This window comes from Mesocricetus auratus, unplaced genomic scaffold (genome assembly GCF_017639785.1).
Source record: "Mesocricetus auratus isolate SY011 unplaced genomic scaffold, BCM_Maur_2.0 Super-Scaffold_100024, whole genome shotgun sequence".
In the NCBI taxonomy this organism is placed as follows: Eukaryota; Metazoa; Chordata; class Mammalia; order Rodentia; family Cricetidae; genus Mesocricetus; species Mesocricetus auratus.
Genome location: NW_024429205.1, coordinates 27,285,098 through 27,429,276, shown reverse-complemented (window position 1 = coordinate 27,429,276; position 144,179 = coordinate 27,285,098). Strand labels below are relative to the sequence as shown.

The 144,179-nt window shown below is 38.2% G+C and overlaps 1 long non-coding RNA gene across 3 annotated transcripts; it reads left to right on the top strand.

The window, feature by feature from the left end:
- Nucleotides 1–45,350: 45,350 nt before the first annotated feature.
- LOC121133866 lies at nt 45,351–114,269 on the top strand. 3 transcript variants are annotated; one of them, XR_005870883.1, is made up of 8 exons: nt 45,351–45,534; nt 62,792–62,862; nt 63,093–63,166; nt 91,938–92,084; nt 106,356–106,498; nt 108,308–108,354; nt 111,621–111,698; nt 114,012–114,269. It is a non-coding gene; the product is annotated as an uncharacterized LOC121133866 (long non-coding RNA). The 3 variants fall into 3 exon arrangements; XR_005870884.1 differs by lacking the exon at nt 114,012–114,269 and adding an exon at nt 113,071–113,366; XR_005870885.1 differs by lacking the exon at nt 91,938–92,084.
- Nucleotides 114,270–144,179: the final 29,910 nt, after the last annotated feature.

Below are 144,179 nucleotides of genomic sequence, written 5' to 3'. Positions count from 1 at the left end.
GGGCTCGCTCACTGAGATACCATGACTTTCACACCCCCCTACAGCTAGATGCCTCTTCCTGTCCCCCCTGCGGTGTCTCCCTGATTCTGGGGCTGGAGATTAAACCACCAGCCAGGAGGGTGAGAAGTCTGGAAAGAATTGTATGTAGATGGATGACAGAAGTCCTTAAAAAGGGAAGCTCTTTTTCTTGGAGAGACTTCTCCTGAGCGCTCTCTCCTAAGCGGACTGGGGTCTCCTCCAAAGCTGACTTGGGAAGCATAAAGTTTTCTTAAAGCAAGCGACCAGTCTCTGTGTCATCTATCCCGACCACCTCGCTACATTCTCGGATGCAGGCCGCACAGCAGGTGTGACACCAAACAAACAAACAAAATCAGCCCTGACAAAATATTATGAGAAAAAGGACCTCCAAAGATGCCACTGAGTTCATTTGGTGTTGGTCATCTACTGCTGGGCATGGGTCCTATCCCTACGAAAGGTTTGCATCCTCAGTGATACTCCATCGGATAAAACTAATTTTTTTTTATTTCCAAATCGTAACCAATTGGAGACAGCTTCTGTGTTAGGGATGGGGCTTTGTGTCCACTTCTCCTATAAGTGCTGGGACCCTATCGGGCTCAAACCTGTGTAGGCCTCGTGCCTGCTGCCACGGGGTTTGTGTGTTCATATGTGCACCGATCCTCCCATGTTCAGAAGATCATGTTTCTTTGGGTCCTTCCTTCCCTTTGGCTCCTGCAATCTTTTTACCACCTCTTCTAGTGTTTTCAGAACCTGAGGGAAGGGATTTGATGGAGAAATCCCATTTAGGATTTACTGTTCTGAGGTCCCCCACTCTCTGAACATTGGCTGTGGGTCTCTGTATTCATTTTAATATACTGTAGGAGGAAGCTTCTCCGATGATGGCTGAGCAAGGCAGTGTTACATGAGTATAGCAGAATGTTGTTAACAGTCATCTTATGGCTTTGTTTCTTTACTATAATAGTAGTCTTCCTTTAGGTCCCTAACTTGTCTGGTCTCAGGTTCTTGGTCACCCAAACAACATCAGAGATGAGCTCCATCTCATAGAGTGAGCCTTAAATCAAATCAGATGTTGGTCGGCTATTTCAATGAGCTTTGTGTCACTATTGCATGAGCATATCTTATAAGGTGGTCATCATTGCAGATCGAAGGGAATGCAACTGAGTTGGTGTTTACCTTTCTCCTTTGGCAGCAGGCAGAGTACATTCTGGGACCATGATCACAGTAGGGATGAAGGCTCTAGTTAGGCATCAGTTCAATTTCTTTATGTCCACTGAGCTGTAGGTTTTGTCTTTGGTGATTGTTTGAGTGTTCCTATGGAGCCTCTTTGGGCAACAACTTGATTAAATGTGACCCAGTCCTGGCACTGGAAGCTTCATTTGGTGATGAGAGATGCCCAGTTGGGTTTCTATCCCTCCTGTTTAGAAATTTTGTTTAGATTGCCTTCATAGATGAATATATACAATATATGTTTGCCAGGAAACATATACTATATTAGATTGCCATATGAACTTTCAAATGGCTCTGAGTTTTAGCTGTCCCTCTCCATAGCCCCTTCCTCACTCGCATGTCTTCCCTTCCCTGTTTGATCCTCCAATTCCTGCCCTCTTCCATCCATAGCTATCAATTCTATTTTCTCTTCCCAGGGAGAACCATTGATCTCCCCTATTTCCTTACTCTATACATAACCTCTGTAGTTACGTATAGTAGTTATTGAAGACTTACCAACTAACAATAACTTATTTATCTTGATTTTTGTTGCCTCACTCAGGATAATTTTTTTTAGCTATGTCAACTTACTTGTGAATTTCTTTATTCATCCATTGAAAGACATACAGGTTATTTCCATTTTTGGCTACTTATGAATAGAGAAGCAATAAATATGGTTGGGCAAATTTCTCTGTTTTAGGATGAAATGTTTTTCTGAGCATATATCCAAGAGTGGTATAGCTAGATTTTGAGGATGATTGACTCTTATCTTCGTGAGGCACTGACACACATATTTCCAGAGTGGCTGTACCAGTTTGCACTCCCACTAGCAATGGAGTAATGTGCCCTAGACTCTGCATCTTCTGCAGCATGAGCCATCAGTGACTTTATTGATCTTAGCCATTCTGATGGTTGTCAAATGAACTCTCAAAGTCGCTTTGATTTGCATTTCCCTGGTGGCTATGGATGATGCACATTTATGCATGTGCTTCTCAGCCATTTGTATTTCCTATTTTGAAAGATCTCTGTTTATATCTTTACCTTATTTTTAATTAGGTTATTTGTTTCCTTGGCATCCACTAGTTTTTGTGTTCTTTATATATTTTAGATACAGCCCTCTTCCAGAAATACATGCTGGAAAAAAAGACAATATTTTCCACAAATGGTGCCACTCAAGCTGGATGGCTGCATGTAGAAGACTGCAAATGGGTGCATGCTTATCACTGCACAACTCAGCTCCAGCTCAAAGACTTCAACGTAAAGTGGGACTCCCTAATCCTGGTAGAAGAAAAGTGAGGAATAGCCTTGTACTCATTAGCATAAGAAGTGACTTTCTGAACAGGGCACCAAGAGCAGTTACTAAGAACTATTAATAATTAATAACAATTACTAAAATAAGTACTAACAATAATTGGTGAAGAATTAATAACAATTAATTACCTTATAATAAATATAAAAATTCAGAAAACAAAGATTAATGTTAATAATATTTATTATTAACATTAATAATTATTCAAGATAACTACAATAGTAATTGATAACTATTAATAAATGGGGCCTCATGAAACTGAAAAGCTTCTAGGTGGCAAAGGACACCATCCTTTGTACTAAGGGGAAGAGGTTTAAATTTCCGTAAGGAGTGGAAGATAAACGATTATCAGGTTTCTGCTTACCGTCTGCACTTTCCTCCACACACCAGCTTCATCAGCGCATCACGATGATGAACTTAGCAAGAGACTCACTGCTTGCTTCCCTACTTCCATCTTAAAAGGCTCCAAACCTCAATCTGAATCACAGGCCTGTCTTCTAAAGAAAGAGAATGAAATAAAGGAATAAAGGAAAGGGAGACCCATGAACAGCGCCGGGAATAGACCTGACAGACCCCAGCAGCTACTGAGATTCCTGGGGGAGCCACCAAGGCAGAACCCAGGGAGAACTTGGAGAAAGGGAGAAAATGCTGAGCCAAGAGAGGAATGATGGTCTACTCAGATTTATGTGTGGGAAGTAAGGAGGAAGGGGCCCTATCCAGTCATGCGTTTAGTATGCAATACATTTCTAGAACTTTAACTTCATAGGTACACACACACACAAAACAATGCCATCAGATAGTACAGCCAAATAATTAATAGCAAATGAATACAGGGAATGAAATACAACAAGCAGAAATTAGAGTAATAAAATCAGCTACTTCTAAGATGCTTTTGTTTGAGGATAGATGTGTCATGTTTTAAATAAGCCTGTGACAATTACTGTAAAATAAGCTTCTAATGACCATAGGATGTCAAGAAGAAACTAAATAAATGTATGTAGATCGTTGACACTCTGGTGGATTGCATTGGCCTCAACTTTCTAAGATTTCGAATATGGACACTCCCTCATAATTTATAACTATAAAACTCAAGTTTTAGTTTTGAGAGTACTAGAAAATTTAACTACACGTCACTTAAACAGAATGGGAGGACTGATGAGCATAGGGGTCAAGACTGGGCTTATTTAACCCACAGAAACAGCTGACCTGAACAAGAGGGAGCTCTTGAACCCCAGACTGATGACTAGGAATCCAGCATGTTACTGATCCAGACCCCCTGAATGTGGGTTTCAGTGAGGAGGCCTAGGCAATCTATGGGGCCTTGGGTACTAGATCAGTATTTATCCCTAACAAACAAATTGACTTTGGGTACCCATCCCACAATGAGGGATGCTATCTCAGCCTGGACTCTTGGGGAAGAGCCTAGACCCTGCCCTGGATGAAATGACAGACTATGGACATCCCTCCATGGAGGGCTTAACCCTCCCTGGGGAAAGGAGTGGGAATTGGGGGAGGAGGGATGGAGGGGTTGGTGGGAGGGTGTGGCAGGAGGGAAGGGAGAGGGAGCTGGTATTGACATGTGAAGCAACTTTGTTTCTAATTTAAATGTAAAGATAAAAAAGACAAAAAATCTTTTTTTTTTTAATTTTCATTTCAATTAGAAACAAACTTCTTTACGTGTCAATCCCAGGTCTTTCAAGTGTTTTGCTACCCCAAGGTATTTTATGTTGTTTGTGGCAATTGTAAAGGGTGATGTTTCTCTGCTTTCTATCTCAGCCCAGTTATCGTCTTTGTATAATAGGGCTACTGATTTTTTTTTGAGTTAATCTTATATCCTGCCACTTTGCTGAAGCTGTTTATCATCTGTAGGAGTTCCATGGTAGACTTTATGGGTCACTTATGTAAACTACATATCATCTGCAAATAGTGAAAGTTTGACTTCTTCCTTCCTGATTTGTATCCCCTTGATCTCCTTTTGTTGTCTTATTGCTATAGCTAGAACTTCAAGTGCAATATTGAAGAGATATGGAGAGCCTTGTCTTACTCCTGACTTTAGAGAAATTGTGTTGTGTTTCTCTACATTTAGTTTGATGTTGGCTGTTGGTTCACTGTATATTGCTCTTATTATGTTCAGGTATGTTCCTGTTGTCTTTGGTCTCTCCAGAACTTTTATCATGAAGGGGTGTTAGATTTTGTCAAAGACTTTTTCAGCATCTAGTGAGATGATCATGTGATTTTTGTTTCTCAGCTTGTTTATATGGTGGATTACATTGATAGATTTTGGTATGTTGAACCATCCCTGCACCTCTGGGATGAAGCCTACATCATCATGGTGGATGATTTCTCTGATGTGTTCTTGGATTTGATTTGCCACTATTTTATTGAGTATTTTTGCATTAATGTCTGTAGTTCTCTTTCTTAATTGTGTCTTTGTGAGGCTTGAGTACCAAGGTAAATGTAGTTTCATAAAAGGAGTTTGGCAATGAATCTTCTGTTTCTACTGTGTAGAACAATTTAGCTCTTCTTTGAATTTCTGGTAGAATTGTGCACTGAAGTCATCTAATCATGGGCTTTTTTTGGTTGGGAGACTTTTGATTACTGCTTCTGTTTCACTAGGAGTTATATGTTTGTTTAAATTGCTTATCTGTTCTTTACTTAATTTTGATAAGAAGTATCTATCCAGAAAACTGTCCATTTCCTTTAAATTTTTGAATTTTGTGACGTGTAGGTTTTCAAAGTGTGATCTGAAGATTCTCTGGAATTCCTTAGTGTCCAATGTTATATCCTCCTTTTCATTTTGCTAATTTCTGTGTTCTCTATCTGCCTCTTGGTTAGTTTGGATAAAGGTTTGTCTATCTTGTTGATGTTCTCAAAGAACTAACTCTTTGTTACATTGATTCTTTGTATTATTTTACTTGCTTCTATTTTATTGATTTCAGCCCTCAGTTTGATTTTTTCCTGACATCTACTCCTCTGGGGTGAGTTTGCTTATTGTTCTAGAGCTTTCAATTGTGGTGTTAATTTTCTAGTGTGAGTATTCTCCAGTTTCTTCAGGTGGGCACTTAGTGCTATGAACTTTCTTCTTAGTGCTGCTTTCAAAGTGTCCCATAGGTTTGGGTTTGTAATGCCTTCATTTTCATTGAATTCTAGGAAGTCTTTGATTTCTTTCTTTATTTCTTCCTTTACTCAGGCATGATGCAATTGAGTATTGTTCAATTTCCATGAGTTTGTGGGATTTCTGCAATTTGTGTTGTTGTTGAATTCTAAGCCTTGGTAGTCTGATAAGATACAGGGTTTATTCAAAGTTTTTTGTATGTGTTGAGGTTTGCTCTCTTGCCCAGTATCTGGTCAATTTTAGAGAAGGTTTCACATGGCGCTGAGAAGAAGGAATATTCTTTTGTGTTTGGATGGAATGTTCTATAGATGTCTGTTAAACCCAATTGGGTCATAACTTCTGTTAGTTCCTTTGTTTCTTTGTTAAGTTTCTGTCTGGTGGTCCTGTCTAGTGGTGAGAGTGGGGTGTTGAAATCTCCCACTATAGCTGTATGAGGTCTTATGTGTGATTTGAGTTTTAGTAATGTTTCTTTTACGAAAGTGGGTGCCTTTGTATTTGGACATAGATGTTCAAAATTGAGATTTCTTCCTGTTGGATTTTTCCTGTGGTGAATGTGAAATTACCTTCTTCATCTCTTTTGATTGATTTTAGTTTCAAGTCTAATTTGTTAGATATTAGGACAGATATACCAGTTTGTTTCTTGGGTCCATTTGATTGGAAACCCTTCACTCTAAGGTAACATCTGTCTTTGAAGTTGAGGAGTGTTTCTTGCATGTAGCAGAAGGATGGATTCTGTTTTCGTATCCATTCTGTTAGCCTGTATCTTTTTATAGGCAAGTTAAGACCATTAATATTGAGGGAAATTAAGGACCATTGAGTGATAATTCTTGTTTGTTTTGGATTAGTTGTTGTTGTTGTTATTGTATGTGGATATACCCTGCTTTCTCTTTTGGCTTTTGGTACAGTGGAGTTATCTACTGCCTATGGTTTTGTGAGTGTAGTTACCTTTCTTAGGTCTGAGTTTCCCTTCTAGTACTTTCTGTAGGGATGGATTAGTGCCTATATATTGTTTAAATCTGGTTTTGTTGTGGAATATCTTGTTTTTTCCATCTACAGTGATTGAAAGCTTGGCTGGTGATAGTAGTCTGGGCTGGCATGGTGATCTCTCAGTGTTTGTAGAATATCTATCCAGGACCTTCTGACTCTCAGTGTTTCCATGGAGAGGTCAGGTATAATTCTGATAGGCTTACCTTTATATGTTACTTGGCCCTTTTCCTTAGGTACTCTTAATATTCTTTCTTTATTCTGTTGGTTTAGTGTTTTGATTATTGTGTGACAAGGGGACCATTTTTGTGGTCCACCTGTTTTGGTGTTCTGTAGGCTTCCTTGGATTTTCATTGTCATGTCTTTCTTTAGGTTAGGAAAGTTTTCTTCTATGAGTTTGTTGAATATGTTTTCTGTTCCTTTGAGTTGGGTAGGTTTGTCCTTTTCATGGTGTCCCATATTTCCTGGATATTTTTTGTTAGGGATTTGTTGGACTTAAGATTTTCTTTGGTCGATGACTCTATTTCTCCTAGTTTATCTTCAGTGCCTGATATTTTGTCTTCCATCTCTTATATTCTGTTGGTTATGCTTGCATCTGTAGTTCCTGATCATTTACTCATTGTTTCTAATTCCAGCCTTCCCTCAAAATGTGTTTTTTTAATATCTCTATTTCATCTTTCAAACCTTCTACTGTTTGAATTGTTTCTTGCAATTTTTGGTTTGTCTTTTCTTCTATTTCTTTAAAGAATTTTTCTCATTTCCTCTTTTAGGGTCTCATCTTCATTAAGTTTTTAAGGTCATTCTCTTCTGCTTAATCTGTGTTTGGATGTTCAGGTCTTGCTGGTGTAGAGTCCTTAGACTCTGGTGGCATCACGTTTATTTTCAGTTGTTGAATGTGTTCTTATATTGTCATCTTCCCATCACTTCTTTCTCTCTTGGTGGTTACAGGTTCAAGGTTCTCTTCCAGTTGGTTCAAGCAGGTCCAATTCTCTGATGGGTCTGAAGGTGCCTGCAGGCAGATCTGAGGCACTCCCTCTCCCATTGGGTGGGAGCCGGACTAGCACAGCAATGTCAGCAGACTTGAGATTGCTTGGTCTGCTAGGGATGTGTTGACCTGCCCCCTGCAGTCCACAGGCATGGAAATCTCAGAGTGTCCAAGAGGAAGTTGGGCCTTGCATTTTGTTATTTTATGGTTTGTTTTTTTAACTAGTTCGAATTAGATCTTTTTTGTTTGTTTTTTGTTTTTCGAGACAGGGATTCTCTGTGGCTTTGGAGGCTGTCCTGGAACTAGCTCTTGTAGACCAGGCAAGGTTTCTCCTTATATTCTCTATGTTTCCTGTTTCTTTTTTGTTCATTAATGTACCTGACATTCATGCTGGACCTATTATCAATTTTTCTTTATTTATGCTATGTATAATGGCAGATTTCACAGCTTTACCAAATATGTAATTTTAGTTTGTTTAAAAATTTGAATATCTAAGAGCAATGATGTTTTTGATGAATGGATAGTATAATTTTTCACAGAAAGTGCACTCTACTCCCATCTTGTTTAATTCATCTTTTCTCAGGCCTTACAAATAATTATGGATACCACCCATCCCATGCTCTGCTATTTGTATTTTCATCAAGAAAAATTTATGCATTTGGAAGTATATGTTATCTTTGAAGATACACTTTTTTTTGCTTTGTTTTCATAAGATTCTCTTTTGTTGTCAAAACACTTAGCAATAAGCATCCTTTTGACAAGACAGTGAGAACAAGTTTTATGGCCAGAGAAAGCTACTTAAGATAGATATTGTTTGATGAGCTCCAACAGGAGTCAGCAGTAGGAAGAATTTTGTGAGTTGTGTTGAATAAGTAAACTATAAAGTAATCTGAAAAATAATGTCAAACCCTATTATTTCTCACATGTCATTTTGTAAGGGTTGAGTTAATTAATTACTAAGAATAGCTTTTTTTACTTTCAGATATGCATATTGTAACTTAATTATTTCTTGACACTTGGTGCTGATATAGTGATTTTGAAAAACAAAACATTTGTACCCAGTAAATGTCCATTATTGCTAAATCAAACCATATGTCATATGCTATAAAAGACTGAAGGTCACAGGAGCTGGACTTTATTTCATTTATCCACATATATTGTTGATTACCTATTATGTGACAGTATTCTTCCAAGGTGCTATAAAAATTGCATAATTAAACATGGAAAACCTCTGTTTCTAGGAGGGAGAAAATAGATGGTGAAACATCTTTTAAATATTGACTTATATTAAGTACAAAGTTTTGGAAACATCATTTTGAGTTTCTGAGACTTTATATTTGTATGATGTAAAATGATAATAGTCTCCCACATTTACACATTTATATCATGTTTAGATGGATTCTTTTGCTTTTAATCATCCAGTAAAGATGAGTTGGTTGTTGCATAGATGGAATATGAAAGTGAAAAAAATTCCTGTTAAAGTCTTATATTGATTTTTAAATTGTTGGGCATATATGATATAAATATATTTGCATTTCTCTAGAAATATTCCATGTTAAAAATTGAAGAATGAACCACAGATGAGTGCATTTTTACATAGTTATGTGATGGCCATCCAGCCATCACATTGCATGCATTTTGAAGTCTATTATATAATGAGCATTTAGACTTTTGTAAGAGACATATTTTCTATTTTCAAAAAACCTACAGCTTTGAGACAGAAGCACTGTTATAAAAGTTAATTACATTTCAAGTAGTGGAAAATACTATGCAAAAGAGCTTTAAAAAAGAAGCTGGTTAGAATTAGGCAATGGCATAAAATGGAAAGTGTCTATTTCATCAGGAGTACACAAGGAAGGTCTCAAGGCAGGAGCTCATTGTAAGACTGTCTGATAATATAAAGGATGACCCATTGAATTTGAATTTCAAAAACCGATGAATCAATTTTCAGTGTAAAGATGTCCCATGCATATTTGAGAAATAGATAATGACACTATTTATTGTTTATGAGAAACTCATTTTAACTGGGCTCTTTGGCTTTTTTATTTGATAGACAACATTTGAACCAAATGATGACAATAGTGTGAATATGGCTTATATAACAGAATGAGAGATATAGACTCTGAGAGAAAGAATTTGTGCAAAGTCTTGGAGGAATGAGAATCATTGTTGAAGAATTGGTTAAGAAAGGAGGTGACTATATATGCTGGAGATAAAAGAAAACCTCTACAATGTCATCAAAATAGATATAATCTGTAAGAAACCCACTTGGTGATCAATGATGAGACCTCATTTATTTGGAAGTCTACAAAGCCTATGCTGACTGCAATATGGACAAACCTGATAATGGAAGGCTATAAAGGAAGAGGAAGTGTTTAGAAAGCATGGGATAGATTATTCCAGAACACAGCTTTGGAAAATAGTGTTTTCAACAGAGAATGGGCACTGGCATCTGAGATGGCATTGAGGGATTCATCCCTGAGAGTAGTGAATTCTGCCTTCCCCAGCTATTGCTAAGTTGCCTGTGTGGTTCTAGGGGTGGGACGCCATGAAATTTTCTCCCTACCATGTTGGCATGTTTACCAATGTTGCTATCATTCCAGTCTTGTTACGGCAGCAATTTCTAGGAGTGACTGTTACATAGAACATTTCCTGGTATTCTTCTACTTAGAACCTTTTTGTCCCATCATCTGTGATGCTTACTGAAGCATAGATGAAAGAGCTGTGATGTAGATGCCTTACTTGGATCCGGGATTCCCAGCATCTGTTTCCATCTGCACTGTGTCCACTTGTGGTTTTCTGTGGTGGTCTTCATCTATTGTTTCTTTGATGAGGGGTTGTAGTCATATATATCTGTGGGTATAAGGAAGTGATTTATAATGTAGTGAGGAATTTTACTTGTCTAATGAAGTGATGACAGTAGATTCTTCTCTAAGGCCCATGGCCTCATTAGCTCTGGGTAGCTGTGTAGGTTTCCAGTAAACAAGCATGTTTTCCCTCCTCTTCAGTAGGACTTAAGGCTAATTAGATATTTGTTGACTGCTGTAGACATGTGAGTGTTGCAGAACTTGCCGTGTTGGTAATTGTTGCAGGTGTGGTAGCTAGGTAGGTCTGTTTAATTGCTTCCCTTCCTTGGCATCTTGCATAGTATTTTCTTGAACCATGGAAGGCAGCCTGTGGGATAAAAGTTTTCAGAAGATGAAGTAGTTTTCTGTATGCTATTCAATAATTAATTATATTATATATGTATTATTTCTAATATAGAATTAATTATGTATATGATATATATTATATGTAATACAACATATATATCTACTATCCATTATATATCATTATTATACTATCATATGTCTAAGACATTTTATATATGATACATATTTAATATGTATAATATATAATGGTATGTGAATATGTAATTATCATATACCACATATATGTATATATAATGTGAAATTTTGCTTTTCTAGCAAGTGATGATAGTGGATTCTCTTGTAAGGTCTTTTTGGGGGGTTGCAATATGTAATAGACATTCAATAGACACCTACAATAAGACGCCTGCACTCAAGGCTCAGGGATGATTGTGGAAGTAAGACCAGAAAGACTCTAAGAGCTGCAGGAACAGGAAGTTTGCTGTGAGATTGTGTCTCCCAGAAATGTGACAGAAGCTGCAACCATCAAGTCTCATCAGTCTAGCTGCCTAATCAAGACCTGAAAAAAGGCTATACTAATGTGGATTGGAGATGCTCATGAGACCTCAAAACTAGGAAAAGAACTACTGCTTATATTTTAAAGGAAGACCCACAGACTTTGCCTGAGACCTCTGTGAGCCTTTCTAACAGCCAATGAGCAACAGGACATTGGCTGTTAGAAAGACTTATGAAAATGAAATGGAAACATTAAATTTGTTTGAAGAGGTATGTTTGAAAACACACACACACACACACACACATACATACATACACTGTACAGTTCTTGTCAGGCTATTCAAATCAAGTTACTATTGTGTCTCATCATTTATTGTCATCAACATTATTTTATGTGCTTACTGTGTCACAGCTATGACAGGTTCACCACATCTATTAGCCAGTTATCCAAACAAGCCTGCATGACAGAGTTTCTACTGTTACGACAGAGTTTCTACTCATATAACCATCCTCATATTATAAGAGAGGAAAAATGGATCTCATAGAGAACAATCCACTCATCCAAGTCACAGAGTAGGGAAATGACAAGGAGCAGACCTGGTAGACTGAAACACTTCTCAGTCATTGTGTTTTACAAAAAGAAAAAAGAATAGTGTCCCAAATTATTTTGAACATTAAATAAAACATTCATTTGATTCAGAGTCCTATTCAATGAGTCAGAAAAGTTCAAAACTTTTAATAAGAGAAATAGGGGCACATGTAAAATTATAAAATTTATATGTGACAAAAGATGGCATAAATGTATGGTTAGTACTTTGTTCTTGTATGTGGAGGACAAGTGAATGATATAATCAGTTTTACAAGTTAATTAGCTGCCTAATTTCCATCAAAATCAATCTGTACATGCTTGTACATGTACTTGTTTGAATTTCAATAAACTGTGAAACATAATCAGCAGTCCATCTGAAGAATGAAGACAGAAAACTCAACACTCAAACAGGAAACAATGAAAGTACTGCAAGAAACACTTGGCATTAAAAGAGGGAATTATGTTTTCCTTTATTCTGAATCTATTCAGAAATATCTGAAAATGCTGTTTATTCAGAGATAGCTCTAGTGTGCATGTGTGTTGACAAGAATAAAGTGAGGAACAATGAATGCCACATTGCTATGTACTCTCATTTTAATCTTCACACAGAAACCATAAAAATACAAGAAGAAAGTCATCAAACATATAACTCAGGGTCAGGAATGGCCGGGTGAAAATTATACCAATTCAGAATTTGGGAGGTGATGCAAGCACACTGTATTTAGGAAAAAGAGAGTAATCACTGTTGCGTTGTTATAGAACATGTGTCAAGTTTCAGCCATACAAAATTTGACTGGTGACCTATAAAGGCTGCTTTGGTTGTGAAGCCAAATGATTCTGGTTATATAAACTGCTGGATGATTTTCCATGTCTCTCAACACCTACTGATTCTGAAAAAAAGTAATCATGTTGACATCATTGTCTATGTTTGATCCAGTTCTGCAGTGTTAGCTTGATTTGCTTTCTTGCAGTCTCTGGAACAGTTTATGAGGAGGGCTTTAGTTCCAGAGATAAAAGAGAAGAATTACTAACTAAATCTGATGCATTAATTTATCCCGTTCTGCTTATGATTCTCTGATACCATGCTTCTTTGTTCAATTTATTTTTTAAGAGAACATAAATATTTCTACGTTTAATGTTTTGAAACTGGGATTTTGACAGTCTCACAATTATCTCTTCTATTTCATAACAAGCAGCAAAATAGTTTTGAACAAGTTTTAACAAATTTGATCATATTGTTCTCTGGAGTGATTGTACTTTGCATAATTCTCCCCAGTTCTGACATCTGAGGAGGATATGTGATTTATTCAGGATGATTTTTCTTTCTTGCATTTCCATAAAATTACCCAATAATCCTTCATTTCAGTCTCTGAATACTTTTCTTAGTTGAACTTGGAGATTATACAATGCCAATTTTTATTTTCACTTTTGTATTGCATTTACTGAGGGATGAAAGTTTGAGAAATTATATTTTTTGAAATTCTTAGAGATTATGTTGTTATTATTAGAACTGTTTTATTCCCCAGAGGACAGAGAGGCTACAGGACATTGAAACAGATAAAGAGTTTTAGACAGGACCACAAAGCACAGGAAATGAAAACAACATTGTACCTTCAGAATTATATCTTACTAAGCAGTTTATGCCCAACTAAGGAAACAATCAGAATAAGGAATTAGTCTACAGAATGGTGCAAAAGGTTTGTTGAAAGGAATTAGTTAATGCACAGAAAATATTGTAACAAAAACCTTGGGAATCTCAATAACAAAATAAATGTCCACATAAAAAATGGACAATAGACTTAGAGATGTCTCAGAAGACATATACACACAGCATAGGTGTATCTCTAAAATAGTGTCTAATGCTACTGATCTGAAGGAAATGTGAATAAATCCATCTCGCTCTTGTAAGATGTCAACTTTCAAAATGACAAAAGGTGACAGGAGCTAGCAAGAGAAAGGAGCAAAGAGAACCCTTTTCCTTTGTTAGTAGGACTATAAATGGCTATGACCAGGATGTAAATCAGTGGAGGTTCCTCAAGTAGTAGAGCTTAAGTACAGTTCGGTTGTACAACACATGCTTAATGTGCATGAGGCTCTCAATTCAAACCTTTCTACACACACACACACACACACACACACACACACACACACACACACACACACACCATGTCAGCCAGCTTTCCCATTGCAAAGTCTTCATCTAAAGGGAGTTAGATGGATATTGAAAAAACACATGTATTCCCATGCTTACAGCAGTATGACTTACAATAGCTAGGATATGGAAGATACAAAAATGCTCACCAATTGATGAACAGGTAAAGAAAATGTAGCACACATACACAGTGTGTTACTATTGAGACCTAAAAAGATGCCTTATCTTTTGTGGCAGTGTGAATGAAAGTATTGATCATTATGGGGAGTGAAGTAAACCATGTGCTTAATGAGAAATGCTACATGATCTCACTTATGTGTGGAGTCTAAAAACCTGAGGTTCCAGAAGGTCACAAAATGGGGATGACTCCAGGCAAGGAGAATAAGAATGAAGAATAGAACGTGAGAAGATTGATCAATGGGTACTAAGCTACAGTCTGATGGGGGGAAAAATGTCTGGTCTATTAGTGCACAACAGAGTGAACAGAGGTGACAGTAATCTACTGTACATTTCAAAAAGCCTAACAGAAGATTCTTGGAGGTCTTATCTATAAACAAAGTGATAAATATTTGGGGATATATGTATATATTTACATGACTATATATATAAATATTATGAAATAGCAGATAAATATTAATTTATGTTGTTAGGATCAAAAATTAATTTGTGATAATGTGTGGCACACACACATATATATACATACATATATATATATATATGCATACATGTCTATGTACAGGTACCTTTGCCTGTGTGGGATATGCGGAGTCCAGATACTGACTTTAGGTGTCTTCCTTGATTGCAATCTCCCTTAGTTTTTGGGACAGTATCTCTTCAGTGAACCTGGAACACACTGCTTCAGATAGATAGGCTTGCTAGTGCCTATGCCACATTTCGGTAATTTTGGGGTTACAGAGGTGTGCTAACATGCCCGGCTTCTGTGTGGCTGCTGGGTATCTGAATTCATGTCCAAATACTTTGACAGCAAGCATCCTTCTCCCTGGGCTGTCACTTTAGCCAGAGAATAGCTTATGGGTAAACAGTGTTTGCTTTTCCTGAGGACCTCAATTCTTTTCCCAGAACCCACACCCAAAGGCTCACAACTGCCTGCAACTCCAGCTCCACATAATCCAAAGCCCTCTTTTGGTCTCTATGAGCAACAGCACACAAGCTGAATACATGAACAGACAGTCATATGCACACATAATAAGATATTAAAGCAGATATTAAGCGATGGTTATTTCCCTTGGGTGTCTTTCCCTTGGCTCCATTTACAACATGGTACTCAATAGTGCTCCTAGAATTTATTCAGGAGGAAGATATCCACTGTTTCATGGAAGCTGCCAACAGCTATGGGGCATGGGATAAAGCTCAAAAATGGTTAAATCTATGTAAAGACCTGGTTGTGTTATAGAAAAAAAAGTCACAACTCACATCAAGTATTGGAAACCATTATGAATGCTGTCTGCTCAATATGAGGAATAATTTAGGTATTACAAGATGACGCAACAAAAACAACTTTCGGAGGACTCCCCTTGCTGTGGAAATAGATAGTTGCAGCCTTTATCCCAGATACAGACTGTAGGAACGGTGGTGAAATAAGTCTTTGCTGAGTGTAATTTTCTGAGAAGTTCACTGCCATCGAAAGATAACGTGGTGAAGTCACTTAAGGAAATACTTGGCGCATTTAGACTCTGATTGTACAGTGGCCGTAAAAAGATGGATCTAAAGTTCTGTGTAAGTGCTGGAGGCATCCCTGATACACTGGAGTAAGAAGTTGCCAGGGAAGGCTTTGGAAAGAAGGTCATGAAAGGACATGGGGATGTTGCTAAGTGGGGGATGGTGTGGGAAACAGAACAGTGCTTGAGAGGATGAAGGTGGGCAGAGAGACCCTTGATTTTCCTCCCTCATTTCAATTTACTTAGAGAACTGTTTCACTCAACATATTAATTTTGGTACTTCCTGGACTTCTAGTTAATTCTGTAATTTCGTCATTTCTTCCTTTTAGATAGTGAGTCAGTCCACTTCTACAATTTTAATTATAGCTAATACGAATGTGAACGTGATTCATCTCCATCAGAAATTTTCCATTTGGTGTTTCAGGTTTACATCTTTTTTTCTGGACATGGAAGTATGGGTATTCACTCTTTTAGATGTGACATGATAAAATGTGCGGTTTCATGAAAGAAAAATCCCTATTAAAATATTGTCATTGTCCATTTCCATGCTTGATTTTCCTACTGGTTCAAATTCATACTTATAAAATGGGGACAAAATAAACTATTGTTGATAACTGCTAAATTGATTGAGCTTGGAACAAAATAGCAAGACACATCGGCTGGTTTTTATGTTTATGTAGACTCCCGTCGATGTATCTACCACGTTTCCCTCCCTCATAATTAGGTCCTTTCTCAGGGAATGGGTGCTTTCTGCATGGTTCTGGAGAGGGTTCTTTACAGTTCTGATGTAGTAGATAACTAAAGCATCAGTCTCTGATCATCATTAAAAGATTGGAAAACACAAACGCATAAGAGTTTGGCAGGAAAATTATTTAAAAACTCAGATAAGAGACTGCCATTTGCAGGCCAAGAAGAGAGAAGTAAACCCACATTATTGATGTTTTGGTCAGACGTCTAGCTTCCAGGAGTGTGAGAAATACTTTTCTTCCTGTCTCCTGATCTACAGTCCCAAAAAACAAACGTGATGAAGATGAAGCATTTATTATTCAGGTCAAATTTCCACCCTTTATCAGGACAATACTTTTACTTTGCATCTTTAGGGGGAAAACCTTTAAATGACTTTAAAATAAATAAGATTTTGATTTGCTATGGACCATAAAACAACAATGCAACTTTAATACCAATTTACAATTTCCCGTGGGTTTTCAGATATTGCTTCATTCTGAGGACTCTTGCTTTGGCAGAAAACTCCCTATAAGACAAACAGTTAGTATCCAGGCATCTGTACTGGCTTGTCCTGGGGGTTCTGACAGGATATGCCCTCAGCTGCAGCCACTAAGAGCAACACCTGTGCACTTTAACTATGTTCTCCTTTAAAAGAGAACTGTCCACCTCCTATCCTCTCTTTCTCTCCCTCTCCCTGCTTCTCTCTGTCTCTTTTTCTTCTCTCTCACTGCTCTTATTCCCAGAGGCCAGTCCCTCCACTCCCCTTTCCCTTTCTATAATTCCATTCCCTAAACAACAACAACAAAAAACCTTCCACTTGAACTCTGTCACATGACATCTTTCCCTCATGCCACTTTTAAAAAAATTATTACAACAGCCATACATGTGTGTTATTACATATTCTGGTACAACCTAGAACTTATTTAAAAACAGATCATAAAATGCTCAGCTTAAACCATGGAAGATAATGTTCTTTTACGTTATCCAAAGATGTTAAGTGGATTGTACAGTGAGGTCAAAATGCCAGTCCTATATTTACAGTTAAAGTCATTTCCTTTTAGAATTTTTATTTTCTCTTCTTTATATATATTTAAATTATTTGCTGAAATTTCTCATGCTTAATTTCAATTTAAAAATCATGTGTTGTGAGGTTATACAAAAACTCATCTGGTCAATTCTGATCCATCCACATGGGAAAGGATTTTGTTGTTATTGGCTTTTAATGCTGTTTTGAAAACCATTCATATAAAGGCTTAATCATTGAAAATGATTTGATCAGCTGGGTAGTGGTAGCAAACACCTTTAATCCCAGGACTAGGGAGACAGAGGCAGGCGGATCTCTGTGAGTTTGAGGTCAGCCTGGTCTATAGAGTGAGTTCCAGGACAGGCTCCAACGCTACAAAGAAACCCAGTCTCAAAAAACAAAAAACAAACAATAAGAAAATTATTTGGCCTTTGCTTAAGTAATACACCTGCTTGACTCTAGTAGATTATTGCATGGAAATAATACTCAAGCATTATTTCAAAATAATTTGAATGCTAAGGAACCAAAAGGTTGGCTGTGTGGAGGACTTTCTCCATCTATTGGTTAAATCTGTCTCATTAATGAGGCCATCTTGGTGGACTTCCCATTCTCCTCCTGTGACGGTGTTCATAGGTGACAGTAAAGAAGCTCCTAGGAGAGTTTGGCACACAAGCTCCTCCCCCTTCCTTTATTAACAATGGCCCAAAGGAGCTCAGATCTCCCTTGTGTACTACACTAAGGCTTTTCTCAATCTTTTCCTCTTTAAGTCATAGTCTGTAATCTACCACAGGGGAGATTATATATATCATATATGATAATAGTATATTGAAGTCAAAGAATACACAGTCACTTGCATATGCATATACTCCCACACATATGCACATAGTATCCCCAATCCCAGACACAGTAGTCATGGCATTTAGGATTGTCAGGATATTTTAGGTAAAAGTTTTGGTAAAAAATACTGTTGTAGCGGGGTGGTTGTGGCTCACGCCTTTAATCCCAGCACCTGGGAGCCAGAGGCAGGCGAATTTTCATGAGTTCCAGGACAGTCTGGTCTAGAAATCAAATTCCAGTAAAGCCAGAGTTGTTACCCAGAAAGACTTTGTCTCAAAGAACCACACCTGCAAAAATAATGTTCTATAAAAGTGGAGAAACTGGGAGTATGGTGAGGAAATATTTTAGTTTCCAATTAACAGTAGCCAATGAGAGATGTGACATTGGGATTGATTCAATTTGCTTATTTATATTTGTATGTGTTAATGCCAGCATTTCCCCTCCCCACTTGAGTCTACTCCAACTTATTTTCTTTCTATGAAAATTGATTATGTATGTATTGCAGAATAGTAATATGAAACTACAGACTGTGGAGTAAAGAATGTGCTTATTTATCACTATATATCTGTTTTCATTCCTTCTTAAATATGATTTGGGTAAGTAGATATTCATAGTTTTATATCCTGTAATATAATCCAGTCTTATTTTCTATATTAAATATTCTTTAAGGACTTGAATTTCAGTCATTATGAATACATTTACTGCTATTCAAATCTTAAGTTTGGTATTGTGACAAACTCTGCGAATATTACCCCTGTTATAAAAGCGTCATTAATGTGTTGGAAACCCAGAGCTGGGACAGTGACGGGAAGGTGTCCAGAAGCTTTGCCTCTGGTGGTGCAGCACAGAGGGTGACTCCAACTCCTAAGGTCCTCGCCTGAGGCTTTGCTTTGTAATTATGTCCTTCCTTGGTCTTATTGCTTTGACTGCTGGTGACTCTTCTGCCTTCATGCACCTTTCCCTCAGAGCCCTTCCTTAGGTAATCACTTTCGATAAATTCTTGTATTTGGGTCTGCTTCAAGGGCATTTGACCTAAGGCATCTTTTTATAAGTTGATGAATATTCTCATAGGATAATGTCTTATGGTTATCCACTCCCAGGATACACCTCAAAGTGTTTAACAGATATTACAGATATTTTAGTTTCTATCACCAGTGTATGCAGACTCAATCCACTGTATTCTCTTGAAGGTTACCAGTTATCATTTGAATGAAACTTTATCTGATAAATAAGAAAAGTGGTTTTTATTGTCAAAAGTATTTAGGGGCTTCTTAAAACATATAGCCCAACTCTGTCAATTGTGAATGGACACAGTGTCATGCGTCTGCCCAGAAACCTCCCTTCTCATAGTAGCTTCAGCCTTTTAGGATGCAATCGCAAACTCCCAGTCGCTCCATCTGTGATGTATATAGAGAGATTCTGGTCCCCTGTTACAGCTGCTGTGACGTGAAATAGAACCTGGATTGACTGCAACCAAATTGTTAGATTCTGAGTCTTGTGATAATGGTAGTGGGGTTTAAATGGAGAAAGTTTAAAAGCCACAGAATCCAGTAAATCTTTGTAGTAAGACTGCACTCGGAGAAGCACCATGCAATAATCATGAGCTAAAATACGAGAAAGAATCAGAGGTTCTAAAACTTCATTCATACTGATAAAAAGAAAGCTGGGTTTTGTACAAGTCAGATGGTAGAGTGGGCATTAAAGATACCCAACCAAAGCATTTGCCATGCAGTCCTGATAACCTGTGATCAATCTCTACAACACAAGTAAAAGATGGCTGGAATCTGTGATGCCAACCCTGGCACCTTGTGACAGAGATGGAAAACAAAGATAGGATAATTGCCCAAATGCTTCTGCCCCGCAACCAAAATCATGAGAGACTTTGCCTCAAAGACAAGACAGAAGAAGGGGGCCAACCCCTGAAAACTTGTCTTCTACCTTCACACTCATGCAGTGGTATCCACATGCTACACTATAACACACACACGCACACACACAGATGCAGGCACGCACATACATGTGCACGCACACATGCACGCACGCACACACACACACACACACACACACACACACACACCCCTTTCCTCGATCTATGGGACTGTTGAGAGGCCCAATCTTATGTGGACTCTTTGCTAGAAGCCACAGCTGCCATGAGATCATGGTTTTATTGGCTGTTTCATGCCCAGAAGAATTCATTGTAGAACTCTTCTTCTTATGCTATGGCTCTAATATTCTTCCTATATCCTCTTCTGTACTTTCTGATCCTTAGAAGGAATAAATATCTGTTGAGGGCTGGACACTTATTCTTGGTATCTTGAGCAGCCATGTGTCTTTGTATTCCACATTTTTTTGTGAAGAGGAATTTCTCTGAGTAAGACTGATAGTAACCTTTGTATAAACCCTTTGCATATGGGTAAAAACATAAGTATTTAGAAGGAAGTTTACTTCTGTGTCAATTTTGGACACCACTAAGCTGCTCCACCATCAAAACTCATGACAGTCTCAGCCATGGATGTTTAACTGGACTCACAATACCAGGCAAGGATTCCCTCTTGTGAAAAAGGACTCACAACCAACCAGGGGACGTTTGGTCGCTCCCATAACAGTTGTGCCTCCATTGCACCAGCTGATACATCTTTATACATCTTCCTTGAAAGATGACTGTTGTCTCCAGAGCATCTGGGAAAACCAAGCAGGGCTATTTCTCCACCAGCGGTCAGTCTACCTGTGTCGCTATGAAAGCTCATCAGCCGAGAGGAATCCGCTAGCTTAGCTTCATGTTTATTTCTTACAAAAGTGGTCACTAAGAAAATCAAAAGGTCTGGACTAGAAAAAGCAGTGTGTCAAACATTAAAATGACAGAAATTAGTATTCATATAGTATAAAGAGTGTATCTATAAATAGAACAAATAATATCATAGAAAAAAGGGACAGCACATATGACAACATGGATGAGATTGTGCATGATTCACAAAAGTAAAAGTATGCTTAGTGTCACTAGTAAATCAGGAAACAAAAAAAATTAGAACACTATAATGATTCCTTTATTCTGCAAATGGACATAGAAATGAACTTCCCCCTAAGATCTTATATTTGAATCCATAGATTGTGTGTATGTGTGTATAAAATGAATTAACACAGCAACCCCAAACCTGAACAATACATAGCGAGTGAGAGGCTGTGATGTGACTGGCTCTAAATCAGACGTCTGCACCAGCTTGCACTCAAAGTTCATAGATAATTATGGAAGAAGGGGTAGAAAGATTGTGAGACTCAGAGACAGTGAGCATCTGCAATTCAGCAGTATTTGCTGTATATGACAGTGCCACTACACACGTGATCTCACTGTGGTTCTACTTGCACAACATCAAGCTAGACAAAGTTCCTAAATGGATGGAACAGGGGCTTACAAAGTCCCATCTCTAGACAAGATACTATTGGTGACTGTTTGGTGAAGGAGCAAGTCATTTTTCCCCAGGGATGTGATCCTGGAGAGGCTACTCATGCTTCAGAAGATGACCTGATATTCATGTACACACAGGACACATGGGGCTCCATTAGCTTAACTGGAAAAAGAGGGGGAGGGAGTGAGAGTGTGAACCAGGAGGGGAAGGTGGTGTGGAAGATGAAGCAGGAGAAGTGGGATGGTACTTACCTTAAAAATGCATTGCACGCATGTATGGGATTGTCAAATACTAAAAAATAGATTTCAAAGACTGGATCTTTATTCTTCAAAAGAACCCATATAATGCATGTCCCATTACCCCCTCAAAAACAGTAACCAGAGCACATATGCTATGCTGTTTGTCAACAAATATGCACTGTTTTGAAAATCATAGCAAACAGATAGCTAGGGGTCTCAACAAGAAAAATTTGAAGGGTAAATGAAAATACTATGATAGTGAAATATTTTAAAAGAAAAAAGTCACTCTAGAGGAAAGCATAAGGGAAAGTTGTACCCCCTTCACTAGAAAATAACTGATCTGAAGAGGATATTAAAATAATGATGGATAACTATGTCCTGGGATACTATGGGTGGATCAGGCATATGTGAAACTGACTATGGATGGATAAGGGGCACAGGTGATTGACTATGGATGGATAAGGGGTACAGGTGATTGACTATGGATGGATAAGGGGTACAGGTGATTGACTATGGATGGATAAGGGGTACAGGTGATTGACTATGGATGGATAAGGGGTACAGGTGATTGACTATGGATGGATCAGGAGTATGGGTAATTGGAGGGGGAATGTAGAGAAAAGGTAAAGGAGAAAAGTTAAAGCCAAAAACACTCAAAGGATGAGCGGCATATGTTAAAAAAATGGAAAGCTTCGTAGAAACCAAGAAAACACTGAGAAGAATCAATGAAACAAAGAGTTGGCTCTTTGAGAAAATCAACAAAATAGACAAACCTCTGTTCAAACTAACCAAAAGACAGAGAGAGAGCATGCTAATTAACAAAATCAGAAATGAAAAAAGGGACATAACAACAGACTCTGAGGAAATCCAGAGAATCATCAGAGCATACTTTGAAAATCTGTACTCCACAAAATTCGAAACTTTAAAGGAAATGGACAATTTCCTGGATAGATACCACTTGCTAAAACTAAATCAAGAGCAGATAAACAATCTAAACAGACCTATAACCCCTAATGAAATAGAAGCAGTCATCAAAAGTCTCCCAAACAAAAAAAAAAAAGCTCAGGCCCAGATGGCTTCAGTGCAGAATTCTACCAGAAATTCAAAGAAGAGCTAATTCCAATACTCCTCAAAGTATTCTACACAATAGAAACAGGAGGCTCACTGCCAAAATCTTTTTATGAGGCTACAATTACCTTGATACACAAGCCACACAAGGACACAACTAAGAAAGAGAACTATACACCAATTTCCCTCATGAACATCGATGCAAAAATACTCAATAAAATACTCACAAACCGGATTCAAGAACATATTAGAAAAATCATCCAACATGATCAAGTAGGCTTCATCCCAGGAATGCAGAGATGGTTCAACATTAGAAAATCTATCAATGTAATCTACCATATAAACAAACTGCGAAAGAAAAACCACATGATCATCTCACTAGATGCTGAAAAAGCCTTTGACAAACTCCAGCACCCGTTCATGATAAAGGTCCTAGAAAAATCAGGGATAACAGGAACATACCTGAATATAATAAAAGCAATATACAGTAAAGCAATTCCTCTAAAATCAGGAACAAGACAAGGCTGTCCACTCTCTCCATATCTCTTCAATAGAAAAACAATGGAATCTTGAAATTCGCAGGGAAATGGATAGCACTGGAAGAAACCATCCTGAGTGAGGTAACCCAGTCGCAAAAAGACAAACATGGTATGTACTCACTCATATATGGATTCTAGATATGGATCAGGATAGTGCCAGTCTGCACTTCCACAGATAGAGAGTCTGGGAAACAGGAAAGAACCTAAAAGATATGCATATATGCATAGTACCCAAGAGAAGAGGATGGAGACAAGATCCTCTGAATGGATGGGGAATACGGCGAGGGGTGGGGGGAGTGGGACCTGGGAAGAATAGAGGGGGTAAAGAGGAAGGGAGTTGGTCATGGGGGAACAGGAAGTTGAGGGGGTGGGGGTAGAATAGGGGGAAGAGGGAATCATAGGTTAGAAGACAGATCAGGCACCAGAGTGACCTCTAGTGATCTAAAGGTATAACATCAATTGGCAAGCTAAGCAATAGTGGAGGGACCACCTCGAATGCCCATTCCTGATAATGAACTTGATGTCTATAACCATCCGGGAGCCTTCATCCTGTGACTGATGGAAGCAGAGGCAAACACACAACTAAGCACTGAACTGAACCCAAGGAACCCAGTGACAGAGAGAGAGGAGTGATGAGCAAATTGGCAAAGAATGGGCTGGCAAAACCAGCAGAGACAGCTGATCTGAACAGGGGAGTGCTCTTGGACCCCAGACCGACAGTGGGGAGGCCAGCATGGGACTGATCTGGACCCCCCAAATGTGAGTGTCAGTGAGAAGGCCTGGGCAACCTATGGGGCCCTGAGCTGTGGATCAGTGTCTATCCCTGGTATACAAACTGTCTTCATGTGCCTATAGCACAAAGAGAGATGCTCTCTCAGCCTGGACTCTTAGGGGAGTGCCTTGACCCTACCAAGAGTAAAATGACAGACTCAGATATCCCCTATGTGGAAGGATTTGGCAATAGGGTGGGAGGGAGGGGGGAAGGGGAGTGCGGGAAGAGGGGAGGGAGAGGGAACTGGGATTGACATGTAAAACAAGCTATTTAAAATTAAAATAAAAAATGATAAAAAAAAAGAAAACCAGTTAAAAAAAAAAGAATCCCTATATAAACCCTGTGTCTATTTAGCTTGTGGCTATTCCTGCTTCCCGGCTGTTCTCTGCCGCTGTGGAGGAGGGCAACCACTTTCCTGGATTCTTCCCTCCAAATAAATCTGTTGAATGAAAAAAAATATTGTACTTGAAGTTCTAGCTACAGCAATAAGACAACAAAAGGAGATAAAGGGGATACAAATAGGAAAAGAAGAAGTCAAACTTTCACTATTTGCAGATGATAAGATAGTTTACATAAGTGACCCGAAAAACTCCACAAGGGAACTTCTAGAGCTGATAAACACCTTCAGCAATGTGGCAGGATACAAGGTAAACTAAAAAAAAATCAGTGGTTCTATTATATACAGATGATGAAGTGACTGAGAAAGAAATCAGAGAAATATCACCCTTTACAATAGCCATAAACAGCATCAAATATCTGGGGATAATGTTAACCAAGGAAGTGAAAGACTTGTATATCAAGAACTTTGAGTCTTTAAAGAAAGAAATCAAAGAAGATACCAGAAAACGGAAAGATCTTCCATGCTCTTGGATTGGTAGGATCAACATAATAAAAATGTCAATCTTGCCAAAAGCAGTCTACAGATTCAATGCAATCCCTATCAAAATTCCATCACAATTCTTGAAGGACCTGGAAAGAACATTAATCAACTTTATATAGAAAAACAAAAGGCCCAGGATAGCCAAAACAACCCTATACAATACAGGAACTTCAGGAGGCATCACCATATCTGACTTCAAGCTCTATTATAGAGCTATAGTCCTGAAAACAGCTTGGTATTGGCACAAAAATAGGCAGGTAGAACAATGAAACTGAATTGAAAACCCTGATTTTAACCAACACACCTATGAACACTTGATTTTTGACAAAGAAGCTAAAATTATACAATGGAAAAAAGAAACATCTTCAACAAATGGTGCTGGCATAACTGGGTACTGTTACGCAGAAGACTGCAGATAGATCCATATTTATTGCCTTGTACAAAACTTAAGTCCAAATGGATCAAAGATCTCAACATAAATCCAGCCACACTGAAACTTTTAGAAGAGAAAGTAGGAGATACTCTTCAACGAGTTGGTACAGGAGACCACTTCCTAAACATAACACCAGTGGCACAAACACTGAGATCGACAATTAACAAATGGGACCTCCTGAAACTAAAAAGCTTCTGTAAGGCAAAGGACACAGTCAACAAGACAAAAAGGCACGCCACAGAATGGGAAAAGATATTCACTAACCCCACATCTGACAGAAGGCTAATCTCCAAAATTTACAAAGAACTCAAGCAGCAAGTCTCCAAAACACCAAAGGATCCAATTAAAAGGTGGGATACAGAACTAAATAGAGAATTCTCAATAGAGGAGGCTAAAATGGCCAAGAGACACTTAAGGAAGTGCTCAACATCCTTAGCCATCAGGGAAATGCAAATCAAAACAACTCTGAGATACCATCTTTCTCCTGTCAGAATGGCTAAAATCAAAAACACCAAAGACAATTTATGCTGGAGAGGTTGTGGAGAGAGGGGAACACTCCTCCACTGCTGGTGGGAGTGCCAACTCGTACAGCCACTTTGGAAATCAGTATGGAGATTCCTTAGGAAAATGGGAATTAATCTACCACAAGACCCAGCAATTCCACACTTAGGCATATATCCCAATGAGGCAAATTCATACAACAAGGGCATCTGCTCCACTAAGTTCATAGCAGCATTATTTGTAATATCCAGAACCTGGAAGCAACCTAGATGCCCCTCAACTGAACAGTGGATAGAGAAAATGTGGTACATTTACATAATGGAGTATTACTCAGCAGAAAAAAAAACAATGGGATCTTGAAATTCGCAGGTAAATGGATAGCGCAGGAAGAAACCATTCTGAGTGAGGTAACCCAGTGGCAAAAAGACAAACATGGTATGTACTCACTCATATATAGATTTTAGACATGGATCAGGATAGTGCCAGTCTGCACTTCCACTGATAGAGAGTCTGGGAAACAGGAAAAAACCTAAAAGATATGCATATATGCATAGTACCCAAGAGAAGAGGACTGAGACAAGATCCTCTGAATGGATGGGGAGCACGGTGAGGGGTGGGTTGTAGTGGGAGCTGGTAAGAAGAGAGGCTGAGAAGAGGAAGAGAGAGTAGGTCATGGGGGAACAGGAAGTTTGAGTGGTGGGGGTAGAATAGGGGGAAGAGGGAATCATAGGTTAGAAGACAGATCAGGCACCAGAGTGACCTCTAGTGATCTAAAGGGATGACACCAATTGGCAAGCTAAGCAATAGTGGAGAGACCACCTCGAATGCCCATTCTTATAATGAACTTGATGTCTATAACCATCCGGGAGCCTTCATCCAGTGACTGATGGAAGCAGAGGCAAACACACACAATTAAGCACTGAACTGAACCCAAGGAACCCCGTGACTGAGAGAGAGAAGTGATGAGCAAATTGGCAAAGAATGGGCTGGCAAAACCAGCAGAGACAGCTGATCTGAACAGGGAGAGCTCTTGGACCCCAGACCGACAGCGGGGAGGCCAGCATGGGACTGATCTGGACCCCCGAATGTGAGTGTCAGTGAGAAGGCCTGGGCAACCTATGGGGCCCTGAACAATGGATCAGTGTCTATTCCTGGAATACAAACAGTCATTGTGTGCCCATAGCACAAAGAGGGATGATCTCTCAGCCTGGACTCTTATGGGAGTGCCTGGACCCTACCCAGAGTGAAATGACAGACTCTAGATATCCCCTATGTGGAAGGAATTGGCAATAGGGTGGGAGGCTGGGCGGGTTTGGGGAGTGTGGGAGAACGGGAGGGAGAGGGAACTGGGATTGACATGTAAAACAAGCTATTTAAAATTAAAATAAAAAAATTTTAAAAAATGGAACGCACCAATTAAAGAGGAAACCTTGCCAGAGATATATTGAATTGATAGAAATCAAGGACAAGAACACCTTAATTCAAACAAAGAAAATGACACATCCACAAAATGGTAATCAGAAATAGTAAAGGACAGTATCAGTGGAGTGTTAGGTTTCCTGCTAAGGGAGTAGCTAACTGGAATTCTGTATCTACAGAAACATTTTTTTTTTGTTTTTACGAGACAGGGTTTCTCTGTATTGTTTTGGAGGCTATCGGTGCAGCCCGGCCTCGAACTCACAGAGATCCGCCTGCTTCTGCCTCCCGAGTGCTGGGATTAAAGGCGTGCGCCCCCACCGTCTGGCTAGAAACATTCTTAAAGATTGTAGCTAGCTAAAAATGCTTGAGATGAATAAAATATAGGGAGCTCATTGCTAGTACCTGCACAATGAGTAATGCTAAGGCCACTTATATATACTGACGGAAAATGACGTGGAACAGAAAATCCCCTCTGCACTAATGGAAAAATGACAACCTGAAACTTCACTAACACGAATGTATAATATGTTTTGTTTTTCTAAAGTCCATAAAAGATATATGACGGTTTAAAGCAAAACTCATAAGACTTGCAGATGCTTTGGTGTTTCTGTAATTTGTATAACCCTGTAAAGCTTCAGTAAACAGAATGACACTATTGGAATCACACTGTTTGAAAACTTTAAGAGGTGGAAATTCATTGAGGGAAGTGGGACACAATGTATGGTTCCATAGGGACAGCGTGCTCCTGGATCCTAGCTGCTAGTTGCTGGGCTTCCTGTTTTCCACAGGGTGGGAATATCTCCATCACATGCTCCACCATGATACTCTGCGGGAGCACCAGAGACCAAGTGACCAAGTATGGAAACCCTTGAAACTGTAGCCCAAGTAAAACCTTTTACTTTTAAGTTGTTTCTGTTGTGTATTTGGTCACACAAACTCAAATGCAATGCAGCAATACATATATATGTATCAATCTACATATTTGCACACAACACATATATATGTGTGTATGAATGTATGTAAGCCTTTGTATATGTCTTAGAAGTTCCTGGAAACCAGATCAGACAAATTGAACTAAAGTGTATAGCTGAAATGCAACAGAGGAATTGAAAAATTAAAAGAGAAAATTAAAAAAAGAAGCAGAAACATAAAGCAAAAGGATGAAACCAAAACAAACCTAAATAAAACGAAAAGGAAAATTGTCTTTACCAGTTTGAGTCCCAGTAACAAAGCAGTAACGGCCATGGTCTGAAAATCACAGAAGTTTCCATCCTGTGCAGCCTCAGGTTCCGGTGCTAGCATGGCTACATGAGGTCCCATTTTAAGTTACAGGCAGCTGACTTACTGCACATTTATGCAGCAGAGAACTGAGCTGGGATGATCTGTGGGGTCTTTTTATGAGGGCATTAGTACCATTTATGGCAGCCTCACCCTGTTGGCCAGAATTCAACCTCCAAACCCCAAGTCTTGATACTAAGAATATGAGGGTTTAGAAAACAAATATGCAACCCATACATATGGTCATGTCAATGGTGTTAAATAAAAATGGAGTAAAACTTAAGAGGCATGGATCTCCAAATGAAAACCCAAAACTCTCTGTATACTATCAATTGGAACAGGATTTGAAACTCTTTTTGTTTTCCCAAGGTAAACAATGTATTTATTTTGACCAATGGTTTCAGAATTATTACTGTACCATGGAGGGAGAGCTTGAAGCATAGGGAATGGTCTCCCAAAGTCCCTTTGTGCTCTAGGGATAAACACTGGCTCCACTGTTGGAGGTCCCATAGACTGCCCTGGCCTCTTAGCTGGCACCCACATTCAGAGGGCTTGGTTCAGTTAATTGTTGGTTCCCCAGCTTTATGACTAGGGTCGCCATGCTCTCACTCGGTCATGTCAACTGCTTCTGCTGGTTTCTAGGCAGGGATGGAGAGGCTGCCTTTGATGCCCTTCCCCTATAATGAGATTGATGACTACCTTAGTTGTCATGCCTAGAGATATCATCCAATAGTTGATAGAAGCAGAAACAGGCACCCACAGCTAAACACTGACCACACTCCTGGAATCCAGTTGCAGAGAAGGGGGAGGGGTGAGCAAAGGGGACAAGACAGTGCAGGATTTGAAACTCTTGAAGTTTTTTTTTTTTGTTTTGCTTTATAGTCTCTGCTAAGATGTTGCCTTAAAATATAAATAATCGCTACTTATTTTGGTTATGGTAATAATCCCTTCAAAGGTGCTTTTTCATCCTGTCCTCACTCTACCTCTCTATCACGGTACTCTCAAATGAATACTTCTGTTAAAGTCTGTTGTCATCTTAGATGAAGCACGCTTAAGCAGATTTCATTATTCTTCACAAACAAGCAGATTACCCCCTCACTTTCCCTTTGTCTGTCAATGAAATTATCAAAGTGGCTATTTTCCTATATTTTAAGCCTTGAAGTCAACTAATATCTATAATTTTGGTAACCACTGACTCACATCAATTTTACTTCTCCAGAATACATTCTTACCATTGTTACCGCAAAGGTCATTATTGTTGAGTGTGTTTTGCATAGAACTAAGTGTTTAATTAGAAGAGTGAGATGGTATCTTTATGTGCTGCTCCAGCTGCTGCACACATTTTTAACTTTCCCTATGATCCCCTCACATTTCTTCTGTGTTAATAAATGGAAGTAATTAAAACATCTTCTGATAACTGTTCTTACACCTTTAATTGATCTCTGCTGCCTTTCAAACTCAAGGAGGTGTAGGCACCCATTGCCTGCTCAGTATTGAGGGGACATTGTGCTAGTTGTAGGAGAAACATACTGGTATATAAAGTTTTTGGTACTGAAAATTTGCATTATTTAATTGTGAGCATATGCATTTAGTTTTCTTCTGCTCCTAGGCACATTTTACTTTTAATGCTCTATTGAGCCATGTGCCATGATTTCCTGAAGATATCCCTCAGTGCTCAAAATCATGACCCCTTCAACATTTTGTCCTCATATATAATTCTATGATACACTTTCTGCACACTTCATTTATTAAAATTAATATTTATATAAATGCTCAAGAATTGAATTGGTGGTCAGAAATTAAGAACTTTTTTTTGTAATAAGATGAAGCAAAAACTTTAATATTGAAGTTGGACACAGCAGCTCAACAGGAGGAAAAGATCCCCAAGAGGAGGCAAAAGAGTGTGAGATCCACTCATTCTAACAGTCAGGAGTCCTGTATAAATACTAAGCTAATAGCTATACTATATATGCCGAAGACCTGGTATAGACCCCAATAGGCCTTGTGCTTGCTGCTTAAGTTTCTATGAGCTAATATAAGCCTTGCTTAGTTGATTCAGAGGGTCATGTTCTACTGGTGTCCTCCATTCACTCAGACTCTTTTTTTAATGTAAGTTAGAAACAAGCTTGTTTCACATGTCAATTGCTGCTCCCTCTCCCTCCCCTCCTCCCCCATCCTCCTCACCAGGTTCCCCAGCCCCCCACCCAGTCTCCACTTAGATCCCCAGGGAGGGTGAGGCCCTCCATGGTGGATCTCCGGTGACTGTCATTTAAAAGAACATTTATATGATTGATATATTTTACTGAAATAATTTCCAAATGTGATGCAGTTACTTGAGAAATGTCCTATCCCTTCCTAAAGCAATATATTTCTATGCAACTCTGAGTAATTCTTTTCTATGATAACTTGTTTTGAAATGATTTCAAACATATAGAAGAGCTGTGTGTTTAGAATAAAATACTTTATCCAGTCCCTTATTTAACCAAATTTCCCATCTTTTAGAGTTTCATTGCATCCTGATCTCCCATTTTTCTTCATCATTAATTAATTTTAGATTTTTTGTTTGAATGAAATTACCATGTTGCAAATGTTTTAAAAGAATAAGATACAACCCCACCTCATGCCAATTTTCCAAGCCACGAAATCAATGTTATCACACTACTGTCCAGTTCATAGATTACAATTCAAACTTAATCAAGGGATCTGAAAACATTTTTTTTCTTTATATTCTAGAGTCTTATCTAGGAACTCATATAATGTCAAATTTGATTTAGTTTAGTCTTGTACAATCTGGAACAGCTGTTCCAGTATGCCATATTCTTGATAGCCTTATGTTCTGTGAGACATCATTCACCTTGGCTTCACATATAGTGCCCGATGACCCAACCAAATCCTCGTACATTCAGGTGAAAGGAAAATGTCCTTTCAATAATAAGCACAGCTGGATTCTCAAGTAGGAAGATGAATTTCAAAACTTATTTCACACCTTACACAAAAAGAACTTTTGAAATAGACAATAAGTGTGCACATGAAAGTTCCCAGAAGCAAACACAGGAGAATATCCAGAGTGAGGCTAAATAAATGTTTCTCATCGAGGACACACAGAGCAACACCACAAAACAAATATTAAAAATTCATTTGAAAAGGTTGAAAATTCCCCCTAGTTATGCACAAAATTTAGAACCTATCTTGCTTTAAAGATATCTTTAGAAGAAAATGTAGAAGGCAGCAGCAAAATATCCACAAAACGTTCTTCGAGCAGATTATAAGGAAGATAACAACAAATGGTAAAGCACCCTAACAAGAACTCTATGTCCTAAGAGGCGACTCACTGAGGAAACTAGACGTGAATAAGAGCATTCGCTATCATTGGTCACCATAGAAACAACACTAGCACTAGCTAAAATGACAGAACATTGCTCAAACATTAGTATAGATAAAACAGAATGTATCACAGACACCATGCTTTAAAAATGACTTTTTGTTGTTGTCATTTTTGTCTTTGGAAGTATTAAATATCTATTTCAGTTTGTAAAGCTAACTTAGAAAAGCTATAACCTAAACAATAGCCGGACACACTAGCCACAGAAGAATATTTCATGAGGGAGTTGTTAGGTTTTAGAAATATGACAGTTGTGTAGTGATATAAGAAAATATTCTTACATTTCAAATATATATATATATATGAACAAATCATGATGCCTGGATATATTAAAGGTTAATTAAATCTATAAAATAATGAAATTAATATCAAATGTCTATAATGAAATATAGGTGATTGGTGCATTCAAGTTTGTTACAATAGTTCTGTATGTTTGAAAGTTCATAATAAAGACCACAGTAGAAAAGAGAAAAATTAAAATCACTGTAATGTCAAGAAGGACAGGTCCTCTTTTCCTTTGTCCTAGTCTCTCTCATGTAAGGTGATAGTATCTTTGGTATAGTAACATCTGGGCAGACACTAGAATGTCTGGAAGCAAACCACCTTCATTTCAGAAAAAAATAGCATGTCACAGTGTATTAGTCAGAGTCACAGAACTCATGGTGTGAATTTCTCCTCTCTGTGTAAGGGAATCTATTGGAATTTCTTACAGGCTACAGTCCAAAAATGGTTGGCTATCAATTGAAAGTCCAAGAACCTAATAGCTGCTCAGTCCCACGAAGCTGGGTGTCTCAGCTGGTGTTCTGTATAAGCTGGCATCTCAAAGAATTAGGCTCCAATACTAGCGAAGGAGCAGATGTGCTGACGAGGCAAGGGCAGACCGATGAAGAACAAACCCTTCCTTCTTCCCTTGTCTTTACATAAGCTTCCAGCAGACAGTGTGTCCCAGATAAAAGGTGTGCCTTACTGCTGCAAGATCCTGCTCAAAATCCTGTGTCTTCCCAACTCAATCACCAGAGTGTAAGTGTGCAACCTATTTCTGAATTATAGTTGATTACAGAGAGAGTCAAGTTGGCAACCAAGATTAGCCATCCCACATAAGCAAAGAACAAATGCACGTGAGCTGAGCTTGCCATGTTTGTGGCACACTTCTGTATGTGAGTTTGGGAGAAGATTTATAAGTCTGGATAAAGTAAGTGATGTCTGCCGTTAGACAATGCTGTGGACATTTTATACTTGAGAAGTTTACATCAGAATTCTTTAGATCATAAAAAAACAATTATTTATCCTCTTCAAAATTATTGAATACATCAAAGTTTAAGATAAATCTCTGGAGGTCTGGAGAGATGATTCAGCAGTTAAGAGAACTTGTTGCTCTTGAAGAGAACTGACTGGAGTTCCCAGCACACACACCAGCAGCTCACAACCGCCTGTGGCAGTTCAACAGGAGTCAGCGCCCTCTCCTGGCCTCTGCTGGCACTGCATGCATGTGGTGCACATACCTGCACGCAGGCAGGCACTCAAAGGCACACATGTATGTTGTATGTGCGTGCACACTCACTCACTCACTCACTCACTCACTCACTCACTCACTCACTCTCTCTGTCTCTCTGTCTCTCTCTCTCTCACACACACACACCACATTTAAATACATTGAAATTTGAACACACTGAAAAACTCATTAAACCTATCATAAATAACACTGAAGAGATTTTCAAAACAAATAAAATGAGTGAGGTTTTTTGAAGCTGATACAGCTATCCCTCCTTCAGAAGTCAGAATTTCATCTCTGCTTCTGAATTTATTTTTTGGTTGTGAGCCTAGCCTTTAACGGCCGAGCCATCGAAGCCCCCGAATCTATTATAGGGTTGAAAAGTTTGAATAAAATTTAGCCTCACCTAGACCAAAATTTGTAAAGGCGAATTATTTTATTAGCTTTTAGAGGTAGTGATAGACAGTATTTGATATTATATTCAAGCTCTACAATTGGTAGTTTTATATGTATGTCTTATAAATTAATGTAAGTTGTGCAAAGGAATGAATTTCATCATAAAGTCTCCACACGTGTCTCTAATATATTCTTGTTATGCTACTCTGTTAGCTCATTCTTGCTCTCTAATGCTATTGCTCCTCACACATTCACAACAGCTCCCATTTACTTCACACTCTTCCCCCTCCAATTAACCTTCCTCATATGACAGAAAAAGCAAGAAATGTGTCTTCATGAGATTCATGTAGTGACCCTCGGTTCCATCCATTCCCCTCAAAAGTCGTCATTGCATTCCTCTTTTGTAAATGGTTGACTCAAACTCCTTTATATATGAACATTCTGTTTCTTTTATTCAGTACACTGATGACTGACCTAACAATGAGGCTATTGTGAACATGATGAACACAGGAAATTAGTAAGCGAAGACTTGAAGTGGTTGAAAAGTCCTTGAACCTTAGTCGCAATGAGTATCATGGAAACATATCATTTCATTTCTGGGATGTGAAAATTCACTTCCTTATCATGTACTTTGGATATTACTTTTACAATATTCATTAATGTTTTGACAAGTTATGCAAAACCAATGCACATTTTATATAATATTAAAAATACTTTTTAACATATCCACTATTTTCATCAAAATGATTAGCTTTGAGAATCAGGCTGCCACATAATAGGGAATATAAGTTTTCTAAAAATCCTAATTTTCATTTTCAAATTCAAATTTTATCATGTTGTTAATTACTGTCAGTGGTTATCCTTGAAGTGACAAATAAAACCCTCTTTTGTTTATTTCTTATAAATCATTCTGCCAATTTTCTAATAATGTGTCAGATATGCTTTCAAGTAGAAATGATGTTTCATGAAGAACTATGAAGTTGGTTCAGATTGCATAAAATAATTGCAAGTGGTTTTCCACAAGGTAAGTGTGGTTCTTAGTCTTGATGAATACTGTTTTAATTCTCATGGAGTGGGAGCAGAAGCTCCACTGTTGAAGGGAGAAAAGACAAGATCACTTTGCCACGAGTTTGAGGACACCATGACTCATTAGTGCTCATTGGGTTACATCTCTGTAGGTGAAAATCACAGAGAGTAGTTGACTGTAGGAACTAACCAGCTATGTTTCTTCAAGTACTGAATATGATCTTTGGGAGAGAAATGAGTCAATAACACCATTTTATCATCTGGAATATCTAAGTGTCATTCATCTAGAACATACAGAAACATGTGAAATGGACATTGGATATGTGAGTATTCAATGGCACATATATAACCACTAATTGGAAGGATAATTTCTTGGGAGTAAATGGATACAGAAGATGGGTTCTGTATTATTGTTTTCTTGAGAGTGGGACTTATATGATACACACACACACACACAGTATATTTGAAATTGTATATTTATACACAATATACATATATATGCGAGATACATGCGCTGCATATATTCTTAATAAGTTATTTATTGGCTCTCATTTACGTAGGGTGAGAAGTTTCTCAATGTGTCTTTTGGAAACCTGGTGTTCTGATCTCAGACCAAGGGGAATGGGAAGAATTAGGTCCCAGGCAGGAAGAGATCTGAGGCTCTCCTTCTACTTCTTTGCTAATGTCTCCAGAAGATTGGATAGCACCCACAAGCTCCAGGGAGGGTTGTTTATTTTCTTCTGTCTACCAATTCAAATGCTCTTATCCACACGATAACATGATGAGCCCTACAGGAACAGTTACAAATCATATTAAGGAGATACCTGGGTATCTGCTGTCTGGCTAAGTTGACACATACATTTACTACTCACCAGGGTAAATCAGGGTTTCTCCACGGAGACATCCACAGACTGAATAGAACAACTAAGGAATCTTAGACAAAATGGTCTGAAAATTACACAGTTAAGTTTATCCTCCGAATATCTTAAAACTTTATTAGAGTAATAGTTTGTATTTGAACTGAGGATTCATGGAATTCCCTGGCATGTGTGGCCGACAGCACTATATTCCTTTTTCTTCATCATTCTCAGACCTGAACCCTCTGTGCATTCTGGCCCACAAGTGCCAGGCTCACTCTGTGCTTTGAAGGAGAATCCTCATCCATGTTTTACTTTGATTCAGTTGTGGACATTTCACTGACTTCCATCTTTGCAGGAGATACAGCAAACGGTTTACTCTTTTCCTCTCCTCTTGTCTTTTCTGAAATCTTTCCTTCTCTTATATAAAAGATTCACTGAATTGAGATGAGGCGACATGCCAGTTGTTAAGAGTGCTTGTTGCTCTTCCAGAGCACCTGAATTTGGTTCCCAGTACCAACTTTGGGCAGCGTACAACCATCCATAACTCAGTCTCTGTGCATCTGATGTGGGCTGCCTGACATGGAGGTGAAGGGAGCTGACGTCCTCTGAAAGGGTTCTGAGGGCTCTTAAACAATGAGCCATCTCTCCAAATACTCCTTTAATATATTAAGAAATTTATGTTAGTTATTTATTATTTAGGTGGAAGCATACATGTAGAGGTCAGATCATGTATGTTCTAGGGATTGAACACAGGTTTCCATGTTTGCCTGGAAAGCACTTCTACTCAGTAGTCATATAGCTACTAAATATATTTTATTTTTAGCTGGGTATGCCTCTCTTTGTTGTATATGCACATGGGGTTGGGTTCCCTCAGAGGACAAAAGAAGGCATTGGATCCCAAAAGTAGGAATTATAGGCAGTACGAAGAAGCAAGCTCACATCCCCTGCACCCCCAGCAAGAGCAACAAACACTTTTGATGGGTAAGCCATCTTTCCAGTCCCTGATATGGTTCTTTTTGAAGGACTGCAAATTCCATTAGTCCCCAAAGTGTGTGGATCATTCAGGAAACATATCTATTTCATTACAACCAGAAGCCTTCATCTTAATCCTTGTGTAAGCCAATGCTACCACACCAAGGTAGCAGAGTGGGAAAGCTAGATCAAGACAAACTCCCTCACATCATCGGGACTAAAGGCCATTATATTTATGGTCAGAGACCTTTGCAACTTGCCTGTCTATACAGAATCTCTATCCTCCTGCTGTCTTCTCCTAATGTATCGTAACCCCAAGTGGCGGCAAGGGTGGGAGATGAAGGCTGGGGCGCTGCCACATTGCGGTAATGGAAAAGGAAAGAAACCAGAATTTGGTTCCCACTCCTGTTCTGTTCTTAACTGCCTGTTTCTAGAGAGGTCTATTACTCCAGGTAGGGGGGTCTCTGAAAAGGAGCAGCTCTCAGTGCGGGCTGAGGTCTAAGTTTCTATCTGCTCTCAACTGCAGACAAGACAGGGCACATATAATAGGAGTCCTTTTAGGGGCATCCAAATACGTGTCTGAGATGTCTTTGCCCCTTTCCATATTCACTCCAGACTTCATAAATTATTTTGAACTTCCCAGAATTCCCACAGATATGTGATAATTGTTTCTTTTTGTTCATTTATACCTACTTTCAAATCCCAGGGAACAACTCTCCTGATGCAAAATGGTGAGGGCTTAAGCTAGGGATAGAGAAGAAAGTCCAAGGACCTGGTCTCCAGAGAAAATGAGAGAAGGTATGATTCACAGTCAACCCTTTTTGCAAAAGACAGAGGTTTTAGAGTAAAAGGTCCCAAGTGCTTTCTGCATCTCTATCCCACCCTAAGTCATATTCTGCACCCTAGAACTCAAACTCCTTTGCTCTGAACTCTTTCCATTTTGAATTACATATTGTAGGCATTTTTTGAATTACATGATTCACCACTTGGTAGGACATTGTTAATACTTGATATGGTTTGGGGCTTTTATTTATGGCCCTCTTCCTGTTAAGTGTGAGCTAGACTGAAAGTAGCATTGCACTTAAGGAATTGATTTGGAATCTGCAGGCTCAATTTATGGTCTCCATTGGAATCTGGAGTATTTAGGAACATGCGTTTTCCTCTGTGGCATGTGGCCCCATGGCTGTTTTCTGGTATTTCTCCTCTTTCCTTCCTTTTATCCCAGAGTTTAACAGCTCCCTCCGGGCACTGCCAATTATTTATGACATACTTCTCCTTGTAAGACCTAGCTGGATAGCCTGTTCCTATGGAAACTGTGCTTTTTCCAAACAGGGAAGGCTCTAACTTCAAAACAATACCATCAAATATGCAATAGCGCATATATATTTTAAGGAAAAGCATATCCTAATGATCATATAACCAAACCTGAGAACCCTAACATCAAGAATAAAAGAAGAAAAAACATGTGGGAAGCCACCTGATGAGTAAGAGATGAGGTATTAGAGCCACTTCTGGGTATTACTCTGGCTTGCTCTACCGAAGAAAGTATGGTAAGACAACAGCTTTGGATGGGAGACTAAGCCAAGACTCAAGACTCTTGTGGACTAGCTTTAAAAGAGGTTGATGAAGCCCAGGTATTATCAGGTCTGTTCTGTAGATACTTCTCAATATTAGGCTCCTACTGAGATGGATTATTTTCAGCACAATCACTGGCACCCTGGCACTAAAGAGTGCATTTTACAAACAGGGAACTTGTTAACTTACGTCTGAGTCACAGTTTTCCTTTGTTTTACTGTTGGCTTGTCTCAAAACCAACGAGATGGAGAAAAGGTTGCCACTGAGTGATGCTCTTCATTAAAGGCTTTGTTAAACAGGATCCTGCTACAAAATCACTCTTTGCTCTTGGCTGGTGTATTTTCTTTTTGTTTGTTGAGAGACTGGCATTACTTTTTTGCCATTGTAGTCAAGACAAAATTTTGCTAGTTACCATGGTGATATTTTTGAAGTCAGTACTACACTAATGTTCCATCATGACCTATTATGATATAGTTTGGATACGTTATACAGATCATTTGTCTATCAATCAGTCATACTAGAAATTTTTGGGAAAGATAAATGGACAGGGTATTAGAGAATTCTGACTGATGGAGAGCAATAGAGAGGATGTGGCCCAGGGTAGAAATTAGAATAATAGCTGGGACTTATACTCCTGCGTGAGACAGAAGAATGAGCCTGGAAAATCTCAGAGTAGCACTTTATATTCAGAAGGAGACAAATCATTGTTTTAACCCTTGTTGAATTGCAGTGCAATGTAAATTCAGGCACGCACTGATTAAACCCACTGTCAAAGATATGCTTGTTCCTTGATTTTTGGAAGAAGGAAGTCAGAGAGGTGTAGAAACAAACAACAAGGGGAAGAAATCGGAGTGTTCAGATCAAAGCTCTGTGGGTGGAGTTTGTGCCGAGTTCGCACATCCAGTGCACCCAGTGGAGGACTTGATTTGTCAGTGGCAGCTTCTCCTTCTAGGGGTTTAGAAGCATGGAGGTTCTTGCCGGGAGAGCACAGCAAAACAAAGAGGAATGCCACGAGGAGATAACTTGCTGTGCTCCTACCCTTGCCTAAAATAGTGTATCCTGGTTAACGGTATGGACCCAATTATAAGTAATTGGAACAAGTTACAGCGTTACTTTGATTCTATAATTTCACTGTCAGTCAGCATTTGTAGACATCACACTTTCTCCACCTTACTGAAGACTAAAGTGTTCTTTATTATAATGTATAATATTCTGGAAATAAATTGTACATTTTGTATCTGGGATAAATATCAGCCACATTGTGCATGCATTTCCAATGAGAGTGATAAGGTTCTTGAGGGGATACAAATTTTACTCTTGGGCTGGTGAGATGGCTGAGTGGGTAAAGGTGTTTACCAGGAAGCTTAACAATCTGAGTTCAATCCCTGGGTCCCACATGTTGGAAGGAAAGAACTGACCCCCACAAGTTTCCCACTGACCTCCACATACATGCTATGGCGTGCACATGTCTACACACATATACATACACAAAGTGTAAATGAATAAATGCTATAACAAAAGTTTAAAGCCTTAACCGTGTGATAAAACAAAGGTCTAATTATCTATCATATTTCCATTCAGATACTTATCCATTAAGGGAGATTTTCCAAAACACAGAAACCATATTGTGGTAGGATTTCATGGGGGAGTGATTCTGAGATAGAAGTATTCAAATGTTACTTAAAAGAAATATAAGAAGCACTGACTTAAGGCAAATCTCTCCAACGTTAACTGAAAAAAATTTCTACAGCGTGTTATTGCATACCCAATTGCCTACCTCAGATCTCCTAATTTCCACAAAAATTTTTCTCATTCATTCTGCAAACATTTATTGTGTTTAATATTCTATAAAGTATATTAATATATAGGATACAGGGATAATAATGTAAAGGTCCTTAATATCAAGAAAACATGGATGACACCTGATAATTACAGAAAATTTGTGTAATTAGGGCTAGAATGGCACTAAAACATCATGCAGACCCTTATTATGTCAGGTACTCTGGAAGAGCTCATTAAAACTATAAATTGATTAAATTTAATGAGCCTTACATTTTCATGAGCCTGACATTAGTCTTATGCTTCGAAAAACTATATACTCTGTTAACGTCCAACAGAATTAGACAATCTGTGCCTATGTCTAATAGTCAGCCAGGTAACTTTCAGTGAGCATCGGGCCTGATCATGCTTAGCAGAAAAGGTTCTTCTTCTATTCAGTCAGTGGTTTCTTAGCTTCCTATTTTTGTTCATCTGTCTGAGGTCTACTGCTTGGAGATAAAGTTTTAAACTTATGCATAGGTATCCATGGATCTTTGATATAAACTTTGCTCGTTGGGGTGAAGATTTGTATGGTACCCCCTTGTATTGGAAAATATACAGGGCCAGGAGAGGGTGACTTTGTCCTATGAACTGTGTAGCTCATTCAAGGAGACCTGGAAGATGAAGAAGCCAGATATGCTTGAGTGACTGGTTCACTAAGTGAACTTCTATAGTTGAATAAAGAGTACTTGAATAAGAACACATGGTGACTTTTTAGTCAGACCTTGCCATGGCCAAGGAATGAGAAAACATAAAGGTAAAAAGGAAAAAGAAAACTGTAATTACACTTTGACTGGCAATTGTTGGTTGAAGAATGCTTCAGTTGGAGTAAATAGAATTGTGCCCTCTTATATGATTGGTGTAGGAGACATATTTGACTTTTCATGGAATTTATTCACATTGAGGATAAGACAACAGTTATGGGAGCTACTGGTTACTGACAAATATTTGATCATTCTGGGCCATGTAATTTCTTTAGGGATTATGATTGGTTTCCTTGGGTAGTTACAGCATGGTTTGTGTGTCAGAGTTCTATTGTCATGAATGATCCAGTCATTGTTAATTTATCTAGCTTAAAGAAGCTATGCATATACCCCTACTACAGGTGAGATGTCAGCTCTTATCAGTCTCTTTAAAAAGTATGTCTAAATCCCTTGAGATACTACTCAAGAATGAGCTGACCAGACTACATAGCACATGAGGCATTGCCTGAGTGTTCTAATATATCTGGAAATAATGATGACACAGATTTCCTGAGCTGTCTGGAACTTGTGCAGTTTCTTCAAGTGTATTTCCTCCAAGGTGATTAAAGGTGGGAGTGATAATAATCCCCTCCCCATGCCATTTCCCACACTACCCAGCAATGGAACAGTTGGAGTGTGGCATCATTATTTGCACACATATACACATGGCAGCCCTGAGAGGCATGAAACACACTAGATTTGAAAGTTTCCTGAATCCTTGTAATCAGAGCACAGAAAGTAGAAAAGAGGATGACAATTGTTATTCATAGGATATCTGTTCCATGTTGGGTACTGTGCCTGGATCTTAATAATTGCTTCATTTAATCTTCACAAACTGGCTGCATGGGAAGTAGTGTTTCCATTTTATGGATGGAGGAAAGGAGATTCAAAGAGGGCAGTTACTTTGCCAGTTTATAGAGGTAGATAATACATCTGGCAACTGGTTGTAGACTATTGTCTACAAAAAAAGCTGTGAAAAAATCCTAAAGAGACATGAACTCTGAAATAGAACATACCACCATGCTGTCAACTGTCTAACTCTATTTGAGCTTCTCTTTCAAACTTGTCACCTTTGCTGTTTCTACTAATCTTAAACTATGATACCAATATGTCACTCAACCCTCTTCTTATATCATATTAAAACACCTGCCTTAAGTTAGACTTCAAAACCTCAATAAGTCAGAGCTTGCTTACACTCTTTAAGACATTAATTATTACTAACAGTGTTATCAACAAATTTAATTTTTATCTGGTAGATAAGTTCACTCAGTACTAGTGTAATATTTGTATAGTTAAATTTTATGTGCCCCTTCGCATACTTTATCAATACATACTTTATTGGCATGTTTCTTTTTTTTTCCTACTTTTTTGTGGTCACATTGAAGCAGCTAGATGTGCACATTCTGATGAGAATATATACACAGAGCCAAGCTTCTCATCTAGATATGCCTCAGTAGAGAAAGTTTTCATTCCAGTGTTCTATCTTCTTGGTTTATATGGTAAGGTGTTAAATAGCAATGGAACATAGCATTTGCTAAACATAATCTGAAAAAAGTATCCAGGTACGCATAAAATCTATCATGTCCTGAGGATATAGAGCATACCACAACAAACTGTAAAGTACAATTCACATACATCTATGGTGATTATTTATTTTGATGATGATTGTAAAAACCTAGGAAAAGAGGGATGGAATTAATGGAATAGCAAAATCAAATGTGTAAAACTTAGTTGGATATGAAAGGACCTTACGAAATAATTTAGCAATGACTGTTTGAAGACCACTCTATTTGGGTAGGAGAGAACAGAAAACAAAAGTGAGATATTTTCCACCCTAATCATTGGTCTTTTATTGAGATCCCTGAATCTTTCTTCTAGAACCTCATATTCTCAGTGACAAAGAATGGGGAGGAAAACAGTAACTATATGGGGAAAAATGACAAACAAAATGGTAACCATTATACTTACTGGATAATAAATAGACACAAAATGCTTTTGAGGAGACCAAATGTGTGAACTGAAATGTACATTTCTGTATTTTAACAAGTCTGCAATACCATACCTGCATAGCTTTCATATCACACACCTAAGACAGCCCTTAGGAAGAGTTACTGCATGTGGGGGAGAACCAGAAAGTTTCTCTCTAGATGCTTTCCAAAATACCCACATGGAATCAGAGCAACTGCATCGCATCTGAGTTATAAACTAGCTCCACAGTGAGAGAGTAGACGAGGCAGGGTTTCCAAAATTATGTTGAGAAATTAAAGGCATAAAATTATATATTTGGTGAATGAAAATCTGCAGTAAATACCAGGTAATGATATTCGGGTGTCACAATGTTTCAAGGTGGTTTTGAAATCTGTTATGGGCGATAACTGGTGCACAGGAAAGGACAAGAAACCATCTTCACGATGTACAGTTGAGATGGCGAGGGCAGTCTTCTCCAGCATGTGGTGGGAAAATACTTGTTCCCTCAGAATGAGAAAGCAGGGGCCTGGATGGTAAATGACAATTCAGATGTCAAACTGAATGGTGCAGCTTTGGAGCTCTCACAATTTGAATCCATAGAAAGTGTATGAACTCAGAATAAGTTATGGCATCAAATTTTCACTTAGCCGTCTCTACTTTCAGTGTGAAGGTATGCAATTTGTGTTGAAAATTGCCTGTTGGTTTTTAGCACGGCAAAACATTAGCTATTATGGGGATGGAGGCTCGCATAAGTATTTTTATAATGTTATAATTTTATGGCAATTAATATGCATTTTATCATCCTGCTTCTTACCATATACACCTTTGTCTTCAAGCTCAGCATTTAGCCTAATTCAGTAAGCTAAAGCATATTCAGTAGTAACCAAAAATGAAAGATATTTGAAAAACTGACATCATGAAACACTTGATATTTTCATAAGAAAAATAATTTAGGGATACATGCCTCATTTATATTCCAAATATTCTGCTCAGATGAATGATTCTTTTCCATGGAAGAACTATGAATATTAAACCATTGCATGTGCTTTCTGTTCTATTCTCATTTTAAATAGCACCAATTATATCATTCTGCAAATCATTAAATCTTCTAAAATAAAATGTGCAGGTCTATCATGGTTATTTCAAGAAAATGCGATTTACTATAAGATCATGAAAAGGGGAATTTTTACTTCTAAGCTTGACCTGTATTGAAAAGTTATGAGAACAAAATGAGTAAATTTTGCTTATATAATTATAGCCACACCAGTCTTATTTTTTCTTGAAACATGTTCTTCTCCCTCCCAAGAGTTTCTACAGCATTTTGAGGGGTTTATAGTTGGTTTGTGAACATAAATATAGGTGATGATTGTCCATCTAATGTCACATTTCATAATTTCCTTCAGCAAAGTAGCCGAGAAATTGCAGCTTGATGAATGTTGCTCTATACCCAATTTTTTAAAATATTCCCAAAGGGAAGGGAAAATAGAGTGGAAGATAATGCAATGGATCGATTCCACTAAGCAACTGAATATAATATTATTTAATTGAAGTGACTTTAAAGCATTTGAAAAGCATGGAAATACATAAAATTTGTTCAGAGCCCTAGGAGACCCTCTCCATTGTTTCTTTTCCTAGTAGGATACAATTTGCCTTTCCGGATGCAGGCATTCCTCATTATGTAGCAGCTAAATGCCTTGAGACTGATTTAGGCCCAATTTTAAGGATAAACTGAAACTGACTAAACTAGGGATTGGGAAACATTCTCTGCAAAGGGCTGGAGTGAAAGGATTTTAGGCTTTGTGGAGCCATGTAATATCTGCCAGAACTAATCACGTCTAAACTTGTAGCAGCCCGGGAGAGTGTATCAACAGATGGGGGTACTTAACGTTCCTATAAAAGGTTTCAAAACTGAGCTGTGGGTATGATTTACCCTGTGACCCCTGCTTTAAATTCAACTCAAGTGTCACAGTGATTGGTTCAGATATTTGGTGAAGGCATTCTGGGTGGTACTCTCAGTGAGCAGGAACACAAAACAAAACAAACAAGCAAAAACCCAAGCCTTTTTTTTCCCAATTATTATGTGATACAGTATCCTGTATCTACCACACACACAAAACAAAACAGTGGCAGTACCCACCAGAAGGCAAGCAGGTGAAGAGACCTGCCTGCCAGCTACACCGCCACCATAGCCAACACTGGACGCTGTTCCCCTGGAGATCCATTTCGCCCCCAGAACTGCCTACCTCATCATCCTCCCTATGGTAACCCTTTCTCTGAAGCTCCAGGAGATTCCGTAGGCACAGTTACCGCCCATACCATTCTGAAGAACAGGAGAGAGACTGGCCTCCCAGCTGAGCTGCCCCAATCTCCAGACTCTAAGCCCTAGGGCATATCCAGTGCCCCAAACCTCCCACCCCTGCATCGGCAAGGCAGCTGGGGCCCTGCTCCAACTCCTGTGGAATTCCATTGTTCTGGTACAGTCCATATAAGTCAAGGAGCAGGTGAGTGACCAGGCAGCCAGCTGGACCTCTACTACCCAATAGATTCTGTTCCCCAAGACCCAGTATGCCACCCAACTCCACGCACCTCATCATCTTCTCTGTGGCCAGGCCTTCCCCATGACTCCAGCAGACACCATAATCCCATGAGCCCAGGATGGATGTAGGCACCCAAATTCCCACAAACCTCACCTGAGACATGCTACTGGACCTGAAGACCTTCTAGATTCCAGAACCCTTGACCATCTGAATCAACATCTAGACTTACAATCATCCAGATGCCTAAACACCAGTGTAAGAACACACTGAATAACAGAAAGAACCATATGACACTACTGTAACCCAGATATCCTACAGCAGCAAGACATGTACATTCCAAAATAGCTGAGGTGCAAAAAATGATCTTTTAAAAATTTCCCCCTTTTTTTAAAATTAGAAACAAGCTTATTTTACATATCAGTCTCAGTTCTCTCTCCCTTTCCTCCTCCCCTGCCTCCCACTGGTCCCATATTCCATCCCCTTTCTGCTCCCCAGGGAGGGTGAGGCCTTCCATGGGGGATCTTCAAAGTCTGTCATATCATTTGGAGCAGGGACTAGGCCCTCCTCTGTGTGTCTAGGTTGATGGAGTAACCCTCTATGTGGAATGGGCTCCAAATGTCCATTTGTATGCTAGGGATAAATACTGATCCACTACCAGAGGCCTCATAGATTACCCAGGCCTCCTAACTGGCACCCACATTCAGGGGATCTAGATGAGTCCTATGTTGGTTTCCCAGCTATCAGTCTGGTGTCTATTAATTCCCCCTTGTTCAGGTCAGCTATTTCTGTGGGTTTCTCCAGCCTGGTCTTGACCCCTTTGCTCATCACTCCTCCCTTTCTGCAACTGAGTTCCAGGAGTTCAGCTCAGTGTTTAGCTGTGGGTGTCTGCTTCTGCTTCTATGAGCTACTGGATGAAGAGCCTAGGATGGCATATAAGGGAGAGTGAGTTAGGAGAAAGAGGATGGGAGAGGAGGACATGAAGGAACAGAAAGATTGAGTCAGAGAAAGAACAGAGGAGAGCAAGAAAAGAGATACTATAATAGAGGGAGCCCTTATAGTTTTAAAGATAAATCTGGCACTAGGGAAATGTCCAGAAATCCACAAGGATGACCCTAATAAAGAATCTAAGCAATAGTGGAGAGGGTACATTAAATGCCCTTCCCCTGTAATGAGATTGATGACTACCTTATATGTAAAAAATATTCTTAAAAATAACTTTATAAAGAAGATAGAGGCCCTTAAAGAGGAAATGAAAAATTCCATTAAAGAAATCAAGGAAAATACAAACAAAAATGTTGGAAAAATCAACAAACCCTTTTAAGAATTCCAAGAAAGAAAAGAAAAAGCTATCAGACATGTGAAGGAAGTGATTCAGGACCTGAAAACTGAAACAGAGGCGATGAAGGAAACACAAGCCCAGGGAATGCTTGAAATTGAAAATGTAGGTAAGCAGATAGCACCTTCAGATGTAAGGATCACTGACAGAATACAAGAGATGGAAGAGAAAAATCTCAGACTTTGGAGATATAGTAGAGGAAAGGATTCATCAGTCAAAAAGAAAATGTTAAATCTAAAAGATTCTTGATACAAAACATCCAGGAAATCTGGGGCACCATGAAACAAATCAAACCAAAGAAAAATAGGATAGGAATCCCTGCTCAAAATCACAGAAAATATATTTAACAATATCCAGAAGAAAACTTAACCATCCCAAAGAAGGACATGATATAAAGGTAAAAGAAATTTACAGAATACCAAATAGAGTGAATAAACAAAATAAAACAGAAAACTCCCCTTGCCACATAATAATAAAAACACTAAACATACAGAATAAAGAGACAATATTAAGAGAAGCAAAGGGAAAAGGCCAGCTAACATTTAAAGGCAGACCTATCGGAATCACACCTGACTTCTCATGGAAACTCTAAAAGCCTGTACTGATGTCTTGCAGGCTCTAAGAGGCCATAGCTGCTAGCTCAGACTACTATATCCATCAAAAATTTCAATCACCGTAGATGGAGAAAAAAATATTTCAAGACAAAACCTAATTTAAACAATAGCTATCTACAAATCCAGCCCTACAGAAGGTACTAAAAGGAAAACTTAAACCCAAGGGAGTTAGCTGCATCCATGAAAATATAGGCAATAGATAAGTGAACCAGCAAAATCCAAAGGAGGGAAATACACACACACACACACACACACACACACACACACACACACACTCACACATACACACATACCACTACCATCATCACCACCACCAAAAACCAAAAAAATAACAGGAATTATCAATCATTGGTCATTAATATCCGTTAATATCAATGAACTCAATTCACCTATAAAAAGACACAGACACAGAATCCATCCTTGTGCTGCATGTGGGAAACACACCTCAACTTCAAAGACAAACATTATCTCAGAGTAAAGGGATGGACAAAGATTTTTCTAATCAAATGGCATATGAAGCAAGTTGGTATAGCTATCCTAGTATCCAACAAAATTGACTTCAAACTAAAATTAATCAAAAGAAATGAAGTAGGCTATTTCATATTCATCAAAGGAAAAATCCATCAAAATGAGGTCTCAATTTTGAATATTTATGTCTCAAATACAGCAAGGAAATAGTGTTTATATAGCAGCCAGGCAGGAAGAAGAGACTTGGGGAACCCTAAACCTGCCTAACTACAGGTTTGTGATTGGCTCAACTCCTCCCCAAACTTCATAATTACTGTCTTAGGACTGGGTCAAGCCTAAACTGAACAGAATGGCTGTCCTGAGTCTAGGGAATTCCAAGCCCTCTGGATGGTTGATTGGCTGCTCCCATGGAATGGTGGGAATTCCTAGTCTAGGGGAACTTCCAGCCTGAGGAGATTCCAAAACCAGGGGGGGGGGTGGGTTCAAGCCTCTTGGCCTGGGATTGGTCAGTTTTTCTATCTCAGGATTGGCTAGTTTTTAGTCAGGGATAGAGACGGCTGGGATTCCAGGGCCAAACTATGTTTCTTTCTGTAATTCTTTTTCGATTTTTGGCCTCAGTTCTTGGGCCTGGGAAAATTTCTTTTACATGTCTCAAATCTAGAGGCCAAGTGTGTTCCTTTGGTGCTAGTTTAAGAGTGAGGGTATTTTTCCCTGGCTGTAGGCTAAGGGATAAAGTGTCTCTTTCAGTGGCTCAGGTCCCAAATCCAGGGTGTGTTTATTTTACTGGGTGGAGGCTTGGAGCCAAGGTGTTCAGGGTCTGTGTAGGGGATGCAGATCAGGGATGTTCTGGGGTCTCAGCCTCTCAAAAATAGCTAAAATAATCCTGTATAATAAAGTAACTTCTGGATGTATCACTATCTCTGATTTTTAAGCTCCACTACAGAGATAATAGTAATAGAAACAGCATGGTATCGGCATAAGAACAGACAAATGGATCAATGTAATTGAATCAAAGACCCCTGATATAAATCCACACAGCTATTAATGCCTAATTTTTAACAAAGAAGACAAAATTATACAATGGAAAAAGAATCTTCAATAAATGGTGCTAGTATATCTTGATGTTCACATGCAGAAGAATGCAAAAAGATCTATATCTATTGTCCTGCATAAAAATTCAAATCCAAGTGGATCTAAGACCTCAAAGTAAGTCCAGATACACTGAACTGGATAGAAGAGAAAGTGGGAAGTAGCTTTGAAAGCTTTTGTACAGGAAACAACTTCCTGAATAGAATACCAGTAGCATAGACACAGAGATTGACAATTAATAAATGGGACTTCATGAGACTGAACTGCTTCTGTAAGGCAAAGGACACTGTCAATAAGATATAGCAGCTGCATTCAGAATGGGAGAAGATCTTCAACAACCCCACATCTGACAATGGGCTCATCTTCAAAATACACAAAGAACTCAAGAAACTATACATAAAATTACCAAATAATCCAATTAAAAATGGGGTACAGATCTAATGGTGTGCAGAAAATTCTTAACAGAACAATCTCAAGTTGCAGAAAGACATCCTTAGTCATCAGGGAAATGCAACTCAAAACAACTCTGAGATAACATTTTATACCTGCCAGAATGGCTAAGATCTAAAACACCAATGACAACTTATTCTAGAGAGGATGAGGAGCAAGGGGAACACTCTTCCACTAATTGTGGGAGTGCAAACTTGGAAATCAGTATGGTAGTTTCAGAAAATTGGAAATCAATCTATCTTAAGACCAACTGCTGAGTTCTTGCTTTGGGCTGGGTTCAGATCCTGAGACAGGAAAGGAGCATGGGTGTGAAGAAATGAATTGGTAGACTACCTGATTAGTTTCACACAAGTGGCTGGTCCCAAGTAGCTTGAGTGCCTTTATTCTTACTGACAAAATAAGCATGGTTTTCCACACCACCCTCCAACATTAACCTCTGTCAAAAACAATATGTTTTCCCCCAACTTTTACATCAAAACATCTTTTAAACCAAAAACATTTACCATCTTGCTAGCTTGGCCAAACATCGAGCCAGGTACATCCTATCTTTACAAAACTAAAAGGTGATAAACATAGGTACATATTTTCAAGAACAGCAATACTGCTGCAAACTTAACAAAGCATTTTTACAGAAATGGGAGTGAATTGTCCGATCCTGTCTGCACAGCTTCCAGGGTGTAGAGTGACAGCAGGCATCCCCAGCTAAGAGACCTGAGAAACATCAGCTACCCAAGAATTTTAGGGGAAAATATTTGAGAAAAAAAGGATTTCCTGAAATGAACACAGCTGTCCCATGCATGATTGACAAAGAGACACTAAAAACCACCAAGAGAATCATCAATATTGTGAGAGAGAAGAGAGGATGCAGGTCTTGTGGTCCAAGCAGCATTCTGCACCTGTCTCTGAAGTTCACTGGTTGTTGCCAAGTGAGATTGTTCCCATGGGTTTTGCCTCATCTGGAGACCTGTGGGACAAGTACTTATGTACCAGAAACAAGACCTCAAGGCTCCCAGCACTCAGCTATACCAATCTTGGTCATATTCCCAAAGGATGCTCAATCATACCATAAGGACACTTGTTCAACTATGTTCATAACAGTGTTATTCATAATAGCCAGAACCTGGAAACAATCTATATGTCCCTCCACTGAATGGTGGATTAAGAAAATGTGGTACGTTTACACAATGGAGTGCTACTCAGCTGTTAAAAACAATGACGTCAAGAAACTTGAAGGCAACTGGATGAAACCAAAAAAAAATTTACTGAGTAAGAAAACCCAGACCCTGAAAGACAAACATGGTATGTACTCACTCATGAATGGATATTAGGTGTAAAAGACAACCTTGCTACAATCCTTAGACCTAGAGAGGCTAGGTAGCAAGGAGGGCCCCAAAGGGAATGGGGGCACATGGGTTTTTCTAGAAAGGGGAAATAGAGGAGATCTCCTGGGTAAACTGAAGACAGGTTTGGGGCAGTATAGAGGGGGAAAGTAATGTAAGAGATGATTGATGGTAGGGCATTTTGGGATCAGGTACAAACCTGGTGCCAGGGAAATTCCCATGAATTTACAAGAATGACCTCAGTTAAGACTCCTGGAAATAGTTGATAAGTTTCATGAACTGTCCATTCTCTGTAATCAGAATGATGACTACCCTAATTGTCATTAGATAGCCTTGGTCCAGTAAGTCATGGAAGCAGATGCAGGGATCCACAGCCAAGCATTGTGGTGAGCTCCAGAAATCCTAGTGAAGAGAGGGAGCAAGAGGGTCAAGATCATCATTACAAGGGAACCCACAACTAACATGTGCTCAAAAGAGCTCACAGACACTGGGCTGACAGCTAAGGAACCCACATGGAACCCACTTCTGGCTCTACATATGTGTGTCAATTGTATAGCTTTGTCTACTTGTGGAACTCCTAGCAGTAGGAGCAGGGGCTATCCCTAATGCTTTGGCAGGATTTGGAGAACATATTCCTCATACTGGGTTGCCTTACAAGGGAAGGAGCTTAGTCCTACCTCAACTTGATGCACCATGCTTTGTTGACACCCATGGGAGATGTGCCATTTTCTGAACAGAAACAGAAGAAGAGTGGGTGGGGGAACAAGGAGGAAGTGGAGGAGGGTATGGGAGGAGAGGAGGGAGGGAAATCTTCAGTAGGTCTGTAAAATAAACTGAAATAATAAAAAGGAAAAAAAGACAACAGTTGCTATTGGCAGCTAAGTTATGCTATTTTTTTGCAGTATTATTAATCTATATTATAAATTCCTGTACTTTCTATCTGATTAATGGAGATTCTCCATTTTTCTAGCAGTTTGCTTCTGATATCTAAAAGCTAAAATCTCATGGTAAAGTCAGGTAGACATTGATCTTTTCACACAGACTATTTAGCCATGGTGTTTGATCTGTGCTTTCTCTCCCACTCATTTTAAGAGGAGTGTTGGCGCCGGGCAGTGGTGGCGCACGCCTTTAATCCCAGCACTCGGGAGGCAGAGGCAGGCGGATCTCTGTGGGTTCGAGGCCGGGCTGGACCGATAGCCTCCGAAACAATACAGAGAAACCCTGTCTCGAAAAAAACAAACAAAAAAAAAAGAGGAGTGTTGTCTGCCTGTGAAGACCCATCACAGACACTTCTCTCCAGACTGGAGGCGGGGAAAACACCCATATGTTTGTTGCAGCTGACTATTCCCTTTCTGAAAACTTTTGAGATGTATTCACCCAATTTTATATCAGGTTATTTATTGGTCATTGATGCTTTGATTTTTTAAAAAGGTTTTTGCATACTGGAGAAACTAATAGTTCTCCAGTTTATTATTTGATGTTCAGGTGGAAACTATTTTCTCCAACTTATTTGATTTTTGAGTTGAAACTATTTTCTCCAGTCTATTATTTAATTTTTTAATTTTGCTTACATGATTTTTACTTTACAGAATTTTAGCATGGTCCTCATCAATCTTTTCTATTGATCCTGAATTCTGAATACTACCCTAACTTGTGGAAACCTGGGTATGCAAGAAAAAGAGGGGTAGAGTCCAAGAATGAAATACCAAGAACTGAAGATTTGCTCTAACCATGCCTGAAAGTTTGTCTTATTTCTAATGTTCTCATTTAAACATCTTATTGGTTTTTTTTCCAATGAGTGAATTGTATGAAGCATGCAACTGAAAGACCCTAACTATGACATAGATACATGTTTATTGAGTGAAATAACGGGAATGCTACCAAAAGAATTGCAAATGTCACAGAGGCCCAGAGATGAGTGAATCATAATTGGGGAAAAGTTTTATTATTTGATGTCATTGAAGTAAATCTTCTAGGTTAGAATTTTTCATAGCAGAGAGTGAGATAAGAACCAGCATGACATGATGTCCACAGATGGAAGATTCTGGGTTCAATTTGTGGATAGTGAGATACTGCAGTGTGATAGAGCCACAGGGTTTCCAAGAAAGAACAGTGGGGGACTGTATGGCGTCGGTGTAAAGAATCTTAGTATTGGCTCACAGCTGAAAGCTGGAAGGTGTAGAAGAGGGCCTGGCAATGCAGCTGACATTTCCAACATCCTCAGAAATGTCACAGTGTTTGCCATTCAGTGAAGTGATGCTAACAGTTAGTGAGGTGAATTGAGTTAGGATCAGAGACGTGCCCGCCCTGTGATAAAGCTACTTAGCACACAGGCACATTCCTGGGAAAGCAAGGAAATGGAAACAGGCATCAAATATCTGCTGTGGTCCTTCGAGGGAGCATATTAATGTAATTAATCATAAAGAGTATTGAAGGCATGGTTGTAAAGAGTTCACTAGACCCAAGATAAATTATAAAGGGATGTTTATTGGGGAACATTTATGCAGCAAAATACAAAGAACAGCAGAGCACTTCTCTGTCCTTCCTACAGGATTGGCTGACCCAAGAGGAAAAAAAGCACCCAAACAGAAGCCACGCCCCTGAAGCCACATCTAAAGGGATGTGGCTACCGTTACATGTTCACAGACAAGATGGCTACATAGTATTGATGAACCACTGGGGATGGTGGGCTTAACAAATCTACCAAGCCTGAATAGTAACAGAATATTACTAAAATTATTTTGATCATGGCAGGTCAGTTAACTGTGGGTCTTTTTTCAGCAAGGTACTGTATTCAAATTTAGGAGTAGAACTCATCTAATTACACATTGAAGAAAATTCCTACTATTCTCATCATCTTATCTCTATTCCTTCGCAATAGAGTACGTGGCCTTTCTTTTATATAGGATCAAACAAACATGTAAAACAAATAATAATTTTAAGGGGCAAGAAATTGTTAGTCAGTCTCATATACCCCCGGGCCTCTATTTGGCCTCATGTGGCAGTACCTACCCAAGGGGTAGTGGTTTTCACCAAGGTCCTTTAAAAACTAGAGATGTTGAACAAATCCATACAAGAATAAATGAATTACAGTGATTCAGTATTGCACACCTGCTGTGTGCCCACAGTGTCATCTTACTAAGTGTGGCAGACTCCAAGAAAGACAAAGTTGAGTCCAGGAGTTGTGAATGTTCTGTTTTTCTGCCTGCTATTGACCAGGATGCCTTAATTCTATCCCACTCTTTTCAATCTTCTGCAGTTTGTTACTTCTTAGATTGTTAGCACCTGGCTATGATCACTAAAATTGTCATGACACAAAATTCTGGGGTTAATTCTCTATTTTTACTTGTCTTGATTAGCTAATAATTAAATATTTTCCTAGAAAACTACCCTTAATAAGCAACTATACTACATTAATTATCTATTCTTTGGATTTTATAGAACAATACTATTCACCCTTATGTGCATAATGCAATTATTCAAGGAGTTTAAAGTGTTCCTCAGGCCAACCCCCCTTCTTAGAAATTCTTATTTAATTAGTTGGAATTGAACCTGAACATGGGTTTATTTTTTAAAGTTCCCCTTGATGGTTCTAAATACTAGTCATGGTTCTGAGACCACTCTGTACTCTCAAGAGAGCTCAGTGAGCCTCTCTGAGAAGACTGTGTCTAAGGGATGATTTTACACAATCCTATGGCTCACAGTGCTATTTGCTAGGTCCTGGTTTCTGTAATAGGTTTCTTTTATGGGGAAATGCTGGGTGAACTTGGATGATGTATTAGTTACTCCCCACATTATTGTAATAAAATATATAGCAAGAAGCAACATAAAGAATGGATGTTTTATTATTGCTTTTCAGTTTGAGGGAATAAATTACAGTTAGGAAGAAAGTTACAGAATCACAAAACAGCTTAGCAAGAGCAGATAGGAAGGAGAGTGGCCTAAGAACTCAAAAGGCCTACATCTAATGATGCACAACCTTCTAGACCAGTTGAGCTCAGTATGTTCAAATAGATGAGTCTATGGGAGATGCCTTACTTTCAAATCACAACTGGTGGCATATTGGAGAAGTGAAATCACTGGCCAGTTTCCTTGTATTTCCTATCTGCTCCATGAAACACTTCCTTGGGACCCACAGCCAAAAGGGACAATACACTATGATTGTCCCTTTGTTGAGGATAGTGTATTTTATGGAACATACAGATGGATGATGCAATGTAAAGTAACTTTTGTGGAAATTACACCAAGCTTTGGATTTGATGGTAACAATCTCCTTTGGATTCAAAAGGCTATATGTTTTGAGGGTGCAGCTATTTTCCATGTTTGCTCTTTTTAAAAACTAGTCACATGAAAATTAAGGCTGCTGATGAAAACCATGTAGAGGACAACATCCCTTTCTGGCATACAGTCTCCTCTTTCATGTTGTTCAGTTTCTTGCTTCTTCCTGTCTGCCATCATTTGCTTGTAATTCTGTGCCCAGGAATTAACAATAGTTAGTAATAGGCTTTCCCTCATTTGCCTGGATTACCTTCCATTTCTTATTGTTCCATAAATATAAATTGTCACCCTGCTAGCATCTTCAGTGGTGATTATAAAAAGAAAACCAAGTTGCTACGTTTATAATCTCCTGTGATGCCTTACATGATTGATAAAACTCAACTGGTCCAACATCTTAGTTATCCTTTGTCTGACTTTGATTCCAATCTCTTACTTGAACACAGGTCTTAATAACAAATAAATTGATAACACTCTTATAAGAACCACAGAATGCAAGACTTACTGTTTTGAGTACTTAAACCGTTAATGTCGCCATGTGCTAGATAATCCATCACAGTGCAGAAGTGTGTAATGAAGTGATATAGTGATACATATTATCATGAAACAGAATACCTGTCCTTATTACCATCTATAAGAGAAACAGTTTGGATTATTACAAATCTCAACTGTTTTTCCAAATTCTATATTTCTGTTTGTATGCATTTTAGTAAAACCTATCTTTTTGTTTGAACATATAGGCTTTTGATTTAATTTGTGATTTTCATCATACATTTTATGTTTTCTCTTTTCTGCAATGCATGTTTTCTTTATAAAGTGATTCCTAGTAATTTCACTTAAAGTAAGACTCAGTTGTCACTGGACTTTTCCTAGAGGTTCACTAAGTATAGGAACTCTCAGGATCAACAGTGTCTGCTGAGAAAATCCCCATCAAGGGATCACTTTAGCTTGAGCCTGATGTATCCATAGTGGATTATGTGTGGGGAGTTGATGTTGTCTGAGGATGGTAATCTGGGTGACAATATTTAGCCCTTGCAGGGCTGTGGTGGCACCCGCCTTTATTCCCAGCACTTGGCAGGTGGATCTCTGTGAGTTTGAGACCAGCCTGGTCTACAAGAGCTAGTTCCAGGACAGCCTCCAAAGCCACAGAGAAACCCTGTCTTGAAAAAAATAAAAACAAAACAAAACAAAACAAAAAGAAGACAGTATTTAGTCCTCACCATTAGGTGTTTCCATGGAAGTCCCTAGAAAGGATTCATTTCCACATTAGGAACTCCAGCTGGGTTGTAGAGCTTAGTGTAAGCATTAGAGAGATGGAGTTCAGGGCTGTGCAGTCTAGGAGATAAAGAGGGAAGTCTGAGCAGATTCTCACACTCCTGTTGTCACATTCTTATTGCCCTTTCCACTTTTCTCCATATCCAACCTGCTTCATATTGTTTACTGCCTGCATTGTTTGTTCCACTAACAGATAATCAATACACACTCCTAGGCCCACCTGAAGTTCATGGAGGATAAATATAATAAGGATGAACCTAAGGTCTGGAAACACTTAGACATGTCTATTTTCCAACTGAATCTCACAGCCAGTATGTGTGAACAGGTTGCAACCAAGTCCCCATTTAATTCATCTACATCTATCTGTCTGTCTGTCTATCTATCTATCTATCTATCTATCTATCTATCTATCTATCTATCTATCGTGTATCCTTGTATCGATCTGCACATCCACACACACACACACACACACACACACACACACACACACACAGTTTCACAGTGCTGGGAATGGAATTCAGGGCCTCTAGTATAATTGGGAAGAAGTCTAGCACTGACTACATCCACAACCCTCTGTTTTGTTGCTCTGATTAAATTCCATTTGGTACTAGGTTTCTACTACTTCAGTGCTTCTAGGTTCTAAGAATATCAGTTCTTCATGGCTGAGTTTTTCATTGTGTGAGTGTGTGTGTGTGTGTGTGTGTGTGTATGTGTGTTTCTCTCTCTGTGTGTCATACTACCAGTGAATGGGAACACACAGAGGACTCTGCCTTGATATTTGCTCAGACCAGTGTGGTAAAGATTCTGTATGCTGGCTGGGTGCTCTGTTCTTGTCATTTCATGTAGTTTTACAATCAAATAACCTACACTTCCTCAAACTCTAAGAAAAACGAGAACAAACTTCATTTTAAGCAGAACATTTTTCCTAGTATAAACAACAGTTATGATTATAACAGCCTTCTTTGTGAGAAATAATCACTTATTAATAACCTGTCTTCAGATCTGCACTATGATTAAATGCCTTTTGAGAGCATCCTGCCATATTGTCATTCACAGGGTATAAGAATCATGATAGAGAATTTATTCTGCTGAATTGGAGTAAGGGCTAGCCAAAAAAGAAAACCTTTTACTTCAAATATTTCAGAGCCAAGCCTACCCATTTCCTATTAAGCCTGTGCTAACTTTAGAAATACAAAGTTTGTTAATAGAGGGAGCCATGATAGGTTTAAAGAGAAATCTGGAACTAGGGAAATGTCCAGGGATCCACAAGGATAACCCAACTAAGAATCTAAGCAATGTTGGAGAGGCTGCCTTAAATGCCCTTCCCCCCTACCTTAAATGCCACCTAGAGCCTTCACCCAGTGTCTGATGGAAGCAGAGGTAGAGATACACAGCTAAATACTTTGGGAGTCCATTCCCTATGGAGGGATGCTCTCTCAGCCTAGATACATGGGGTACAGCCTAGACCTTGCCCCAAATGATACGACAGACTTTGATGACACTCCATGGAAGGTCTCACCCTCCTTGGGGAGTGGATGGGGGTATCTTGGTGGGGAATAGGAAGATAGGAGGGAAAAGAAACTGAGATTGGTATATAAAATAAGATTGTTTTTAATTTAAATAAAAATTATAAAAAAGGATATACAAAGGTTGGATATTCTAAGAACATTAGTGGACACTCAATATTTTTAACATTTGTTTATTTGTTAATTTATATAATTTATGTATTTATTTTTCTCCCTCCATGTGTATGTATGTATATTTGTATGTATGTATGTATGTATGTATGTGTGTGTGTGTGTGTGGGTGTATGTGGATGTATGTGTGTGTGTATGTGTATTCATCCATATAGGTGTGTGTAGACTTCAGAGACCAGCTTTTGAGAGTTTCTCTCTTTCTAAGGGGTAAATCCATGGATCAAACTCAGGTTAACAAGTTTGGTGGCAAGTACCTTTACCAGCCGAGCCTTCTTTTTAACCTTCAATAACAAAGAACATTTTATAGTAAGTGCTAAAGCGCACTCTTAGGTATAGAACCAAACTAAGAAAATTTGCTGGGTATTCTTAAAGACAAAACATCAAATCAATAAACTATGTAAGTGACATCAATTGTAGTGTGCCCAGCTAGTTAGTAGTTGGTGTATTCACAAGTATGCTTCTACATGTCATCTTATTTGCTCCTCTCATCTACCTCAATGCATGGATAGAGAAAATTTTATTTTGCCTCTAGTTATGGTGGCCATGAGGACAAATGACCTGTATATCACTACATGGCTCAAAGGAGAGGGATTGGAACGAAGTTGCAAACTGTTGTCCTGAAAGTCTTGTGTAGATTCTGTGATGTAATTTAAGGAAGTTTTGAGGATTGAACACCAAATACTCTACAGTGAAAATAAGTGGTCTTCACACTCCACATATACACACATACACACAATAGAAAAGAATCACAACAGATAAGAACACAATTGGAAGTTAACACTGAGTCAATCCCAAAGGCCTATCTCTGTGACTCCAAAACCAAGACATAGAAAAGTGAGAGATGGCTTCTTGTTTGGCATGAGGCCAGAAGGAAGAAACTATTCCTGATGATCAGGCAGGAGGCTTTAAATATGAGGAGACCCTCCTGATTTTTTCTTTCTCTCTTTTTTCTCTTTGGTTTGTTTGTCATTTGACAGTAGGAGAGATAAGACTAAGTGCTTTGCACCTGTTAGAGAAGAGCACTGCCAATGAGCTGAAACCCTCTGGAATCTTATCATTTAATAAGTATAGTCACCAAACTTCCAGAGGAAGGCTCATATGACTACAGTGTCACTGAGATGTCACATGATGCTGTAATTCGCAAAAGAAGACTTGAGGCCCATGGGGGACGTTTAGGTGAAGTTTTGGCAACTGTGGTGGGTGAGGGCCAGAGGGAGCAGTGGCCAGAGACCTTTAGAAGTTTCTTTCCCTTAGATTTTAGCAGCAAAGGGTGGCAGTCAGAGCAACAAACCTGGCTTGATGCCAGGCTGTGTAAGAGTACAATTCAAAAGTGGTTTTCACATTTTAAACAGTTACACAAAAATAAAAGAAGAATAACATTTTGTGACAGAGGAATATTCCACAAATCTCTTATCTCAGCCTCTAGCATTTTGGATCATTTGTAAAGGAAAGCTTTTCTTTGAGAGAAGCCTTCCTGCCAGCCTGGTTCTAGTGCCGCATCAATCCCAAATAACACACAGGAGGCTATATTAATTATGAAACTGTTGGCCTTGCTTGTTTCTTACTGGCTAGCTCTGACTTAAGTAATTCCCCCATAATTGTTACTCTAAGTATTTCTCTTACCGGAGAATAGTTCCGGGCTTCCTACCCCATGGCGTTACACCTTGACTCTCTGTATTTCTCCTACCCAGAGTCCTCCTGGACTCCTAGTCCCACCTATCTAACTTCCCTGTAGGCCCAACAGAGCTTTGTTGAGAAATAACAGGACTTCCCCAACAATCATTGTCATGCCCATTTGTTTATGTATTTTCTGTGGTCATTTCCAGACTGTGAAGACAAAGATGAATCATGATAAGGGGTCTCAATAGCCTAAAATATCTACTTTCTGGACTTTCACAGAAAATGTTTACTGATCACTAATATCTGGACTCTTTGTTTTCAATTGTTGATCTACACTACTAAGTATTGTTCCAAAGGCTATGGTCTTCTAAGGTCTACACTGCCATTATCTGTTCTGATCTTATAGACAGGGAAAAGGGATACGGTTCTAGATGCAAAGTTGGAATAGTGAAGTGAAGGAGAGATGGGATTTAAAAGGCATTAAAGCTATCCTGATACTGAAGGTGGACATATAAAATAATTGTTCAACTCAGAATCAAATCATGAGATCAACTATCTATCTGTCTTAAATGGGCTATTTTCTGCAGTATTACTCCATTTTCCCAGGGAAAAACACTGTTATCAGCTGCAATTTGAATTCTTACCCCATACTGGGATCATATTTGAAATGGAGCTTAGGAGAGGTAATTAATCTTTTCATAAGACTGCTATTCTCACCATAAGGCTCCCATGTGATTTGTTCCTTTATAAGACCAGGTAGCTGGGAGTTTGATTTTCCTCTCTACCATCTGAGGATATAGCAAGAAGGCAGTCCTCCAAATGACAGCGAGTCCTCAAGCATGATGCTTGGGGTCAAAAGGCTTTGGGAAAGGAAAAGTGGAATACAGCAGGGGAAGGGGAGATTTTTTTGTCTTTAAAAAGGAAGAGAACAACAACATGCTTAGGGCCACCTCTGAGAGATTCAGTTTTCTTGTTCCAATTAAGTGATCAGAGTTTATCAGTGAGTCTTCCACTTATCCTGTTGTTGAATTAATGAACCTGAAGAGACTAGAATCCCCGGGTTCCACCCATGAACATCTAATTACAAACTTGTATGACAAGTTTACTGATCTCCTCTATCATAAGTCATTAGGAGAGTAACATTTAAATCAGGGAAAAAATGGGTTTCCATGTAATTTGTATAGTTTTTTCTTCTTTTATTTTAGAAACAATCTTATTTTTCATATTATTGGCCCCATTCCCTTGCCCTCCAAACCTCCCATATCTCCAACCAACCCTTTTTTTTTGGTTTTACGAGATAGGGTTTCTCTGTATTGTTTTGGAGGCTGTCGGTCCAGCCTGGCCTCGAACTCACAGAGATCCGCCTGCCTCTGCCTCCCAAGTGCTGGAATTAAAGGCATGCACCACCACCGCCCGGCCCAACCGACCCTTTCTAAAGTACCTGCTGTACTAGAAATTTTCCTCATACTTAATACTTTCAGACATACTTAATACTATTTTTTAAAACATAATTGTTTTACCTTGTTAATGACAGGAGATGTTTTGAGTGAATGTAGGATCATTGTTTTATAATTGACTTGATATTTGTTTTTTTTTTACTTTCAAGTTTTCATGCATATGATTTTATTTATTTTAGGGTTTCTCATGATATTTTCTTAGTTGGCTTCAATATTTCCTGAAAATTTTGGTTACTTGTGTTTATCTTTAATTGACTTCAATTTCAAAGTTACTTAGAGCTGTGGAATGTGCTTATTTCTTCCCATCAACCTTGCTTGGTCTTTGGTTATTGTTGACTAATTTGTTGTAGCTTTGCCTTCTTCTGTCTCGGTCAGTGTTCCTTTGCTGTGAAGAGGGCCACACTTATAAAAGAAGTCATTTAACTGGGGGCTTGCTTACTGTTTCAGAGTTAGTTCATTATCATCAGGGTGAAGTGTGGTGCTGGAGGAGTAGGTGAGAGACCTATTATCTTTATCCATAGGCAGAGGGAGGAAGGGAGAGAGAGAGAGAGAGAGAATGAGAGAGAGTGAATGAAAGAGAGAGAATGAGACAGACAGACAGACAGACATACAGACAGACTCTGGGCTTGTCATGCACTTTTGAATCCTAGAAGCCCAAAGCCCACCTAGTGATACACTTCTTTCTACAAGACCATTCCTCCTAAATTTCCTAATCTTTCTAATCCTATTAGAGTGTTCTTCTCCCTGGTGACTAAACCTTCAACTATGTGAACCAATGGAGGCCATTCTTATTCAAACTACTACAGTATTTATAGGCAGTATGCAGTGTGTGCCCTTGGCATCTCCCAACTGATAGCATTCACTTCAGCTTCCTCTGTGTCTGACATGGCTGCTTTGACTCTTGAAGCTGCATTCTCCCTTCCTTTATTTTATTTTTTTTCCTATTTTAAGTTATCTGCTCAAATTGCACTTCAAAAAATTAAAATAATTATTTTGGGTTGTTCATGTAGGTTTTTTCTCTGTCATTTTATAATTAAGAATTTTTTTAATATACAGAGTTACTTATTATCTGTGCTAGGGTTTCCTTTGATGTGAAGAGACACCATAACCATAACCCATAACCATGGCAACTCTTATAAAGGAAAAACATTTAATTTTGGCTGGTTTGCAGTTTCAGAGGTTTAGTCCATTATCATCTTGGTGTACAGGCAGACATGATGTTGGAGATTGAGCTGAGAGTCCTGCAGCTTGATCTGCAGGCAACAGGAAGTGAACTGAGACATGGCTTGAGCATACATGAGACCACAAAGCTTGTCTCCACAGTGACATGCTTCCTCTAACATGGCCCAACCTACAACAACCAGTCCCTGCCAGCTAATGAGGGCAAATTATATTCAAGCTACCACACTTATTATTCAATATCATACATTTGTATCTTTTCCTGCAAGTTTTTGAAGATTCCCCACTGTTTCAAGTAACCTGCTTCTGATATCCAAAGGTTAAAACCTCATGATCTAAAGTCATACAGACATCGATTTTTACATCAAGCCCTGTTGTCACAGACCATTTAACCCTGGTTTTGGATTTGTGCTTCCCTCAGGCCCTTCTCATTAGAAGAGGAATGTTATCTTCCAGTGAAGACCCATGGAGAGTTTATTCTATAGACCTGAGGTGAGAAAAATGCCCATGTCTTTGAGGTACCTGAATATCATTTTCTGTTAATCTTTATGAGCTTTTCCTTATTTTTATAACAGATTATTGATCTGTTCTGTTTTGATTGCAGACTGTAGATATAAGCTAAAACTATTATTTCCAGTTTATTATTTGTTTTTTTTAATTTGGTTTACATGACATTTTTTTCCCAAAATGTTAATGCACTTCTCATTAATTTTTTTCTGTAGATTCTGAATCAGATGAGGTGAATAAATGTCATATTTCCTATACACTACATATACAAGTTTTACTATTTATTGAGGTAAGCCTGACTTATCCAGTTACATTTTGGATTGGGTTTTCTAATTCTACTGTGTCTTCTAAATTTACTGATAGGCTCCAAAAAGAAATACCTTGATTTGTCCATCACAGATACTATCTTACATGTATCACTACCAACTCATAAATGTTTCTGTCAATGTGTTCATACAATATTTGCTATGATTCAGTTTGGTGATTCCCTTATTCAATTTATTTCTTCCTCAAGGTGTCTTCCATTCAATGTTGACATGATTATATTGATTTTTAGCACTTCTTTGCTCTCTGACACATGAAAAAATCTAAACTCACTGTGCTTAGATTGGAAGCTAGCCATACCTCAGATAAGTTATAGCTGTATTTACAGAGAAAAAAATTTAAAGACTAATGGATGCTTCTCCTTTTTTGTGGTTTTATGAGACAGGGTTTCTCTGTATTGTTTTGGAGGCTGTTGGTCCAGCCCGGCCTCGAACTCAAAGAGATCTGCCTGCCTCTGCCTCCCGAGTGCTGGGAATGCTTCTCCTTTATAACATAGTCAATATATGTGTATACACTTATGACTATATATGCTCAATATATGTGGATACAATATGATTTTATATATATGTTCAATGTATGTGTATACAATGTATGTGTATTAAATATATATGTGTATACAATTATGACTATATATATGTTCAATATATGAGTGTACAATATATGACCACAATTATGTGTATATTTATTGTTCATATAAATGTGCAAATGCACACATATGAATGGAAATGCCTGCATATTTATAGTATTCTTAAATATTCAGATCCATCCACTAGAGTAGTAACAGCTTAGATTCTTACAAGTAATATGTGACATAGTATATTTACCTACATGTTTTCCAATGAAATTTACCCTAAAATTTTACAGTTGTACTAGACAAACAGATTTAACCCTTACCTTGATTTAATTTTATAAGGGAAAATAAACCTTTATTAATAGTTCAGTATGGCACCCAAGCCCTTAATGAAACATAAAGAAATCATTGTTATTAGTGTGACAGCCTAACGCACTTTGTTTTCCAATATTATATAAAATCTATGAATAATGTTAATGCTAGTCTCAAGTGGGTTTAACATGAATTCATTCATGAGAAAGCAGCTTAAAAATTTTTTACCTATTCTTCAAGGTAACTTGCTGGGGCTTCTACAAAGAAATCAGTATCTTAAAAAAATCACAAACACAATGATATATGACTTCTAATTAACAGAGGTTAAAATAATGTGACACCGTGTTTTTAAAAATTGTGAAATACATCTTAGAACCACTGTAGACATGCAGAATCAAGCTCTAGATGATAATGCTAATTTTCTTGTATAGAACAATGCTTTTATTTTTAAGATGCATGGTGAAATATTTAAGGATGAAATACATTGCTGCTACGACTGAATCTGACTTCCACATTGTTCAGAGATAGCCCAATTATTTCAAAGGAGATGTAGAGAACAAATGTGGCAAAATGCTAACAGGTATTGAGTATAACAGAGTATCTTCATGTGTTCACTGTACCAGTCATTCAATTTTACTGTGTTTCAGAGTTTTTATTATATGATTTAAAGAATAAAAAGATAAACACAGGTTGATATAATGAAGATCTCTGATTCAATGCATTGGTCCAAACCATTTACTGACACCCATGGGAAATGCTCAGTGGAGGATGGCATATTAGGATCCTTCAAGTACAGTCACTCTTCCCTGTCTATAGGTTATACACTGTGGTTCCTAAAGAGCCAATTTATAAAGACTATAGGCTTATGTTTGCTCTTGGTTTTGGTGGGTCTATGGTTGATCTGCCTTGGTACTTTTATACCTGTGGCAAGGCAGAACATTGTGGCAGTGGTGGGTGATTCTACAAAAGCACTCACTTTGTAGAAAGGATAGAAGATAGAAGAGGTCGACTATTACATTCTACAATTCTCCTCTAGGCATAGCTTCAATGACCACTGATTTCCACTAGACTTTGCCTCTTAAATGCTCTATGACTTCTAAGAGTGCTTCAGCAGTTTTATGATGTGAATATTTGAGGCATATCAAACAACTAAGGATAGTGTATATATAGACATTTTTACTTGTTATATTTCCTAATCACTGCAACATAGCAAACATACAGTAATTATATTGTATTTAGTGTAATCTGGTGATAAGTTAAAATACATGAAAGGATTATGTAGTTTCTGGAAAATTATAATAATTTATGGATGTTCAACACCTATGGATTACAGTATAGTAACATCCTAAAGGAGCAAAAGATTAGCTTGTATATGATTTACCATGACTGAGATGACTTGAACAAAGATCTAAGGAGGCTTAGAAGGCAAAGTATTTGTTCTGATCTGCATACTCATTTCTGATGATGTCCAGTTGTTATTTAGTCTGAATCACAGTTTTCTCTCATCAATTCTATTAAGCATTATAACCTAAGTCACTGCTTAGAAGAGTGACTCTCTCACAGGCATCCCTTGGGCACAAACAGCAGATTTCTTCATCCACCATACACAACTGTTTATTTTCTTTTTAGTTCTGTGGCCTCTCTTCTTCCAGTTCACTTTTTAAATTTATTTAATTTTCATTTCTAATTTTGCCTCAATAGAACTATCAAATTATTTTTAACTTTTTAAGAACTTATATAGAACTTTTTCCCATTTTCAAACTTCAACAAATTTTGGCTAAAATGTCAGGGAAGAGACTGATGGAGCTTACATAATCATTTAAATATATCTAGTAATAAAAACATCAAAAGTAAATGGCCTATGAAAGTTATAAGTTAGATCTAAAAAGCACTGGCATCCTAAATTCTTTGCCAACTTAAATGGTGCAATATGGGTACCATTCATTGCAAAGACAACTATAAAGACAAAATATAAACATATAGGCTATTTCCCAGGCTGCTATTGATGAAAAAGTTCAAGGAGTACACCCTCCATGCGCACACACACACACACACACAAAGCGCGCGCACACACACACACACACATGCACACATACACACACTATCTCCTTTTAGGTCATTGCTAGAAGAACCTAGGAACAACAAGGCATTTGGCTATATACCATCCTGTATGGAGTAAGGACTTAAAAATTATGGGAAAAGGATTTTTAAGAAGTTAAATGACCCACTTTGGACTTCAAAATAGTGGGACAGGACATAGAATAAAAAAATACAACATCAGTTTGTGTCCCATACAAAATACAACAAATGTAACTAAACCTTAAAATAAGCATGATGAGCTTGTTATTTTTATTTGAAAGAAAACATTTTACTGCTGGGATGGGAAATGGATGACATGTTTGTGTGTGGTCAACTGTTATATGTAGATGTCACTGCGTAATTTCTCCAAAGATTCTTGGTATTTAATTTGACCTATAATATATTAAAAACAGATTTAATGTTTGATTGCACTGATTTAAAGATCTAGTGAGTTCTTTTCTATGCTTATGAAGATGAAACTCCATTTGGTCAATTTCCTGTTTAATCTTCTTTAAACTTATTTTCATAGACTGTTAAAAAACAAAGACAAACAAAAACAAACGAAAAGCAGTGATACAAATATTTTATTCTTCTTATATACAACTAAACATGTTTTTTTTCACTGTATTATATATGATTTAATCCAGTAAAGCAGAGGTACAGCATGTAAGAAGACAAGCTGTAGGTAGACCATTTCAGGAGCATTTGGTGGTGGAAGGTGTAACTGGGGGATCTCCACAAAGCAGAAAGATGAACCCAGAGTTTATTCAATAAGTGTTCACATATGGACAATGTACATGCCATTATTTCAAGATGTGGTCTAGGTACACATCAGGGATCATCCTCATGAAACACTGTTTGTGAGACATTTAGATGGAGTTGCTTTTATATATCTCTGCAATGTTCAAATTTCTTTGCTTTGGTATTTTTTTCTGGTGGGGGTAGAGTGGGTTTTTAACTTCTAGTTGATGGCTTCCTAAGGGTGTGTAAATGCCTGCAGAAACTGCCTCCCGATGTGAAATCTACCTAAACTTATTTAGTGCTTCAGGAAAATAAGATTTGGAAAGTGATCTTTGACTAAGAAAAGAGAGATTGCTAAGAAACTAGATAAGGGATTCTCTAAAATACAGGGAAGGCTGCTGTGTGAGATCCTGCTGTGTTGTAGGGAATTTTTTTTAAATCAGGAACTCTTGCCTTCAAATCCTAGACCTCTTCCTTACTGACAATGTTGTTTTGATCACTTTGAGCCTCATGTCCTCCTCTCCTTTCTGAAGTCTCAAGGTAGTCACAAGGGTTACATGCAGTAGTGTTCATAGCAGGCATCTGACCCTTGCTGACTTCTCGCTTCTCACTAGTGGGTAAACTACGAACCAACTACACCATAATGTTTCCCTTAAAAATTTCCCTTAATAATGGAATAAAAGCACAACGAATTCTTTCCATGTTGCCGCTCCCTCTGTTTATCCTTGTGTGTAATATTTCTCCAAGATGTTTATAATTTATCTGCCCCTCTGGGATCTTTAATAAAACTATATGCCCAGGAAGAACCCAATAAGCAGTTATTTGAAAAAAAATTCCATCAACATTTCATTTCTACCTTACTTGGCTCCTAAAGGACTCTGAAGCATATCAATATCACTGAGAAGTTTCATCTGTATATATTGAATTACCAATTCGAATTGATAACGTGTCAACTGTGAAAATATCACCCCTAATGACTTTATTAAATAAGCAAACGCCATGCATGTAGTTCGATGTTTAAAAGAAATGGAGCATAAAAACTTCCCTTATAAATAGGCTTCTGTTCCTCCACTGATTCAGCCATTTCCATTCTCAGTGTGCTGTTCAGGTTACAGTTGTGATGCTCAGATCATCAGTCACTCTGGGTTATTTGTATTTTCTCTTAAGATCACTGTAGACTTGCTTGTTCTTTAAAAGCATCATTCTCTTTTTCTAATATGTTCATATCACTAATTTCCAATTATTTTACCATTTTGAACCCTTTGGGTGGCCCTATACCTTGCTAGAATATTAAAGAGGAACATTGTTATTTATGCTGAATAAAAAAAGTCTCTGGTTTCCAAGTGTGGAAGCAAAATGACTGGAATCTGTTTCTTTGACATTTGCTAAGTAGCTTCTATCAAAAACCAGAGCACCTCCAGGAGGGTAAAGCCATCAAGGGTCACTCCTTAAATCAGTGGGTCAATATGCTGTGTTTCCATTATAGGGCATGATCTCCATCTCTGTAACTTGAGTGGAGTGACCCTAACAAGGGAAAAACAAACATTTGCATTGGGTTAATTTTGACATGTTGATGGAAGTTCATTGTGAGTGCTCAAGGCACTCATATTTGATCTTGAGGTTTTCACACTCTCAAAGCTTTTGTTTCTCAACACTTTATTGATACAACTACTTAAAACAATATCAAAGACAACAAGCTTAAAAAGACTTGTCCTTAAATCTTAATTTGGTGTTGGTGATTGGACGCAACCTGTATTTGTTGATATTTAGCAAGAGAGTTATTTTGGAAGAAGGAGAATTTAAGGGTTTTCTAATGAGTTGGTATAGCTAACTGAGGAGTTGAGAATAGCAAGACAGAAGTATTGGGGAGAAAGTGTTCAAATCTGCTTTGGAATCAATAAGAGGAGATTAATAATAGACAAATGTACACAAAAGCTAACACTAGGAAAGCTTGTACAAGGTGAGTGCATCTCTTGCCAAGGCCAGGCAGGTAGCACTGTTGCCTCAGGACTGGGTGGTCAGCACTACCTCAGTCTGCAAACTGTTTATTTGCAACATTTGTATCTCATATACTTTTCCATATTTGAGAAACTGGCTTAAATTTCAATAGCAAAACAGATGCACAAGATCATGGATAAAAATAAGTTTTTATTGTTTCATAAGGAAAAGTCATTAAGCAAGAAGGAGGAAACTATTATCTGAAGTTATTATGAATATTAATTTGAATTGTGATGAAATGCACGAACCTCTTTACAGTATTCCAAAATACAAACACATATAATGTCCTTAAATTTACATCCAAGACCAGAACAGAGTCATTTTTATTTTTATTTTGGATAAAAGACTGGGGGGAAAGGCTAAATCATAGCTTTGGGGAGACAATTTCACTACATGATATGATATGTAAATAGCTTTCTAGCAAAATGATTGGAAACATGGATAAGCTCTTCAGCATTATGAAAAATGAAAACTGGCTTTTTTGCTTTTATAGTAATATATATATATATATTTAAATGTATTCTTTGGATCAGCAGCTTGTTTCATGTAGGAAGAGTAGATAATGGGAGTGTGCTACCGTGGCCCAGATCTACAGATGGAACCACTGGTAATTCTTAGGTGTGTCCACTTCGGCAACACGTTTAGGATACCCTTCCCCCCAGGAGTAATCTCAAGGGGGTGTTTAAAGTCACTTTACTTTAAGTAGTATTATAAAATGACTTAAGACAACAAAAGGAAATTTGAAAACACAAAGAGCATGGAAGGTGAGAAAGCTGGGGAAACTTGAAGTGTTCGGTCCCCCTTTCCTGGGTTTCATTTATAATGTGTGTGGGGGTGTTTTGCCTTCATTTAAGTACATGTATCACGTGCATGCCTGCTGCCCTCAGGTGGCAGGGCAAGATGACAGCTCTCCTGGAACTGGAGATACAGACGGCTGTGAGCAGCCATGTGGTTGCTGAGACTCTCAAGCAGGTCCTCTGTAAGAATAAGTGCTCTTAACCACACCCGGCCAACTCTCTGTCTCCAAAGTACTTGCTTTTAAGATTAGAACTTTTTTTTCTAGCAATGTTAAGACTATGTTTTAAATGTTCACGTGTTCAAGTCAAATGTAAGCCAGAATGATATTTTTCCTTGTTACTCTCTTGATATGTAAATCTCATTTTCAGATATTAGAAGAAACCCATTCTCTAGCATTTCCTTATTAACTTGGACATTTAGGTTTCATGGCCATAGATCTAATACATGGGTAAATAGAGGCATGTGTAAAGCTTTGTTTACACTTTGAAACACATCTTCAGTTGTAGTCTCTAAGTAGACTACCTGAGTCAAAGTGAATGATACCTTATTTCAGAAGCACACACTTCATCTCAGGAGGCTGCTAGGGTTTGGCCTGTATCAGTCCTAAGCTACAGGGGCCATCTATTCTGGACTGATGTCTTTGGACTGAACAGCCCCTGGGTTCGACTCTGAGTGGGGGAGTGTGGATCAGGGAAGTCCTAGCTACCCCACAGCATTAAGAACGAGACAAAGACATCTTGTCATATCAGGAGGGCTCTCAGGCAATACTGGAGACCAGGGTATTTATTCAAGTATCCTTTTAAATAGCTTTCCAAAAGTGAGGGTACTAGCAGAAGACATCTATTATCATGTATATAGGGCTGACTAGGAAATACTTCCTTTAACCCTAGAGATGGTCCTAGAACACACAAGCCCTCAGACATTCCTTAATAGCACATCTCAGCAGTCTTCAGACACTGGTGTCCAGGCACATCCCACTAGTCCTCATGAAGGGTGTGGGGCCTAAGTCTATTGTCACACAAACTAGAAGCCATTCTCCACTGTGGCCAGGCTATCCAGAGGTAACCAGCCTACATCTAAAAGACGATAGGAGAATCGAACTCCTGGAATTGAGCTGAGGCCTATACCTGAAATACCATATTCGGCTCCCGACAGAGGCAACTGCATCAGTCTTCAGTGTTTTCTCTGTGTGTGTGTGTCTGTCTATACCTCTCCGTTCTCTTTAGTCTCATGGATAGTTCTTGTTATGTTATCTTTAGTTCTCTCTCACTCTGTTCATTCTATTATCTGTACCAAACCCCATTCATGTGCAGGATTTCAAAGCTCATTCTGAGGGGAAGTTGATGGCGAAGTCAGAACTTCCATAGCTTTTAAGGGTTGGTAGGACTGGTCCTAAAAGTTCTCACATCCATTGTTTTTTAAAGCTTCCTGTTAATATTTTCACATTTCCTTCCTTTTCCAAACAATTGCTTTCTGTGTTTGTATTTAAAGGCCCACATCTCTCCTCTACATGATGTGGCCTCTAGTAACATTTCTGAGGCAGACATGCTCTACTACCCAATGCCAATGTTTTGATAACTGACATTGCCTTTTCTCTCCTTCAAGCCTGTTTGCAAAAAGAGATGATGTTTACTGTTAAGGGAAGGCTATGCATTTAATCTCTTCACCTGGGACTTAGTTCTTTGACTAGCTTTACTTTTTCATTAGTTTGGCTGCAATGAACTTGGGACTCCATCCTTCCCATTTCTGTGTGTTTTCCTCATCTTCCCAGGCTCTCTGTTCTCTTGTGCATTTCTCCAATGCGGATGCTTTCTGTGAGTCCTCAGAGGACAGGGCTAGGGAGGCATCATTATCATGCTTCATGTGGCGAGATCCTGCTTGCTACTCTTCATCTGGGCTTGCCTCCCCCACAGCTGCTTGTCTACAGGTTGATCGACTGAAGCAAAAGTGGCATAATTCAGCAGACAAAGGACTCTCTGCTTACCATTTCTGTGAGCTGATTCAGAACGGTTGCCAAATCAATAAACTTTTAAAGTCATTTTCCCTTACTTAAGGAGCACTTAAAGCAACTGCATTTATTCTTTCTGATGAGTAGGAAAACACGATTTAATGAATTTACTTCCACAAAAGCCTGAGCTTTGAAAATGTTTACTATCCTCCCAGGAATACTCTATGTTCTCAGAGAACCTCTGTCAAAATGCAACAAGAATTTAGAAAATTAGCTCAGTGTGAGTGTAATATTAATTCAGGCAACATTTTTTGTACCCAACTTCCAGGCTGTTATAACCTCCATGTTGACACAAACATACAACTTTCACCTCACAGGGGAAAAAAGGGGAATTTATTCTGGAGCCAAATTCAAGTGGCCATGGTCCAAGAATAGGGATTCAGGTTGTCCCAAATTCTGTGTTCCAGAGAAGTAACAATTTTATGAACTTTATATATTAACAGAAAGTCATGAATCAACATGGTTTTCTAATACATTGCTTAGAAAAACAGAGAAAGTTCAACTATTCGCCTAAGATGTAGTCTGTTCTTCTTAACTTTTTTGGTTAATGGAGCTAGGGAGGATCCGTTTGTACATTCTGTTTGCTTAATGCTTAAAAAGATGTTAGCTCTCAAATAAAGGTGGGTAATAAATATTTATTAAGAGGCCAATATAGCCCCAGGTAGTTAGACTCTGGAACTGCAACATTATAACTTCTCCATAATTATCAAAGATCAAACCAGTCTGTGGATATGGAAATATCTCTTCTTTCTAGGACTTTCCATCCACATCCTCAATATACTACTTCATTTTTACTATCGCTCCAGGTTCTAGCCCTATAAAGAGCCAGATTTCCATTTCCAATTCTGCCTTTCACCTCACATAATTTCGTTTCACCATTACATGTGAGGTAAAAGGCAGAATTTGAGGGAGAGCTTCTATAATAAATAATATAGGTTGATCAGTCCTCCTATGCTATGTAGGACCACAGCCCAAGAACAATGCTGCCTGCAGAGAGGTAAACTCTCCTGCATCATTCATCAATCAAGAAAATAAACCATTACAGGCTTGTCTACAGGCCATAGCTCTCACTTTCTCCTTTCCAGATGATCCCAACTTGTGACAAATTTCCATAAAAGCTAGGCTGCTTACTGGGACTACAATCTGAAATTTCTCTAATTTAAAAATTAACATGCATGTTGTACACGTCTTCACATCTTCTTCAGTACGTAGCACTGGCCATAACAGTGCAAGTGAAACTGTTATAAGCCGTCACTGGAAAGAAAGTTTAAAAGGAGAAAAACATGAACCAGGATTGGTTGGTCTGAGAACAGGTGCCAATTCTTGCAAAATCTTGTATTGTAACAGGTGTAATGGCTGGTTAAGGGCTGTAGACGCTTCTTGGGTCTACACAGTCCAGCATCACATCCTCACAGGATGCCAGAACTTCTTCTCACTATTCTGTTCTCAAGAAAATCCTTCTTCAAAGGAATGAAGCCTGCAAGTGTCAGTAGCCTTTCTAGGTGACTTCATGACAGGCATAGTTGATACCATGGCAGGGCATAGGATTATATGTAGCTAGCCATCCCAACAATTTGCTCTTTCTTATGCTGTTAAAAGTGAGTTTGAGAAGACTGTATCTGTATTGCTTACTCTTTTATGGTACTTTTGTTATGGTGCCATTTGTTCACTTCTGCCACAATCATCAGGGCTTTGTTCCATTAGACATGTCTGTGAGTAGCATATTAGCTTAACTAAAAGTTATATGATTCAAGTTTTTTTTCATTGAGATGGTATGTCCTGGGAAAAAAATTAAAGAGATTGCAGCTAAACACCCAATTTTTTGTTGTGTACCTGCATGTCGAATATAATTACCCCTGCATGTCAAATATAATTAACTGTTTTGTCTGTCTGTTGAGCTTTGGAAGGCCTGGTTATGGAAGGGATGTGAAAGGTCCAGAATGATAATGTACATTAGCCCATATATTAGCCCATAATGCACAGAACGCAATCCAGCAGTGTACTTAGTACATTTTATGTGTCCTTTGGTCACCTTCCCTATTTGAGTAAAGCTCAGAGGACAGCTGCAGGATTTCCACTCTTGTACTCTGGCTCTCTAGATGATGGTTGCATTTATATAAAACCATATGATGTAGAAAGAAAGGCACAATTGCTGTGGAAAGCAACATATTATGAGCAATCTAGCATCTCCTCTTCTTTCTGGTAATGTGATGGGGAATGTTCTTCTGTATATGTTTCTCTTATTGGTTAATGATTGGCTGATTTGTCAGACAGGAAGTGACATAGCTGAGCAGAAACTTGCTACTGGTTAACCATAGAGGTCTGGAGGTCTTTACAGATAGATGGGATAGGATAGATAGGAAGTGACGTAGCTGGGAAGGACCAACAAGAAATCACTCTCTTCTTTGTGGAACTGACAAAGAGGTCCAGACCCTTCTCTGGTAAGATAAGACCACATGGAAATACTTAGATTAATAGAAATGGGTTAATAATTAAGACAGAGATAACCAATAGGAAGCCCTAGCCAATGGCCAACAGTTTTGTAATTAATATAATATCTATGTGTTCTTTTGGGGCCGAAGGGCAGCAGGACTAGCTGGGAAAAAGAACATTTCATTACAGTAACGGATTGAGACAAAGGAAAGAGTTGGGATTTGCTTTGCAGTCTATGAGACTACTTCACTGGATTCTACACTTGGAAAATAGGGTGACTATACAACGGTGGTGGATTTATCTCATGTTGCAGTAGCAGTGTACCCTGAGTTAGACATCAGAAGGAAAGTGAATGTAGAAAAGATGGGTAGTAAGATTAACAATGAACAACTGTGTTGAGACATTGGAAGCCTTTATGTCCTTAAGACACTGACTTATTCACTCAGCAATATATTCACAGTCAATGTAGTAAGGGAAGGCCAGAGAAGCAATCCATTAGGAATCTCTGCATATGAACCACTAGACCCTTTATCAACTTCATTAATTTCTTCAATGACTCTCCCTGAAGACTTTGGGCATTAGTCTCTCCTTCTTGCTCCAGACAAGTCATTACTATGCTATTGCTTTTATTGTTTGGTTGCTACTCACAGTACTAAATAAAAACACGTAAATTTGAATCTAGACAGATATCTACTCCATTATTTTTCTTCTAGTGTGTCTCCTGATAGCTAGTTAGTCTTTCAAAAGGAATATGTGCTTAACAAATCTTGACGTTTGTGTTTAGTGCATGAATTAGCCATTTTGAGCACAGCTTTGATCTGCATAGACGCTGGCTCAGCACTCAGGCTATGTGGAATGTGATTCACCAAGGCAGTTCTTAGCAGAACCAATGACCTGAAAAATTCTTTCTTGGCCTTTCTGGCCTTTGGTTTGCTCTTATAACATTTCTCATCTCAGTGCTTAAGTGCATAGTAAAATACCTCAATTTTATGTGAAGGGTGAATATTAACATAAAAATTTCCATGAGGTAAAGTTTGATTTTTCATCCGGTTTAACACACACACACACACACACACACACACACACACACACACACACACACACAGAGAGAGAGAGAGAGAGAGAGAGAGAGAGAGAGAGAGAGATGTTTGTAGAGCACCAAATTTATTTTCTCTAAAGAAAGGCTTACTGGGTTCAAAAGTGGTCAGAGGTTGGAAAAGTTTATATAAATCTTTATAAAGCAAGACTTGGACATTTGTTTATGGAAGCCAAAAGCCACAACCTTGACAGTCAGTTACATTTTCATTTCAGCATCTGGGTCAGGCATTAAGCCTTGTCTTTCTTATCAGTAAGATGAATAATCAAATAGGGCCTCCTATATACACACATAAAATAATGAGATGAGACTGTGTTGTAGGAGTCACATATCATCTTTCCCTATTCAGACATGACAGCAAGTATTATGACCGCTATTATATACGTGTTTATGTGGCTGGAGAGATGACTCAGTTGTTAATGGCATTTCCTGTTCTTGTAGAGGACATTCATTTGATACCAAGAAGCCACAAGGCACTTCATAGCCATCTGGAACTTCAGTTCTAAGAGATCTGAATCCCTCTTATGGCCCTAACAGGCAACAGGTCACAGGTTTACACACATACATGCTTCAGGGCAACACTCATTCATCCAAAATAAAAGTACACAATTCTTTTAAATATATACACATTTACAAAAAACGGGAGGTTGGGTTTCCTGAAAAAAAACACTGAACAGTATGTTGTGATTTCTTTCTTTGACCTCAAATTCTCCTTTATTATTTTCATTTGCACCAGGAAAGAATGATCTGTTCAGAAATGAAACATAATGGATGATTCTGGAAAATAAGATATTTTTACCTCTTCAAGTTATAGTCACATGTAGGTTTCATGTTCATTGCTGTTCCTCTTGCCTGTTGATGAGCACAGTGCCTAGTGTAAATGTTTTTCATCTTTTGTTTCACTAACTCTGGTCAACACATATTAGATTTTGTTTTTGTTTTCTTGGGACAAACACCTGCTTCCCACCAGGGGGCTACAAAGGCACTGGGAGCAGGGACTTGGCCTCAAGTCTCACACATCACTGTCACTCTTTGTATATTTCATCTTTTTTCCCAGAAATAATGTTTCCAAAGTATTAGCGTATGCCTTGATCTGAAAATAACCTGTCATATTGACCACAGATACCTCTTTTTGAATTAGCTAGACTGTCAATGGATTTGTAAATATACCCAGCTGCCTAGCTTGCAAGAGACCCTTCTAACCCCACGATGAGAAAAAAAAAAAACATGTACAAAGGGGAAACACCTGCTACTAGGGAGTTCATACATTTCACAACTGCCTCATCTTGCTGAAGTCACTCAACTTCAATTTATACCTTTTGTTGATTATGAGGTAGTGAGTGAAGTCCATTGTTGATATAGTAGCTCTTGGTACTAAAGTTACTTATTTCAAAGAAAAGGTAAACATGTCCAAAAGATATTCAAGTAGACATCAGAAGTGGTGATAATAATTTCAACCATAAATTTCTTCATGTAGTCAAGTTGATAGCATAAAAATGTATCCCAAATAATTTTACTATAGATTGGAATAATTATGATTGACTTCTTTGGCCCCCAAAGGAGCCATTATAACTCATCTGTAGATCTTTCCCTCAACACATCTTGTTACCCAGCTTGCCTGATGTTTTCAGGGGCATTCCAAGCAGGGCTATAATTTTTCCTGAGAAGGAGTGAAGCTTTGCTAATCTCATATTAAGGGAGTGGAGGGCAGCTGTTATTGTCACTACTGTTTGTGCAGGAATCAAACATTGGGAGAATGCGGTGCGAAATGCCATCGGGAAACCTCAGCTGTCTGGAAATGTCTGTGTGTGAGGTCAGACAAGCATTACCAGTGCTTCACGTTGAAGAACCCACAGAAAATGAAAGCATTAACGGGTGTAAATGAGACAGAATTTGAAAATATATGTGGTACAGTGATGATGCTGAATGTGTCTGCTTATAAAGCAAACATCAGAGAGCATACTTTAGTTTTAATTGGAAGAATATGTTCAAATGAAGCCTTGAAATTTTAAATGAGAAACTTCATCATGCTTCAGTGAGCACAGCTATTATTTTATTTTACAGTGACTTTTTTTCTTGAAATGACCACAAATAATTTCCAAGATTTTAGATGATAAAATCTTCCAAACAACTGATAGTTACCAGCAGGAAACAATGTTCCTAAAGATAATTAATAAGGCCTTTTAAGACCACTATTAGTACCTTAAAATTCACATCCATGGAAATTATGTATCAAGAAAGTAACTTTTACCCACGTTCTGTCATTGACAAGTACAATATTAAAATTTAAAATTTAAAATTATGGTACTGGCACAAAGGTGTTCAGATTTGAAGAATGAGCCTCTTTTGTTAGAATAGTTGCCCCATGTTAGCCTGGATGCCACTAAAAAGAAAAAAAAAGGCCAGAGATGTATTCATTACATGATAACTTAATTATTGGAACTGTCATTAGGAAGTCTCTCTCTCACCTAGCTGCAAATTGGGCTGGCACTTTGGATGGCTCTGAGTTTCCTGAGTAGTAATGATATTGGTTTGCTCAGTGCTGGTCTAGTCACCCTTCTCTTCTAAGGACGAGTCAGAGCAATGAGTGCTGGCTGTACTGTGTATTGTCCACTATGGAGATCGCTACCATACCCCACTCTTCATAGAATTTTCTTAGAGGAGCTCCAGGCCAAGAATCTCATGGTTATGTGCATTAGCTTTGGCATAGCAATCAGCCCCACACCAATGCAATAGCTGCTTAGGTCCCAAGGCCAAGCATGTGTTTCACAGACCTAACATTATTCCTTTAGAACATGTAATTTGTCAGCTTTTAATGAAGACTTCCCTCAGAGTCCGTAAGAGCTAATGGACCATGTGACAACATAGGCTGGCACTGTAGTTTCCTTCCTTCTTGGAGAGCAGGGGGTGACTGTAGAAGAAGATGTAACATTGTTGTCTGATTAATTGTTGTGTTCCCCATTCCTAATGAATATGTTCTGACTGAATGAGTGAGTAATGGAAGAAGCATGGTGACCTCTAATTGTTAAAACTGATCAGGGCCATGAAACTGGGAAAGAAGTAAAAGTCGGGAACCATGGAAAATATGATCGTAGAGTAGCTTAATGTGTTAATTCAACACATAGTTGTTGCAGTTTTACGATGTTCTAACACTCTTCTGAGTTCTAGAGACCCCATGAGGAACAGAAGAATCAAATATTAGTGCGGAAAATAGCAAGAGAACGAATACATACATACATACATACATACATACATACATACATACATGTTGGGTATATGATAACCAACAACAAAAACAAAAAACAAATTTTGGAGGAAGACTTAGAAGAAACAAAGAGTGAGCCCAAGGAGTCCACGGATCAATTGCACGTCTGGCAAAGGAAATAGATGCTGTAAAGTCCCCCTGGACAGAAAACATTCCTCTGAAAGATGGTAATGAGGCCAGTGTAGCTGGGATAGAGTCAGAAGGGGAGGACAAGGAGACAGAGATGACCTCGGTCTCACAGAACCCTGGAGGTGAACACAAAACACTTTGGTCTTTAATAAGAAGCATGTGACTAGGAATGGCAGGGTTGATAAGCAAAGGTTCAATGCACATTCACCTCTGACACCTTATTCTTTCAGCTCCTGGATTTTAGATTGGTCAAAAGGGAAAGGATCAAGGGCAAGGACACTAGTCATGAGGGTTTGAAAGAAATAATTCACATAAGAGATATTAGCAACTGGGGAAGGAAGCTGTTCAGGCAACATGGTGAGCCAACGATATTGGGTGTCATCTTAAGACCAGCTAATAGCAATGAGTGATGGGCCATCACCATAGATTTCCTCCTCTATAACTTTTGGGAAGAGATTATTCCTGGATCCTAACAGAACTGTTCCCAGAACAGACACAAAGAAAAAGCAGCCAAGTAGCCTGGGGGGAACTTTGTTTTTACATGAACTTCCTTGATCATCCTCTAAGGATGAAAGCGTTAGGCTCTTGACTCCTGCCAGCACATGAAAGATGTCTAGTGGGTGTCAGCCATTTTTAAAGATTTCCCTGGGAAATTTATAAGAGGAAGGAAATTATTTCCTCCAAGTTCATACAAAGGCAGCTGGCATTCACTGAATCACCAACATGGAGGCAGATGAGTTCCTTGTCTTTGCCCTGGAGCCTCCCACAGGGCTGTCAGATTTTATCGACATTGCCATGTTGTCCCTCCCTACTGCTCACTCCAAGTACAGTTTTATTTTTATCCTTCAGTATTTACAGTTTGTGAAATTTCCTTCTTATTGCCTTACATATCCTAATAGTAAACTCAAAAATCCATTATTTTCTTACCTTTCACATATGTGCTCGAGGCCATCTTTTTCTTGTTAGTAAGGGAGGCCTGATGAGGACAGAAATAAATAACAGTGATTTCAGATTCTATTGGTGCTTCCAAATTCCATCATTATGGCCAGTGCCTTTTCTTGGTGCAAAAAAAGAAAGAAAGAAAGAGAGAAAGAGAAAGAAAGAAAGAAAGAGAGAAAGAAAAACAAAGTTTGGAGGATGACTTGGGAGTTATGAAAACCTAACTTCCCATAATGCAAAGCAAACTGATTTGTACTTAATGACTATCTATAAAATGTTAAATACATGCATGCACATGCGCAATCATAGTGAGATTAATGCAAATTAATGTAAGTAAATCATGTTGTAATCAATGATAGAGTATACTCTGTTATGTGAATAATGATTCATGTTAATTTAGTAAGGGATGCTTTATTTTATTTGATTAAATTCATAAGATATACCTCTGGAATTTGTTATTTAGATCTTCACAAGTATGCTTAGTGGTTTTGTAATCTTGGCAACTATTCTAACCTTCCTGAGATCTCCCACTGCCCTTAGAAAATACAAATAACAGAAGAACTTCCCTTATTTTAAAACTAGGGTTAGGGAAGGGATTATTTTTATATGATATATGGTATATATATATACATATACACATACACACACACACACACACACATATATATATATATATATATATATATATTTCTTAAACGAAGTTAAACAACTCAGGCTGACAATGCTCCCTTCAATCACCATGAACTAACAAATTCCCCAGTACCAGGCATAAGAGACCTTCTTTATTAGGGTTGGTCAGGGTAGTCTAAACGACACACAAAACAGCACAGATTACCTCTGTAACCTTGGTTTCCTCTCAGGATTTGAGTGTGTGTCACTATGGCTGAAGACATCATACACTTAGGACACAAAAACCTGGAGTGATTTAAGGTGGATGTGACCTTAAAACCTCTTCCTGGCAGACTGGCATCCATGGTTCCAGAGAATACTGCACAGACTGCCATGAGATGAAAGCAATCAAACAGCCCTACACAGCTGCAGCGTCTAAGGATCATGACAATTACCAGCATGGTAAAATACGCACAAAGGCGCCTCAGTGGCACTCACATGTCAGTGACACCCACAAGCTGTGTGATTGAACTTACGGTCCACTAAATCTTAGGGGAAATCATACCTGGTACTGGAAACCTAGCCAGCTCCCTGCAGCTAGAGAAGTCATGGGCCCTAGAGAAGAACTACTACTATGACTTTGCTAGACCACTAGAATTCCTTAATACATTAAAAGAGTATTAGTTCATTGAGAACCTTATACAATGTATTTTAATCAGATTCATGCCATGTCCAGGTCTTTTTAGATCCAACAACCACTCAACTTTGTTTTCTTTTAATTTAGTTTCCTTATTTTTAGTGAATGGTGTTTTGCCTGCATATCTGTCTGTGTACCAAATGCATGTTTAGTGCCTCAGAAGGCCAAGAAGAAAGGAATTCCGGATGGATGTAAGCTGCCATGTGGGTACTAGAAATAGAACTGGGGTCCTCTGGAAAAGCAGCTGGTTATCTTAACCAAGGAGTCACCATCCCAGTCTTATATCATTTTTTAAAACAAAAATTAAATTAAGTTTATTTTTAAATATCTTATATGTGTACTATATTCACAGCATTTGCTTTTCCTCTTCTGAACTCAATCCCCCCATTTCCCATTGCTCTCCCTCTCAACTTAATATATGAATGTCCTCTGTTTCTTTATTATTGTTACATATCCATCAAGACCAATTTGTACTACCCAAATATCCTTGGATACATAGCCTTCTACTGGAGCTTGGTTGACTTACCAGGGGCTACACTCATAGTGAAACTGACTCTTCTTTTCTTAGAAGCTAACAAATGCCAATAGTTCCTCAGCTAAGGGTTGTACTTCATATCTAAGTTGCCTCTCCATGCTGGTATTTGATCTGACTTGGGATTGCACAAAACCTTCCATATTAATGTGAGAACAAGAAACATGAAAAACAATATTCCTAGTGCCTCTCCTGAGTAAGCATTTTCTAAGGGCTTAAAATTATTATAAACCACACTGAAGCAGAAATGAAGGCTGTCTGAAGCCTAGTTATACATTCTGTTGGCATCCATCATCTTCATGATGCTCTGCTTGCATCCCTTGTTTCCTCTCTGCCTGTGAACTCGTGGCTCAGCATCCTATCATACGTGTGGCTCCTCTTTCTGTAAGATTCACTTTCCTTCAAAGTGACACTCTGAGTTCTTCTCTGAAGGAAACAGGCTCTCCTTAACTGTCTGCTTTTATTTTCATGACCAATAATGGCATAAAGTCACCTCTTTAAAAGTATACTTTCCCTTTTCTAATAGCCTTTTGTCAAAAGAAAAGAAGTGTCAGTGTAAGCAATGCTTGACTCAAAGCTTTTGTTTTGTATTGTCCCGAGGGCATAAGGTTGGTGTGGGTCATTTGGGCAAAATGATTCAGATACTTTTTTCCAAAGGGAGGCAACAAAAGGAGAATGAGAACGATTTGGTTCATAATTGATCAGAACTCAAATTCCAAATCAAGGCATATAATGCTTTGTATGCGATAATTCTTATCACATATCTTTGCAGTTGTGTGTACGTGTTAGTGCATCTCTCTCTCTCTCTCTCTCTCTCTCTCTCTCTCTCTCTCTCTGTGTGTGTGTGTGTGTGTGTGTGTGTTTCTCTACTGTAGCAGCAAGCCCTAGGACTCACGTTGTTGCCTAGCACATTACTTAGAAGTTATGAGTGCCACAGACAGTTTCTGAACTTCAGGTAACTACATGTGAAGTCCTCTGTCTTGTTCATTATGCTTCCTGGAGTTACATGATATATGGCCTCATGGCTGCGTCCTGCTAGCGTTAGTATAGGCATCTCCAAGGTTGCACTGGTATGCTCTGTATATTATGAGTTTTGATTCACATGCATCACTTCTAGTTTGTTATGAATGGTTGCCAGTTTCTACAACCAGCTATTCCTTTACTTTGCCATACCTTAAAGAAACACTTTAGCAGCATTGTCTCCATGGCACATAAATTCTTTGCTTTTGAGCACTGGTAAAGTTCTGTTGTTGTTGCTTTGTTTTGTTTTGTTTTGTTTTTAGATGGGTACTTATACGTAGCCCAAGCTGGACTGGCCTCAGACTCATAATTCTGCTGACTCTGCATCCGTGTGCTGGAATCACAGATAATGTTTGTTACACTGATGCTTTTTTCTGAGATACTTTAGAAGGAACTCACACCTTAGCCTTCAGTAACTATGTGTACATTGAGGGTTTTTCGTACATTTCTATAGAGTTGCCTTTTTAACCTTCAGACAACCATAGGAAATAAATATTTTTAATTAATTTCTCTATTCCTTATGAAAGGGTGGACTTCAGAGTTAGCATGCCTGTCTCATGGCTGGCGAGTGGTCTTGACTTCTACGGATGGCACCCTGTTCTTTACTTAGAAGTTTATGGGGATGTTGTGCACACATACTCTCTCAGTGTTATTAGAAGTGATCCCAGGGATGGCCTTTGCCTGATACATCAAGTGTTTGCCCTTCTGTTCTACCCTCACTGCAAAGGTATTGGATGAGGAATCCAATACTTAGGACACAGTGTGAACATTAAATCTCTTTAGTGAAACCAATTTAAAGCATTGATCCAGGCTACACTGGGGCATGCTCCTTGAGATCTGAGGATATCTGACTTCATCTGTTTGATCCCTCACTGCTCAAATGCATCCTGTTCCCACAACTGTAGTTTAAAAGGCAAGTGATTTGTATCCATCAGCTTGGCAGTGACAACAGGGCTAAATCCATCATTTTGTATTACATGGTCTTCCTGCACAGGCTGCCAAATGCCTTCCAAAGCCACTGAAATTGATGGTAATTCTTCTCCACATTCTTCATTCGTAGTTTACACTATGAGTTTCTTCGCTTTGTATCTCACAGGGGACTAAATTCAGTTTGTCCAGTGTTAGGCTTGATAGTACCTGTCTATCTCATTTTAGAAGTTCTATCTTGGGAGACACTTATCTTACACTTGTGAATTAGCTAAACTACCCACAGGTAGACAGATTTCCTTTTTAGGGTTCTGTTCCCTCTTAGGGTTAAGCTGACTGAGAAACATCTATGATAATCTGGTATTGTTAAAAGATGCTAATGTTTCTGTTTAGCTCTTGATCTTATGTCCTGCTGGCTTTTATTTTCTGAGTACAGGCGCTAAGGACATCTTTAGCTGTCAGATGATAATCATGGCACTGATGAGATCTTGGCTGTTCACTTTCAGCAAGAACACTGTACAGCTGAGAGACAGAGACAGAGATAGGAGAGAGACAGACAGAGAGACAGAGACAGAGAAGACAACAGCAACTGAGATTAGTAAAGGCAGGTTATCAAACAGGCACATTTCCTAGGTATATTATTCATTCATTTAAATATCCTTAAGCATTCATATTGTGTTAAATTGGCTTTTCTAGTTTTACTTTCTTGTATTTAAATTCTCTCTCTCTCTCTCTCTCTCTCTCTCTCTCTCTGTGTGTGTGTGTGTGTGTGTGTGTGTGTGTGTATAAGCATTCCAGCCATTTTGAATCCATGGGGTCCAAAGATAAATTGCAGAAGTCAATTCTCTTCTACCATGTGGGTTCATTAAACACTGGCTGTCAGCCTTGTAAGCGATTTTACCCAAAGAACTCTCTATATCAACTGTCCTCCTCCTCCTGTTCCTACTTCTCAGCCTCTTCTTCTTCCTCCTCCTCCTTTCCCCCTCATCATCTTCCTCCTCCTCCTCCTCTTCCTTTCCCTCCTTTTTAATCGATCATATTGAATTGGCTTGAATTTATGTTACCGAATATGAAGAATATTCTAAAATTTGCTCACATTTTAGGACATTGTCAGTTTTGAATTTATTTTCTAGGGTTAGTAATCGCATTCTCAGCTTTATCATGTATGGGACTTTCCCTTAACACATTCCCACCCCGAGACCCTATTTCTCTATGCTTCTGACTGACGTACCAGTAATGAGATAGTAAAATATGCCCATTAAATACATACACCAGGTATGTTTTTTAGTGCCTGTGCCTTGGAAGTCCACATCTTTTACTGAAACCTTCCGTATTCAAAATTCTGAGAATTATACTTCTGGAACAAGGTGATGCTAAGGGAAATGAGAAATGGATAAATTTAAGTGGTAGGTCTTCCTTATTATTGTTAACTCACTACTTTATGTCATGTGTATGAATATGTTGCCTGCATGTGTCCTGAGCACCATGTGCAACCCTGATGTCTGTGGAAGCCAGAAGAGGGCATTGAATCCTCGAGGAACTGGAGTTGCACATGTTTGTCAGCTTTCAGTGGGTGCCAGCACTCAAACCCATGTCTCCTAGAAAAGCAGCCATTTTTCGCCCCTTTTCCATCTCCCCACCTGAAGGATAGACTCTGAGGAGAAACCTTATATGTGACATATAGACACGTTATAGCATGAAATCTACTATTTCTCTGTGATAGCTTTTGTTTTATTTATTTTTATAGTGAGATTGGTTATTACCCTCAAAACTTTACATTCTCGGTGAGGTGTCACAACTTGAGGTGGTTTATCCGACTATGGTTGTGACTGTATTTACTTCCTTTTGGAGTAGTGAAAATTAAACAATCTCTGAAGAGTTTCTGCAGACAGATATTCAGCTCCTAATTTTAAATAATCTAAACTCCGAAATTGAAACCCCAAATATTTAATGGAAGTAGGGTGAAGACACACAGTATAGTAGATAACATTTAAATAGTAAACTGCTCTGCAAATTTTTGAATTCTTTGGATAACTATCCAAAGATGTAAATAGGTATCCTTGCCAGGGTCCAAAAAGTTCTATTTTTAGGAGGTCTTCTCTGTGCTATCATTTCACCTCAGTAAGAGTAACCATTTGAAATAAAGGATGTATACATACTTACTCCAAGGTAGCCACTATTATAATACACAAACATGGGGACATCAAAACTTATTGTGGTAGCTTTAACATTTATCATGTTAGCATTGGAATTCATCCCAAGATGTGGGTTAGGGTAGTGCATAAGATAAATTCTGTGGGGGTAAAGCTATAGCATTTTTACAGTTCTCTTTGTCACTGACTGAGCGGCCTGTTTTATTTACTGGGGTCAATGCCTGAGCCTTGCAGTGTGCCACATTTGCTTAGATTATTCTTCAGCACATGGGACTCCTAAGTCACATACAAAGAATCTTGTTTCACCTGAACATTCATGCCATCAGTCTTATAAACAAAGAGAACCGACACAGACTTCAATCTGTTCTTGAAGGCATTAATTATGCTTTAACTTATTCTTGATTTCTATATCTCCATATTTGCTTCCCAATTTCCCTTTCTGTAGATTTTCACCTTTAGCATTAAATGTGAACATGACAGCCTGCAGAAGCTATGTAATCAGTTTCTCTAATTGCATAAGGTCAGCTCCATGTAATTAACCCCTTTATATCTGTCTCCATCTATAGCACTGTCTCCCTTGGTGGTGATTTGCTAATTGAACTTTATTCATTATGGTAATTACATGTAAGGAATTAGAGAGAAATGAATTGAAAAAAGTTATTACATGTAGAAAGAAAATGATAAGGCATAATAAGCTGGCAAGTTATAAACTCAAATACACTAGTAATTACACAAGTATCATGGCCTAATGTTTTTTATAAAAGGCTGAGATGGTTGAACTGGAAGAAGACTACAAAATTCAAAACTATATGGTACCCAGAGGAGGCACATTTGTAATATATAAAACAGAAAGGCTGAAGGTCAAAATGAAAAGCCAAATGCTACATATATTTATAAAAACATAGTTATATTGATGTGATTTTATCAGACAAAATAGATACTGAAGCAAAAATAGTTTAAAAAATCTTTACTAGAGGTAAACAGAGAAACTTTATAATTAAAAGTGGTCTCAATTAATTATGAATTTGTTAGTTAAATTTTAAGGTCACTAATAACTTTTTAAAATAATTCAAGAAAAATATAAAAGTGCATAATTATGATAGCAGATTTTAACATTTGTTCTGAAAGTAACATGTGGATAACGGAACAGCAGACAAAATAACTTACTTATACAGAACCCTCTACCCAACTATCTCAAAATACACAGTCACTCAAATGTGTGTAGGTAGACATTTAAAGAAATTGATGATTTGCTACTCCATTCCCTTCATGTCACAAAAGATGAAAAAGAAATTCTATAGAAAATATTTTATGGCTAAAATATAGTGTAACTAAGGATGAAAAAGGATAAATATGAATCCTATTATATTTGGAAGTAGACTAACATTGGTAAATAACTCGTGGATTAAGGAAAGTTCACAATAAGAATTAGATACAATATTCAATCCAAACAAAAATTATTAAATACCTGAAGTGTGGACTACATGCATCTAAATCTGAATTAAGAAACTGATAGCAAAAAAAGGTATATTGATGGTAAATGGAAGGAAGGGCTGTAAGGAAAAGAGTTTATAAGCTCCACATAATTTAGTCATATAATGCAGATTTGAAAAGTGGGAGATTGTTAGGAATATTAAAGATATTTCAGTTATGGATGGAATGCAATTTAGTACTATCATGCTTGATGCTCTAAGTTCCAGTTTATATACACACATACAAATACACAGACATGCACACATAAGCATTTGAGCATACACATGACACACACAAACCAATACAGAGATATATACATACATATATATGTGCATGTACTCTACTTGACACACACATTCAAATACATATACATATATACATATGTACATACACATGACACACACAAATACAAAGACATACATATATGGGACTAAGTATATGCACATGACACACACAAACACACAGATGTACACACATAGGCATATGTACATATGTATGACACACACACACACACACATAACTAGAGAGATAGAGACAGAGACAGGAGAAAGAGACCAAAGAAAACATAATGACAGTATGGAAAACTTAACAGTAATAAATACTAACATTTGGAATAAATGGACATAATTCAAGAAGGAGCAAAGTCACCCTGACACTTAAGTAAATATGACTATAGATTTAAAAAAAATCTTAACAACATATATGAACAGTCTCCATTTCACATGCAGAGGTCCCAAACATTTACATGCAAATCAACCAAATCTTTTAGGGAGGAAATAAAATGTCCATGTCTAACATAAGTGCTTCCTGCATAAGAAATGATTTGAATTTCTCGTCTAAAATTTTGAAGAAAGCCTAAGCTGAGTTGCAAAATCTAGGAAGTTTTACAAGGTAGACAAACCTCAGCATGATCTGTTTTGAGCATGGACATTAGGGTTCTAACACCAGGAATTCAAAACTATGCACAGAACAAAGACAATGATGGTTCACAACTATACACTACTTCAAGATCCAATGATGATTTAGGACATGTGAATTGTTTAGCTTATCACAAGTCTAACAAAGAGTGTAAGTCATGTGATTATTTCACTAGATATAGAAGAAGCATTGGATACAACTCAATATTTGGTTATACTCTAAAATCCACAAGCTAGGAAAATGAGACTATGTAATAATATTTGTCTTTCCTGAAATCTTAGAATTATATTAAATATTGAAACAAAGAACACATCCTTAATAGCAAAAATATAGAAGAATACATTTTATCATTGTCACTTAAATATAACAAGAGAAGGAGATAAATGTGCACTTATTTGGAAAGCAATTATAAACACATAAAGTGAAAACAGCTACACAAAACTTAATGTCTTTTCACAACCAGAAACTTAGTATAAACTCTTAATCTTTTTTTCTTTTTAATTGAAAGAAATTTTACAATACATTCTTAAATTAATTTTGATTTAAATTAAGAACAATCTTATTTTACATATCAATCCCAGTTTTCTCTCCCTCCTTTCTCCCATTCCCCCACCATCTCCCCATCTCACTCCCCATCCACTCCTCAGGGAGGGTGAGGCCTCCCACAGGGGATTATCAAAGTCTGTCACACCATTTGGGACAGGACCTAGGCACTCCCCTGTGTAACTAGGATGGGAACTGGGGTTGATATGTAAAATGAAAAATATTTTTAAGTAAAAAAAAGAGAAGGTGGTCTTAATAAAAACAAATAAACACAAGAAAAAATTAAATAACCACAAATCCCTCCCCTTCCTCCTTCCTGCCCCACTCCACACATGGCAAATTGGAAAGGAACCTTATGTGTTAATCCAAACAAAAGGCTAATAAGATAAAAACTGCCTGAAAAAAGCAAAATGAGACAAAAATCCCTAAAAGTATCATTGAGTTTGGTGTATAATATTAATTTTGAAAGCATCAAATATTGCTAAAGATGTGCATCAAAAACAGCACCCATGAACTGATGGTTGAGATAGGGAAGGACAAAAGCTACCCAAGAAAGGTTGGTACCATTTGGAAGATGGTAAATACTTGTAGTTATGACTTGTAACAATTCTGCTCCTCATAGTGCATGTAAACACTGGGGGTATTGGATCAGAGTATAGAATGACTGTTCATTACAGTCCCAAACTAGAAATACCCAAATGTGTATCGACATTAGAATAAATAAATTCTTTACTATTCATCCTAAAAATGCCAGAATCCCTGATAGGAAGATATCTTCAAATCAACAAACAAGTCTTTTGAATGCAGATTGAGAGAAAACAGATAAAAGCAAACAAATAAAAGCCCTCTATGTTTCTATTTAGATACGTTTCAAATACAGAAAACAAACTACATTGTTTGTGAGGTCCACAATTAGATAGTGCCGAAGGTTAAGGAAGGCAAGCACAAACAATTTCCCAGTTGTTAGCAGCATAGTAAGCCCTGGGGAGATGAACACAACAATCTCAAGAGCTTCTGGATGTCTGACATTGGTGGAAACCCCAAAGACAGTTATTTTTACCCTTGCTTAAGTTGCACATTTATCTTTCGGGATTTTCTGTATGTTAGTTACTTGTTGTGACATGTAACAAAATAGGGCATCATAGAAAGTAAAAAGAAATGAGCAACAATTGTCTAATAGAAATGTAAGAATTTCAGCCTGGGGGGTAGTATATGATTATTGACAGTTAGAGGGGGCTGCAGTTTCTCCAGTCTGGACTAGAGGCATGGTGTTGAGGACGTAAGCAGAGCATAAGTGGGATTTCATCGAGGAGAAATAAGTAAGAAAGTGAATTTCTCAGCCTTGGATTTTCGTTGTATCCACTGGTTCTCAACTTGGCTTTAAGTCTTAATACTTATTTCTAGAACTCAATGACAAGTGCTTTGAGGCTTTTTCTGGTTACAACATCCACAACTGTGTGTGTTTTAGTGATGGGGCTTCAATAACTTCCTGTGAATTGAACTTGCTAAGATAATGCGATATTGTGTACATTTTTCCTTGACATTGAAATATAAATTATGCATAATAGATTTCACCAAATACTGGAGTTGTGGTGGGGAATATCTCTCTAGGTATAATCCTTGTTGTTCCAGCATGAAGTCCTGAATGCATATCCCTAGTTAAAAAAAATTCAGCTGCAATGGGTTTCTTATGCTTTGGAGGTAGAGGCCAAGAGCTCACTGGCCAAATTGTTTTTCCTAACTGGTGACTTCAAGTTATGTGAAGAATGTTATCTCAAGAAATAAAAGTGGAGAGCAAGAAAGGAAGACATCTGATATTAGTATCTGACCCCTGGACACATGTACAAACCTCACATTGGTGAACACAAACACATTAGCCACACATCCTCATACATTCTCTACCCCACCAGAAAAACTTTTAGGGTTATATCTGTAGCTTGTCCTATTCTTCAAGGAAGTATAATTGAGTGTGAATACAGAGAATGCATATTTTATGCAGAGGGATGAATGGTGATTAATACCTTTGGTGAAATTCAGGTTGAAGTAATTTTAGCATAAACATAGCTAACTGAACAATGACAGCCGAACAAAATAAATAAGCAATCAAAAACCATACCCTGTGTTAAATTTTGTTTAATTGTTTAGAAAACTATTTTCATTCTTCATTTCATATTGCAGATGTAGCTTTGATTGATTAGAAAATAGTTTTGAATCTACTCCCAAATACATTCATCCAGTAAATGACTTCAGACCAGTTATTAACCAGTGGTGTTCCAATTTTAACACCATTATACAGTTTTGTAAATAAGAGATGCATGAGAATGCACCATAATCATAATTCAAAACCTCAGAGTAGTATTTATTACATACAAATTCATCAGTATTACTGGAATGTTAATGAAATACAGAGATGTGACCTGAAATAGAATTAACAAAACACTGCTAAGATTAAATCAGCTTTGTTATATTGTCTTAACAATTGCTGAATTTCCCTCTATTAGAAATTATAGTGGGGAAAAAGAAATTAGAGTGAGTATGTGTAACATAAATACTTTCTGCATTTGGAACTTCATCTGTATGGTTGCAGATAGTTTAAAAATCTTTATTTCTTCTTTAAATGTGAAAGTAAGGTAATATTTGAAGGAAAAGAAAGCTAAATCAAAGAATTATCTTATAGAATTATAGGTAATTTAAAACCATTTACAAAAACATATAACCTTATCCAATTTTATTTAAAATCTGCCATTTGAAAATCTGTATGTGCATAATCATGTCTACACGACACATTATATATAATGGCATCATACTGCTGCATTTCCCATCTGAGCATTTAAAGCAGTAGGTTCCTAAAGAGACCAGAGTTTTATAATGCCTAAGCTACTGCCTAAAAAAATACTCAGTAGTTTCTACACAGTTTCATGCCTTGTCTATGTTTCCTGAGCTAAAGTATTTTATTCCTGGTTGTATCTCAGTAGAGGGAAACTCAAATCTTACTACTACGTTATTGTCCATGTGTGTCCTGAAATGCTGGATCTTTTATGCTCACTTTTAGTTATCATTCCAAAGTATCCGTGAAAATTAGTGAAACTCTGTGCCAATGCCCCCTAAGCTGGAATACAAGACTTTGCACAGTTTACGCTGTGCTTTGAGTTTTAATGGACTCTGTGATTCTGAAGCATCCTTTCTATAAGTGCTAGTCTATGTCTCTATCCTGTGCTCTATGCTTTCTTTTGTGATTAGATTTATAGAAATGTGATTGTCCTGTCTCTTTGCCCATGGATGATAGTGGGTTTAAATTTAAATTTAATTTAATTTAAAATGTAATTTTGGAGCAGGCCTCTCTAAAGCAAATGAGTAGTAGTATTCTGGTACTGTTTTTTTTTTTGTATTTATATTGAGCAGTGTTCATTTGTAATCAGTTAAAGTCATCAGAGGTTTTCTATGCTAAATTCACTAATGATAAAACAATCTTCTTGGGGCTTGTTTTTCTTGCAGATGGTAAGGCCTCTTATAAGCAGATAAAGGCACTTGCTTTTCTTGCAGAGGATCCAGGATCTGGTCCTATTATCCTCATGGTGGCTCATGTCTGTAACTCCAGGTCCAGAAGATCTGACGCCCTTTTCTAGTCCTTGTGGACACAAGGTACCCACATGCTATACATACATGCATGCAGGAAAGTATTCATGAATACAAAATAAAAATAAACAGAAACAAAACCAATCATCTTTATTTTGTGTTTTGGTACAAAGCCTGTTTTGCAGGCACCCATCCATGTTGACCTGACTTTTGCCTGGGCTTGGGAGGTTGATAGATAAGGTTTCTCTGTGTAACCCTGGCTGTTCTGGAACTCTCTAGGAAGATCAGGCTGGCCTTGAACTCAGAGATCCTCCCTTCCTCTACCTCAAGAGTGCTGGGATTAAAGGCATGGACTGACCACCTGGCCTGACATGACTTCTTAAGAATCCAGTCATTGATGAAATCACACTCGAAGATAGTACAATACAGCACTTGCACCTACTTGTACTAGACAGGGCTGCATCAATAATCTGCAAACAACACTGAATCAAAGTATAGGCATGGTTCTCATTAGTTATGTTTTCCAATTATAGTGGCTTCAGTGGCAAAAGCTGACACGGCTTCTGCATTTTCTTCACTGAAAATCCCAAAAGTAATCTTTAATCTTCTTGTAAATATCTTATAGCAAAGAGAAAACAGCACCTCAGGCAGAATTTACATCATCATCATCATTTAATTAATTTTTTTCCTTGTTCCACACAAAGAAAGCTCTTTTGAAACTTTCTGGATAATGAATGATTTTTTTGGCCTGAGTGATTTTATTAAACATACAGTGGGGAAGGAAAACTTTGAGAAGAACCAAAGAATTTAATTTGGGCATACACTTTGTAGCTTTGCTATCAAAATCGTTCTACTATTTGCATTTTCATGGCAAATTGCAGGTGTAATAGTAATAATTCACTCTGTTGATTGGCATGGAATGAGATTACCAGTTTCAGTGCTATCATTAGGCCCACGTTCTTAGCTATAGATTTACATTAGCCTTTAAGTAGTTTTCTTTAACAACACAAGTCAAATAACATTGTGTTGTGTAGTATTGCATGACATGGGGAATTAACATGCAATTATCCACAATACCAAGCTTTCCCATACCAGTTACCAGTATGTTATAAATAAGTGTGTGGGTATTGAAAACCAAGCAGTAATATCATCTGTTAAGAACCTATGTACTAGATATGTAATTGTCAGCTAAATGAATTACGTTGCTTCCTTAGAACTTATAGTATATCAGAGAAGACAGTCAATGCATATGACTAACATGTTGGAACCTGTATTTATCCGTAGTTTATGAACTGTTTTCTTGGAGCCCATTCCCTATGAAGGGATACTCTCTCAGTCCAGATACAGGGGGGAGAGCCTTGGCCCTGCCCCAAATGATGTGACAGATTTTGATGATCCCTCATGGGAGGTCTCACCCTCTCTGAGGAGTGGATGGAGATGGGGATGGGCAGATGGTGGAGGAAGTGGGAGGACAGGATAGAGAGGGAACTGGGATTGGTATGTAAAATAAGATTGTTTATAATTTAAATAAAAATAATTAATAAGAAAGAAAACGACTAACAAATACATACATAGAAAACTTTTTTCTTTTTTTTAGAATATCATTTTTTATTTTTTATTATTTATTTTTAAGTTTAAATTTAGATTAGAAACAACGTTGTTTCACAAGTCAGTTCCATTTGCCTCCCCTCCTCCTGTGCCCTCCCCCCAACCCCCCCAATATCCCCTCATTTCCCCAGGGAGGGTGAGGCCCTCCATGGAGGTGTCCACAGTCTGTCATTTCATCCAGGGTAGGGCCCAGACCCTCCCACAAGAGTTCAGGGTGAGAGTGCATCTCACATTGTTCTATGGGAGTCCAAAGTCCAAGTGTGTACTCCGGATGAATACTGATCTTCTGCCCAAGGCTCCATAGATTACCTAGGCCTCCTCACTGACACCCCCAGTTAGGGGATCTTGTCAGGTGAGCTGTTTCTGGGGGTTAAACCAGCCCAGTCTTAATCCCTTTGGTCATCAGTCCTCCCTCTCTGTTACTGGCTTTCTTGAGTTCAGCTCAGTACTTAACCAAGGGAGTCTGCGTCTGCTTCCATCAGTCACTGAATGAAGGTTCTGTTTCACAGACTCTCTGGCCATGGGATTGTAGGCTGGCACTCCCCAGATATATGTCTAAAATCCATATATGAGAGAGTACATGCCATGTTTCTCTTTTTGTGACTGCTTTACCTCGCTCAGGATGGTTTCTTCTAATGTTATCCATTTGCCAGCAAATCTCAAGATTCCATTGTTTTTTTCTGCTGAATAGTACTCCATTGTGTAGATATACCACCTTTTCTCTATCCACTGTTCGGTTGAGGGGCATCTAGGTTGCTTCCAAGTTCTGGCTATTTCAAATAATGCTGCTATGAACATAGTGGAGCAGACATTCTTGTTGTATGAATGGGCATCTTTTGGATATATGCCTAAGAGTGGAGTTGCTGGGTCTTGTGGTAGGTTTATTCTCATTTTTCTGAGGAATCTCCATATTGATTTCCAAAGTGGCTGAACAACTTGGCACTCCCACCAGCAATGGTGGAGTGTTCCCCTTTCACCACATCCTCTCCAGCATAAATTGTCATTGGTGTTTTTGATTTTAGCCATTCTGACAGGAGTGAGATGGTATCTCAGAGTTGTTTTGATTTGAATTTCCCGGATGGCTAAGGATGTTGAGCACTTTCTCAAGTGCCTCTCAGCCATTTTAGACTCCTCTATTGAAAATTCTCTATTTAGTTCTGTAGCACACTTTTAAATTGGATCCTTTGGTGTTTTGGAGACTTGCTTCTTGAGTTCTTTGTAAATTTTGGAGGTCAACCCTCTGTCAGATGTGGGGTTAGTGAATATTGTTTCCCATTCTGTGGGCTGTCTTTTTGTCTTGCTGACTATGTCCTTTGCCTTACAAATGCTTCTTAGATTCAGGAGGTCCCATTTATTAATTGTTGATCTCACTGTCTGTGCTACTGGTGTTATGTACAGGAAGCTCTCTCCTGTACCAATTCGTTCAAGGGTACCACCCACTTTCTCTTCTAAGAGGTTCAGTGTGGCTGGATTTATGTTGAGGTCTTTGATCCATTTGGACTTAAGTTTTGTGCATGGCGATAAACATGGATCGATCCACATTCTTCTACATGCCAGCCTCCAGCTATGCCAGCACCATCTTTTGTTGAAGATTCTTTCTTTATTCCATTGTATATTTTTAGCTTCTTTGTCAAAGATCAGATGTTCATAAGTGTGTGGGTTAATATCAGGGTTTTCAATTCGATTCCATTGGTCTACCTGTCTATTTTTGTGCCAATACCAAGCAATCTTCAGGACTATAGCTCTATAATAGAGCTTGAAGTCAGGGATGGTGATGCCTCCGGATGTTGCCTTGTGGAACAGGGCTGTTTTGGCTATCCTGGGTCTTTTGTTTTTCCATACAAAATTGATTATTGTTCTTTCAAGGTCTGTGAAGAATTGTGCTGGGATTTTAATGGGGATTGCATTGAATCTGTAGATTGCTTTTGGCAGGATTACCATTTTTACTACATTGATCCTACTTATCCAAGAGCATGGGAGATCTTTCCATTTTCTGAGGACATCTTTAATTTCTTTCTATAAAGAGTCAAAGTTCTTGTTTTACAGGTCTTTCACTTGTTTGGTAACCCCAGATATTTTATGTTGTTTGTGGCAATTGTAAAGGGTGATGTTTCTCTGATTTCTTTCTGAGCCCTTTTATCATCTGTATATACTAGGGCTACTGATTTTCTTGAGTTGATCTTGTAGCCTGCCACTTTGCTGAAGGTGTTAATCAGCTGTAAGGCTTCCCTGGCAAAGTTCTTTGGGTCATTTATGTAAACTATCATATCATCTGCAAACAGTGAAAGTTTGACCTCTTCCTTCCCATTTTGTATCCCCTTGTTCCCCTTTTGTTGTCCTATGGCAATGGGTAGAACTTCAAGTACCATGTTGAAAAGGTATGGAGAGAGTGGACAGCCTTGTCTTGTTCCTGATTTTAGAGGATTTGCATTGAGTTTCTGTCCATTTATTTTGATTTGGCTGTTGGTTTACTCTATATAGCTTTTATTATGTTTAAGTATGTTCCTGTTATCCCAGATCTCTCCAAAACCTTTATCATGAAGGGGTGTTGGATTTTGTCAAAGGCTTTTTCAGCAGCTAGTGAGATGATCATGTGATTTTCGTTTTTCAGCTTGTTTATATGGTGGATTACATTGATGGATTTTCGTATGTTGAACCATCCCTGCATCCCTGGGATGAAACCTACTTGATCATTGTGAATGATTGTTTGATGTGTTCTTAGATCTGGTTTGCCAGTATTTTATTGAGTATTTTTGCATCAATGTTCATGATGGATATTGGTCTGAAGTTCTCTTTCTTAGTTGTGTATTTGTGTGGCTTGGGGATCAAGGTTATTGAAGCCTTATAAAAAGAGTTTGGCAAAGACCCTTCTGCTTCTATTGCATGGAATACTTTGAGAAGAATTGGTATAATCTGTTCTTTGAATTTCTGGTAGATTTCGGCACTGAGGCCACCTGGACCTGGGCTTATTTAGGTTGGGAGACTTTTGCTTCTATTTCCATAGGGGTTATAGGTCTATTTAAATTGCTTATCTGTTCTTGATTTAATTTTGGAAAGTAATAGCTATCCAGGAAGTCGTCCATTTCTTTTAAATTTTCGAATTTTGTGGAGTAGAGGTTTTCAAAGTATGACATGATGATTCTCTGAATTTCCTCAGAGTCCGTTGTTATGTCCCCCTTTTCATTTCTGATTTTGTTAATTTGCATGTTCACTGTCTGCTGTTTGGTAGGTTTGGATAAAAGTTTGTCTATCTTGTTGATATTCTCAAAGAACCAACTCTTTGTTGCATTGATTCTTTGTATTGTTTTCCTACTTTCTACTTTATTGATTTCAGCCCTCAATTTGATTATTTCCTGGCATCTACTCCTCCTGGGGGAGTTTGCTACTTTGTGTCCTAGAGCTTTCAGCTGTGCTGTTAATTCTCTAGTATAAGTATTCTCCAGTTTCTTCAAGTGGGCACTTAGTGCTATGAACTTCCCCCATAGCACTGCTTTCAAAGTGTCCCATAGGTTTGAGTATGTTGTGTCTTCATTCTCATTGAATTCTAGGAAGTTTTTAATTTCTGTTTTTATTTCTTCTTTGACCCAGGAATGGTGAAGTTGTGCATTATTCAATTTCCACGAGTTTGTAGGTTTTCTGCAATTTGTGTTGTTGTTGAATTCTAATTTTAAAGCATGGTGATCTGATAAGATGCATGGAGTTATTCTAATTTTTTTGAAGCTGCTGGGGTTGGATATGTTGCCAAGTATGTGGTCGATTTTGAGAAGGTTCCATGTGGTGGTGAGAAGAAGGTATATTCTTTTTTATGTGGATGAAATTTTCTATAGATGTCTGTTAATCCCAGTTGGGTCATTACTTCTATTAGACCCTTTGCTTCTTTGTTGAGTTTCTGTCTGGTATTCCTGTCTAGTGGTGAGAGTGGTATGTTGAAATCTCCCACTTTAAGTGTGTGGGGCTTTATATGTGATTTAAGTTTTAGTAATGTTTCTTTTACAAATGTGGATGCCTTTGTATTTGGGGCATAGATGTTCAGGTTAGACACTTCATCTTGTTGGATTTAGCCTGTGATTAGTATGTAATGACCTCCTTCGTCTCTTTTGATTGATTTTATTTTAAAGTCTAATTTGTTAGATATTAGGATTGCTACCCCTGCTTGTTTCTTGGGTCCATTTGATTGGGTCCTTTAACTCTCAGGTAATGTCTGTCTTTGAGGGTGAGGTGTGTTTCTTGTATGCAGCAGAAGGATGGGTTTTGTCTTTGAATCCATTCTGCTAGCCTGTGTTTTTTATGGGTGAGTTAAGGCCATTAATGTTGAGAGATATTAAAGACCATTGATTGCTCATTCTTCTTTGATTTGGAATGATTAATGGTGGTGGAATTATATGTGGAATTTCACCCCTTTGTTCTTTTGGCTGTTGTTAGAGAGGGATTCTCTAATGCCTATGTTTTTCTGGTTGTAGTTAAGTTCCTTGGGTTGGATTTTTCCTTCCAAAACGTTGTGTAGGGCTGGGTTTTTGGATGACTATTGCTTGAATCTAGTTTTGTCATGGAATATCTTGTTTTCTCCATCTATAGTGACTGAGAGCTTTGCAGGGTATAGAAGCATGGGCTTGGTATTCATGGTCTCTTAGTGTTGGTGGAATATCCATCCAGGACCTTCTGGCTTTCAGAGTTTCCATGGAGAAATCAGGTGTAATTCTGATAGGTCTGCCTTTATATGTTACTTGGCCTTTTTCCTTAGCTGCTCTTAATATTCTTTCTTTATTCGGTATATTTGGGGTCTTGATTATTATGCGGTGAGGGGACATTTTGTGATCCATCTATTTGGTGTTGTGTAAGCTTCTTGTACCTTCATTGGCATGTCTTTCTTTAGGTTGGGAAAGTTTTCTTCTATGATTTTGTTGAATATGTTTTCTGCCCCTTTGAGGTGGTTTTCTTCTCCTTCTTCTATACCTATTATTCTTAGGTTTGGTCTTTTCATGGTGTCCCATATTTCCTGGATGTTTTGTGTTAAGGATTTGTTGGACTTAAGATTTTCTTTGGTTGATGAATCCATTTCTCCTAGTGTATCTTCAACACCTGAGATTCTCTCTTCCATCTCTTATATTCTGTTGGTAATGCTTGTATCAGTAGTACCTGACTGTTTGCCCAGCTTTTCTATTTCCTGCCTTTCTTAAGATTATGTTTTTTTTAATTGTCTCTATTTCAGTTTTCCAGCCTTGCACTGTTTGCATTGTTTCTTGCAGTTTTTGGTTTATCTTTTTGTCCATTTGTTGCCTTTTATGAATTTTTTGGTTTGTTCTTTCTTCCATTTCTTGCCTTTTTTGGTTTGCTTTTTCTTCCATTTCCTGCCTTTTTTGGTTTGTTTCTTCTTTCATTTCTTTTACTTTTGCTTTGTTTTTTCTTCCATTTCTTGCATTTTTTTGCTTTGCTTCTTCTTCCATTTTTTGGTTTGTTTTTTCTTCCATTTCTTGCATTTTTTGGCTTGTTTTTTCATCCATTCCTCTGAGGGATTTTCCTATATCCTCTTTTAGGGCCTCCATTATTTTCATGAAAGTGGTTTTAAGGTCATTCTCTTCTGCTTCATTTGCATTGGAATGTTGGAGTCTTGCTGGTGTGGAGTCTCTATAATTTGGTGGTGTCATATTTGTTTTTCTTTTGCTGAGTGTGTTTTTGTATTTTCTCTTTTCCATCTCTTCTTCTAGTGGGTGCAGAAAGAGCCCCTACTGGTCTGGTGGTTAGGGAACCAGAGTTCCCTTTTGGTGGGTGCTAGCAAGTCCAATAATCTGGTAGTTCTTCTATTCCTTGTCCTCATTCTGGTCCTGTGGTTAGAGAAGAAGACCAGGAATCTGGGGTGCTTAGCCTCCCCCCTGGTCCCCTGGTCCTTTTTCTGGATCTGCTGGTTTCCTGGTCTCGTTGGTAGGAGAGAAGTCCTGGAGTCTGGGGTGTTTGGCTCCTGCCAGGATTGGAAGCTCTGTGCAGTTCCCAGGTGATCCTCAGGCACTGGCACACCGGCCCCTATGCAGGGCCTTTTGTATTGGGTCCTGCTGGAACAGCTGGTCCCCTGGTCTCCCTGGCTCCTCTGGTTTCCTGGTCTCGTTGGTGGGAGAGAAAACCTGGAATCTGGGGTGCTTGGCTCCCACTGGGATTTGAAGCTCTGTGCAGTTTACAGGCAATCCCCAGGCACTGCAACACAGGCCCCTATGCAAGGCCTGTTGTACTTGGTCCTGCTGGAACAGCTGGTCTCCATAGAAAACTTTTTGGTAAATGTTAGAAAGACAGTCCAACAAGGACATACAGTCAAAAATTGTCACTTAGACTCAGATGCCAGGTAGTTTTCCCTTAGGAAGGACATCTCAAGATGAAATAGTATATGCTGGAGTATGTATACATGTGTAGAGTTCATGTTGGGAAGGCATAGGGACTAATATCTGAAAGGCCTCATGTTTGGTGCTGGCTTAATGAGTTCTAGGAGCTAAAACAGGTCCATGATGGGCGAGGATAGAATGTAAGTAGTAGAAAGTGGAAAGGGTGACTGAAGCCACAACAGTAAGGGTCCAGAACCTGTGCTGAGGACAAAAGTCTTCACTTTGATTTAATGAAAAACCAGTGAGATTTTAAAGCAGGAGTGTAATCAGGTTATACTTAAAGTTTTCTTCAGAGTACAGACATCTGAGGCTAGGTGTCAAGGCTCAAGTGACTGAAATAAATTGAAGTGTAGAATTGAAGATGCTAATGAAGTTGTGTGGGTGGGACTCCATCAAGTAGCGTGGGCAAAGGTAGTGATGAATGAGAGAGAGAGATATTTAATTCAAATGTGACCCCTGTAGTCAGGACTTGTGCAATCAAATTAATGAAAGCTCAACTCAGTGAGGTATAAATCAATAAAGAAATGAAAAAATAGGATTGTTAAAAAACTATCTCACTAATGTTAAATTTGGGTTTTGTTTGTTTATTTGTTTTGGTTTGGACACAGGAATTCCTTCTGTAGCTTTGACTGTCCTGGAACTAGCTCTGTAGACCAGGCTGGCATTGAACTTACAGAGATCCACTTGACTCTGCCTCCAGAGTGCTGGGATTAAAGGTGCATACCTCTAATGCCAGGCAAACTTAATGTTTTAATAACACAACTAAAGCAGAAGATGAGAAGGGTGTTTCTCAGATGCATTCAGTTTTCAGGGTGGGTTACAAAGAGCTCAAATGTAGTCACAAAGGGAGTATGTGTGGGAAAAAGGTTTTTAACAGTGTGCAGAATCCAAGGAGGCAGGAAGGAAGAATGAGAGTTTAGGATCCAAGCGAAGAGATTATAGAGAAATTGAAAGAATGTTCGAATCAAGTATAAATATCAAATATTACTCATAAATTTCATCAGATTGAGCAACTCAGCCTATTGATTAATTTGCAAAAGTAGTTTGAGATGGTAAATAAAGTACAAGATAGACCAACAGTGATGGAGAGGGACCAGAAATCAGTATGGAATTCATTAAAAACTGGTAGAAATAGGAACTAGCAATTATTCAGCAATCTCCGAACTGAATATAAAGCCAAGGAAAATGAAGTCAAGACAGTGAAGACGTCAATATACCCATATTGCTTGCAGCACCATTCATAGCAGCCAAGAGATGGAAACAAACTAAATGCTGTTCAGTTAGTGACTGGATACAGAAAATAGGGTACACATAGACACAGGGACACAAGCAAAATGAAACCCTGTGGTTTGTGGCAAATATATATGAAAATCGAGAAGATCATCTTAAGTGAATTGGGCCCTAAACAGAAAGACAAACACCATATGTTCCTTTCTACATGCAAAGCTGAAAAAAAATCTCAAAGTAGAAGAGTTGGATAGGAATTAACACAGATTAGAGGTGTGAAGGATAAATAGAATATGGTTAATGAATACAAAATAGTGTTACATGGGAATAATGAATTTTAGAATTCTATAGTACCTTGTTCACAATAGTGTATGGTTAGGGTCTGAGCTACTATCCTATGTCCTTTATGATGAATTGAAAGAGTTTACTATCTGCAATCATAAAGCATGATAGGAGGGGTCTGGAGAGATGGTTCAGTGTTAAGAGAACTTGCCCCTTTCCCAGAGGATGCAAGTTTGATTACTAGCATCCATAGAAAATGTCTCACAACCATATTTAACTCCAGCTCCAGAGAATACATCTGACTTCCCCAGACACCTTCACACATTTTCACATACCCACATATGCACACACACATATAGACATAACTAAAAATGGAAATAAATATTTAAAGTAGAATTGGCAGTAAGATTTTGTGATTGACCTGATTTGATCAGCATATATCGAACAAACACACAATGCTTAATAAATGTATGTATTTGTTATGAGTCTATTCAAAACAAAAATTCAAAACTAACATTTAAAATCATCTTACATTTTAGATTAATAATTATTGTGTTATCAGGGGAGTGAGACATCTCAGTAGGCAAAAGCACCTGCTGCCAAGGCATGTCATTCTCAGAACCTACATACTGTGAGTAGAGACCCAAGTCCTGCAAGTTGTTCCCTTAACCCCGTGCTCACACTCTGATGTGCATACACTGGCCACAATAAATAAATACATAGATATGTTGTAGAATATTTTAGTTTTCAGGCTAATGGAAAACTGTCCCTATATATACATACTGCATACATACATACATACATACATAAATTTATTTAGTTTATATATAATTATACATAATAATATATTATTGTTATTTGAACAATTAAAATCATAATTAAGTGATCTTAATGTTTTCTGTGATAGAATACACTTAATGAATTTCAATAAGATATCTTCACTTACTTGTACCACTAAGAGAAAAGTCACTTTAGTGAATGTGTGATTAGCTAAGGAGGTATCATTTTGTGGATAATTTACCTCAGGCTATTTCCCCCTGATGTTAGTATTTCAGTCAACATCTTCAAGATGAAAGGATGCTCTGTTGCCAGTTTGATCTACTTTGGAGAGGGATCATTGTGATCCTTTTAATTTAAAACAGTGAAAGAGTTAGGATTCTTAGTGATACTAACAATGTGATACTGGTGGTGCTTTGCATGCTCTGGGGAAGTTTCCAGGAAGAAAACTTTATAGGCACAAGTCAAGCTAAGTAATCTAGGCTGGTTAATTTACATAAGAGATATGCTTAAATGCTCTTGGGAGGAGCAGAGACCATTAAGGCTGCCATATTGCAAATACTGAGCCTTGTTCCTCATTCATGGCGGTGAGATCCATAGACTATGGGTAAATTTCTTGCTTTAGAAGGATGCTGTGCTATTGGCAACCCTCAAGGTGAATACTTAAACACTTTTCCTGAAAAAAAAATGTAAGAGGAATCTCTATTGGCCCTGATTCTAGGCAAACAGAGCCTTCCATTTTTCTTTTGTGAATAAAATCTTGAGTGATCATAATGAATGATGCTCTGTCTGCATCTAAAGCCAGGGTTCTATCAGCTAAGGAAACTGCTGGTTTTCAGTGTCTCTTTGACAGAGCTTCTTGGGAGATAAGAAAATAAAGACAGTATTTTGGATCACTTGAAAACTGTTCATGGAGTAATTCTGGGCCTCTGTTTGCCTCACCATATGGATGTATTTATCTGCAATAAGCAAATTTTGTGTGCCAGAATCCTGGACCAGATTGATGATTTTACAAATCAGTTATGTGGTGGGCATTTTATTAGCTTGACAATAAATATAGCAAATGTCTTATAGATATGAAATTGTCTATGTCCCTTGTAAAAAATGCAAAGTCTGACTACCCTTTCTATTGGATCAAATTTTAATTTTTGACCATGTTGCTTTTGAATATATCAAAGGGCATTTTTTATATACTGAAATTCTTAGTATGTTTTCATAGAATGGAACTAGAAAAGAATACACTTGCTGGACATGCTCAACTCCCAATTTTAAAATGTCCTCAAGAGTTTACAGATTACATTTGTGTGGATTTAAACTTTAGCTTCTTTGAAGATGGCATAGAATGAGATATATTACAACAAGCTACATAGCAAAGTCAAGAACTGAAGGGGAACCTTGGTCTTCATCTGAATCTATGCTGCTAAAAGTTAAAACACAATGAAAACATAAAATACACATCAAACTTCCCAAAGGTAATATGAAAAGGTGGGATGGAAAACACCTCAACCAGAAGTTTTATGCTGTTGCATGTAAATGTATTTTAGATATTGATTAAATAAATTACATTATACTATCATCTCTATCTCTTCTTTTTCAGTGTTATTTCTGAAACATTTAGAGTTATACACAAAGCTCATATTCTCTTTTTAAGGATCACTGCTTTAGATGAGCCTTCTACGTTCACAGGCCAGGGAGCAACTATTTACTAATTGATTAGATTTTCCCAGCCCATTGATATGCATGCACTCTGTGCCGCATTTGAGCAGGACTTCAATTTGCCTGATATACGTTGTAATATTTGATTTTATAGCAACCTATCAGAGAATGTAGGTCATACGTGTAAAAAGTGGAAGCTATGAGCACAGGCATCACTTTTTCATGAGTCCTAGATGATGCTGTTTATTACTATGAGCCATTGGGGAATCAGGAATTACTGCATGGAAAATAGCCTTTTGTTGTTGTTGTAACTTGTCATGAATGAAGGATTAAGAGGAAATTCAGTAACAGTTTGTCAGTGCCCTAGCTTTATAGTCATCATCAGTCATTTTTAACATAACTTAAAAAAACCGAATCCCCCAAAACAAAAATCAAACAATCAAACAAACAAAAACTATACTATCTCCAGACCTCAATAGATCACTTGACAGAATGTCCACAGTTTTTTCTTTTTAGGATAGCAATTTTGAGAAATTGAGGAATAATTATAACCAATGGCTTTCTCTGAAGTATGAATATATGTTAACACTTCAGTGACAATATGACCTGGAAATCTCTAGGAGCAGTTCCAGTGATCTGTGATACATATTATAGTTTGATGTCCCCTGATTCTAATACTGTGACCCAGGGTTGCCTCTACTAGACTTGATGATCATAGAGTTACTTTCTAACATCCACTGCTCATGCATTGTTTACTACCTTATTAGTTGAGACCCTCATCATTGAAAGTGTTTCAGTGATTATTGGATGATATTGTCACTTATTTCATACCATGAGTGGAACACAATGTGTTTCTTCCAGCTCTCCACTTACTACCTTTTATCTGTTTGTTGAGTGCATTATACCTACCACAGTTCTGTGTTTATTAATGCTGCTTATAGTCTTTCTTTTATTGATCACGTTTTATACATTTCATTCTCTTGAATAATGCATAATTCCCTATTGGCTATTTTGTAGCGAGATGTGCGTGTGTTAGCTTGCTTTCCAGGGCACTGTCTGAGCAGTTCCTCACCTGCTTCTCCTTCTTGTGTCTTACTATAATTTGACTTCAGGTCCCTGCATGGTTTTATGTGTCATTACTATTCCAAATGAAACTGCTTTGGCTCTCAGAAACCTGTCCCTTCCCTCTCACTGTGTGTGGAGCTCTTTCTCCAACATGTGAGTTTGTTTCTGCCATCTGAGATTTGCTGCACCAAAATCACTGTGAACAGGATGGGTGTGTTTTCTGCACAATGTGACACCATTTACTTCAAAGCCTATGCACATACATTTTAGTTGATTATCTGTATTTATTAGTTGTGTAGTGAGGATAGATCATTTAATGTGCTAACACTCAAATTTCCTAATTTATTAAATGGAGATAACAATACTGTGTCCCTTAAAAGAGTGTTATGTGGACTAAATAAGGTAATATCTATAGGATGCCTACAACACTTTAAACATAGTAAACACTGTGGGAATGTGGGCTAAACAAATAAATCAGAATTTTCCAAATTATTTGGGGAAAAAATAAAACAAGTTTTAGAAACTGATAGGATTGAAAAAGGTTCTATGGTGTTTGCTCCCTTTCACTTTATAGTTCTGTCCTTTCTTTTGCAACAGGCACATTCCCATCCCCAAGAGGTGCTTTCACAGACACATGCGTCATTTTCAATTGTCACATTGTTGCCAGGGGTGTGAGATAGAAGGTATTAGTTCAGTGGGAGGACAATCTTGCACATCAAGTAATTGCTCCAATAAGCCTCACCATGTTTGAATGGCCACTGCATTTCTAAATAGAAATCCTGTTCCTAATTATTTATAGCCAAGATATAAATTTCTTCCATATTGAAAATTAAAGGTCTTTCATTTGCTTTTCTGTGCTGTCCTCCGAAGCGCTACCACTCACCTGTTTTGAAAACATCTCTCATAGCTGTGTCACTCCTGATTCTCATGCAGTATCCACATTTGCAGTTGTTACAGTTATACACTTCATTTTCTTTCGTTGTTTACATGTGATGTGCTCATTTTTGTTTTGAGACATATACCACTGCATTGTAAATTATTTTGCTGTATCCACCCTTCTTTGCATAGGAGATAAGGTACTGCATTAATTTCTCTGATATTAAGTTTTTATCATCCATTGTTTCCTTTTATTATAATTATAATTGGAGCATATCCAATGTGATTATTAATTTAAGTGATGAGATAGACTTGAGCTTCAAAACTCCACAAAAGTAATTCGTGAATATTATTATTCATAAATAACACTCCATGATTATATGTATGGTGGTCATGCTAAATTAATATTTGATTACCTCTGCCTATTTTTGCATGTTTTATGTGATTTAATGGGAGTATGCTTTGTTTTGCCAACAAGGTTTCACATTCTTTTGGAAGAAAAACATTGCCTTGATTCGTTTTGAATCTATTCGCAGCTGGCATCGAATAAGTGGTGTTGACAGCCTGACTGAGACTTAAAGTGAAGCAGGAAAATTCAGAAAGTGGAGTCAGAAGTTTAAGGTAAATTGAAAATAGAGTGCTTGAAAATGTGAGTTCACCCCAAGGAAGCCTTCAAAGCTAAAGGACACAGGGGGACAGAGAATGCCTGCCGGGCTGTAACAGCAAGTGTGATGCTGAGGCAGACGCAAAGTTTAGCTGTGAGACAGATGCAGCTCTGCAAAGGCCTGGCTGTGCTTAGCACAGGCATCAAAAATTGTGAACCACACAGAATCGTGGTCTTTTTTCTGAGTGGACAGGAAACATCAGTAACATCAATCTTAAAATTGTGCATCTGTTGCTATGTCTCTCACACACATTCAGACACGTGCAAATGAAATTTCTGTTTTGAAAGATCAAACAGGAAGAAGTGTAGAAAATTAAACAGTTACTTCCAGTTCAATACATTGCCCTAAACAGTATGTGATTTCTACATTACTAATTTTAAACTACTAAGCTTGTAATTTAAAGATCAATAATATTATCTGTGACTGAATTTTTGTGAAATAGGTGTTTTATTCTTGTCCACATGTGTATGTTTATATGTCTGTAAGACACAAACATTTATATGTATTAATAAAATATGTGAACGATTTGTTATATCATTATTTGTAAAGGAAAACTCAGAATTATGGTATTTTCTTTATCTGTTAGGACAAATATTCAAATATAGGGACATAAGCTTATCTGACAAATGAAGTTTAAAACAAAAAGTTGCTCCAAATTGCAAACGTTATTGGACAGGATATGAAATGGCTAAAACAACAATGCCCTTTGGAATAAAACAGAGATACATTATAACTGCATTCACACATTATGGAGCAGGGATAATCTATGATGTATAAAAATAAAACTGGTAGATACATATCATTTAAAATATTAGCTTTAAGACTATTAAAATACAACAAAAATCATGGATGAGCAAAAAAAAGAATATTTTTCATTACACATTTTAGATAATGTACGTTTTAGAACAGTGCATGTATTATATTTCTAAAATAAGAGTTTATTTGATAAAAAGGAACAGTGGATACAATATAAAATTATTAACAATAGTACACAAAGATTGTGAATTTTATATAAAATTCTGGATGATGTGGTAGAGTTCAATGAATTCTCCCTTTATCTTACTTGTTCGTTTGAATCTGCAACAGCTCACTGAATATTTACTCTATGCAGCATTTTTAATTATCTTAAAAACACAGTACCCAGATAATGTATGCCCTTCCACAAGATCACGTGACTTGCTTGGACACATATTGGGGAATGAGACAATACACAAGTACAAAATTGTTACTATTAGTTATTGCAATCATATTCCATTAGAAGAAAACATTCAAGTTGTTAAACACAGCATTTGACAATGTTTTCTTCTTCACACTTACCATTAATACTTAAAAAGAAATAAAATTCTTAGCCCAAGAAACATATTTAAAACAGAATGGTCAAGATTTTTTTTAAAGCAATAGGACAAACCATGTAAAATGAAAATAGTAGAAGGTAATTTTGAGATACATTAGGAAACAGTTGAATGTATCATAGAAAAAGAAAAAACTAGCATAAAACTTCCAACAAAAGAGTAAGAAATAATTTTTTTCTTTCAAAGTTGATAGGGAATGTTCTTCTGTGTCTGTCTTGTTGTCTGATGAATAAAGCACTGTTGGCCAATAGAGAAGCAAGATAGGTGGGACTAGGAGTCGAGGAGGATTCTGGGAAATGTAGTAAAGAGAAATCACCATGTGATCTAGGCAGGAAGGGCAGAATTAGTGTTTAAGCAAGGACAAGCAAAAAATCACTCTCTGCTCTTCTCTTCTCTGTGGCGACTCTGTGCAGATGCAATGTAGACATCAATGGAGTAAGAAGCCCGAACCATTCCTCTGGTAAGAGAAGACCACGTGGAAATACTTAGATTTATAGAAATAGGTTAATAATTAAGTCAGAGCAAGCTAGTAAGAAACCATAGTCAATGGCCAACGGTTTCATAATTAATATAGTGTTTGTATGATTATTTGGAGCTGAAGTTGCGGCAGGGCCTAGCTGGGCCAAGAAACTTCTTCTTACAAAATGGCATCTGGACTTGGAGCATGAATTTCCACTTAACAAAAGCTTAAAAAGGGAGTTTTAGAAACAAAAGAGCAGGGACATGTATGGCTTGTTGGTAGCAGCATTTTCTCAGGTAGGCTCTGTTTTGCTCGAGACAAGCAGAGACTCTTGTGGCTCCGTTAAAGAATCTTCCTGCTTGGCATAAGTGGCAAAAACCTTCAAGGATCTTTTAAGAGGTCCTGCTAACAATTGAATGATGTCTACAAGCAGCTGGCAGTGGCTGTGACCAAGGTAGTAAGCATAACTCTCGTGCTGGCAGTAAATGTACCACGCCATCTTGAAAAGACAGTGGCCAAAACTGCTGTGGCTTTAATTTTAGCAATGTTGTTTAGCAGATAAAAGACTGTGTGGCTTAAAAAGGTAGAGATATAAGGTAAGACAGATTCAGATGAAGTAAAAGCTCTAAAAGGTTTACAGTGTGTTTAAATATATATGTAGATTTGGGAGAGAAAAGAAATAGAGTAGCTGGGTGTGGTGGCACACACCTTTAATCCCAGCACTTTGGAGGAAGAGGCAAGCAGATCTCTGTGATTTTAAGGCCAGCCTAGTATATAGAGTGAGTTCAAGGGCAGTAAAAGTTACACAGAGAAATCCTGTCTCAAAAACTGAAAAATAAAAGTAAAGGAAATAGAGTATTAATAAATAAATGAATAAATAAAAATAAGCCACGTAAAGATGGAAAATACAAAGAATCTGGATACCATATGCTATTGTGTTGTCTATGAATTGTTTGACTGCCGAGGAAACAGAAAAAAAATGCTAAAAGAAATGCTGCTGAATTAATCCAATTTATAAATTTTTTCATTTTTTTAATTTTATTTTCTAGTTTAAATTTAGATAAGAAACAAGGTTGCTTCACAAGTCAGTTCCAGGTCCCTCTCCCTTTCCCTCCCATCCTCCCATGCCCTCCTCCCAACCCCCCCCCCCGTTATCCCCTCATTCCCCCAGGGAGGGCGAGGCCCTCCATGGGGGTGTCCATAGTCTGTCATTTCATATAGGGCAGGGCCTAGACCCTTCCCCAAGAGTTCAGGGTGAGAGTGCACCTCACATTGTTCTATGGGAGTCCAAAGTCCGTGTGTATACTTGGGATGGGTACTGATCTGCTGCCCAAGGCTCAATAGATTCCCTAGGCCTCCTCACTGACACCCAGATTCAGGGGATCTTGATCAGTCCCATGCTGGATTCCCAGGCTGATGCCTGGGATTCAAGAGTTAACCTTTGTCTGGTCAGCTGTTTCTGGGGGTTAAACCAGCCCAGTCTTAATCCCTTTGATCATCAGTCCTCCCTCTCTGTTACTGGCTTTTTTGAGTTCAGCTCAGTACTTAACCAAGGGAGTCTGCCTCTTCTTCGATCAGCCACTAAATGAAGTTTCTGTTTCCCAGACTCTCTGGCCATTGGATTGTAGGCTGGCACTCCCCAGATCTATGTCTAAAGTCCATATATGAGAGAGTACATGCCATGTTTCTCTTTTTGTGACTGGGTTACCTCACTCAGGATGGTTTCTTCTAGTGTCATCCATTTGCCTGCGAATCTCATGATTCCATTGTTTTTTTCTGCTGAATAGTACTCCATTGTGTAAATGTACCACATTTTCTCTATCCACACTTCGAGTGAGGGACATCTAGGTTGCTTCCAAGTTCTGGCTATTACAAATAAATCTGCTATGAACATAGTGGAAAAGACATCTTTGTTGTATGAATGGGCATCTTTTTGATATATGCCTAAGAGTGGAGTTGATGGGTCTTGTGGTAGGTTTATTCCCATTTTTCTGAGGAATCTCCACACTGATTTCCAAAGTGGCTGAACCAGTTGGCACTCCCACCAGCAATGGAGGAGTGTCCCCCTTTCACCACATCCTCTCCAGCATAAATTGTCATTGGTGTTTTTGATTTTAGCCATTCTGACAGGAGTGAGATGGTATCTCAGAGTTGTTTTGATTTGCATTTCCCAGATGGCTAAGGATGTTAAGCAATTTCTCAAGTGCCTCTCAGCCATTTTAGACTCCTCTATTGAAAACTCTCTATTTAGTTCTGCAGCCCACTTTTTAATTGGGTCCTTTGATGTTTTGGAGACTTCAAAATTTAAGTATAAGGATATGTAACTTTGGAAAAGAGATTTTATTTGTGTTTCCATAAAAATGAAAAACTGTGGATTCCTTCCAGACAAATATGGTTTGATGAAGCAAGACCCCCTGAAGCAGTGGTTCAAGTGATACATCGAAAACAGCTGAGATGATGCAGTTACAGATCACTACAGCCAGGATTTCTGGGTCTTCTTAGGATCTCCAAGACAGCACCCCTAAACAGCAGGAAGTAGTTTGGAGAGAATGATACTCAAATTTCAAATATTGTTTATAAATGTTTGTTTTCATTTAAATTCGGTTGGTTATAAATGGTTAATGATCACAACCAATCTTTTTTTATAGTAAAAAAAGAAGGGGGAAAGGATATAGAAATGAATTCTTTGTATTGGAATGGATTTTCATTTGTTGATACAAATTTAAGGTCAATTTGGTTATATGTATATTTCTATTCTTGTTTAGCTATTGTGTTTATACAGCTGTTTTAAAATGTAATGTATAATTAAATAAGATGATAGTCAACTGAAATAGTCAAACTTTTGTTAGGTTTTCTAGATATAAATAGATATTTCAAATGGATATTCTTCAAACCTTTCAAAGACCTTCCAAATATGGCATTTAAAATGGTTTAGAGTTTTTCATAGCAGACACAACTGCTCCTGGCATACCAATTACCTCAGAAAGGAGGATGGGCATCGAAGAAACTTGTTACGGAGTTTGCCTTTGACACAATGTGCTAATCTTTCCAAAGCTTAAATAAGCTTTTTTTTAATGAAAAAATAACCCTTTCTATTTTAAATAGTTTATTGCTAATTATCTTTATTTTTCTGACAATTCTTATTTCCAGTCTCAGAATTATTTCTGTCACTAACTGGGGTATCTTATATAAAATATTGCCATCAGATAATATGGGCATTTTATATAGCAACTTGAGCATCATATGGAATTTGCTTTTTGTTACAGATGACTTCGTATGAAGGAAACAGGAGACACATACCAACGTGTGACCAGCTAAATTGTTTTACATAGGAAATTCATAATGTGAGTGAAATATCACATGGACATACAGACTCTTCTCCTCTCTCTCTCTCTCTCTCTCTCTCTCTCTCTCTCTCTCTCTCTGTCTCTCTCTCTCTCACACACACACACACATACACATACACACAGATACACTCTTTAAATTTTTTGTCTGCTTTATTTTGTTATTATGAACCACACCAACTGTTTCTGTATTACTTTTGAGTAGTAATAATGCACATCTCAATTCTCTCCACAACTCATAGACTGTAATCCTCTGTTGCCAATCTTCATAAGCAAATTCAGGTTATGTTTATAAGTATTTAGTATATGTAAAATTATTCTTACCATATTCATTAGCTTTTTGTCTTTTAAAAATTTGTTTCATTGATGACATTTTTTATTATTTTGCCTATATTGTTCTTTTATTAACAGCATTTTGAAGAATTTCTAAGAAAAATTGTCTTGTAATATTATAAAATTAATCAGTATTGGTGTATCTTATTAGATAAGCTTCTAATATCTTCTTGCCTTCTATAGCCATTTCGTTAGACTTAGAGATTAAAATCTTGGCTAGATTCTTGTCAAAAACAATTTTCAGATTTGGCACTTCCTTGCTATTCAACTTCGCTGCAAAGCCATTCTGTTACATAGTTTTTTATTCATCTCTGTTGTTCTTATTTAGCTGAGAGTCAATTTGGCAGTCACTTGACTCTGCTGTTTGAAAATGAGCTGTACTTTAAGGATGTACATGCTGAGTACTTGTAGAACTCAGTGTTGAGAAAGGCTGGATCTTGCCTGATGACCTTTAACAACAACAACAATAAGATTCAAAGATGACATACCTCTAATACACACATGAATACATCCTGCACTATCGGATCAAACAAGTAATAAGCATAAGGGTCAAAACCTGACCATTTCAATAGGGAGCATGTTGGTTTAACAGACATTTTTAAGGAATTTTTGTACAGGTATTTATAATAATTAGCCAGATACAGTAGAATATATCAGAGAACACCAATTCAAAGATTTGGGATATAATAACTATTTCCTGGGGAATTACCCAAGAATTTATCAAACATTCTGTGGTACATACCATGTTCCCAACTAAACTAAATAACATGTTTGCTTGTAATTATGTATCTAATGTAGAAGTCTTAGATTTTAATCCAGATATTTTGACTTCTCTTTCTGTGTGGTTGGCCATTAGAGTGTTCTGGAAGAGCTGTACTTGCTGTTTATGGTCAGAGGCATATTGCTTTCTAACACAACCATCATTAGATATGACAAGTTCTGGACTCTGGGTGGAGAATTTTCAGGTTACAGAATGTTGCTGATTATATATTTCTCCATAAACTCTAGGAATCACCCTACCTTCTTCCTATTATTTCAGTTGCTCAAAGCTGGCTCAGACATTATACTCTAAAGGACTGCTTCTTGAATGCTCCTGTATTCATGTGCCATTGGTATCACTAAATTCTAACCTGTGTGAAGATGATGACCTAATTTTGTCATTCAACTCTAGAAGCCTGCCCCCTTTCAAATTCTCTCCTCTAAATTTTACAACACAGATAACTTTACTTTCTTTCATAAGTGTTCTCTGCTTTCTCTTTTGTCTTTCTTCTGGGTTTATTTTTTTATCTCTGTACCACTCCATTTTTTTTAACTCAAGTGACATTCTATTTGAAACACAGAGATTTGGAATTGTTTTTTTACTTGTTGAAATTTTATTTTATTGCGTATTAAAGTACATGAATGATAATGAACTTGCTGATCTTTTCCTTCCTGGAGATCTGGATATAGTTGAATTAGTATTCCGTTATAGGAATGGTTATTATAGAGAAGAGAACACTGAAGATTTTGGAAATAAAAAAGCTTAAAGAGTTTGTTCTTAGGAAAATAGCACACTTGCTATATGCACCATTAACTACTTTAATGGTATAAAGTACTTTTTGTTTAGCTTTTTTTCTTATCTGCTTTTCAATAAAGGTGGGTATTTTACTGAATTTTCTGTAGCGTGCCTCTTCGTTTTAGGGTTATAAGATTCAGAAGTGCCTTCCAATGTTTTCTTATTCAATTTAAATGTGCTGTAAAGTTTGAGAGACAAGTCATTTCATTACTTTGGTCTGACTTACTCTAATTCCTTGTCTATGCCTAACTATTTGTCTGTAATTAAGAACTTTCTAATTTGCCTTTGTTCTCAAAGACTTATTTTATTTAAAGTTCATTTTGCCTGTGGCTTACTTAGAATGGCTTGTGATTTCTTTTCTTCTTACAATTTGAAAAACAGCTGCCTGTGTATGGATTTGCTTATTTTCTACATTTTCCTTCCAGATATTGACACCTGTGGAGTCAAAGAGGCAAGGGTGACTTTTACAGCTGTGTATCTGTGCTAGAAACAAATTGTGTGATATATTGTTTTTTCTCAGTTTTCATCTAAACCCCAAGGCTGCAAATTGAGAGGTCAGAAACAAGATTTTCCAGAATCTTTGGTGAACCCCAACAATTTCACATTTTGTCAGTGTTAACTTTCCTAAAATGACATTTTTAAATCTTAGTATAATTGGACATTATAGGGTATAGTACAATATAATCACCTGATCTTTAAAAAATCTAGAAATAAATAGTAAATAAATGCATTATATTACATTGTGTGGTCAGCATAACATAAGAACATGCTACATCCATTCCAAAAAAATGGGATTCCCTATAGAATAAAGAGTACAGCAACAAACCATCTGAAGAAGAATTACAGAATTTCCCTTGAAAATTCATTTTCCAACAAATGGAGGGTGGACATGCATTTTCTGAATGAAAGGACTGTCAATGTGCCTAAGACAATGGGTACAATATCCTCAACAAAGCACATAGCTGCAGAGTGCCAGAACAAAACTCTTTTTTAAGTTTCCAAAGGAAGAAGTAGGTCATGTATAAAAGGTAAATCCCAGAGTAAATTAATTCATGAAAGTAAGAAAGAACATCTTTAATGAAATAGGAACTTGGTGTCTTAGAGTGGTCCAGGATCCAGGCTAGCCTTATTTAAAGATGGGAGCTTCTCAGTGAGTGTGATAATCTTGGTGAGAAGAGTTGAGGTGACTGTAACACCTGCTAAGCACAAGGTCAGCCTGGAATACAGACACAAGACAAAATGAGAGGCAGAACAAAGAATACATAAAGGTCTAGCTGTTGTTGCAAAGGAAGGTAACATTTAAGTCAAGCCACACTGAGGGAAAAGAATTCTCGTGTGTGTGTGTATGTGTGTGTGTGTGTGTGTGTGTGTGTGTGTGTGTGTCTGTGTGTATGCATATGCGTTCATGCATGTGTGTTTAAGAATGTAGGTTGACAGTGGTTTTTGCTAAATGGAAGAATCCTTTGAAGGGATGATGAAGAAGTGGCCTTGTTTGGGCTCCAAGAAAGATGTGTTACTAGAGCATCTTTATTGGCAGATGAGGCGCAGGAGAAGAGAGAGCAGGATGGGGAGGAGGAGCAACAGACTCAGGACTAACAATGGAGCATTCACAGCAAAGGAGGAAACTTGGATACCTTAGAGTGACGCTCCAAGGACTCAGGTAAACACAAACCTTCAACTGGAACAGAAAGAAAAGGAACGGAGAAGAATGAAAGTGAAATCAAAATGGCAGAAGCTGATGTTCGAGTGAGTCTTCCGGTCCAAGGGGGAAATGCAGCAGATGGAGCGGTGTGAGGCAGACTGAATATAGAAGGTGGTTTGGCGTGTGCTTAGTTCATTGCTGACCTTGTCCAGGTCTTCATGCATCTCTTTTAAGATAAAACAGATAACATTTTCTCAGAATTGATTGGTGATACAGGTAAGTTTAGTGAGAAAAAGTGTGTGTGGGGGGGTGCTATACTAGACATCAATCTTCAGATGGGTTGCAGTTTTTCTCTGCATCTCTGGACCTTGCTGGGATGCAGGATTCTCACCATCACTATTGAATGCAGACCCCAGTAGAACTTGGCTGTGAGCTCGGACCCCCTTCAGGGCTTTCTTCTAGCTGAGGCCTCATTACTCTTTGAAATCCCCACACATATAATCCATTTTCGTAAACACAAGATGTGACAGAAATGTAACAAATGCCCCATGACATTAACTGCTGTCAGGAAAACGTCTAACTAGTCTCTGCCAATGAATGTGCTTAGAACTTGGTGCTAGGTTGCAGTCTTCAAGGCTGATTGTGAAATATCTGCTGATCCAGGAGGTTTGGTGGTATATATTTTAAGAAAACACTGGGGGCTGGATGAGTTGGTGGGTAAAGCCTAATGATCAAAGTTGAATCCTCAGACCCCATAGGATGGAAAGAAAAGAAAAACAATAAAACTCCTGAAAGTTATCTCCTGACTTTTTGTTTTTGTTTTTGAGACAGGATTCCTCTGTGTAGCTTTGGAGCCTGTCCTGGAACTAGTTCTTGTAGATCAGGTTGGTCTTGAGCTCACAGAGATATGCCAGCCTCTTTCTCCTAAGTGCTGGGAGTAAAGGTGTGCACCACCACCTAGTTCCTGAATGTACTGATCTTGTCTGTTCTCAGAAGATAAGCAGGGTTGGGCCTGGTTAGTACTTTGATGGGAGACTTTTTTTTAACATTTTGCATGTATGAGTGGGAGTGAATACACACACATGTACACACACACAAGCACACAGTAAGAATTGAAGCAGGAGATGTGCTCAAGTCCTTGTGTTCTCTTTCCTATCTCACAGAGTGTAAACAATTTCTGAACGTGACTGCCCCCTTTCAGTTGTCCAGTGATACTAGTCTGTATCATGTAGGCAGCTGTCCTATGTCATGAAATTCTCTCTGCATTGGCTCCTCATTTCATGTTCCAAATGAGATTAACTCGAGATAATGTTTCTAAAATGTAGGGATGTGACAGAGTAACAAAGAAAATTAAATGTGACCTAGAAAACAAGCTAATGCCTTTGAGGAGAAATAAATGATAAGCCTAATTTTCAATGTACAATGGGAAGGCGAAAGTTGTGGAGAAGTAGTATTGTAGCACATGCATGAAAGAGAAATAAAATATTAGATATTTATGTAAAGATCTCCTTAGAAAAAGAGACTCCAGGTTGGAATGCATCCCACAACTTTCATTGTTGTTGAGCCTATTGTTTTCAAAGTCAGTGATGAGTTTTAAAGCGCACTATCACTATTTTAAATAGATTCAAGCCTGAGTAACCTTGGCACTGTTAATCTGCTCATACTGTACCATCTGTTTCACACGCTTCCTAACTTAATCTGCACATCTCAGAACTGATTCCAGTTACAAGGCAATACTCTACTATTGTGTCATAGAAACGATGATAGCCAACAGTCTGCAAACATCAATCTAAAAGGACAACATGGAAAAAAAAAACACTAGGTAGTCAGGTGACTTTAATGCAGTCAGGCCACAATTGCTAACTCACTCAGTGACATTGAGCAAAGCAGGCAAACACTCTGGGGTCTGGTTTTGCCATGGGCAAAATACATTAGGCAGCAACTACAAAATGCCTTCAAAGTTCCCTTAAAAATATAACCTCCTTGTTGGAAAAAGAATTGATAATGCCAATTTAGAGACGCAGACATCAGCTCGATCCAGTCCTCCTGTCTTTTGACGTGTGCATTGGAAACTACTTCATAACAGCCTTCAGTGAGTCACCGGTCTTCATAGAAGCACAGCCAGAGAAAACCACAACAGACTGGAGTTTAAGAAAGGTTTGAAAAAAGGACAAGGCAAATGACAAGCTAACATGTTTAAATGAATCCAGAATCACAAAACTATAAATACAAGTAAGTTTTTTGTTGTTAGCATGTATGTGTGTGAGAAAGAAAGAGGAGCAGAGGGGAGAGAGAAACAAAGATGGAGAGAGAGGGAGGGATAGAGGAAGAGAGAGAGAGAGAGGGAGGGAGGGAGGGAGGGAGGGAGAGAGAGATAGAGGAAGAGAGAGAGGGAGAGAGAGAGGGAGGGATAGAGGAAGAGAGAGAGAGATAGAGGAAGAGAGAGAGAGAGGGAGGGATAGAGGAAGAGAGAGAGAGAGAGGGAGGGAGGGAGGGAGGGAGGGAGGGAGAGAGAGAGAGGACTATAGATGACTATAAGAAAAAAGGGGCATTCTGGTCCCACACTGTGTTTATAATGTTAATATTATATAAACACTGTAGGTTAACTAACTGGTCACACTATGCCAAAATGTTTCAAATATGAAGGTGGCATGACAATACTATCAGGAAAGGTATATTTCAGTGGAAAATTCGTTCCTGGGAATAAGGACTGAGGACCAGTGGCTTTGCCAGGAACCTTCCAGCACTTCAGTACATGATTGGGAATACTGAGGCACCTAGGCTTGTGGGAGCACCTAGCAGGTTCTTGACATTTAGGGTGTGAGACAGCTGCTGTTTGACTGTTCTGACCATACTGTTAAACTGAATAACAATTTTAACATATATGCTAGTACATATGTCTGGAACTCCTTAGGAAGAATAATATTCATATAAAATTTTTATACCAGTTCCCATGCCATACTTTCTCCCCCATGTTTTGGTCTCTCTTTCTCTTTTCTTCTTTCTCTGCCTTTCTCTCATTTAATTGGTGTAACTATAATTCATCATATATGTGTCCCAATTTATGGTGATCTACTTATATATTTTTTCATTAAAATAGTATAAAAGCAATGTGCATTGTTTTAGGATTTTTTCTTCCTGAGATTCAAGGCAGTAACCAAAAACAACTTAGGGGAGAACAGGATTTATTTTATCTTACAACTCCCAGGTCGCACTCTGCAGCTGAGTGAAGTCTCAGCAAAAACTCAAGGTGGGAAACTGGTGGCAGGAACTAAAGCAGAAACTGTAGAGGAAACATGCTTACAGTGTTTTCTCCTCACGACTTTCTCCTCATGGCTTGCTCGGCCTGTACCTCGAGATTTAGAACATGCTATAACTAGTTTAAATAGATTCAAGTCTGCATAACCTTAGTGCTCTTAATCTGTTCTGGGTGGCATTCCCCAAAGCCCTGGGCAGGGACACACCTTACCAGTCATTAATAAGGAAAAGGTCCTGTAGACTTGGCTACAATCAACTTGCTAGAATCATTTATTCAGTGATGTTCCTCTTTCCAGTTATGTCTAGGTTTGTGTCACCCTGACAAAACCAGCCAGCATAGGGATTCAGTAAGAAGCATTTGTTCAAATGTTGCATTTTGATCTGTTTTCTACTACAGCATGTGGTAGACAGGATGGTCACTTATGATGACAGTAGCAGTGAGCCTCATGTCAGGTACATAATCACAACCCAAACTCCAGTGCCGCGAGTTGCTAAGCCATGAGTATTTCAGCTATGGTAGGTTCATCAGAAAATAATCCATTGTAAGTTATCATAAAATCACACAGTGTGTATTTGCTTAAGTGGGCAACTGATTAAAAATTCTTTATTAGTAAAATGAGCTGTTTTTACATTTAATCATGTCTATCAAATTTGATGCCATTTTCCCTATTATCCACAATACTAGATCATTTCAAACCTTTGTGTCTGAGGAATTTCCTTTTTTAATTATTTTTTTTATTTAGGTTAGAAACAATCTTGTTTCACATGTCAATCCCAGCTCCCTCTCCCTCTCCTTCTCCCCCACCCTCCCCATCAGGTCCCCCAGGTTCCCCAGCCCCCCACCCAATATCCTCTCTGATCTCCAAGGAGGGTGAGGCACTCAATGGTTGATCTCCAGTAATTGTCATTTCATCCAGGGCAGGGCCTAGACCCACCCTCCAAGAGTCCCGGATGAGAGAGCCTCCCACATTTTGTGGCATGCGCACTCAAGTTCTATTTGTACACCAGGGATAAATACTACCCAAGGCCCCATAGATTACCTAGGCCTCCTCACTGACACCCACATTCAGGGGGTCTGGGTCAGTCCCATGCTTTCCACACAGACATCAATGTGGAGTCCAAAAGCTCCCCCTTGTTCAGGTCAATTTTTTGTGATATTTCCTTGGTACACATTTGCTGGCCAAACATGAAGGTTTGATTGCATGAAAATGTCTTCATGACTTAACTTGCATGATTTCATTTTGGCCAGACATTTATTTCATAATTTTAAAGATATAATTTTAACAGATATTATCTCACTGAAATTTAGTATTTCTGACATTTTTTACTCCTTTACTGTGCAAACTCATGCACTATAGATTTTTTCTTTATTACTCAGTAACTTAATTGAATTGAGGTTTTTCCTTGTTCATTCTGATTAGGGTTTCTTGATCTTCATCTGTGTTAGTTATCATTAAATTTGAAAATTTTTAGATAACTTGAAGTCTTTTATTTCTTCAAACATTATTCTCTTTTTCTAATATATAAATTCATCTTTGTTATGAATTACTAACTGAAAAGCTACCAAGAAATCAAGAAATCTTTCTTCTTCTTCTTCTTCTTCTTCTTCTTCTTCTTCTTCTTCTTCTTCTTCTTCTTCTTCTTCTTCTTCTTCTTCTTCTTCTCCTCCTCTTCCTTCTCATCATCATCATCCTCCTCTGTTTATTTTGTTTTTCTTGGGGGATGGTAGAAATTATTTCACTGTTAGATCTTCAAGTTCACAGCGCTTTCTTTCTACAGTATCTTCGATTCTTAATTTCTATTAATTCTTTCCAGTGGTAAGTTCATTTCAGCTTCTGAGTATTTTATTTTCAGACTTTGCATTTCAGTTGCTCCTCTTATTTTTCTATTCCATTTATTACTGTGTTTATTTTTAATCTTCTAACATAGGCTGCAGTCACATTAATAGATTTATAATTCTTTTCTTCTAATTCTGCCATATTCATCGTTTCTCTATTTGCCCCTGTTGGTTCATTTTTTCCTTTTGGTTTTAGGTTACATTTTCTGGCTTCTGCACACTATAGTTGCTTTGAGAATTATAGTTTTTCATTTTACTAGCTTTTACTGAGAGGCAATTAAGATGCCTTCAGGGATTTTTTTATGTCTTTGTGTCTTGTGTGTTTTTTCCCTTCAAGTTTCAGAACTGGGGAGTACTACAGTAGTGTCCACTTGAAGGGATTTTTAGGTTCCTATGAAGCCTTGATTCTGCCAGAGCATCTATAGATACCTTTCACACCACATGACTTTCTCTGTATGAGTTCTGGAAATCATTTATCATGCAGAACCCCAAAATTATTCTCATCAGGGAAGCTACTTTTTCAACTCCCCGATAAGAACTTAACTGTTTCTCTCTGATTTTCACATCCACTGCAATGAACCAAAAGTTCTGTGTCCTTAGCAGAGATAAAACAGGCTGTGCTGGCATTTCTCCTCCCTTTGCTGAGGTTACAAAACATGTACAAGTAGAAGACAATGGATGCTTGTGCTATATAACCACGGTTCTGGGGTGTCCATTTTCCAGTGATTAAAAACAATAACCCCATAAGTTCTATACATCCTCTTAATTATTTTAATAAGAAAAATATTCTCAACTTTATTATCATGCCATAGGGAGACAGCCTTTTAAATTCATTTAAAGTATATATAGGAATGTTTTACTGCTGAATGAAAATTCTGTTTATGGCAGAGTGTCACATAAGGCAGATTTACCAAATAAGAAAATAATACTCCACTTCAGCCCACACTCAGGGCAGAGGGCAGAGGTGAGCACTGGATCCCCATCTTAGACCCGGGGTCCTCCTGCTTGCCCTCTCTCAGATCCCCTGGCTTGGGGACTAAGGCCAGATGGACTCCCCCCAGAGGGATGGCCAAGTGGCCAGGAACCTGAGAGAGAGCTGGTCCACTTCTGTCCACACTCAGGGCAGAGGGCAGAGGACAGAAAGCAGAGGCCAGAGAGTATTGGATTTGCTTGCACCCACCGAAAGGGAACCCTGGTCGCCTACCCACCAGGAGAGGAAGAGACTCTTTTTTACACCCACTGGAAGAAGTGATGGGAAAGAGGCAATATAAGAACACAAAAACAAATATGACACCATCAGAGTCTAGAGATTCTACACCAGTAAGACCTGAATACCCCAATGCAGATGAAGTAGAAGGGAATGACCTTTAAAACACCTTCATGAAAATGATATAGGACTTCAAAGAGGATGTGAGAAAATACCTTAAAGAGATGAAAGAAAATACAAACCAAAAAATCCAACAAATGCAAGAAAGGGAAGAAAACATCGAGCAAATATTACAAGAAACAATTCAAACAGTGCAAGGGTTGAGAGCTGACATGGAGACAATTAAAAAACACAGTCTGAAGGAATGCTGGAAATAGAAAAACTGGGGAAACAGTCAGGTACTACAGATGCAAGCATAACCAACCGAATACAAGAGATGGAAGACAGAATCTCAGGTGTTGAAGACACAATAGGAGAAATAGATTCATCAATCAAAGAAAATCTTAAGTCTGAGAAATCCCTAACACAAAATATCCAGGAAATATGGAACACTGTGAAAAACTAAGAATAATAGGTATTGAAGAAGGTGAAGAAACCCAACTCAAAGGAACAGAAAACATATTCAACAAAATCATAGAAGAAAACTTCCCCAATGTAAGGAAAGATATGCTAATGCAGGTACAAGAAACATACAGAACACCAAATAGAGTGGACCACAAAAAAGTCCCCTTGCCACATAATAATCAAGACCCAAGCATACAAAATAAAGAAAGAATACTTAGAGCAGCTAAGTAAAAAGGTCAAATAACATATAAAGGCAAACATTTAATAATTACACCTGACTTCTCCATGGAAACTCTGAAAGCCAGAAGGTCCTGGATAGATATTCTATGAACACTAAGAGACCACAGATGCCAGCCCAGACTACAATATCCAGCAAAGCTTTCAGTCACTATAGATGGAGAAAACAAGATATTCTGTGACAAAATATGATTTAAAAAATATGTATGCAATAAAACAGGCCTACAGAAAGTTCTGGAAGGAAATTCCAGTCCAAGGAAGTTAACTACCACCAGAAAAATATAGGCAATACATAATTCCACATTACCAACACCCAAAAGAATAAAGGGGTGAAAATCTACATGAAATTCCACCAAGAACAACCATTCCAAAACAAATGAGAATGAGCAATCAAAGGACATTAATATCCTTCAATATTAATGGTCTTAACTCTGCCATAAAAAGGCACATGCTAACAGAATGGATTCGACGATAGAACCCATCCTTCTGCTGCATACAAGAAACACACCTCAGTTTCAAAGACAGATGTGTTAAGGGTTGGGTAAAGATTTTCCAATCAAATGGTCCCAAGAAACAAGCAGGGGTAGCAAACCTAATATCTAACAAACTAGACTTTAAACTGAAATCAATGAAGGAGGTAATTTCTTATTCATCACAGGAAAAATCCTGCAAGATGAAGTCTTGATTCTGAACATCTATGGCCCAAATACAAAGGCAACCACATTTGTAAAAGAAACATTACAAAAACTCACACAACATATAAGACCTCACACACTTATAGTGGGAGACTTCAACCACCCACAGTCACCACTAGACAGGACTACTAGACAGAAACATAACAATGAAACAAAGGAACTAATAGAGGTTATGACCCAATTGGGTTTGACAGACATCTATAGAATATTCCTTCCAAACACAAAAGAATATACCTTTTTCTCAATGGCACATGGGACCTTCTCAAAAGTTGAACACATACTTGGCAACATAGCAAACCTCAACAGGTACAAAAAATGAAATAACTCCATGTATCTTATCAGACCACCATGCTTTAAAGTTAGAGTTTAACAGCAACACAAATTGTGGAAACCCTACAAACTCATAGAAATTAAATAATGTGCAATTGCACCACTCCTGGGTCAAAGAAGAAATAAAAAAAGAAATTAAAGACTTCCTAGAATTCAATGAGAATGAAGACACACCATACCCACACCTATGGGACAATTTGAAAGCAGTGCTAAGAGGAAAGTTCATAGCAATAAGTGCCCACATGAAGAAACTGGAGAATAGTTACACCAGAGAATTAACAGCACAACTGAAAGCTCTAGAACACAAAAAAGCAAACTCACCCAGGAGGGGTAGATGCCAGGGAATAATCAAATTGAGGGCTGAAATCAATAAAGCAGAAACTAGGAAAACAATACAAAGAATCAATGCAACGAAAAGTTGGTTCTTTGAGAAAATCAACAAGATAGACAAACCTTAATCCAAACTCACCAAATAGAAGAATGTGAACATGCAAATTAACAAAGTCAGAAATGAAAAGGGGGACATAACAACGGACACTGAGGAAATGCAGAGAATCATCAGGTCAGACTTTGAAAACCCGTATTCCACAAAATTAGAAAATTTAAAGTCAATGGACAACTTTCTGGATAGATATCATCTGCTAAAATTAAACCAAGTACAGATAAGCAATTTAAATAGACCTATAATCCCTAAGGAAATAGAAGCAGTCATGAAAAGTCTCCCAACCAAATAAAGCACAGGGTCATATAGCTTCAGTGGAGAATTTTACCAGAAATTCAAAGAATAGCTTATACCAATTCAGCTCAAAGTATTCCATGAAATAGAAGCAGAAGGGTCTTTGCCAAACACTTTTACGAGGCTTCAATAACATTAATATCCAAACCACACAAAGACAACTAAGAGATCTTCAGATCAATTTCCCTCATGAACATTGATGCAAAAATACTCAATAAAATACTGACAAATAGGATCCAAGAACACATCAGAAAACTCATCCACCATGATCAAGTAGGCTTCATCACAGGGATGCAGGGATGGTTCAACATACGAAAATCTATCAATATAATCCACCATATAAACAAACTGAGAAACAAAAATCACATGATCATCTCACTAGATGCTGAAAAAAATTGACAAAATCCAACACCCATTCATGATAAAGGTCTTGTAGTGATCTGGGATAACAGGAACATACCTAAGCATAATAAAAGCTAGATACAGCAAACCAACAGCAAAAATCAAACAGAATGGAGCAAAACTCAAGGCAATTCCTCTAAAATCAGGAACAAGACAAGGCTGTCCCCTCTTCCCATACCTCTTCAATATTGTACTTGATGTTCTAGTTATAGCAATAAGACAACAAAAGGAGATCAAAGGGATCAAAATTGGAAAGGAAGATGTAAAACTTTCACTATTTGCAGATGATATGATACTTTACATAAGTGACTCAAAGAACTCTACCAGGGAACACTCACAGCTGATTAACACCTTCAGCAAAGTAGCAGGCTACAAGATCAACGAAAGAAGATCAGTAGCCCTACTACATGCAGACAGTAAGAGGTTTGAGAAAGAAATCAGAGAAACATCACCCTTTACAATTGCCACACACAACATAAAATTCCTTGGGGTAATGTTAATCAAACAGGCGAAAGACCTGTAAAACAAGAACTTTGAGTCTTTAAAGAAAGAAATTAAAGAAGACCTCAGAAAATGGAAAGATCTCTCATGCTCCATGCTCTTGGATAGGTAGGATCAATGTAGTAAAAATGGCAGTCCTGTCAAAAGCAATCTACAGATTCAATGCAATCCCCATAAAAATTCCAGCACAATTCTTCACAGACCTTGATAGAACAATTCTCAATTTTATATGGAAAAACAAAAAAACCTAGGATAGCCAAGACGACCCTGCTCAACAAAGTAATATCTGGAGGCATCACCATTCCTGACTGCAAGCTCTGTTATAGAGCTATAGTCCTGAAAAATGGTATTGGCACAAAGATAGACAGGTAGACCAATGGAACTGAATTGAACACTCTGAGATTAGTCCACAAACCTATGAACAGCTGATTTTCGACAAAGAATCTAAAAGTATACAATGGAGAAAATATAGCATTTTCAACAAATGGTGCTGGCATAACTGTATATTTGCATATAAAAGACTGCAGATAGATCCATGTCTTTTGCCATGCACAAAACTTAAGTCCAAAAGTATCAAAGACCTCAACATAAATCCAGCCACACTGAACCTCTTGGAAGAGAAAGTGGGAGGTACCCTTGAATGAATTGGTACTGGAGACAGCTTCCTGAACATAACATCAGTAGCAGAAACACTGAGATGGACAATTAATAATTGGGACCTCCTGAAACTGAGTAGCTTCTATAAGGCAAAGGACACAGTAAACTAAAAGTCAACTCACAGATTGGGAAAAGATATTCACTAACCCCACATCTGACTGAGGGCTGATCTCCAAAGTGTACAAAGAACTCAAGAAGTAAGTCTCCAAAACACCAAAGGACCCAATTAAAAAGTGGGGCACTGAACTAAATAGAGAATTCTCAATAGAGGAGTCTGAAATGGCTGAGAGGCACTTGAGAAAGTGCTCAACATCCTTAGACATTAGAGAAATGCAAATCAAAACAATTGTGAGATATCATCTTACTCCTGTCAGAATGGCAAAAAATAAAAAAGCATCAATGACAGTATATGCTAGAGAGGATGTGGAGAAAGGGGAACACTTGTCCATTGCTGGACAGTGGACAAGTGCCAGTGTTAGTGCCAACTTGTACAGTCACTTTGGAAATCAGTATGGAGATTCCTCAGAAAAATGAGAATAAACCTACCACAAGACCCAGCAACTCCACTCTTAGGCATATATCCAAAAGATGCCCATTCATACAACAAGGATGTCTGTTCCACTATGTTCATAGCAACATTATTTGTAATAGCCAGAACTTGGAAGCAACCTAGATGCCCCTCAACCGAACAGTGGATAGAGAAAATGTGGTACATTTACATAATAGAGTACTATTCAGCAGAAAAAAACAATGGAATCCTGAAATTTGCAGGCAAATAGATGGCACTAGAAGAAGCCATCCTGAGCAAGGTAACCCAGTCACAAAAAGAGAAACATGGCATGTTTTCTCTCATATATGCATTTTAGCCATTGATCTGGGGAATGCCAGTCTACAGTCTCATGGCCAGAGAGTCTGGGAAACAGAACCTTCATTCAGTGGCTGATGGAAGCAGAGGCAGACTTCCAGGCTAAGCACTGACCTGAACTCAAGAAATCCAGTGACAGAGAAGAAGGACTGATGAGCAAAGGCATTAAGACTGGGCTGGTTTATCCCCCAGAAACAGCTGACCTGACAAGGGTTAGCTCTTGAATTCCCGACTGATGCCTGGGAATCCAGCATGGGACTGATCAAGACCCTCTGAATGTGGGTGTCAGTGAGGAGGCCTAGCTAATCTATTGAGCCTTGGGTAGGAGATCAGTATTTATCCCGGGTATACAAATGGACTTTGACTCCCATCCAACAATGAGAGATGCACTCTCACCCTGAACTCTTGTGGGAGGGTCTAGGCCCTGACCTGGATGAAATGACAGACTATGGACACCCCCATGGAGGACCTCACCCTCCCTGGGGAAATGAGGGGATGTTGGGGGTGTTTGTGGGAGGGCACAGGAGGAGAGGAGGGAAATGGAGAGGGACCTGGAATTGACACGTGAAGCAACCTTGTTTCTAATTTAAATTTAATTATATATTATATATGAGGATGGTAGAAGAAGACATGTGGGAGCAGGAAGGTTGAGTTGGGGTAAGAATAGAGGAGACCAGGATGAGAGGTACCCTGATAGTTGTAGTCATTATAGCGTTTTAGAGAGACCTGACACTAGTGAGATTTCCAAAGATCTACAAGGATAACGCCAACTGAAAAACTAAGTAATAATGGAGAGACTACATTAGTAGCCCCTCCTTAATGATAAGTTTGATGACTATCCTATATGCCATCCTAGAACCTTCATCCAGTGCCTGATGTAAGCAGAGACAGATACTCACAGCTAAACACTGAAATGAACTCCTGGAACCTGGTGACAGAGATGGAGGAGTGATGAGCAAAGCAGTCAAGACTGTGTTAGTGAAACCCACAAAGACAGCTGGCTTGGACAAAGAGGAGCTCTTGAACCAGACTGATGGCTAAGAGTCCAACAGGGTACTGATCCAGACTCCATGAATGTAGTATCAGTGAGGAGGCCTTAGAAATTTCTGGGGCCTTGGGTAGTAGATTAGTGTTCACCATGGCATACAAATGAACTTTGGAGCCCATTCCACATGGAGGGATGCTCTCTCAGCCTGGACACCTGCGGAAGGGTCTAGGTCCTACTCTGGATGAAATGACAGACTCTGGAGATTCCCCTGAAGGAGGGCCTCAGCCTCCCTGGGGAATGATGTGGGGATTGGGCTGGGGGCAGGGGCGAGGTGGTGGTGGTGGTGTTGGAGGGACAAGGGAGGAGGGAGGAGCTGGGATTGACATTTGAAGCATGCATGTTTCTAATTTAAATAAAAACATAAAAAAGAAAATAATACCTTATCATATGAAATCCATTCCAATCTCTATAAGATATCTAAAGGTCAGGTCATAAATATAAATGAGCTTTCAAATTTTCTGCCCACTTTCCTTGCCTGATCTATTTTGGATTTCCAATCACAACCTGTGGTTAAACAGTTAGTCAATGGACTAGGTGAGGTAGTATATGCAAGATGAGTTTGATTGTATTTTTAAGACATTATTGTTTCCTTTAAGTAGATTTAACATAATTCAAGAAACCCTGGGACATAAAAATAATATTTAAGTATCATTCCTAAAGTGCTAGTCTTCACTGCAGAGGATTGCGAGGCCTGATGCTAAGCTTGGACATGCCCAACAACAGTTCTGTGGACAAATCAGTCATTTCCCTTTGTCATGCCCAAACCAAGTAATAATGGCAGAAGTGTGTGAATCCCCAAGCAATGCTCAGTGCTTAGGCTGCTCACATTCTTGGAAACTGGGTTCCTCCTCTTGTCTAGCTTTTCTCACATTCTTTACTTCTTAGAACCATTTTCATGCTATGTAATGGTCCTTTGTTTGTTTTTGTTTTTCAAGACAGGGTTTCCCTGAATTGCTTTGCAGCCTGTCCTGGAACTCACTCTGTAGACCACAGTGGTGTGGAACTCACAGAGATCCTCCTGCCTCTGCCTCCTGAGTGGTGGGATTAAAGATGTGTGTCATCCACACCCAACCTCACATAATGGTCTTAAATTCATCTCCATTGATTATATTTCATGTCAGCATTAGGTTCCTGAAAACTAGCAGGAACCTGTCAGTGTTCTTTGGTGACTGAAGGTCTGGGGGCTTAACTAATTTATCTGAGATTTAAGCTTTCTGAATACCTACTGTGAATAAAAATAAAAATTACACTATCTTTGTAGTATCCTGATAAACCATGGACATTTTACATTCTACCTGGCAATTAGAATTCTTAATTGTTTTTGCTAAATGTCTGAGTCCAGACTCTTTACTGGAGTCCACAGGTGCAATGCTAAGTAGCAAAATTTTTTTGTATAAATGGATGAAAAAATACATGCACAAAAATTAGTGGAAAGGCAGCATGCCTATCATTTATCATTGGATGAGTCATATCTTCTTAGCATACTCCTGGAGGTTATCTAATATCTTCTAGCACAAGGGCGGTGTGGACTTTACAAGCAAAGCCTTAGGAGGCCACAATGTTTGCTTTTTTGTAAAGATCTTTACCTTTAATGATATTTCAATTTCTCTCCGTTACAGATGATGTTGATTTTAACAAATGCAGATTCCTTTAACAACAACTGCATAATTCTTTCTCACATCCTGTTTTTGCTTAAAAACAAAATGAAACGAAACTGGGCTTAACTAAACATTTCACAAATGCCTGAGAGCTGGATTCAGTGAAGATGCTAAAATGTGGGAATTCAGAGCCCACAATGGAAGAGTAGATAAAAAGCTGAACTCTAAGAAATGCATTTCCTGATTCAGAAAGTTGAATTACAGTGATTATATCTTTGGGTATACATCTTGATAATCTCCTGACATACCTTACAATTTAATTAGTAGTTTTTCAGCAAAGAAAATGGAAATCAGTGCTGACATCCACAGGTGCTGGAGAACTCTTTGAGGAATTTAGAGAGTTAGAAGGACTATTTCCAGTCCTCATTTTTCTAACTATGTGACCTGAAGTGAATCCACATGGTTGAGATTCCTGCTTCTATGGAAAAGCATGAGAGCTAAACAATAGGCTTTTAAGATTTTTAGTTTCTTTCTCAAGTCTGTAAGTTTTAAATTAGGAGGATAAAGTTTAGAAAGTTAGAAATAAGCATGACTGGTCTGGATTAATGTTCCACCCAGACCCTGATCAATGCAGACAATGGCCATGGGGAATAAACCATGAATGGATATAATTTTTCATCTTGACATCAAGCTTAGAGGTAGAGCATGCATCAGCTCTTCACGCTGTCCGCTGTGGTGTATAAATTCAGCCAGTCCCCTTCAAAATTACTTGTAATTCATGTCAGTGTAGAACTCTTGGGGGTTAAATGTTTCCTAAGACCATCATCTTTGTAGTGAGCAGTATTTTGCTTGTTTTCATCCTATGGTACCCTGCTCAGTTCAAAACAGAGTCTGCTTCCTTAGAAGATTGGGGAGTTGAAAGTTAAGTCTGTGCTTGTTTTAATCATGTCTGTCTTTACTTATTTACACATCAGAGACGTGGGTCTGAACAGCATCCTTTGATGCCTGTCTTCCCACCTAGGAGTGTTTTGTGATTTTCATTGTCTTCCCGCAGTGCTTGGCCATCTTCTTCCTTATGAATCTCTGTGATCACTTTAGTTTTCTTCTTGCAGAATTTTATCTGTTCTCTTCTGTATTGCTGTCGGTGGAATAACAAAAAAATTACTAAAAGGATTTTGTATGGAGAAGCAGAAATGAGCAACAATTCAATTTAAAATCCCTTTCTAAAGTTCCATACCTTGCTAGCAGTTTGGTTTACAGAAGCACAATGAGTCTGTGCTACACTTGTTTTGCCTACTTGAAATTAGTCCTTAACAAGAGTCTCAGATGTGGTCTATGTCTGTCTCTTTTCCTCTTTGCTCCCTTCCATCTTTTATTGTCATCATCATCATCATCATCATCATCATCATCATTATCATCATCATCATCATCATCATCATTATCATCATCATCATCATCATCATTATAAGTAAGCTAGCCATTTATTTCATGTGGTATTGTCTTGTTATACTTAAGCTACTATAGTAAATACCACATTTCTGGGTAACTTATAAACAAAGAAAAGGCATTTATCACAGTTCTGGAGGCTGAAATTCATGGTGAAGGTATATTTTTAATCAAATAACCTCCCAAAAGTTACACACCCTGACACCATCATCTTGAGAGTTACTTTTCTAGCTTAGGAGTTTTGAAAGGACACAAACACTTAGTACATAACAGGTATGGTAGAGTAGGATATTCCACACTCAAAGATCATGTTTCTCAATCTCCCTACTGCCTTGGTCCTTTAATACATTTCCCCATGTTGTGGTGACCCCATACTATAAAATTATTTTCATTGCTACTTCATAACTGTAGGTTTGCTACTGTGATCAGTCACAATGCAATGTAAATATCTGTGTTTTCCAAAGATCTTAGGCATACCCTGTGATAGGGTTGCTCAAGTGTCCCTCCATTGGGATCAAGACCCACAGGCCAAGAACCTCATGTATATACTCTCAGCCCCTGAGATACGGAGGCAGAAAGATTACTAAATCAGAGGGCGGTTTGACCTATACATTGAAACACAAAGATATCCTAAAAGAAGAAAAATTAATATTTACTATTAATCTGTATAATTTAAATTCTAAAGATCATGGGTTTAATTTAAATACATAATATCAATATTAAAGTTACATTTTTTCTAGAAAGTGAAGAAATTGTTCATATATAGAATCAGAGAGAAATTGAAATGGACCTGGAAGATTTGGACTAAGAATTGAAGACATTTTGAGTTGTGTTATTATCATTTGAGATAAATTGTTTTGCTGCCTTGTCTGCCTCTTTCACTTATTTAGGCCTTGTCCCTGCCTGAGCTTAGTCATGGTATTATTATTATTGTATTGTTTCGATTTCCCAAGACTGTTAAATTCATCTTTTCGTGTCTTTGGTGATTTCATGTCTGCTCTTCAGTATATGGTGTTCCTGGCCATTAGCCTCTTTCAAACACCTCCATGAAACACCTGGACATTGTTAGAATCAAGATTTTTTTTTCCATGTTTAGTTGACTTTCATTTGAACACAATAATACAGAATACAGGGAGATTCTTTTCATAAAATTCTCTGTCTTCCTCTTTTACTAAATGCTTGCTATTCATTATTATTTATAAAGATGAAGAAAACTGTTACAGAATTAGTAGTTTAGGCAGAATTACTCTAAATAGCTCTTTTCATAAAATGGGATTTAAAATTTTTTATTTAATTTAAATTATAAACAAGTTTGCCTCACATGTCAAACCCAGCTCCCCTTCCCTCCCCTCCTCTTCCACCCCCCTTCAACTCTCCCCCAACCCCTTCTCCAATTCCACTCCACTCTCCAGGCAGGGCAAGACCCTTTCATTGGGGATCCTGAAAGTCTGTCATATGATCTGGTGCAGGGCCTAGGCCCTCCCCCATGTGAACAGGCAGTATCAGCATCCCTCCATGTGGAATGGGCTCCCAAAGTCCATCTGGATGACAGGGCTAAATGCTGATATATTATTGCCTGAGACCCCAAAGGATGCTGAGGCGTCCTCACTGACACCCATGTTCAGGGGGCCTGGATCAGTACATTGCTGACCTCTCAGCTATCAGTCTGGGGTTTATGAGCTCCCCCTTGTTCAGGTCAGCTGTCTCTATGGGTTTCCCCCCGCTAAATCATAATTCCTTTGCTCATCACTCCTCCCTCTCTGCAGGGTTCCAGGAGTTCAGTTCAGTGCTTAGCTGTGGGAGTCTGCAGGGAAGGGCATTTAAGGTAGCCTCTCCACTATTGGTTAGATTGCCAGCTGCTGTCATCCTTGTAGGCCTCTGGACGTCTCACTAGTACCAGATCTCTCTTCAAACTTATAATGGCTCCGTCTATTATGGTATCTGTCATCCTTCTCCCCTCTATTCTTCCCCCTACTCAACTTTCCTGCTCCCCCATATCCTCCTCTCCCCTCCTCTTCACTCCCTCTCTTTCTCTCAGCTTACTCACCCCCCCCCATGCTCCCAATCCCCTCAGATGATTCGGTCCTGTCCCCTTCTCTGGGTTACCATGCATATCTCTCTTAGTGTCCTCCCTGTTTCTCAGACTCTCCGTCTGGAGATTGTAGGCTGGCACTCCCCTGTTTCAGGCTTAAAATCCATATATGAGTGAGTACATACCATGCTTGTCTTTTTGCAACTGGGTTACCTCACTCAGGATGGTTTCTTCTAGTGCCATACACTTGCCAGAAAATTTCAATATTCCATTGGTTTTTTTTCCCCGCTGAGTAGTACTCCATTTTCTCTAACCACTCTTCAGTTGATGGACATCTAGGTTGCTTCCAGGTTCTGGCTATTATAAATAATGCTGCTATTAATATGGTGGAACAGATGTCCTTGTTGCATGAATGTGCATCTTTTGGGTATATGCCTAAGAGTGGAATTGCTGGATCATGTGGTAGACTGATTCCCATTTTTCTGAAGAAACTCCATACTGATTTCCAAAGTGGCCGTACAAGTTGGCACTCTGACAAGCAGTGGAAGAGTATTCCCATCTCTCCACATCCTCTCCAGCATAAATTGTCATTGGTGTTTTTGATTTTTGTCATTCAGACAGGAGTAAGATGGTATCTCAGAATTGTTTTGATTTGCATTTCCCTGATAGCTAAGGATGTTGAATACTTTATCAAGTGTCTCTCAGCCTTTTTAAACTCCTCTATTGAGAATTCTCTATTTAGTTCTGTGTCCCATTTTTTAATTGGATCCTTTGGTGTTTTGGAGACTTGCTTCTTGAGTTCTTTGTAAATTTTGGAGACCAGCCCTCTGTCAGATGTGGGGTTAGTGAATATCTTTTCCCATTCTGTAGGCTGCCTTTTTGTCTTGTTGACTGTGTCCTTTGCTTTACAGAAGCTTCTTAGTTTCAGGAGGTCCCAATTATTAATTGTCCTTCTTAGTATCTGTGCTACTTGTGTTATGTTCAGTAAGCAGTCTCCTTTACCAACTCATTCAAGGGTACCTCCCACTTTCTCTTCTAAGAGATTCAGTTTGGCTGGATTTATGTTGAGGTCTTTGATACATTTGAACTTAAGTTTTGTACATGGCAATAGATATGGATCTATTTGCAGGCTTCTACATGCCAAAATGCAGTTATGCCAGTACCATTTGTTGAAGATGCCGTCTTTTTTCCAGTGTATAATTTTAGCTTCTTCGTCAAAAATCAAGTATTCGTGGGTACGTGGGTTAATATCATAGTTTTCAATTCAATTCCATTGCTACCTGTCTATTTTTGTGCCAATACCAAGCTGTTTTCAGGAATATAGCTCTATAGTAGAGCTTGAAGTCAGGGATGGTGTTGGCTCCAGATGTTCCTTTATTGTACAGGGTTGTTTTGGCTATTCTGGGTCTTTTGTTTTTCCATATAAAGCTGAGTTTTGTTCTTTCAAGGTTTGTGAAGAATTGTGCAGGTATTTTGATGGGAATTGAGCTGAATCTGCAGATTGCTTTTGGTAAGATTGCCATTTTTACTGTGTTAATCCTACCAGTCCAAGAGCGTGGGAGCTATTTCGATTTTCTGGTATCTTCTTTAATTTCTTTCTTTAAAGACTAAAAGTTCTTGCTGTACAGGTCTTTCACTTGTTTGGTTAATGTTATCTCCAAATATTTTATGTTGTTTGGGGCTATTGTAAATGGTGATGTTTCTCTGATTTCTTAGTCCATTTATCATCTGTATATAATAGGGCTACTGATTTTTTTAGTTAACCTTGCATTCTGTCACTTTACTGGGGGTGTTTATCAACTGTAGTAGTCCACTTGTAGAGTTTTTTGGATCACTTATGTAAACTATCATATCTACAAATAGTGAAAGTTTGACCTCTTCCTTTCCAATTTGTATCCCCTTTATCTCTTTGTCTTGTCTTATTGCTTTAGCTAGGACTTCAAGTACAATATTGAAGAGATATGGAGAGAGAGGACAGCCTTATCTTGTTCCTGATTTTAGAGGAATTGCATTGAGTTTCTCTCTGTGTGTTTGATGTTAGTTGTTGGTTTACTGTATATTGCTTTTATTATGTTCAGGTAAGTTCCTGTTATCTCTGATCTCTCCAGGACTTTTATCATGAAGGGGTGTTAGATTTTGTCAAAGGCCTTTTCCGCATCAAGTGAGATGATCATGTGGTTTTGCTTTTGCAGCTTGTTTATATGGTGTATTGCATTGATAGATTTTCATATGTTGAATTAACCCTGCATCCCTGGGGTGAAGCCTACTTGATCATGGTGGATGATTTTTCTGATGTGTTCTTGAACTCTGTTTGCTAATATTTATGTAGTATTTTTGCATCAGTGTTCATGAAGGAGATTGGTCTGTAGTTCGATTTCTTAGTTTGTCTTTGTGTAGCTTGGGTATCAAGAGTTTGGTTGGGAGATTTTGATGAGTGCTTCTATTTCATTAGGGGTTATATGTCTGTTTAGATTACGTATCTGCTCTTGATTTAATTTTGGTAAGTGATATATATTCAGAAAACTGTCCATTTTCTTTAAATTTTTGAATTTTGTGGAGTACTGGTTTTCAAAGTATGACCTGAATATTCTCTGGATTTCCTAAGTGTCTGTTGTTACGGCCACCTTTTCAATCCTGATTTTGTTTATTTGCATATTCTCTCTCTGCCTTTTAGTTAATTTAGGCAGAGGTTTGTCTATCTTGTTGATTTTCTCAAAGAACCAACTCTTTGTTACATTGATTCTTTGTATTATTTTCTTTGTTTTGGCTTTATTGATTTCAGCCCTCAATTTGATTATTTTCTGATGTCCACTCCTCCTGGGTGAGTTTGCTTCTTTTTGTTTTAGGGCATTCAGTTGTGCTTTTAATTCTCTAGTGTGATGATTCTCCAGGTTTTTCACATGTTCACTTAGTGCTATGAACTTTCCTCTAAGTACTGCCTTCAAAGTGTCCTGTAAGTTTGGGTATGTTGTATCTTCATTTTCATTGAATTTTAGGAAGTCTTTAGTTTCTTTCTTTATTTCTTCCTTTACCCAGCAATGGTGGAATTGCACGTTGTTCAACTTCCATGAGTTTGTAGGGTTTCTGCAATTTGTATTGTTGTTGAATTCTAACTTTAAAGCATGATGATCCGATAAGTACCATGTGGTGCTGAGAAGAAGGTATATTGTCTTGTGTTTGGGTAGAATGTTTTATAGATGTCTGTTAAACCCAATTGGGTCATAACTTCTGTTAGTTCTTTTGTTTCTTTGTTGTGTTTCTGTCTGGTGGTCCTGTCTATTAGTGAGAATGGGTTGTTGAAATTTCCCACTATTACTGTGTGAGGTCTTATGTGTGATTTGCGTTTTAGTAATGTTTCTTTTACAAATGTGAGCACCCTTGTATTTGGGGCATAGATATTCAGAATTGAGATTTCATCCTGTGATGAATATAAAATGACCTTCTTCATCTCTTTTGATTGATTTTAGTTTGAAGTCTAATTTTTTTGATTCCAGATTGTTTCTTGGATCCATTTGATTGGAAAATCTTATTCCAACCCTTTACTCTGAGGTAATGTCTGTCTTTGAAGTTGAGCTGCTCTTCTTGTATGCAGCAGAAGGATTGATTCTGTCTTCATATCCATTCTGTCAGCCTGTGTCTTTTTATAGGCAAATTAAGATCATTTATATTGAGGGAAATTAAGGACCATTGAGTGTTAATTCTTCTTTGTTTTTGATTCGTTGTTGGTAGTGTAATTGTGGATTTACCCCCTTTTTCTTTTGTCTTTTGGTAAAGTTGGATTATCTATTGTTTATGCTTTTGTGAGCTTAGTTGCTTTCCTTAGATTGAAGATTTCCTTCTAGTACTTTCTGTAGGGCTGGATTTGTTGATATGTATTGTTTAAATATGATTTTGTCATGGAATATTTTGTTTTCTCCATCTATAGTTATTGAAGGCTTTGCTGGATATAGCAGTCTGGGCTGGAATCCGTAGTCTCTTAGTGTTGGTAGAATATATATCCAGGACCTTCTATCTTTCAGAGTTTCCATGGAGAAATCAGTTGTGATTTTGATAGGTTTTCCTATTTATGTTACTTGGCCTTTTTCCTTTACTGCTCTTTCTTTCTTTATTTTGAGCTGGTTTTCTTCACTTTCTTCTATACCTATTATTCTTAGATTTGGCCTTTTCACGGTGTCCCATATTTCCTAGATATTTTGTGTTAGGGATTTGTTGGACTTGAGATTTTCTTTGGTCGATGAATCTATTTCTCTTAGTGAATCTTCAATGCCTGAGATTCTCTCTTCTCACTCCTGTATTCTGTTTGTTATGCTTGCATCTGTAGTTCCAGATCGTTTACTCACCTTTTCTAGTTCCAGCATTCCTTCAGATTGAGTTTATTTTTTTTAATGTTTCTATTCCAGCTTTCAAACATTGCACTGTTTGAATTGTTTCTTGTAATTTTTGGTTTGTCTTTTCTTCCATTTCTTTAAAAGATTTTTTCATTTCTTCCTTTAGGTTTTCTTCATCTTCATGAAGTTGGTTTTTAGGTCATCCTCTTCTATTTTATCAGTGTTGTGATGTTCAGAGTCTTGGATCCCGAGACTCTGGTGGAGTCATATTGCTTTTTCTGTCGTTGAATTTGTTCTTGTATTGTCTTCTTCCCATTCCTTCTTTCAGTGGGTACAGATTGGTTCTCTTCATTTCCTGGTGAGTGTGGGTCCAAGGTTCTCTTCTGGTGGGTGCAAGCAGGTCCAGATCACTGAGGCATCTCTTAGTGGGTACACTGAGGCATCTCTTAGTGGGTACAGATGAGTCTCTGACACTCCCTCTCCTGGTGGGTGGGAGCTCTGCACTCTGCACGCTGCACTCTGCCTTCTGCCCTGAGTAGGGGCAGGCTTAGGCAGGCTCTCTCAGCAGGCTCCTGGTAGTGTGGTCCTCTGGGGGTGAGTGAAGCTTGCTGCAGTTCCCAGTCTAGGAGAAGCTGGAAAGGGCAAGCAGAAGAAGTGGGAGCCAGGAATGGGGTCTGGAGGTCACCTCTGCCCTCTGCCCTCTGCCCTGAGTGAGGAAGGACATAGGTTCGTTCTCTCAGCAGGCTCCTGGTAGCTCGGTCCTCCGGGAGCGAGTCAAGCTTGCTGCAGTTCCCAGTCCAGGAGATCTCAGAGAGCCATATAAACTTTATAGGCTTCATCAGCTAGTCATCCTCTGCATAGTACCCTTTGTCCTCATATAGTCAGGAGTCAAGGGTTGTTCATTCGTTTATTAAAGAAGCAGCCAAAACCCACACCCATGTTCATATGGGCAGCACTAACTGGACCCAGTGGGTTATAAAAAACAATTTAATTCGGCATCTTATAAAGAATGATTCAATATACACAATTGTTTGTATAGTCTGAGTAAATCAATATGATTCTCTATGTTCTGTAAGAACAAAAGTGATACTGTTGATGGTATTTATTCATTTGCTCTTAAGCTCGTTTATGCTATATTATGATTATTTTTAATATCTTGGGAATAACACCATACATTGCAAATACATTACAAATTGCAAAGACCTTTAGAGACCTCACAGTTAGTGGTTTTCACTATTTGGTTCCAAACTTTTGGGAAATTCTAGAATTGATCAGAGGTAGTCAACATAATGTAAATGGGGGAAAAGTATGAAATCAAATAAAATGATCTTGTCATGAATCTCATTTTAAATATTCATTTGCAATTGGAATATGAATTCATTTGAGAAGTCAATCTGCTGATGAACATGACTTTTGTGTTAATAAATCATCAATTAGCTAATTTTATAATTGTGCATGGTCTGCTGAGCACTGAATGTCCTCAGTGGAAAATGCTATATATTCCTTCTCAGGGGCTCTCAAGGGGAAACAAAGTAATTACTGTCAATGGTACTTCACTTGCCAAGTACTGTAAGTAGGAGACCCAGTCACTTGTAATTCTAGACACAGATCCTTTTTCTCAAAGGAGGCTTACAGAAAGTTGAAATGCTTATTCAAAATCAGCGATATGGTATACACACATGCAAACACTCCTACACACTCATACCCACACACATATATACACAACTCACACACCTGCACACACACAAACAGACAGAGACAGACACAGAGAGAGAGAGAGAGAGAACACATACACACATTCTTGTTGCAGAAAGATTTGGGATATTTGTTTCTAAAAGAACAATAGATGGAGTAATGGGTTTATAATTTCTCATTATTCCTTCCAAATCGAATTGCACACAGATTCTCTTCCTTAGCTGGTAGTGAACTTGTGTAAATTGACCTAATATGATACTTTGTTCTCTTACATACTTAAATTCTGATATTTTCCAGCATTGGTTAGGGATGTTTATGCCTGATTTATCAGAGACTGAGTTCACTGTCCCTTAACATCCCTTAACAAGAAAAATAAGACCAGGAAACACTGGTTGAAATGTATGTGCCTTTGCCCCACCTTCCAGGAAAACTTCTAGCAAGGAATCTTCACTTGTAAAGTATTATCTATCTGTTAAACTGCATTGAACACAGTTTCCTGCCAGCTGCTTCATGCGGGAATTTCTCCCAACTGCTTGGCATAGTAAGTTCATGTGTCACTTTCCATATATCTGGCTTTCCCTTGGATTCCATTTAATTGTGTCAGAGTAATTTACTGGACTGTGCTTAGACATTCAGGTGTCTTCCAACGTACTCCATACTTATGCCTTACCAGGCTGCTCTATATCCTCACTTCATTTTTCAAGACTTAAGTCCAAGCGAAAGGGTTTACAGGCATGATTGGGTATGAGGGTGGATGATGACAAGCAGGGTGCAGCATCCCCATGGAAGGAGCTGAAAATGGGACCTAAGTGAACACAGGTCAGGAGAGGTGCATACGAACTTATCTAAACCCCCAACACATTATCAGTCGTATTCTTCTACCTTTGCCTTGGTCATCATCTGACAGATTATATGACTCCTATTAAAATCTTACCTTGGCTTTATAAAGGAAAGATTACATTAAGACTAAGGCAAGTTAGGATTAAATTAAGATTAAAACTGGCAAATCTTTTGTTATTATTTTATGAATTTATATCTTTGCTATAGATATTAAACATAGAAGAATCACATTTTAAGTTCTGGGCTGTTTGTCTCAACACTGTTTTCTCTGTCTCTTGCCCTGTTCCTTCCTATCCCTGAGGAGAAACCAGCCAACATTTTCTTCCTCTGCAGATAAAAATAGTAAAATCAGCCGACCCTTACAGAGGTTTTCCTTTCTGCTGGAAAAGCACATGCAGGGTTAGAGAATTAACTTAGGTAGTAAGTTGGCTAACACTCCCCAAGTCCTGAGTTTTGTTCCCAGTACTCGCAGTCCATTCAGCTGAGCATAGCGATACATAAATGTAATGCTAACACTTTGGATATGATAGTAGAAGAATAAAAAATTCAACGTTATGGTTAGCTACAACAAAACGACTTTGAGGCCACCTAGAAATGTGTATGAAACCCTGTCAAAATTGAAGAACTTGCATATTAGTTTATGTTGAACAAGTGTAGTTCCTTTACAGAAAAAGTAATAGAGGCTCAAGATAATCTCCCTTTGTCCAGGAATAATTATATTTACGTTTACATGAGAACATATGATAGGTACACAGGTGGTGCTTGGGAACATGGAGAAAGAGTTGTTGTGTCTTATGTGGAATTTCATCCCAATAAAGCAGGTAAAAGAGCAGGATTCTAGCAGGGGAGATGGGAAGGCTTTAGAGATTGCCTTTTTCTTAAAGGGAAAAAAGAACAAGATGGCGCAGACAGAAACAATAGAGGGAGGAGAAGAGGACTGGCAAATTGTGAGACAGGTAGGGAGACCTGCTGCCTTAGCACGTATGCACATCCTCAAGTGTCTTTGGGGGATCTGAATGAGCTGCAAAGCTTCTCCAAAAATTCCTTTTACTCAAAGCTTTTCCCTCCTTAAAATTTCTGCTTCAAGCTGCAAGTGTGAATTTGAAACACCATAGAACGCAGTAACTAAGCAACAGAGAGAAAGTGCTATGCCAAGAAACAGTGGCATTTTGTTTAATATTTCACGATAGCGCAGGTTGCATTTAAGACTATGTGAAATCTAATAACACAGCCTCCCATTCTGAAATGGATCCATGTGTGTGAAGTCTTGTTCATCCAGAAAGTGTTTGCTCAAGAAACTGTAAGAAAATAGTTCCCCCCTATTTCTTATTATGAATACCAAGATTAAATTGCTCACAATCTACCTTAATTTTGAAAGTGCTACTGTGTTAGCGTATTTCATTTTAGAGTTGTGGATACATCTGAATTATGAAGAACACAGTAAAGTGCAGATGTCTTGACTGAGAGTGGATAGAAAGGGCTCCAGGGTGTGCCTTCTCCCTATCCATCTGTCTCCTTCCATTCCATTTTTCTGAACAAAAATTTTTAAGTGTCCAACTTGTGCCAAACTGTATTGAGCACTGAAACAAATTGCCTGTTACAGGAGTGTGCATATCATCTGAGAAAGGGCTGCTCTTCAGCCCCTGCCCTGTGCTTGAGTCTTCAGTCCCCTCCGGACTCTGCCCTGTGCTTAGGAGTGTCTCAGACATACCTGCACCCATTGTGAGACCCATTGGAGTATTGTACCTACTTTAATGCACAGGAAGGGTACCTTAGACCCATAGCCACCAGGAGAAAAAGAGACCCCCACGAGCTCCCATTGAAAGAAGGAATGGGAAGACAGCAATATAAAAACACAGTCAACAACAGAAAAACCAATATGACACCACCAGAGTCTAGAGACTCTACACCAGCAAGACCTGAATATTCCAACACAGATGAAACAGAAAAGAATGACCTTCAAAATAACCTCATGAGAATGACAGAGACCCTCAAAGAAGATATGAGAAAATCCCTTAAAGAAATAGAAGAAAAAACAAACCAAAAATTGCAAGAAATCAACAAGTCTCTAAAAGAAAGCCAAGAAAAAACAGCCAAACAGATGAAGGGAACAATTCAAATAGCTCAAGACCTGAAAACAGAAATAGACGCACTAAAGAAAACACAAACTGAGGGAATTCTGGAAATAGAAAAGCTGAGTAAACGATCTGGAACTAAAGATGCAAGCATAGCAAACAGAATACAAGAGATGGAAGACAGAATCTCAGGTATAGAAGATACACTAGGAGGAAATAGATTCATCGACCAAAGGTAATCTTAAATCCAACAAATCCTTGACACAAATTATCTAGGAAATACAGGGCACCATGAAAGACGAAGCCTAAGAATGATAGGTATAGAAGAAGGTGAAGAAGCCCAAGTTTCTGCAAAGACAAAGCCACTGTGACCTGGGTTAAAACTGCCCTTTGGAGGTAAATTAAAGTTAAAGGTAATGCTGTAATCTCTTTAGTAAACACTGAATGTAAAACACCCATAGTGAAAACATTAGTAGAGGATAGGAATGAATTTCTCAAAAGCATTGGTTCACCACCTCATGTGACACTGTGTAGACAGCGTGGGTGTAGGGTAGGAACCAAGGAGGGGCTCCAGGATGCAGAGCAAACATGGCAATCACAACTGAGGCACAGATGTAGAATTTTTTCTTTTCTTTTTGTAAATTAGAATATGATTACACGGTACTCCACTGACTCTCCTTCTACGTCTCTCAAGTCTCCAGCTGCTCTCTCTCAAATGTATGCCCTCCTTTTCTTTAGCCATTCTTGTTATGTATACATGTAAGTAAATACATAATTTCCATCTCCGAGTCTGTTCAGTGCTGTCTATACATATTGTTTCTAGAGCTGGTCACTGGGTATTAGATAGCTGATCAGGGAGTTCGTCCCCGAGGAGCACCGCCTTAATTAGGGTTTCTATTGCTGTGAAGAGACACCATACAATATCCATAGCCTCTTCTGAAGAAAGTAGATATAGAGTTTCAGGTTGCTGTGGTGTGCGATATATGAAATTTGGTCTTGTAAACTGATAGAAAATTTATCAATATTTTCATTAAGAATCATTCCCTGCAAGTACTTAGGCTTGCTTCCCTGTAGGAAAATGTTACATTTACACGGGTGTTGGATATCTGCTGTGGTTACTTTGATAGCAAAATCATCAGCTTATAGAAGCTCTAAAGATGAAGTATCATGTACCAATTAATCAAAGACAACTGGTAGATGGATGCCCCAAATCAAACTAATACATGCATTTGTCTACAATATTTAGTCTATGAATCAAGTTTAAATAATCTTTATAGTAAGAATTCTGGCCAGGCGGTGTTGGCGCACACCTTTAATCCCAGCACTCGGGAGGCAGATGCAGGCGGATCACTGTGAGTTCGAGGCTGGGCTGGACCGACAGCCTCCAAAACAACACAGAGAAACCTTGTCTCGTAAACCCCCCCCCCAAAAAAAAGAATTCTGCCTTAAGACTTTAAGAACAAAACTGAATTTCAAAAACTCTCTTCAGCAGCACAGGGCTATGAGATTTACTCAGAGAACAAATTCCTTTAGCTGGAAACTATCTCTGTATGCATGATGAGTGCTCCTATTTGCTTGACCCTGTGTTCACAAGGAAGCCAGAGGTAGATGTTGTGCTTTTCACTGTTCTTTTTAAAGCCCATTTCCCTGAGACAAGGCTCTTACTGATGTCTGAGCTCACTGATTGGCTAGAATGGTTGGCCAGGGAGTTCCTGTCACACCTTCCCTGTGTATGCTAAGATAATGGAAATACATGATCACATACTACTTTTTCTTTAAGAATGTGTTTTGGAGATCAAACTCTGGTCCTCCTGCTCACGTGTCATGCACCTTAGAAAGTGAGCCACCTTACCATCCCAAAGAATGCTCAATATACCTAGTGGGTATACCAGACATTTCAGGGTGCTAAATAAGAACGAAGATGAGAAACAAACAAACAAACAAACCAAACAACCACATGTCAAGTTAAATGAGTGAATGTAGCCCTAATGTAAACAGAAGCAAACGTTTTAACAGGGTCCTCAAGGAAAATGTGTCTGATTCTCAGGGTCATTTCTTTGGAAATGTTATTTAAAGATGTGCAGTGTTTATTCCTTTTTCATGTTACCATTGACACTTTCAGCGGTGTCAACTAATGATCAAATATGCCCATTATCTTTTTCTCATGGTTTTTTTCCAACCAGAAAAATGACAGTATGGTGCAGAAGTCAGAGATAAATTTATACTCCATGTTCCAAAGCTATAATTTTTTTTATGCAATAATTTGCACTGTCGATAAAAACAGCGTTAGGTCAAATGTTGGTAGTGGCATTCCCCTTGTTTATTGGCAATGTTGAAGTGCCAGATAACAAAAGGAGAGGCAGAATTATGGGGACTTTGTGCCTACATTTTTTAAAAGACATTCAGTTGTCCTATGGCAAAGACCTGCCATTTCACTACTGAACAAGCATGGTACATTAACTTCCTAAGGATCACTGGGGAATATTTAAATGAACTGAAAGCTGAGAAGCAAATACATTGCCAAGTGGCATTATTTGCTGTCCTTCAGAGAGTTTACCAACACAGTTAAATTTATTAACTAGATCTGATATCATATATAT